This window comes from Pelodiscus sinensis, chromosome 6, assembly GCF_049634645.1.
Source record: "Pelodiscus sinensis isolate JC-2024 chromosome 6, ASM4963464v1, whole genome shotgun sequence".
NCBI lineage: Eukaryota > Metazoa > Chordata > Testudines > Trionychidae > Pelodiscus > Pelodiscus sinensis.
The window spans coordinates 64,971,031-65,115,209 of NC_134716.1; the positions used below are offsets into that span (position 1 = coordinate 64,971,031).

At 40.7% G+C, this 144,179-nt stretch overlaps 1 long non-coding RNA gene across 1 annotated transcript; it reads left to right on the plus strand.

The window, feature by feature from the left end:
• The first annotated feature begins 8,521 nt into the window (after nt 1–8,521).
• Nucleotides 8,522–81,786, plus strand: LOC142829739 (uncharacterized). Its single transcript, XR_012904481.1, has 4 exons — nt 8,522–8,648; nt 37,293–37,430; nt 40,053–40,097; nt 78,540–81,786. It is a non-coding gene; the product is annotated as an uncharacterized LOC142829739 (long non-coding RNA).
• Nucleotides 81,787–144,179: the final 62,393 nt, after the last annotated feature.

Consider the following 144,179-nt stretch of genomic DNA (forward strand, 5'->3'; position numbering starts at 1 on the left):
GCTGCAGTTTAAGCCCATTGCTTCTTGTTCTATCCTCAGAGGCCAAGATGAACAAGTTTTCTCCCTCCTCCTTATGACACCCTTTTAAATACCTGAAAACTGCTATCATGTCCCCTCAATATTCTCTTTTCTAAACGAAACAAACCGAATTCTTTCAGCTTTCCTTCATAGGTCATGTTCGCTAGACCTTTAATCATTCTTGTTGCTTTTCTCTGGACCCTCTCCAATTTCTCTACATATTTCTTGAAATGTGGTGCCCAGAACTGGACACAATACTCCAACTGAGGCCTGACCAGCGCAGAGTAGAGTGGAAGAATGACTTCTCGTGTCTTGCTGACAACAAGAATGCATCCCAGAATCATGTTTGCTTTTTTTGCAACAGCATCACACTGCTGACTCATATTCAGCTTGTGGTCCACTATAACCCCTAGATCCCTTTCTGCCGTACTCCTTCCTAAACAGTCGCTGCCATTCTGTATGTGTGAAACTGATTATTCCTTCTTAAGTGAAGCACTTTGCATTTGTCTTTATTAAATTTCATGCTGTTTACCTCAGACCATTTCTCCAGTTTGTCCAGATCATTTTGAATTATGACCCTGCTCCAGAGCAGACACAACCCCTCCCAGCTTCGGTTATTTTGAAATAACCCTCCTTAGGTTGAATTTATAAGCAGAGCATCCACACTCCCAGTCTGTTATTTCAAAATAATGTGCTACTTAATTCAAAATCTGCACTCCTGCTTTTCATCGGGAATAACATTAATTCCAAAATACAGTAAAACTCCATTGGTCCGGCATCTGATGGTCCGGCACCATCAGGAACCCGGAAGTGCTCCAGGTAGCTGGACCATTGGAGCTGCTCTGCCCCCGGCTTCCTTGATTCAGCTGCTGCTAAAACTAACCAGCGGCTGAATCAGGGAAGCCAGGGGCAGAGCAGCTGGAGTGCTGTCGGGTTGGTCCAGTAGCGCCACTCCTCGGGGCTGTGGGACCAACCCGGCAGCCCTCCAGCTGCTCTGCCCCAGGCGTCCTGATTCAGCCACTGCTGAAAATGACCAGCGGCTGACTCCAGAAAGCCAGGGGAAGAGCAGCTCTGCCTCGGGCTTCCTGGAGTCAGCCGCTGGTCAGTTTCAGCAGCAGCTGACTTGGGGACGCCTGGGCAGAGCAGCTGGGGGGCTGCCGGGTTGGTCCAGTAGCACCGCTCCTCGGCGCTGAGGGACCAACCCAGCAGCACCCCAGCTGCTCTGCCCCAGGTGTCCCCAAGAGCAGCTGGGGTGCTGCCAGTTTGGTCTCGCAGTGCCAAAAGGCAGCGCTACTGAACCAACCCGGCAGCACCCCAGCTGCTCTGACGCAGGTGTCCCCGATTCAGCCGCTGCTGAAACTGACTAGCAGCTGCTGAATGGGGATGCCTGGGGCAAAGCCTGACTATCGGAAGGGGGGACTATGAAGGATCTGAGGTGGCATCCCCCCACCCCACCCCTGACTCCTCATAGCCTCCCCTTCCAATAGTCCGGCATATTTGATAATCTGGCACTCCCTGGGTCCTAAAAGTGCCGGATTATCAGAAGTTTACTGTAGTTATTTTGAATTAATGGTAGTGTGGATGTGCCAGTGCTGTTTCAAAATAACTGCTCCCCAAAGCAATTTGAACTAATTACTCTCCAGTGCTTCTTGGGGCTCTAAGTCCAAGGTAGGGCATCCCATTTACAGAGCCTGCTTCGGTCTAATTTTGAGGTTTTCCTGTAGTGTGGATATGCTAGTTTAATTTTCTTAAATTGGGAGTTAAGTCAAGTTTACTAATTTTGAAATAGTTTCTTCGTGTAGACATGGCCAAAGAGGACTACATCCAGAATGTAAAAAGGAGATTTAAAAATAAAAAAGACTGAAAGAGTAAAGAAAGTAAAGTCAGTTCAGAATAATGAATGGAACTCAAAGGAGGGGCAAGAGGCATGCACAAATAGTTACAAAGAACTATAACCACAAGGCTATGTCTACACTGTAGCACTATTTCAGGATACTGGAGGTATCCCGAAATAGCTATTCTGTGTCTTTTGATCACACCTGTTATTTCAAAATATAACGGGCTCGCTATTCCAATGTCCCTGGAAACCTCATTTCATGAGAAGTAAGGGACATTTTGGAATAGCCATTTATTTTGAAATAAGTACTGTGTAGTCTGCATAGCTCAAATTGTGTAGCTTATTTCAAGCTCTGGGTGCAGTGTAGATACATCCCAAGAGAGTAAATGAAAGCCAGAAACACAATAAAGGCTCTAGAAAGAGTTACATCTGCAACTTTTTTAATGCTACATTAGCAATGTTCTCATTCCTCCAGAATTAACCAACACCCATTTTTAGTCTGGATCAGAATCCCAGGGAAAAAGTCTGGAGCTCTCAAGTTTCCTACTTGACAGAATTAGACTTCTAGGTCTCAGTGCAGTGGTGGCTATTTAGTTGTGCTGTGAGAGATCAGGCAGGTGTTTGGAAAAATGTGCAAGTGTCTCTTTCTGAGTTCATGTACTGATAATATATTCTGCAAAATGGTCCCTTACTGCTGTTTCTCCCCCCCCCCCCCCCCCACTCCCATAGCTGTTACAGAACCTGCTGCTGGGGCCCACAAGCAATTATACACCACCTCCCTCTGCTACAGTCTAAAACAGAATTAGAGGACCTAGAGCAATCCCTAAAACTGAGTCAGAACTATATGTTGGATCAGCATCTGGCACTGGCAAGACTTAGCAATCAAAGATGCTTTCACTCAGTGTCAGTAGGTACTCCAGCTCAGAAGTCCCAAAAGTTGCTGTTAGCTAAGGAAAGTGACCACCATATAATCTACTTCTCAGTTTAACATTAAAACACTTGGCCATGTCCTGGAATCCTTCGCACAGGTTAGTAATTTTGAGTCTACTGTAATAGAGAGTAATGCCAGTAGATAAAGTTACCCGCCAAATGTTTAAGAGTTAGTAGGATGGGGCCTACGCTGAGTGGAATAATGTGCTTTGCTCCTAAGGAAAATCTATTGTGTGTTTTGGTTGTTATGCAATAATTATTTACTCTATTATAATTATATTGTAAATAATGCATTCATCATTGGGGAAAAGGTACTGATTGAAGAGGACATCTAAAGCTTTCAACTGTCATGTATTAAATGGCAAAAACATTAACCTCTGATTAGTAATGTTTCAAGCTGATACGATCATGCATTTCTTGTGCATCCAAATCTCAGTGGAACCTTTGAGGGCACAAGTAATACAGAAGATCAAATTAAAATGCACAGAAGACACAAAATCTTGCATTCCAATTCTTCCATAGAAAGTGAATGGAAGCGAAGTTTCCATTTGGCATTTGGTTTGATCCTTGTTCCTTGACCACTGTAGGATGCCTTGTATCCAGGCTGTTAAACAACATGATTAAAAAGCTTCAGTGACACATTAACAAAAGTTGATTTTTCTATATGAAGAATGAAGATTTTATTACAGAAAAAACAGATTAGGAAGAATGGCATCATTATCTCTGTAGAGCAAAGTCATTCTTAAATCTGAGAAACTGAAAAATACGTTGAGGGTGATTCATACCAATAAGCTTTTTATGTAAAAAGATACAGTCTTTTAAAATCTGCATTATGCCCTGCGTATTGGCTTTCCAGCGGAGACCTAGTTTCAGCAACATAGACATCCTGCTGTGGCTAGAATCGTAGTTTCATAAACAGGGTAATGGTAAGGATGTCCCAGGGAAAAAGCTTGAAAAGTTATGGTATTTGCTATAAGAAATTAGATCCTTTTTAATGTTTGGAATCTTTATTATCTCACTAATTGTGCTGGGTTTTTTTAAGCTGATGTGATACAGAGATATATAGTGAATACTTCAGCCCGCATTTTGCCATTTTGGGGGTTGAATCTGTTTATTTACTGGCACCAATTACCTTTGTAGATAGTGTTATATATTCCCACTAGCTAGAATGTTCCGTTGAAGTTTTAAAAAAATAATTAAGTATTCTATCACACTGACAACAAGCCCTTACCTGATAAAATTGGGACATTACTAAAAAGAGTTCATTCTACAAGGAAAGGTTGATGCGTGTCACTGGATACCACAGATGGTTTTATGAGAACAAATTGTGCCATTTGTCTTAACTCAAATAATTAGAAGACCTGGACACCAGGTCTGCCTGTTGTGTGGCAGGTTTGTGTCTACAACGAACTGCAGTGTAACAAGAAATGAGCTTTGGAAATGATCTTTATCCCACAAATAAAGTTAGTGCATCCAGATTTGGAGAATGACAGCAGTAATATTCCCCTAGTAAAGCTGGAGCTTAGCCCTGTTATACTTATTAAAAAGCCTATTCATACAAATTAAATCCATTCCATATCCTGGCCTCTGATGACAGCTCCATTTTTTTTCCTGTCTGGTTTGAATTACCTCAAGTCTGTACTCAGAAAGAATTTATCCCTTTCAAGAGACTTCTCCAAGCCTATAATAAATTCACATGGGTCGTCCCATCAATGTAGTGAATTTGCATTATTATTTCATTATGAGAAGGAAAGAAAGAGGATTAGATCTCTTGCAGCATTGGCAGGGCCTAATTCAGCCTGAACACATGATTAAAGCTGGCATTTATGACCATAACTGTCAAAGAAAACTAATTGTAAACTGAGAACTGTGGATAATTATGGCCTTTCCTATTAAACCATTTCTCTCCTATTTATCACAGAACCAACTACAGACAATACTACTGTTTGTGTTTAGTTCTCTGATTACTTGGAGACTACTTATGTAAATGAAAATTGATCTAAATTTGATTCTCAAATTGATGGTTTGGGGTAAACTTCATTTCTATCATGCTTTTCGGGCCATGAAAAAAAAAAGGAGATACTTACACCACAGTATCCATGACATTGCACTTTGTATTGTTTCACTCACAAGTTCCTTCCCTTTTTAGCAGCTGTCTAGTTAATTTGTTTCACATGGACGAGACTGAATAAGTAAGTTACTTGAACTATCCTCACACAGGATATATTTTCTTCCTATAGTCTTCTCTTATTATCATTCTCTCACTGCTTGCATAGATTTGTATCTCCAAGAGTCATATGCATTATAGCATTACAACCCCTTTATGTGTTGCTAGAGAAAAGAGACCCTCTGAGACTTCAGTGTAGAAATCATTATAGTGGCAATTTTTGCTGCAGACGATGTTTTTCTATATCTTTTATTTAAGATAAATTGGAGGATAGACATGTAGGGGTTTTATGACTGTCTGCTTGTGTTCACATTGTCTTTTGTGGTTCCGTTTGTACTTTTTGTAGTGGGTAGAAGTGGACTGCAAGTATGATTGATTAGGAGCATAGCATGGCAGAAATTATGCACATTGCAAATAGCACAAGATGTGGTGTTTTAAATGTAAAAACCTTGAGGTTTCCTAGAGGAGGTTACATGTTTGGGACAGTACATACTGAAAAATGCATGAAGAAGATGATTGTGGCAATGAGGCTTGGTAGGATTACTAGTATGAGACGGTTGACAGAAGGAGAGACAATTAGAATGATGACCTTGCCAAGAAGAGAAAGGTCAGCAGCCTACAGTGTAGCAGATGGGAGTGGAGTTACATTGGACAGGGAAATTTTAAACAAGTTCTCACTCTGCAGAGTGCTAAGCAAAATAAAACTATGGACAGAGGAGAAGGTGAAAACAGCAGCATGGAAACACTATATCATTATGAAGAGAAAAGAAGATCTGAAGAAGAAAAGGCAAATGTCAGTGGCAAAGAAAATATATAATGTCAGTTTTGTCATTCTTGGAACAACCATGTACTTTCAGATAGACAGACACACACACAGACAGACTACAATAAAACCAAGTAAGAACAAAAGTGAAGATGCCATGAGAGTGCAAAATGGTGAATCCCTTGTAATTGAAGATGCTAAAAAGAATATAAAATGGCTGTCAAGTTCTGTAGCAGGGAAACTAAAACTAAAGTTTCAGCAACACATAAAGTGGTTTTACCCACCACTCTTAGGAGTATGTAAGGAACTATCCCTAAAAAGTTCTGTGTCGTTTTATTGATAAGAATCACAGATTTTTGCTTAATGCTTATTCAAAGTTCCATGATCTAGATACCAGATTGGAAGTTTCAGGCAAATTTTCTTGCATAATTTCCAGTGTTTCATGGTTTTGCAAGTCATAAATAATGTCCCATATTGTTTTGCTGTACTGGTAACATGGCATTTCTGTATGCTGACCAGATCAAAGTTAGAAACAAAGGACCTGATCATGGAACTATGTCTCTTTACAGCAGCTGAGGATCTGACTCCAAATTTGTCACATATAGAAGGCTCTATTTTAGACTTGAGGTTATTTTTATTTTATCCAAACTGATTTATCCTTCCCCTGTTTATATTCATAGGCCCTGATCTTTATGTGGGCCACAACATGTTCTCAGCATTTAATTGCAGGCACAATTAATTTAGCATATAAAGCCTGTAATCTATTGTGTTTGCGTGACATTACCTATTTCTTGTGAACTGATGTGTGCTATTTCTAATTAATTGTGCTGGCAACTGTACCCATTTAGATGCCAAACTACTTGCTTCAGTCTCAGATCAAGCAGTTAGGTATTTAAATGGCTAAAGTTACAGACACAGTTAATTGCACACACAAGTTAACACATGCACAAAGTTGCACCCATTATTTTGGAAGATGGCTTTGAACATTTAAGATGTGAACCCAAGTCTGTAACAGTTTGCTACAAATTTCATAAAAGGAGATGCCACATCACTGCCTGGAAGAAGTATGGGACATAATGACAAAAGATCAAGTAGAAACTTTAAATCTTAAAATCCAGTTCCCATTTGAAACAAAGCTTCCAGTGAAGTCAAGTAAGTGTTTGAAGTTAGGAACTTAGAAGTTTGAGGAATTATGAATTATACTAAAGCAAAGTTCCTGACGGGGTTTCAGAGTTTACATAAATGGTAGAGTAAATTACACATTGATAAGAGTGACTGATTTCAGTGGTAAAGTGGGGGGAGTTGAAATAAAAGGCAACCAATAACAAGGTGTATGCTAAAGCCTGAGTTGATTTTGTATTGTTCTATCTAGGACTGGTCTATCATTCATTCTACATACAGGTTTAATTTCCATGTTTAATTATGGGTTAATTCCATGTCTGAGTACACACTTAGGACTGCAGACCAAGATTTTGAAAAGTGGCCATTGATTCTGAGTACCTCAGTTTCTTAGGGTACGTCTAGACTACACATCTCTGGCAACAGAGGCATGTAGATTAGGCTACTCGGCATAGGAAAATGAAGCGACGATTTAAATAATCGCCGCTTCATTTAAATTTAAATTGCTGCCGTGCTGAGCCGATCAGCTGTTTGTCGGCTCAGCACGGTAGTCTGGATGCTCCGCGGTCGACATCAAAGTCATTTGTTGACCTCCCAGGTAAACCTCATCCCAGGAGGCATACCTGGGAGGTCAACAAATGCCTTTGATGTCGACCGTGGAGTGTCCTGACTACTGCGCTGAGCTGACAAACAGCTGATCGGCTCAGCGCGGCAGCAATTTAAATTTAAATGAAGCGGCGATTATTTAAATCGTCGCTTCATTTTCCTATGCCGGGTAGCCTAATCTACATGCCTCTGTCAGCAGAGGCATGTAGTCTAGACGTACCTTTGGTGCCCAACTTATATTCACTGCTTTCTGAAAATCAGGTCTCTTAAAATACCCCAAAAGAAAGGAATTGAAAATCACTAATCACTTTTAGAAATCCTGACCCACTAGTCTTCTAATTTAACAGCACAACTGCTGAAGTGAATGGGAGGTTTGTCCAAGGATAGAATATGGTCTTAAGATGTAAGCAGGGGCTGAAATGCTGCTTGCTATCAGCCAGCTAAAAGGAGGGGTGGGTGTGCCTGCTACAATTTTTTAGATCTGCAAGATAATTAACTAACTGTTAACTGTTGATATGTAAATACAGCTCTTCCAGGATGGGGAGGGAATATGAGGTGTGGCTCTGTAAATCCCATTCAGCCAGAGATGATGGTGGGTCAGTGTTAGAATGGAGTGTGAAGAATTGTAAATAATTTGGAGCTGGTATGGGGGTCACTGATCATGCTACCTCTAAATGTTGGAACTGTAAAACATGCCACCAGTGCTTGTAGGGGAGACACCACCATCATGGTAAGAGGTCTCTGAGGAACAAGCCTCCCCCCTTCCAGAGTTGAGCGAACTGAGCTGGGGGGGAAGGGTTAAAGGGCTTGAGTCAGCCTGCTTCACACCTGCCAGGTGTGAGCTGTAAGACTGGCCCAACCTGCCCCTTTCCCCCTTTGTTTTAAGGACAGACCTAAAGCAGACTCCCTGAGGAGTCTTTTCTTTTGCTAGTCTGGTAGAAGCTGGATTTGTTTGCCAGTTCAGCTGGTGGCTAAAGTTGAAGTCACTGAGAGCTGAAATCACTGGTTTGGCCGCTTTGGTTGAAGCGTCAGCAGCCAGCAGAATGGCTGGTGGGAATCACTATCTGATGTTGTGGCCAGTAGGAGCGGCGGCAGGTGAGGAGCGGCGACCAGTGGTGGCGGCAGGTGAAGAGCAGCAGCGGGCAACCAGCGGAGCGTTCAATGGCGTGGGACGAGACAGCTGGTGGAGCGTGGTGGAGTGTCGTAAGGTGCCCCCTATCTATCCCTGCACCCCCCATTTCTACCCAGGTTGGGAGGTGAAACCCTGTGGCTGAACTTTGGGATTCTGGGTGGCACTGTCCAGGGACAGAGACTTTTGGGGTGTTGGACTCTTCAGACTTCAGGTGATTCTTGGCTGGGGGGGTTGGGGCCTTAGCTCATGTTTGGATTATGAACTCTGTTTGTGGTGTTTTCCCCAAGTTAATGCTGTATGTGTAGTGGAGTTCCGCAAGGGTCTGTTTTGGGACCCCTACTGTTCAATATCTTCATCAATGATGTAGATATTGGGATAGAGAGTACGCTTATTAAGTTTGCAGATGATACCAAACTGGGTGGGGTTGCAACGTCTTTGGAGGACAGGGACATAATTCAAAATGACCTTAGCAAGTTAGAGAAATGGTCAGAGGCAAACAGGATGAAGTTTAATAAAGAGAAATGCAAAGTGCTCCACTTAGGAAGGAACAATCAGTTCCATACATACAAGATGGGAAGCGACTGTCTAGGAAGAAGCATGGCGGAAAGGGATCTACGGGTCATAGTGGACCACAAGTTGAATATGAATCAATAGTGTGATGCTGTTGCAAAAAAAGCAAATATGATTCTAGGTTTTATCAACAGGTGTGTTGTAAGCAAAACTCATGAAGTCATTCTGCCGCTTTACTCTGCACTAGTTAGTCCTCAGCTGGAATACTGTGTCCAATTCTGGGCGCCACATTTCAAGAAAGATGTGGAGAAATTGGAAAGGGTACAGAGAAGAGCGACAAGAATGATTAAAGGTCAAGAGAACATAACCTATGAAGCCAGGCTTCATGAACTGGGCTTGTTTAGTTTGGAAAAAAGAAGATTAAGGGGGGACATGATAGAGGTTTTCAAATATCTAAAAGGGTGTCACAAGGAGGAAAGAGAAAATTTGTTCCTCTTGGTTTCTGAGAACAGGACAAGGAGTAATGGGCTTAAAGTGCAGCAAGGGAGGTTTAGATTGGACATTAGGAAAAAATTCCTAACTGTCCGGGTGGTCAAATATTGGAATAAATTGCCAAGGGAGGTGGTGGAATCTCCCTCTCTGGAGATATTTAAGAACAGGTTAGATAGACATCTGTCAGGGATGGTGTAGATGGAGCTTGGTCCTGCCTTGAGGGCGGGGGGCTGGACTCGATGACCTCTCGAGGTCCCTTCCAGTCCTATGATTCTATGACTTCTCTCTGTTTCATTAAATGTTTCTTTCCTACACTCAGACTCTGTGCTTGCGAGTGGGGAAGCATTGCTTCTCAGAGGCACCCAGGGGTGTGTGAATTTCCGAGATTACTGGGTGGGGGCTTGAGCCGGTTCTGTGTGAGATGGACCCCAAGATATTGGACCCAGCCCTGGTTACTGCCAGGGCTACCCGGCAGAAGGGTTACAGTTTATAGTAGATCCTCAGAGTTATGAATATTTCAGGAATGGAGGTTGTTCATAACTCTGAAATGTTTGTAACTATGAACAAAACATTCTGATTGGTAAAACTTTACAGCTGAACATTAACTTAATACAACTTTGAAACTTTGCAGAAAAATTCTGCTTTTAATTATCTTAATTTAAATGAATAAACCCATTAACAGTTTTCTTATCTTGTCAAATCTTCTTTTAAAACTTTCCCTTTGTTTGTCAGCGGTCTACACTTAAAAGAGTATTTGTATTGCATTTGCTTCCCCCCTTCCCTTTCTCTGCTGCTGCGTGATTGCACATGTCTGATTACAAATTAAGTATGTGGTTGACTGGTCAATTCATAACTCTGATGTTCATAATTCTGAGGTTCTACTGTAGTAACTATTATCGTTACTCATTATTTGTTCATCAGCTAGCTGTTGTACTGGTATCATTCAGTGGGAAAAATTCTTCCTTTTAGGTGCATCATTATTTCTGTGTTTACTGTTCTTTTTTCCTTTTTCAATGGATCCTGCTCTTGTGTCTGCATTTCTTTCTTTGCAGTAACTTCCAGTTCCCCCTAGCCATGTGTTTTGCTTCCTCCCCTTTCTGAGCCTCCAGTCAATAAAATGATTGGCAGTGAAATAGCAAATTCCAACATTTAAAGTGTCAGTACTACGCGATAGAGTTAACATTCTCATGAGATTAAGTTGGAGGTGGAAGAGGGGGAATCACACATCTCAGCATCATTGTCTCAAGTTATCTGCAGACTTCAGAAGACAACATGGCATCTGTTTCGGCTTTGTTCCCAGTGCCAATTTTATCTACGTAGTCATGACAGCTAGGAAAAAAAACATTCGTAAAAAAAAATGGAGGGTTATGTTCTGTAGAATCTGAATATGACATATGGACCACTTTAATTGAGTGGGCTAGATCTGCACTATGGACAGAAAGTGGTACCAGTTATCTAGGCTACTGTACTAAGCTGATCATAATGGTATCTAGCTTCTATAACCACCCTCTTAAATTTGACTTTGGGATTTAAAAACACCTAGTAGGTTTTTTTAAAAAAAATTTAAGATGGTATCTGTGGCAGCAGGATGAATTACATTTTAGAAGGGATGTAAATTTAATGTATGAGACAATACCAAGAGGTAGTATACCAATTAATGTGCACTAGATAGAGGCAGCTATGGGGTAAAGAACATTTAAATCAGCAAGTGTGTATGCTGAACAAATTATTAATGTGATCTAAAATTTTTCACATCCTGAAAACATTTAGAAATGAATTAAACCATAAAAGGATGATATATTTATAAAAACACAGCCATAACAGAAAAAAATTAGCTGTTTAAGTGGCCAAATTAAAAAACAAAATTATGTCTAAATTAGTCATCTTCTTAGAAACCCTAAACCCAAATTTAGGATTTATGAATTTGGGAGGAAAGATTTTATTTATATAAAGGATATAAAAAACCCAAGTACATAAAAGGATTAGAAATCAAGAGTTTAAAATACAACAAAGCCATAAAAAAGGAGATGTGACAGATATGGTGCTTTAAAATGTTTTAACTGCATTATCTGCAAAGAGAGATAGCAAGAATATTTAAAGGCAGAAGAAATAGATACATATATAACAAATTCTTATCAGAGAAAAGGAGAAAGGTGGGAAAAGTAACAAAGGCTAGAAAAGAAGCATATGTTTTATGTACACCATATTACTCAGGAGGTGAAGAAATATTGAAGGGAATCAAGATCTCACCAAAAAAGGGCAAGTAAAAATTAAATTAACCCCTCCTCCCCCAGCATATAGCAATATCAATATCAGGGTATGTATCAGAGCAAACTTAGCAAATAATAGTCAACATAATATTTAAAGCTATGGAAGGTACCCAAGAGAGGTTGTAATCTTTTGGAAATGTGAGAAGTCCTCAAGAGAAGCTAACACAATGGTCATATTTAAGAGGCAATCAAGGAATGGTGCAGGACATTGCAAATCTCCATGCTTGACTTGATGCGTGGGAAGAAAAATGTTCAGAGTTAATCAAGAATAATACATATTAGTGATAAGAAATAGACAATACTTGAAAAAAAAACACAATGGTTTTTATTTGTTCATTTTTAAGAACAGAAAGATGTTGATCTGAATTTAATAAAATTAAAAATAATATACCAAATACTTGAACTTTAGAAACATTTTCAATCTGGTACCTGTGGAAAAAAAAATTACGTGGTCATTGAATAGTGAATGGTGACTAATGTGGATGAAAGTATGGGCTGGTACGGTCAGAAAGAAAGAAAAAAAAAAGATCATGAAATGGATGGAGATGAAAAGGAGGGCTGAGTGTATCAATAGTAAGATAGATTTGCTCACTTCACAGATCGGTGACCTGGAGGAAAGAATATGGAGCAAGATTAACTTGGAAATGGTACAAGGTTCATTCTTAATTCTTATATATATAACCTGAATGATCCCCTAGAACAGGTGTGGCCAACTCGTGGATCGCAAGCCGCATGCAGCTCTTCCCTACCCCATCAGTGTGGCTCGCAAAGCTGCCCCTGCACCGCTGAGAATGGCCCCAGCTCCCCTGTACTCACCGGGGAACTGTCTGGTGCTTCCAATATGATGCTTTCAATATGGTGGCAGCTGGTGGGACCCTGCTGAGGCAAAAAAGTGTAGAAACACACTGCTCATGCTTCTTAAAGGGGCAGCCCCCCCCTTTTTTTTCCTCTACAATTTTGCCCCGGCGCTTCATGCTGGATCCACTAATATCTTGGCTCTTTATCCAGAATGGTTTGGCCACCCCTACCCTAGAGTACAGGGTTCTACTATCTGTGCTTCAGGATGGTGATAGGCTGTATTCATTATGTGCTGCAAGACATGATGGCCTTTAGGTCATGGCACAAAAGAATGTTATATCTACAGGAAAAGTGATAACTCCATTTAGCCAAACTCTGGCTTTGTCTACACTGCAAGGTTTTTGCACAAGAAGCTTTTTGCGGAAGAGATCTTCTGCAAAAACTTCTTGCGCAAAAGCACGTCCACACCTCAGAGCATCCACTCTGTATGGATGTTCTTGCTCAAGAAAGCTCTGATTGTCATTAACAGATGGCCATCAGAACACATGTGCTTTCTCTGGTAGACTCTTTTTGTTTAAGAAACACCTGTGGAGTGTCCACTCATGCATTTTTGCGCAAAAGCTGTAGCGCAAAAAGGAGTTATTACCCGTGGGGAGAAGAATCACTCTACTGGCAAAAGCCCTATGTCCTGTCGATTTACTGTTTGGGGTTTTTTTTGCGCAAAAACGTGCTTGTGGTGTGGACGCTCCACTGGCTTTTTGCAAAAACTTCCATTTTTGCACAAAAACCTTGTAGTGTAGACATAGCCTCAATGTTCATGTTCAGCTCAACACATTCAGATGCATCAGGCTTGGTTGGGATATGATATCTACCTGAACCAGCTCTAGTTAATACTGATATCCCTTCAGGGTAATTGCATCTATATTTTCCTGCTCTACAGTCCCCTTTGTGGCCAATTCCAGGACTGGAGAGTCAGGCCTGAATTCTCTCTGGGCAGGAACTTTTGTCCTCTTTCCTTCTGAATGGGGATATAGAACTAACAATAAACAATTATTATAAAATATTTCTTGACACCGTGATAGTATTTTGAATAAGATAGAAATAACAAGTAAAATATATTTTAATAAAAGTTCCAGAAAATAAATTCAAAACTGATAAAGAAAATCTTTCCCCACACACAGCTGTTTAGACTGTGGAGTGAATTGCCCCTGAAAATGACTGGGACTAAGAATTTAGTAAGATTCAAAAAGAGATTTTAAAATGTATATGTGTAACAAGAATTATCATAGGAATAGATTAGTTAAAGATAGCTAGGATTATCATAGTTAAAGATGATGAACATTTTGGAAGGGGTATAAAATCTTATGCTTCAGATTTTAAGACAATCTCTAATTCTTAGAGATCAGGATGAGATCTAATGGTGGGGAGCAGATAGTCCCACTCACACCTCTATTTATTTTGAGTTCTTACATCTTCCTTTAAAGTATCTGATACTAGTTACTGTGGCTATGTCTACATAGCAGCTTTATTTCGGAATAACTGACATTATTCTGAAATAACAAAGAGTGTGTTTACACTGCAAGCCATTATTTCGAAATAATGGTGAACTGGAGGACTTCTTACTCTGACTCCTGTAACCCTCACTTTATGAGGAGTAAGGGAAGTCAAAGGAAAAGTGTTCTTCCTTCAGCTTCCTGCTCTGCAGACAGTGCCAAAAGCTGCATTAAGCTATTTCAACTCAAACTATGTAATTGTGTAACTTACTTCAACTTTTGCCCTACTGTGTAGACATGTCCTGTCAGGCCAGATACCGGATAGGATAAACTTTGTGTCTGATCCATATTCCTGTGTTCAAAGTCCACTGAAGTTGATAGAAGGACACTGTTTGGCATACGTAGGTATTGGATCTGAGCCACATAGTGCAGCTGTAAATCCGAAGGATTAAAAATTAGGGATCCATCTTAATTCCTGGCATCATTCGATCCCAAATATCCATTTTTCTTAGATATTTCTAAGAACATGTACAATTTGACTTTCTGACAAGGTAAGAGCATTATTCGTCACAAGAAACATGACCAAGGACATTATATCCAAAAATCTTTCCAAGAATGATTTCTTTCTTTTACCCATTATAGCTATCTTAGAGAACCCAGCTGTAGTGTAGTTTTTCTAAATTTTCATTTTCATGCTTGCTAGGAAGGCTATTCTTCTTCAACTGCTTTGCCAGACACCATGATTTCTCCAGGAAATCAGACACTCTGATGGTTTCATTCTGAGGCAACAGATTGCTGTAAAACATTTCAGCTGGTTTAAAGGATTTAGTTTTGCTTTGAGAATGCAGAACTCCAAATTACTTTGTAGTGCCATTTGGGTAATAGATCTCTGTTAACTGAACTTTACTTGCCCTTAATGTATTTATCAGGAATATGCCTGATGAAAAAACAAATAGTAACACTAGTAATAAACCCACTTTTTCAAATATACCCCAAAACCACTAAGTACAAGTTTTCCAAATTTAAGTAGACCTATTAAGGGTGTGTCAGTAAAATAAAATGAGACACAGATCCTCTTCAAAACAGATAAATACAATAAAAACATTAAAATAGCAGATGGCTGTTGAAAGAAAGAAGCAAAATCACTTAAGCAAAAATATCTACTGGGGATGCATACAGAGTGCAGTATATTTCAGAACTTTTTCTACAGTCTCTCATAATATGGATGTAATAGATTAGGACCAAAATATAAGATTTGAACTACTCTGGAGGTTTCAATTTCTACTATGAAATGACCACATCATGATTTTATTGTACTCTATAAAAAGGCATATCTATAAAGAAATTTAGGTTCACCTAATTACTGATTTCAACTTTATCCCAGTTAGTGAGTCTAAACCCTATTATTTGGTTCAACAGACTTTACACAATGATATGAAATCCATTCTGCAGAGAAAATGCCAGATACTGGGATGGCTCAATATCACTGACTATTTGACTGTGCCAATTATGTGCAGACTTTGAGCCATTGTTTTATTAATGTACCCTGTGACTGTGTGCTACTGTTCTGGTACTTACTTTCAGGTAGTTTTTATGCTGTCTGCAGAAGGCATCTTGTTTTTCAGCTCATAAGCCTTCTGTTAGGGCATCTGATAAGAACCAAAAACCAAGTTTCAGATAGCATCGGTTTTACTTGGTTACTTTCAATTATAGCTGTAGTTTAAAACCACAATGATTAGAATTTGCAATAAAACACATACAAACAATTCCAGGTATTCAACAAATCATTTAAAAACAATTAAATTAATATTTTCTTTTTGAGTGCACTGTATGTGCTATAATAATGAATACAGCAATAAGGGTAAACATTCACCAGTCCTTTGAACTGACTTCCACATAAGATCATAACACCATTTTTTAAGCTATTTATATCTTGCAGAATGATAATAGTCTCTTTATACATTACTAATGAATGAAATGTATCAACCTGTATACAAAAACTGTATTATTTTGTATATTAATGATATAGCTAGACAGTACCCTATATTACAATGAGCTACTGGGGCTGTGCATAATTTGATTAACAAAGAATACAGGAAGTTAATTGTTGTCATGGGGTTACTGCATCTGATATTTTATGTGTGTATGAAAGTTGGTGGGGTCTTTCTTAAAAATAGGAGAGTAGTAGAAGAATTTTGGGAGGAAAACCCAAATATCTGACCTGGGTTAATGTCACAATAAACAATGGAGATCCAGCTGGGTTGCAGAGAGCAATCAAATAGTAATACAGGTACTTGAAATTCAATCTGTAAACAAACAGGCAGCCAGGTACATATCATTAAGCACTGATAGCATGGTGTTGCTACTGAGAGGCTCTGCTCTATAGGCAGGCCTCTGTAATCCACACTAGCTTCAGTTTCTGATTAGGCCAAAATTGAAGCCCATTTAAAATATATTTTAAATAATCCAGATAGAGGATGTCATGTATCACTGTAGCAAGATTCACACCCAAAAGCATTAATTGCAATCTTCTAGCCAGAAGATTTAAATAAACAACAACAACATTCCTGGTCACTGCAGTATGACTATCACTGCAAAAGAGGTTTTTCCTTGTTTCTTTCTCTCCTAGTTTTTCATCTCTTCCTTTTGAGGAGAGTTGAAGTTCTCAAACTTAGTTCCCTTTCTTATATAAAATGAAAGCTCCCTGAAGGATAGGAGGGCTTGCAGAGTCTCAGAAAACTGATGCTATTTATTTTACAGGCTACAGTTTAGTAATACTTTAAAACCCTCTGATTTCTTTGGCAGTTTTTCCTGCCATGTTACAGTGAGGCTGTGAGCATTCATTGGGGGTAAGCTATCCATTCCCAGGGTTGAAATCTAGAGGCAGACCAGCAAAAAGCTTCATGTTTGGTCCTCCTGAGTACTCAGTTCAAGTTCAAGACTCTTGATAATATGATAAGATACCTGAATATGCTACCTGAATGATGTTAAGGTAGAGCCACTGAACGGCACAATGATTCCAGAAGTTATGATTATTAGACATGCATGTAAGCCAAAAGGTAAAATTGCCTCACCCTTTCTCTGAGACCCACTATGTATTTCCTGTCAGAAGTTTGAGTACAAGGCTTTTACCTCCAAAAGACTCTCAGGCAACTAAGGTTCTATCATTGTGTAAAGCTATGTCTACGCTACAAAGATAAATCAGAAAAAAAACCACAATTTGCAGTATGAAAATTGCGTATCCTTTTTCCGATTTACTTCTGAAAGAGGCTTTTCGGAAATTTGGCCTTTCTACACAGGCCCAAATTTTGGAGAAAACTCCTCTTTTGGAACATCCTTTCTTCCTCATAAAACAAGGGTTACAGGAATGCCGAACAAATGCATTCACTTTTCTGACATTTTTTTCGGAAAAGTGGATGCAGCAGAGCTTTTCCGGGATACCTCTACAGTCTAGACATAGCCTAAATATTTTAACAAGGCTTATTTAGGAATGTTTAAGTAGCAAGGTACTCTAAGGGTACGTCTAGACTACAGGCTTTTGTAGACAGAGGCTTTGTTGACAGATACTGTTGACAAAGCTTCTGTCAACAAAGAGAATTTAGACTACATCCAGTTCTGTTGACAAAGCAAGCTTTGTCGACATGAGAGTGTAGACGCAAAAGACAGTGTAGATACTACAACGCCTTCTGTCAACAGAACTCTGTCGACAAAAGGCATTATTCCTCACAGAATGAAGTTTACTGCCGTCAACAAAACTGCGGAGTTGTGTCAACATTATTTCGATAGAACTTGGCGGTAGTGTAGACGCAGGTATAGTTTTTTGTCGACTAAAGTCCACTTTTGTTGACAAAACCCTGTAGTCTAGACACACCCTAATACAACAGTAAAGAGGGCCATATAAATACTTGGGTAGAGAGCTAAATGCTGTTAAGTGTGCTACAGTGTTCCCCCCTCCCTCGTTTTACATGCCTGAAGATGTAGGACACATTTAGGAGGTTTCAGTGGATTTTATAGGGTCCTTAAACTATTTATATTCTGCTTGTTTTATGTTAGGCTTTGTACTTGTGCTTGCATTTTTAGTTTTAGTTGCTGAATTTGTTTATTTTCTTAAGCAATTTTATTTGTCAAGGTAAACAGAAATACATTCTAAAGAACCTGAAAACATTATACCTTATTTCTCTTGAATGATGAGTCATTCTTCCTTATAACACAGAAAAGCATCCAAGAAAAGGATAAAACTAAATACAATTGCCACTGAACGACTGTGTTCTCTTCTATGGTCTGAAAATATCCTGATTCTAAGGTCATTTTCAAAAATAAACCACAAACACCTTATGAAGTAGGATAAAGAAGGGAAGTAATACCACAGGGAAAAATGATGTGAGCTGCTGAAAAACACCAGTGTTCTCTTTCTCTCCCTTCTCCCCCCATTGAACACCTAGGGCTCGTCTACACTGGCCCCTTTTCCGGAAGGGGCATGTTAATTTCAGAGATCATAATAGGGAAATCCGCGGGGGATTTAAATATCCCCCGCGGCATTTAAATAAAAATGTCTGCCGCTTTTTTCCAGCTTTTAGAAAAGCCGGAAAAGAGCATCTACACTGGCCCCGATCCTCCGGAAAAAGCGCCCTTTTCCGGAGGATCTTATTCCTACTTTGAAGGGCGCTTTTTCCGGAGGATCGGGGCCAGTGTAGACGCTCTTTTCCGGCTTTTCTAAAAGCCGGAAAAAAGCGGCGGACATTTTTATTTAAATGCCGCGGGGGATATTTAAATCCCCCGCGGATTTCCCTATTATGATCTCTGAAATTAACATGCCCCTTCCGGAAAAGGGGCCAGTGTAGACGTAGCCCTATTCTGTAAGCATGAAGAAAACTGGAATTTTGTCATAGGTCATGAAATGAAAAATATTCTATAACATAAAATCATAAGTTTACCAGTGAACCACTCAATCAGAGCATTTGTTAGGAACCGTGAAACTTATTTTGTGCTAAGTAGCTGACATGCCATACTGAGATTCCCGGCAATCCTCAGTTCCATTCTGATGCCATTGCTATAGAATGTGATAGGGGGAGTCTATTATGTTTTCCACCTGCCCTTCTGCAGTGGAGACATTACCTCTCATGGAAATAGGAATGGAGGGGAAATCTAGAGCTTGTCCATTATTTTCAAACTTGATCAATTTGTGGGATCTAAGCAGATGCTGAACTTGATTGTGCTTAACACTGTTCATGCTGGATATGTAAGAACTTCTTAAAACTAATGTACATGAGTCCCAATGAAAATCCTGTGCTGTGCCATAAATATAACTGGATATTTGTAATAGAGGCATCTACTTTTTTCCTTGGTTTTCAAATAATTTGATTTTATTCATAGAATCATAGAGCTGGAAGGGACCTTAAGAGGTCATCGAGTCCAGCACCCTGCCCTCACGGCAGGACCAAGCACAGTTTAGATCATCTCTGACAGGTGTCTGTCTAACCTACTCTTAAATATCTCCAAAGATGGAGATTCTGCAACTTCCCTGGGTAATTTATTCCAGTGTTTAACCACCATGACAGAAAGTTTTTCCTAATGTCCAACCTAAACCTCTCTTGCTGCAATTTAAGCCCATTGCTTCTTGTTCTATCCTCAGAGGTCAAGGAGAATAATTTTTCTCCTTCCGACTTGTGACACCCTTTTAGATACTTGAAAACTGCTATCATGTCCCCTCTCAGTCTTCTCTTTTCTAAACTAAACAAGCCCACTTCTTTCAGTCTTCCCTCATAGGTCATGTTTTCTAGATCTTTAATCATTTTGATTACTCTTCTCTGGTCCTTCTCCAATTTTTCCACATCTTCCTTTAAATGTGGTTCCCCAAACTGAGCACAACAATCAGTTGAGGCCTAATCAGTGCAGAGTAAAGCAGAAGAATGACGACTTGTATCTTGCTCAAAACAATCCTGTTAATGCATCCCAAATATATAATAATAAGAATGCATCCTGTTAATGCATTATTGGCATGTTCAAGCAGAAGTTAGGGTGAACAAAAGCACAGAAAACAGTTATCAATGTATAATTCTTCTAATCTAGGACAGACTGATTTTAGACATAGATATTAATTAAACCAAATATTACATTAACTAACTGACATTTGGACATTAATGGCAGTTCTAATTATTTATTTTTCATGCCTTCTGTCATTTCTTATAGTTTGCTATACATAGCATGCAATAAATTAAGTCTTGTTTTAGCAAACATATTAGTTATGAAGAACAGAGATGATTTTTGCTAGAAAGTTCAAGATAACTGTTTCTATATCTTTTAATGCACTGCACTAAGGAAGTAGGGACTGGGCACATAAAGGACTTCGATGTTGCAACCCTCAACTTTTAAGAGTTCTGCTGCCCTAGGGATTTCACAGTCTTGAGTTATCTGCATGGGATCCCTCTGGGTTGTATGGGGTAAGATAGACACCTAAGAATGGGATATGTAGAAGTCAGAAAGCTTAGTGGAGAGACACCTAAACTAGTCAGTAAGAAATGCTGAGGGGAGTAATCGGGTCCAAATCCTCTTGCCCAGAGTTAAACACTTAACCCAGGATTCACAGCTGTGAACCCTCTCCTAGTATTAGGTGTCTAAGTCAGGTGAGGTTAGTTTGTGTGTGATAGTTATAGCCAGTGGTCAGGGAACTTACTTATGTAAACCAGCTTTCAAATTCCTACTTTGCCTGATTTGGAACTGGAACTTGAAGCCTGGGTCCCCCACATCCTACATGTGTTTCCTAATTTGGTTATCCTAGCTGTTTTATGTGTGAGACTTGATCTGGCAGGCATTATCCGCACATGGCTATTGGATCAGGCCTTCAAGTGTGATAGACAGTGGAATGACTAGCTTGAGAATTCCTTCAGGGTTTGGGTATGAGCTAGGGCACTGAGCAGTTAGGCACGTGGATTTAGGTTGTTTTGTACATGCCTGTGATTGACAATGTAGAGAATGTAAGGGCTACAGTGGAAGGCAGTGGCTGCATTGGGTTTTGAGGATCTCATAGGCACCTAAATATTGGATTCAGATGCCTGAAGTTGTAGTTAGACACTTAAATCCCTTCATGATCTAGTGCTAATTTCTTCCTCTCTTTTCTTATTCTCTTAAATAATAGAACAATTTAACTCCTCTATACAGTAATCCAAACCTAAGCACCAGCAGTCAGTTTGAATTCATTTCTGTAGCAAATCCAGGAAATAGGCAGATTCAAGAATGGTATAAAAATTCTTAAAATGGTTGTGTTACCGGGTATTTTTCATACTGAAACTCTTTCTGTAGAGGATAAAACCCAACAAAATATGAGAAATTAAGATGAAAATGAGAACTAAAATTATTAATATAACAAAGTGCTATTGCTTTCTCTGTGCGCATTCCCTGATCTATTGGATTTTACTCTCATTGTTCTGCAAAAATTGCTTCTCACTATACAATGGACTTCAGAAGAGCTGCAGCTTTCAGGCTCTTGATTTTTCATAATTCACTCAAATGCCAGCTCAATGACATTAAGTGGAAAAAATAGAAAAAAATGCCTTCACTTTTCCACAGAAACAATTTTGAAAATCCATTTACATGGAAAATAAAGAGACATTAAACCCAGTGCAAATCTACAGCTGAATACAGAAATCTGAAAGCATAATATTTTATTTTTTCCAGATAATACAATACAAACTGTTATTTACTGCCTGAGAGGACTAAAGAGTTCTGAGTTCTATAGAAGGAAGTTGTTTTTCAAATTTACAGTGTGATAAAATTTGGCTAATAATACTTTTACATTTTTAAAAGAAAATAATCCTTAAACATAGGCCTTCTTGGGAGAGTTTAAAGCTGTAGCAGGTATTAGTTAACTAGCATTTCAATTTCATTCATTGGCACTAATGCTTCCCAAGCTGCTCAGTCTCTGAAATGGCATTCTGATGCCCCTCCTCCCCCGAGAACAAACTCTTTGCCACCTGCCAGGCTGCAGTGCTTAGACAAGTTATTCTGGAAGATGTTTTGCTAAATAATATTATCAGCAACACAATTACAGGGAGAAAATAGGATTTCTTTCCTGAGGAAAAATCTTCTACAGTATGTCAGTTGAATAAAAGGAAGTAGAAAAGACATGCAATAATACTTTGCAATTATATGGTGTTTTATCAGAATATCTCAAAGCAATTTGCAAACAGCTCCTCAGCTCTTGTACATTATTGATTGAAGTCAATGGAGCTACAGCAGTTGATATCAACAGAGTATCTGGCTTTTGTGGTGTGAAGGCATACCATCCCATGCTTCCAAAGATACTGTAGAGTACACACATGTCCAAGTAATTGCTCTTTGCATAGATACGTGTCTAACAGCCTCCAATTGCCAAGTGAGCATGAGTATGCATAAGGGAGAAAGGTGCTGTGAAGTGGCAGAATGGACAAAGCGGTGGCCATTTTGTCAGGAAATAGTTGCTTGTGCATTCTTGCAGGAGTAATTAACACGTGCACCTGAGAGAACCATCAGTTACTAAAAATAATCAGAATAATTGTTAGTTATAGATTTAGAACTGTCTAGGTTGCAAAAATCTAACTGCTTACATTTCACAAGATGCTTGTGAAGTAGGGAAATTTGTGCCTATTTTCCACAGAGATTGAGAGGTACAGAGATGATAAATGATTTCAAGATAAAACAAAAAGTGAGTTGCAGAGCAGAAGGGAATCAAATACCCCTCAGACCTACAATGTAATATCAGGATGTTCACAAAAATGAATTTCTGTTGGAAAAAATTCAGGGAATATTCTACATGAAATATAGTGTCTTTTGGTCCAGAGAAAAAAGTTTACTCTGTCTACCTAGAAAAACAGGAAATAACTGACATTATAACAATTCTGACTCAAAATTTTGTGCCAGCTGTTAATATTCATATGGACAAAATATGAAATTGCCCCATAACTGAAAGTAAATAGTACTTAATTATTAAATGAGAGAGAGCACATGCCATGCTGGGATATTGCTTCAACCAGCTGAGAAACTGTGATATCTCAGCACGACACATGCACTGAAATTTGTTATTGAGATTATAAGTGGTACCATGCAAATAATAGAAAATACTGTAAAAAAGTGAAAATTGTACCTTGTGTCAATAATGGATCCAAAATGAAAATGAGATAAGATACAGTGATAAGTAACACCTAGGTGCTGGTTACTAACTTTAGCTTAACAACAGTCTTTGCATTGACTTCCTGCTGACAGACTGTAACTCCATTTTATTTCCCACCCTTCCTCTCAGTCATATTTCTTTCTTTCTACTATTCACAAACTTTGTAAATTGTGGGATTACTTGAAAATATTAACTTCACTTAAAGTTTCATATAAATGTATTGAACATCTTAGAATCTTCACCTTCATTGCATTTTAAAAATAGTTACAGTTCTAGATGGATTCACATTCTAATATGGATTTCAAACTTCCCAATAATACTAAGACCCAGAATTTTGTTTGTCCATTTTAAAATATGTTCCAGTTGAGAAATACTAACTTTCCTCTCACTGTGGATTACACTTTTGCCTGAAAATTTGTGGAAGATTGGAATTAGGATTTTTAACGTGGCTCAACTCTAGCGAGACAAAAATATAATGCAATAAAATGGCAAATGATATTTAATGTTGATAAATGTAAAGTAATGTACATTGGAAAAAATAATCCCAACTATACATACAATATGATGGTGACTAATGGGATGGGGAGGCAGGGGGTGAATTTACATGGCTTTGTGATCCCTGCCATTCCCAGGTGCTGCTTCCATTGATGGTTACCTCCCACTGCTCCCAGTGGCTGCAACTCCAGCCAAAAGGAGCAGTGGAGAAAGCATCCGGGCACTGCCATTCCCTCAGCTGGGAGAGAGACATGCATGGAGCCATTTGCTCCCTCCATGAGCCAGATCCGATGGTGAGGTTTGGGACTTTCTCTCTCTCCCCCACAGTGGGAAGCTGGTACTCCAACCTCCTGGGGGGAGCGCTGTGGGGCTGGAGTGCCAGACTCCCTGTTGCGGAATGGGCCAAGGGAGCTGAGCCTTTGGATGTGGCCCACCTGCAAGGCAACCACAGACCACTAGTGGTCCATGCACCACAGTTTGAGAACCATTATGCTAAGTGGATGCATTTTGCTGTGTGACAATATTTTAAGAGCATGCACAAAAAAGTATCATACATAAAGAAAGAACTTTAGAAAGACTCTTGAGTTGTACTTTATGAGCAGATCCTCAGATGATGTAAAATGGTGTAGCTAAATCCTATCAATTTGCAACAGCTAAGACTGACACATTTTTTTCAAAATCTCAAGACTTTTTCTTTTTTTGAGCAGAATAGCTATTTTCCAACTTATTTTAGTACTTTGTTGCCTCTGGAGATTTGTATAGAACTGATTAAGCTACCCATCCTCTGAAATTGTTGACTTGTGATATGAATGGGAAGGCTTTGGTAAACTAACATGATATAGATAAATTTGGGTAATAACTTCATGAAATGTCACCGTGAGCGGTCAATGCATCAGCTTTCCTACACAGAAAAGTGAGTTTTAAATGCCCACTGTTGGGCGCGCGCGCGTGCACACACACACACGCGCGCGCGCGCACACACACACACACACACACACAATCAATCAATCCTTTAAGGGTGGTGGTGTTCTGATAAAGTGGAAGCAGAACTGTGCTCAGTATATTTGGGGATAGTCTTGTAATGATCACCTAATGAGGTTGGTCTTATACTTGATACTACTTTACTTTTATCCTGTTCTCCAACAACAGAAATGAAGTATGGAACTCAACCTGATTCTTCTTGGGAAAAACATACCCCCTTCTAACTGAATTTAGCAGGGCTAATCCATGAGGCAAGGCACTCAAAAAATCTATCTTAGTTCATTGTTTAGAAAACAATCAACTGGTTATGACGCAGTGAACATGTTCAAATGGCCACATTGCATGCTTGCTAAGCTAGTGGTGCCACAGGTCAAAGGTTCCATATGACTTAACAAAAGATCCATGCTATGCCCAGATACTGAGGGTCATCGTGGTATACAAGGATAGAAGAGGAACTGACATGGCAGAAACCTCTGCTCAATCAAATGCAGTCCAGATGGCAACTGCTCCAACAATTTTTACTTTCTTGCTCTGGCTAGTATTTCCCAACAGTGGCAGAAGGAGCAGCAGCAGTGCCATGACACATTCTTTAAAAAGCATGAATCTCTGGAGAAATCTAGCACAAAATGCTGCTGCACCAATCAAGCTACAGACAAAGCAATTTGTGCCTGCAGTGGTGCATTGCTACCTTGATGAGCCACATAAAGGAATCAGAAACCATCCATCTGAATATTTGTAATAAAAACGTCATGCTGGTCTGATGTTCATAGTTTAGCTGTTTACCTGAGTTGTCTATCAACAAGTCTATTTTCTGAACAGAGATTTAGAATAACAGGAACTGTTATAACAAACCAGAGATTCAGATTTCTACTGGAAAAAGCATCTGGCAGATTTGAAAGAGAATTTTCCAAGACTGAATTATAAATATGCATGTAATACATGGGTGATGAGTGAGCTGTCAGCTGAGGGAGGCTAGCATTCTCTACCCCTGAAGCCTAAAGGCCCCCATCCACTGGAGACACTGGCCTCTGCCTTGGGCTAGATGTGCCCCAGCCCCACAGCAGCTAGAGGATGGGCAGTGTGACTCCACACTCCTCAAACCCTGAAGCACCATGAGGGTGGATAGGGCAGTCTGAGCTTGGGCCACCACATGGAGACACTGGACTCCAGCTACATGAAGTAGAAAGCAGGAGGGAGGAACTTGTGGGTAGCCTGTGGATAGGGTCAGGCCTGGCTGTTTGGGGAGACACTGCCACCCCCAGTTTATGATATCCATCGCCCACGGTAACATATTGTTACCATTTAATAAATCAGAAGATGACCAAGGTATACTTTCACTGTATGCTAGTGACTGGGAGGTCGTTCTCTTTGCCCCCGTGATGTTCAATATAACTTGCCTTTTTCTGTTATAATTTTAGGAGCTGGACCGGACCAATGAACAGTCCCTCTTTGTTACATCAGGCTGTTCAAAAAATAAAAAGAATTTATCTGAAAGCTAAAGTATTATACAGAAAACAATGGACATAAATCATAGAATCATAGAATAATAGGACTGGAAGGGACCTTGAGAGGTCATCGAGTCCAGCCCCCCGCCCTCAAGGCAGGACCAAGCTCCGTCTACACCATCCCTGACAGATGTCTATCTAACCTGTTCTTAAATATCTCCAGAGAGAGAGATTCCACCACCTCCCTTGGCAATTTATTCCAATATTTGACCACCCTGACAGTTAGGAATTTTTTCCTAATGTCCAATCTAAACCTCCCCTGCTGCACTTTAAGCCCATTACTCCTTGTCCTGTTCTGAGAAACCAAGAGGAACAAATTTTCTCCTTCCTCTTTGTGACACCCTTTTAGATATTTGAAAACCGCTATCATGTCCCCCCTTAATCTTCTTTTTTCCAAACTAAACAAGCCCAGTTCATGAAGCCTGGCTTCATAGGTCATGTTCTCTAAACCTTTAATCATTCTTGTCGCTCTTCTCTGTACCCTTTCCAATTTCTCCACATCTTTCTTGAAATGTGGCACCCAGAACTGGACACAGTACTCCAGCTAAGGCCTAACTAGTGCAGAGTAGAGCGGCAGAATGACTTCACGAGTTTTGCTTACAACACACCTGTTGATACAACCTAGAATCATATTTGCTTTTTTTGCAACAGCATCACACTGTTGACTCATATTCAACTTGTGGTCCACTATGACCCCTAGATCCCTTTCCGCATGCTCCTTCCTAGACAGTCGCTTCCCATTTTGTATGTATGGAACTGATTGTTCCTTCCTAAGTGGAGCACTTTGCATTTCTCTTTATTAAACCTCATCCTGTTTACCTCTGACCATTTCTCTAACTTGCTAAGGTCATTTTGAATTATGTCCCTATCCTCCAAAGAAGTTGCAACCCCACCCAGTTTGGTATCATCTGCAAACTTAATAAGCGTACTCTCTATCCCAATATCTACATCATTGACATCAGGAATGGTAACACACTTAAGCTCATCTCAAAATCACGTCATTTAATATTACAGACTAACATGGCTACCCCTCTGAGACACATAAACCTATAGGGAAACATTTTAACCTCCCTGGACATTCATTAATGGATTTAAAGTAGCCATCCTTCTACAAAACAACTTTATCACCTGATTACAGAGGGAGACAGCAGAACTGGAGTTCATTTACAAATTCAACACTATCAACTTGAACAAAGATCTTAATTAGTTGATGCACTAAATGTTGGACCTCCCTTGTCCAGCACCATTGGGACCTGACCAGTCCTGAATGAGGAAATTTGCTGGATATGGGAAGTCCCCTGCACTGGTCTCCCAGGACGCTCCCGCTCTCTTCAGTTGGCTCCATTCTGGCCTGCAGGGTTTGGACTTGGGGTCCAGCCTGCTGGGGCACCCCAGGATGGAGCTTCCCAGCCTCCCTGGCTCCATTTCTTTCCCATCTGACCAGGGATCCCTGCCTGGGACAGGGCTCGCATGTCCTGGTGCTACCCCGCTGCCCAGGGCTCACCAGGAATGGGGCTTGCCAGCTACCCTGTTTTTGCTGCTCACTGGTCCCTCTGCTTCCCTGTCTGGCCAAGGCTCCCCAGGGTTGGAACTCCCCATCTTCCACAGCCCTGCTTCTCTGCCACTTGACTGGGGATCCCCTCTGGGGATGGGGCTCGCCTGTCCTACTGCTGCTCTGCATGGCTGGGGTTTCCCAGGGACAGAGATCCCTAGCCACATGGCTCCACTTCTCTCCTGCCCAACTGGAGCTCCCCAGGGACAAGGTTTACACTCCCAGGTGCTTTCTGATCCAGCAACAGCCATGGTCCTGCCAGACTACAGATGCTGCCAGAGCAGAAAATACCAAATTTCAAAGGTTCAATCTATACAAAGGCAATTCCCATTTTGATATTTGCATTTCCACATCAAATGCTGTGAATGAAACACATCCACCCTGACTTAAGTAGCTTCACTAACACTATCCTACAACTGAGAGGTAACTTCTTTTGGTGTTATATATTCCAGATTCTGTAATTTCCACTCCAACTCCTCTGTTGAAGTGGGGTTTACCCCAAAAAGCTCATCACCTAATAAAACTGTTAGTCTCCAAGGTGCAACAAGATTCCTCATTGTTTTTACAGTTACAGGCTAACATAGATACTCCTCTGGCACTTTATACTGGAAACTGTTTTTCAAAACTATAATGTATTCATTTTTATTAAATTTAAAAATGTAAAACATTTTGAAAAAATAAAAATATTTGAAAAATTATTGGCACACGTTGATCATCTTTAATTGTAGCACTTAGTACAATGGGGCACTTAGTACAATGCTGGGTCCATTGCACAATACGACAAATACAATAATTAATAAATGAAATATTAACATTAATTTAGGGTAATATTTTTACAAATAGAATATAGCCCACAGTGGCAATAAAACCATATTTCATCAGTGAGGGCATGTTTACACTATGTGGAAGATCAAAACTCCCACGGTCTCTCTTCCGAGATTTGACTGAGTGGGTCTAATATAGACTCACTAAATCATACCCTGCTCCTCATGAGGAGTAAGTGAAGCCAATCGGAGTATTGACTCCTGTTGGTCTCTTGCTGTGTGGATGGCAATTTAAGATACGTCGACTCCAGCTACATAATTAATGTAACTGCAGTTACGCATCTGAATTCAACCTTCTGCTGTAGCATAGACCAGGTCTCAGCTGACTGTAGCTGAGTATTTTTGTCAGGGTATGAACACATCATTTATTGCATTTTATGTGTGGCATTTTGTTTTCCTGCATTCTAGTACCCAAATATTTTATTATTTGTATTATTTTTACCTTTTGTGTGGTCAGACATGTTCTAGTAATTGCATAAAACATAACTTACTATGTAAAGATAGCAAAGTAAGAAGAGTATTCATTCTAGATTTTACATGACACAACAAATAATGGCCACAGATGGACAAAAAGATGCTCAGAAAACGGGGATTTTTTGTGTGGAAAACTTTGAATTTTTGGTGGCAAATTGAAAACTAAAACATTTGATTTGGAAATGATGCTTCATGGGAATTGTATTTTGAGTGCCTCATGCTTTCATTTTTCTGGACAAGATCCCCTGGCTGGACCACACTTCTTGTGATATAGTATTGACTCCTTTTTTTGGTGAAGAGAAGTGGTACATCATGGGAGTTTCACGGTCATGATGAAACACACCATATATAATCTGGTTGAGGAGCTTGGGTCATATGGGACAACTGGGGCATATAGCGCCTGAACTCCAATGATACACCACAGCAGATCACCAAAATCAAAATATTTAACATTTTTGGATGAAATATTTCAGTGTTCATCCCCCAAACTGAAAGGAGTTCCAGTATGAATTCTAATTTAATCTAAAACTTTGCAGAAGTTCTCAAGAGAAATGCACACAGACACATTTCAAAGCACAGTTATTAAGTCTTAGCTGTTCAAACAGAGCTGAACTCTGACACTAGTAGAATGGAAGCCTTCACAGTTAGACTTCCTATGGCAGTACTGCTAACTTATATCCTCTTTGTTAGGGGAAGTGCAGATCCAGTTTGCTGGATACCATCTGACTCAGTGTCCTGTTCATGATGAACCAAAGTAATAGTTGAAGGTTGCTGGGAAGGAAGGGAGCAGAAAGCCAGCTGCTGAAAGAGAAACATTCCTGGAGGCAGGCTCTGCAGACATTCCAGGGAGAATTTGCAGAAAATTCCTTTTAAGCCCAAAGGGTCATCTTTTAGACATATGGAAAACTGTTCACACACAAGTTCATTAACAACTCCTAAATCATGACTGCTCTATGTAATCAAAACAGTGTACAAAATGATCTAGGGGAAAATTAACTTGCCATTCTAGTGAAATATCAAGGATAATCCTGATCATTTAATATCATTTCATGTATGGCCTGCCGGTGGATGAGGAAAGAATTGTAATCCAATTTCTAGGGTGTTGCTGAATTTTAGAAATTCCAGGTTTAAAGACAAATGGAATATGATATAATTCATTACATACATGTTTTATTTATGTATTGCTAGCACAAGGGAAAACAGAGGCATAAGCCCTCCTTATTATCCGGCTTTGGTGAGGTGTTTTTTTTTTTTTTGTTTGTTTTTTTTTTGCTTTATCTTTTGCACATGGAGGAAGCAGATGCGATAGAGCTGCTATGACCCCACCTTGTGAAGAGCAGAACCTCTTTGACTTAAGGTGCCTGAGGGTGCAGTTGTGCTAAGAGTGTGATGGGTATATATCTGTCACAGATGACTTCCTTTCAGGAGCAGCTGGAAAACCAGGGAGGCTCCTCCACAGACAGAACACGACAAATTGTAGTATAACAGGATGCTCTATGTCCCTCCCTTACCCCCTCCCCTCTGCACCAGGTGGTGTGAAAATCAGCTATGTCAGCTCTACAGCTGCTGCAGAGGGGAAGTAGCCTATCTCCACTCCCTTTGTTCCAGTTAAGAACAGATCAGGGCAGAGCGTGTAGCTATAAATCTATATATATGTTTATGAAGCTGGAGGAGAGACAAAGTGATATCAGAAGGGCTTTGAATGCTCTTGTGTGATTGCCAGTGCAGTGGGATTGAAACAAACAAAACATTTTGCGGGACTGATGCTATTTCTCTTTACCGTTTCTCTTTTGTTTTTGTGGGCTCTTCACAAACCTAGCCCTCTCAGTCTCTTGAACGGTTGTCTTATGTACAAACCTTAAGACATTCTACAGTTGTTTAAAATTGTTTTGGATAAGCAAACAAAACCTGTTTAAATCCCACCCATAATATAGGGTAATGATATTCTGTCCACTTTCTCTCAATTCCATTTTATTATACAATCACTTCATTGTTTCTTGTTTTTTAAGCACAACAGGAGGCGAAATAGACATTTTTTTCTTTAAAAAACATTGGTCAATGAACTTCTTAAGACTGCTTTTAAAGAACTGCCTTACGCAAAAATCATGTACATTTTCCTCAAGTCCACAACAAGAACAAAAGCTTTGGCCATTAAGGCTCATTTTCACTTTTACTCTGGGCATGCATGTGGTGTCAATATGACTACACTGCAGGTGCCTTTAAAACACTTTGGGTCCTATTATGATCTCAAGAACTCACAAGTGCATATCTTGTTTTCCCACTGATCTTTTGTGCAGCACAGTGAGTATGTATACTGCATGACATTCGGTCTTTTGTAAGCAACATACCAACAGAGTCTGGGAAAGATGCAGGCAAAAACAGAGAAGGCCTTGAACTTCAAATGTGGTGTTCAGGATTTTCTTTATTTTGACCATATATGGGAACACAACAGCTCCTAATTGTATGCTTTCCATGACACATATTGGAAAGGTAGCAACTTTCACCCTAATGTGCTGCTGAAGTGGTTTGATTTCTTGAAAATAGCTGGTAGATCTGCCCCGGTGAATTCTGCTTGTTGCTAGTTTACCTGATGCTTCCATTTCTTAGGTTTCCAAATGGCTGTATCACATCCTTAGCTACGTCGACAGCTGCACACTGAAGATCCAGTGTAAACACTAAAGGCCAAATCCCAAAGTTTTCCCTTAGTCCCTTATTTGGGATATATTCTTAGGCTCAGTAAATCTGTGCAAGGACAAAAAATGCCCACAGGTGAGGGCAACATAGATCACTGCAGTAGAGATAATAGCTATACTCTTTCTTTTTGGTTCCAAGAAGACCTGACCAAATTTTTCAATAAAGAATGGCTAAAGTTAAGCTCCTCAATACTTAGTTAAGTGCCTAGCAATGCGGCCTGATATTGAAATGACCTCTTCACCATTGGATCTTCTTTGCCATTAGCAAGGTTGCAATAGGGTAAATTTCACTCATGAGGACTAAATGCCTGCTCCTTCTGAGCTCCCTCAACTTCTGTGAATTAAATGCTCAAAAAATTACAGGATGAGGCCATCACATGGCTATCGTTACAGGTTGACCCTCTCTAGACTGACATCTTTTGGACTGACAGCCAAACCACTGAATTTGCTGGACCACGGAGGGTCAATAGAGTATAAGTAGGTCTCCATAGGAGTGCAGGGGGCACTGTAGGACCCTGCAGGCTCCCACCATAGTTCTGCACCTGGGCCCCCCCTCTGCTATCTGGGATCCCAGTCACTTGCCCCCCACACAAGGGCTCCAATGCCAGCTCCAGAATCCCAGCTGCTGCCCCAGGGCCAAGTCATTGGTCCATCTGCTGCCATCTGGGGTCTCAGCCACTGGCCTCAGGTCCCAACCACCAGCATCTCTGCTGCCAACCAGGGTTCTGGCTGCCAGCCAATGTTCCCTCTACATTTTGCCATCCATGAGCAAAATACATTTTGTTATGCACACCAAAGCATATGCAGATGAGCACCACCATTAGAAACATGCTGCCAGCTGTGGGCACTCTGCAAATTAGCTGGGAAGCATTTGAATCTCTCCTCAATGGCCACCCAGTCCTCAGTTTATACGGAACACTGTTGCCAGCCCTGAGGCTCTGTTCTTGGCCTCAGCCTGGAACTTCACAGCCACACTTAGCTGAGGTCTCAGCCATTGGCATGGACAGAAATAAGAGGGGGTACAGCACCCCAGAAGCACTTGGAGGGTTGTATGGGAGTTGGTAAGCATGGGGCTGCGGGTGTATGAGATGTGCAGAGATGGAGGACAGTTTTAAGCCAATGGGTGCTCTGCACCCACTAATATTTCCCCCTAGGTGCTCCACCCCCAGAGCACACAGAGATGGAACCTATGTTCCAAACCACCGATGTTGCCAGACCAGGTAGTGTGGGACTAGAGAGGTTCAATCTGTATTACATTCTACTGTAGATCTTCCAACAAAGCAAATATATGTGTTTAGATATAATACCCAATACATCATGCAGGCTCTCTGCAACGTCTCATGAATCATTCCCTGTAGAATTATTGTTATTCCTTCAGGACTTGTCCACATGATGTGGTGATGTAAACTAGTGGGGTGTGATTTCTAAAATACACCAATGTATTGTGCACTTAATGACCCATTGTCAATTCTGGTGGCATGAACTATACATTCCCTTGTGCATGTTAATGTAAATGGTGTTTGAAAGCCCACTGAAGTTGAGTGAAGAAGAAATAGCCCCTGATAATTGTAGTGTGTGTATGGGAGAGGGAGGGATCATAGTAGTGTTCAAAAAGATTACATTAAAGAAAAAGTCTAGCTGGACTACTACAAATTATTTTTGGAAAAATGAAAAACAGAAGCACATTATTTGGGAAATGAAGGAATTTTCGAAAAGATAGGAAGGTTTGGCCCAGCTGTGCAAAAATACAATTGGATTGTTGTATTGCTCCCGTCTTGTCTGGTTCTACTGATTTTAATGGGTATTTCCCTGAATAAGACCTGAGTGAAAAATTAATAAGGTCAGCAGAATCAGACTGTCCTGAAGGAATAGGCGATATGACAGTGTTACATAAAAATACAATGTGGGACATGGTGAGTAAATAATCTGGCAGACTTCTTTACACATCTCTCTTCTTCTACCTCCTTAAATTTCTATCTGGAGGATAGCAGTACTGAAAGGATTTAATGAGGAATGTGATTTAATGCTCTGAAATCTTTCTGATAGTTGCGTTCATAAACCCCTACTGTAAGTGTCAAATCCATAAAATGTGATGATTCATCTCTAGCACATGGCTAATTTCTTTATTTAGGTCTGCCTGGGGAAGGAATCCCATTATTTCAGGTTAAATTCCCAAACTATATTTTACTTTTTTATTTATAGACATTAATTATATTCAATCATATACACTTCAGTACAGTATGATAACCATGAATAGTTTGTCAAAAGAATCAGCACTGAAACTCTGTTGTAAGTCTTTATTAGATTTCCAGTGCTTGCCTGAAACAGTATTTTTTCACTTTTCATCATTATTAGTTTATTCCTTTTTTATGAATCATGCATTGGTGGGCTTTCCAGGCCAAAGTCTACAAGCAGTTCTGCTGATAAAATTTCACTGACATCAGTAGTTGCATTCATGGAACCAAGATCAGAAATTGACTTTAAAGTTTTTGTCATAGTGGGGTTTTCTGGAGGGCCCCAGAGAGGTACAGCAGCCCTAAAGGAGGCTCAGCTCTCCTTCTGAAAATTTCCCTTGCCAAAGCAAATTGTCTTTGTGGTATAGGGCCACCATAATAACATCCTACATCCTTCTGACCAACTACTAAGTAGGAGCCTTAAATTTGTGTCCAGTCTCCACATGGGAGAATTACAGAGATGCACACTGTTGCTTACCACACCTATTCTGAACCATACAGCAGTGTAGACATGTCCTAATTTGCATAGAGGACCAGGCCTGCTATGCTGCACGTTACTCTGGCATTCTGACACTATACAAATTCAGGTACCTACTACTGATATATGGGCTGCCAGTCTGTCTCAGGGACTGCCCCTCTCTCCGCTGTCATGATAGCTCTGGTCATCAGGAAATATGGCACTGTCCATAATTACAAAGGTGAGACAGTAAGAGGCTTTCTAGGGCTATGTCTAGACTACATTCCTCTTTTTTGAAAGAGGAATGTAAATTAGGCAAATCGAAAGTGCAAATGAAGCACAGATTTAAATATCCCATGCTTCATTTGCAAATTTGCATCTGAGCGCTTTTTCGAAAAAAGGTTTTTCAAAAGTGAAAGCACAGCCTAGATGCGGTTCTTTCGGAAAAAAACCCCACCTTTTTCGAAAGACCCCGTACTCCTCATTTTTTTCAGTCTAGACTGCGCTTTCACTTTCGAAAAACCCTTTTTTTGGAAAAGCGCTCGGAAGCGAATTTGCAAATGAAGCGTGGGATATTTAAATCTGTGCTTCATTTGCACTTTCAATTTGCCTAATTTACATTTTTCCTTCGAAAGAGGAATGTAGTTTAGACATGCCCTAGGAGACTGGCTTTCTTAGAAACTAGCTTGAGACCCTAGAACTCCCTTATATTCAGGGTACAGTTTAAGGCCCCACTCTTCACAGTAGCTTTTCCACAGTAAATTATTGCTTCCTGGAAACAGTAACTGGGTGATACTGAGAGAAAGGAGTGGGTTTTGTAATACTATAAGGTGCTCAACTGTCATGGTGATGAACACAGTATGGAGAGATGCACAGACAGAACTACATGAGGATTGGGGAGGGTGGTTTCCTATCCACAGCTAGTGGAGGAAAGGCCTCAGGCCTCCACAATCACAGATTTTACAGACAAATTGTACAAATCTCTTTGAGAACCTGAAGTACCTTTTCAGTCCAGTCAGCCTTCAGAAACCAGGTTTGCTTACCTGTACCTCCAGGACCATATTAATAACAAAAATAAATCACATATACATACTAATTTCTTATCGGAGACCAGCCATAAAATTTGTGCTTTTGGCTTTTTGTTTACCCTTTGAACTGTACATAGCATTTTTACTGACTGATCTAGTTACCTTGACACATAATTTGTACCCATCAAATTTCCATGCAATTATCTTTTTGCACCCAGAAGAGAAATAAATCATCTCCATTTTGTATGAGGTGTTGACATTTATTGATTTAATGGTCTTGTGAAGCCTTTCATGGAAATAATTTTAAAACACAAAATCAAATGACTAGGAATTAAGAGATAACATTGTAACAAATTCCAATAAATTATCAGTTTGAGGTTGTCAAAGAAATAATGCAGTAAGACAGACATCCAAAGATGTACTGAATTTCTTCTGCTGCTTGCTTCCTATTATTTTTTTGACAAACAAAATAATAACTCTATCATAGCTTGCAATTGCCTTGTTTGAGAGTCATACTCAAAATACTAAAACCCTTTTTAGCAAGTATAATTTCTCCTTTATAGTCCAGACTATGTATTGTTTCTTTTTCACTTAACCTAGCTTCCTCCTTCTAAAAAGCCTTCTAAATAAATAGTGAAAGAGTCTCTTTCAAGGTGACAATGTAAATAATTTAGAATAGGGGTGAAATAGTGTAGTTGATTAACTAATTATCCGATAAGCAAAAGCTTATAGGTTAATGCTATAGACTACACGGATTTCCCCACTCCCCGGACTGGGGCTGCTGCCACCTTATGCATCAGAGGCAGCAGCACAGGGCAACAGGCAGTCAGTCTGCAAGAGGAGCTGGTTTTTAAACTGGCTCTCCTCACAGACCAGCTTCCACCTGGTACCCCACGTGGAGTGGCAAGGGACTCCTTGGGAGTGGGGCTGGAGTGCACTGGCTGCCAGTCCCACCCCCAGGGACTATAGAATAGTCGACTAACCAATAAGAATTCATGAGGTTACTCAACTATTCAATTAACTGATATTTAACATCCCTAGTTTAGAAAAGAAAGAAAAGGTAATCTTCTTAATCAAGGCATTGATCTGGCATTCAGGAAGCCTCAGCTAAGTTCCACAAACCTTCTGTATAACCTTAAGCAAGTCATTCAGTTGATCTGTGCTTCAGTTTCTATCTGTAAAATGGAACTCAGACTGGTGTGAACACAATGTGATGCAGACATGGGATGATTAGCAGTGGCTACAAAACTTCTGAACATGGAAGGCTACCTTCCTGGAACTGTGTGAATGTCTTGAGGCACCAGGATATTCAAATGAGACCTGCTCTGACCATGGAAAAGCACCTGACGATTGCTCTATGGAAACTTGCAACACCAGACAGCTGTCGAGAACCAGTTCAGGGTGGGGAAATCTAAAGATGGGGACTGTTGTCACACAGGTAGCCAAGGCCATCAATAATTTTCTGCTACTGAGGATCATGACTCTGGGAAACGTAGATATCGGAGTGGATGGTTTTGCCCTAAGGGGCTTCCCTAACTGTGGTGACACTATAGATGGCACATACATCCCCGTCTTGGCCCCAGACCACCTTGCCATGGAGTAGATCAACCACAAGGAGTAATTCTCCATGGTGCTGCAGGTATTTTTGGATGACAAGGGCTGTTTCACCAACATCAACATGGGATGGTCGGGAAAGTGCATGATGCCCACATCTTCCAGAACTCCTGCCTCTTCTGAAAGCTTTATACTGGAATTGTTTTCCCCAACAGGAACATCAGAGTTGGAGAGGTGGACATGCCAATAGTGATCCTAGGTGACCCAGCCTACCCCTTGCTTCCGTGGCTCATGAAGTTTTACACAGGCAGTCTGGATCCTGGCAAGGAGGAATTGAACAACAGACTGAGCAGGTACAGAATGGACCTTTGGAATGTGTCTTTGGATGTTTAAAGGGGAGGCTCAGCAGTCTCCTGACTCACCTGGACCTCATTGAATGCAACATTCCCTTTGTGGTGGCAACATGTTGTGTGCTCCATAACCTGTGCAAGAGTAAGGGGGAAATTTATCTGGCAGGGTGTGGACTGAGGCAGAGAGTTTAAGCAGCTGGACACCAACTCGAGCAGCAGGGCACAGCAAGGGGCAGTGCGAATCAGAGAGGCCTCAAAGGACAGTTTTTTGCAAAGCCTCTTTTGAGACTCTGCCACGTAGCTCTCCACAAGTTGTCCCTGATTTCCTGTTTCCTTTTAATCCCCCACCTCACGCCTGCGGTTCAACCAATAAAGAGACTGTTGTTCAATGAAACAACAGGAAGTGCAAGAGTTAGGAACCGGAAGGGGGTTTAGGAAGTGGGATTGCCTTCCGCCTCCCGAGGGCCTGGAGGCTGCAGCTCCCCTTGAGTTCTTCCCCTCATGTTCTGGGGCTACAGCTGGACACATCCCACTATGTCCAGCACACACAGCTTCTTGGGACAGTGCTTCTCAAACCAGGGCAGGAGCCTGCAGGCAACAGGGGAGTGGGGCAAGGGGTGGGTTGGCTTGCTGCTGTCTGGCACACATCAGGTCCATCACACGCAGCCTCCTGGGGACACTGGTTCCTTTCTAGCCCATAAGGGGGCAGAAGGAGTGTTTGTGTCTGGCACATATGGCCTGCATTGTAGAGTGCTAATAGGTTCCCCTCCTCCTTTATGCACTGTTCCATGCAAGATACCAGTCTTCTCTGAATCACACTGAATAATCAGGAGCAGATATTGACTAAATGTGGCCATGAACCTGGGCCTTATGCTGCACTGTTTTATGTGGAATGGGAAGGTGTCCTACCGTGGACAGTGGCAGAAGGTTGGCCTCCCCAAAAACCTTGTGAGAAGGATTAAAGAGATCCTATGTGAGAGCTTTATGGAATTGTGCATACAAGACTTCTACATCATCTGCAGACATGTGAACAAGCTGTTCTGCACCTCCAGCACTGTGTAGGCACAGTGCACATCACACCTCACACTCCATTGCCTTAACCCACTTGTAGTTAGACAAAGTTTGTGAACTCACTAGAAGAATCCTCCTTAGGGGTCAATCCTGGATTGGGAAACATCCTGGAAGCGGGACACTGGCTACAGGCACATGATCAGCTCCTGGCTCTTAGGGATCTGTGGGTGTCTACTCTCTTTCTCCTCCTCCTCCCCATGTCCCTCTTCTACCACAGTGTTTTCCAGGCTGACACCAGGCATGTCTTGTCTGAATTTGATGACCATGCTGGGGATGTTGACCAAGCCACCCCCCAAAATGGTGTCCAGCTAGTCATAGAAGCAGCGTGTCTGAGGTTCTGCCCCAGACCATCCACTTTCCTCCTTTGCCTTGTGATAGGACTGGCCCGGCTTCTGGATTTTTACTCGGCACTTCTGCATGTCCCTGGAATATCCTTTAGTCCCCATGTAGCTTGCGATCCTGCTGCACATCTCTGCATTCCTCCTGTTGGTTCTGAGTTCTAAGAGGTTGGACTTATCCCTCCATACCTCAGTGAGGTCCAAGATCTCCTGGACACTCCATAAAAGTGCTCTTCTGTACCCCTGAGAGGTGGATCCCATGGTTCTTACACTGTTGCTGAGATTGTTTGATGGCATCTATATATGTCCTGCGGTGTGCTGCTTGATCACAATAGGCTCGACATGCTGGCCATCCAGGACAGGCCCTCTTCTGTTCCTGTGGCTTTTTGAGCTCAGTAGGAGAGCAGTAGAAATGCAATTTGTGGCCAGAGCAGTCAAAGCAGGAAGCTGCAGGAAGCCTGCTGGAGGAAAAGTGCATTGACTTTTCAGCAACATTGTGTCTACATAAATTTGATGGTGCAAGGTTGGGATTAGCGTTACTCCTTGTGAAAAGCAGAACTACAGAATCCACTTCCACAGTCCTTAAGGTCAATGTGACAGGCAAAGTAGTGTGGATGCATCACTTAGAAAATCGACCATATGAGGCTAAAGTCGATAGAAAGTCCTAGTGTGGATCAGCTCTTACAGTTATTCTAGTGTGTAACAAGAAAATGTGTTGTACAGCCAGATTTTCAAAAGTGGCCCATAAATGTATGCCCCCTTCAGTTTAGTACAAATATTTGCATGCCTTAACATTCATATTTTCATTTGCAGTATGGACAGCTGTCTATCTAAGTTTCATGGACAAACCATGGTTTTCATGTCCAGAACTGATACCAGGAACAGAGGCACAAATTTAGAAGCTGTTTGGAAGCCTTAATAATCCAACAGGGTATAGAAACATTCCTGAATCTGATAAATAGCTCAACTATAAATTATTTATAGGATTTCTGTTAACTCAATAGAAACATTCCAGAAACAGAAAGACTGCAGTCTACAAGTCATTTAGCTATTTGTAGCTTTCATGTTCCTTATTTTACCATGCTATCAAATTTCTACTGACAGCTCTTATCTTCTGCATAGTGGTTGTGGTTTGTTTGTGTGGTTTTTTTTTCTTAACTGGCTTTACCTTTAGGGCAAACTAATGATCCAGGTGTGTGGCCTTTTGTCTTGCCAGCATTTGACCTGCACTGGGTCAGCATTCCAACAGCATTCCCACCAGGTCTGTATGTTTTTCTTTTAATTTTCTGGAATTTATTGTCTTTAACAGGGACTTCATGTTTCCCCCATCACTCTAATACACAAGCTGAGAATTTTTTATAAAATTATGGTCTGTGTTATCTGAGTAGTCCTCAGGGAACATAAATTAGACTACCACACTGTGTGATAAGCATTTTACATACTTTAATACACAAACAATGTAGTTTTTTTTATATCCATTAAAGACCTAAAACAATATCTGGGTTCAGTAATTGCTAAGCTGCATTGTACTCAATTATTTTGAAGACACAAAATGCAGTGCTAAAGCAAAACAAAACAAAAACACAACAACTAGTAATAGGGGTGTATATATGGCTCCAAAGAATGTACAACCCGACTGAACTTGGCAGGCCTGAGTTTACTGAAGTAAACATCAATGTGTAGTTTGATATTTGAGTTCAGGAAACACAATCACTGTTGGAATTAAGCTGCTGCCTCTTGGGGCCTGGCCTCTGTATCTGTACTGAGGAGCACAGCCGTCATGTAGAAAGCTTGTTTTACCTTTCTGGGGCTTAAGCCCTGACCCTCCAGACACTTCATACTGAGTATCCATCAACTTGTATTCTTCAGTTACTGCTAAGAATTTCTAAGTCATATACACACCTCCAATATCAAACTCAGACCCAAGACCTGACAAGCCCATCGGTGATAGGTCAGTTTCCAAATAGATCCAGAAACCTCGGTTACTCTGGGGGCATCATTTTAACATAACAGGGGGAAGAAAATTAGATTTATATTATTCCACTCTCCAAAGACATACATGCAATATGCTGTTTGCATACAAAATCATTATTTGCAGGGCATATGGTTTTAAAGCCATGTTTAAGACGAGTATTCAGGTTCACATGATTTCATAATTAAATTCAACATTTGTAATGTATTTAAGTGACTTTGAGCAATACAGCTCTGACTTTTCACATAATTGTTAAGCCTGTGAAAATGTAAAAACACAAGCACTACAGAAACATGACAGTGTTTCTGCATTGTCAAAGTGTTTTTCATTGAAGACTTTAAATAGAAGCTGTTCTTCAAAGATATTCTCATTGTGAGTCTCCTAATTAAGAACAAACATGAATTTATATTCAATATGAAGACTAGAGCTGGTTAAAATTTTCCACATTTTAATTTTTATAATTGTTTTAATGACAAAATTGATTTTTGACTAACCATTCTGAAATCTGGAGCTGTCAACCTGCTCTATTAAAGATTCTTTGGGAATCCAAAGCCCACTGAATTTTTCTATTAACTTCCCATGGATTTGGATTACACCTCTAGTGCAGTAAGTTGCCTTTACTTAGGATCAAGTATCGGAGGGGTAGCCGTGTTAGTCTGGATCTGCAAAAGCCTTGTTATCTCTAGCCTGATTCTTGCCTGCAGTTTCCTGCCTCTGGAAATTTCCGCTACATGCATCTGACGAAGTGGGTTTTTGCCCACGAAAGCTTATGCTCCAATACATCTGTTAGTCTATAAAGTACTTAGGAGTATTTTTCATGAGGAGCATAATCCCCTGCAATTCAGGAACTGCATTGACTTCCACTTTTGTTTCACGATGGAAGTCAAAGTATTGTCTTTGATCTATAAACCAATGTATGGATTGTATTTTGAGTACCTCAGATTCTTCTTCTTTCTCCATGCTTTTATCCAATATAAAAAATGAACTGGGATTTGACTTAATAGTTCCTACATGTATATGTGTGAGAGATCTAAAGGACGCTTCTTTTGTTGGGGAGCCCTTCAACTGTAATTTGTTTTCTACTTGTCTTGGTAAATCCCAGATTTGTTTATCTTCCAAACAAGATGCAGGTTCTGTCTGTTCAACCTAGCTTTTTTCTGAAAAATTGAGTTGAGAGTGGACAGTTTAACTGAAGGAGTATATTTTTATTTGCACTGTATTAAGCAATTACTGTATGTTTAAAGAATATTTTGAAAGCTTACATGGCTACAGAGCTAATATTAAGTGCATGGTATAAATACATAAAACATACATGTTGGAATTTTCAAAGAATTTAATGTCAGTTTTGGGGCTGTCCAGTGCAAAATGATAAGTTGGTAAATTTTACTCATATTTGGAGAAACAGAGAGTGAGTCTCAGCACAATTTTGAGATCCAAGGTTCTTCATTTAGGTTCTTCATTTTTACTCTTCACTTTCACTGTGTGCTTTAACCTGCTCCCATCAATGTCAAGGGCAAATACCTTGTTGATGTCAGCTGGGATGAGGTAAGCTTCCTTCCTTCCTGGCTGCCTGCCTACTACCTACCTGCCTGTTAGGATTTTCTTATTCACACTGAGTACTTTTGTTCCCTAGGAATAGTCATACTGAAGTCAGTGGAGCTAATCTGTGAACCAAGTTGATGCACAATGCGACTAAGGGCATCAGAGTCTGTCTGTTAATATCTGTAAAACTCAATGGTTGTGAAGGAAACCATACAATCCAGCCAGAACGGGGACCAAGGTAGCTGTATTGCCCAGCAAACAAGAGCGAAACAAGATTTTCTCCGAAAGTTACACTCTGGTCTTTACTTTGGTCAGAAGTCAGCTGTGGTGTCAAAAGAGCTGCCGTTCTCTACCCTTGCCCACCACCCATTCCCCATCCACCTGTATGGGGAATAGCTGCCTGCTATACTCTTACCCTGGCAATGCAGATAGTCTATGAAAAGAACTCAGGTGTTCCTTATACCCTTTACTCCTTTGTGCAGATGCACTGTGGTGCTCTAAATTTAGCCCCCCTTTTTATTTTAATGTAAATATATGCTAATCATGAGAAAGTGGATATTATTATTTGCTGAGCCAAACTAAGAGCAAGTGTTATGCTTAAAAGAAGCACACGGGATCTTTTTCAGGGGGATAAAGCAACACGCTGCATTTATTGATAATATAACAAAGTAGCATATGCATTTACACACACACACACACACACACACACACACACACACACACCTGCTGATGGAATAGTTACCAGTCTGTTGCTCGGCCCAACTTATCGGCCAGATAGGTCAGGTGCGAGGAAGGAGCCGGGTTCTTGTCAGTCCAGACTGATGCTCCATAGTCTTAGGAGGACGGGAACCCAAAGAACCATACAAGACATCATCCTTTATAGGATTTTCCTTCCAAGCAAGTCTATGCATTTTGCCTTGTCAGGCCTTAATCAGTCATTAAGCATCACAATCCGTTTTTCTGCGACATATGTTTATCTGGAGGTTGTTCTTGCAGTCATCTGATATCAGTATGCTGATGACCCCTCCTGGGTATTGTCTTCTGGAAAAACTTGTTATCAGTTCCCTATCAAGAGGTGCTTGCCACTAATTTCAGGGTTCCTTAATCAGCCCTGGTAGTCTGTGTCTTCAGTGTGCTTTCACTTAGTTGATAATTATTTGGTACTTCTGAGTCTCCAGCCCCTCCTCTGACTATTTGAGCATACAAAGTCCTTCACACTTATCTCACCTAAAACATTCTCTCTCTCTCATTCACACAAACAATACATTTACACAATTGCAGCACAGAACAAAGGGTACTTCTAGTCACTTTAACAAAGTTAGTCTTTCGACATTAAACTTCTTTCTGTCTATTACAAGGCTTTACTAATGCTCATATCTCTGTGCATTACAATATTCCATCCCCTCACTTTAATGTCAGAACATGCTAACATCAAACAGAGCTAGAGCTAAGTTAACAAAGCTTCCTGGCTTGTCTGAGGCCTAAATCTTGTGTTTAAGTTTAATCCAAACCATTTGCTATAACATACATTCATTATAACTAACTAACTTATTACTTAAACAATTACAAGCCTACACAAGCAACCAGCAAAAGTATTAAACTTTCAATAGCCCCTGTCCTCATCCACAACCATATCTAGAAAAAGCCATCAAGAGGCAAGAACAACAAAATCACAGCCAAGAACTAATAACTTGGAGGAAAAAAAAATCCTGGCCAAAGTATGTGTTTGTCAGCCAATGTTTCTATTTATTTATTTTTGAGGAGGATTCTGTCAGGGTGGAAGGACATTTATTATTTACTGAAGGTTTTGTGCTGTGCCTGCTGCCGTTGATAGCAAGTAGCATTCCAGATGAAAGGAAATAAATAAATAAGAAACAACTGATTAGAAAGGACTGGAGTAGGAAGCCAGGAAGAGCACTCTGATAACTTGTTAAAGACTCAGCAACTGTATTCCTGTGGCTGAAGTGCTTCGCCTTTTATTTTTATTCTCATTTTTCTCTTCCACTTTTTGTCCAGGGAAGGTTATATTTTTCTATAGATACCACAAGCTAATCTTTCTCTGGCAACATGTATAATGATTAATTGCACTTCCTATATTAGAGTAGCGGGTAGCTTTTGCATATCCTCTGTCTATATTCTTTAAGTCTCTGTATAATAAGCAGTATTAAGGGGTTTGCATATAGTAAAGAAGACACCAATTAACTACATATGGTAACAAAACTGCAACTGTTTTTTGTTTGGTGATATTTTTGATGTCTATTTGTTTTCCCTTAATACACATGTGAAATTATGATTAGAAGCAAAGGAAATAACTTGCAAATATAGAAAATAGTCCTTAGTGTACACAAGTTATAAAGTTATTACCTCCTTCTACTCTACCTTCTTCTTCTCCTCTTCCCCTTCCTCCTCCTCCTTCTTCCAGAATTTGATATTATAATGGCTCAGACACTATGTGAGTCACCCTGCTCATTTAAACCATAGCCACTAATGAAAATGGTAATACGGAGTAAAGCAGTGATCAGGAAAATAAAGACAGAAGCAAGCTGCCAGAATTTTTGGGCTGGGGTAGGAGGGGCGAGGATTTTGGCTATGGATTCTGTAGCATGACTCTTTGCCACACCATATTATGCAAAACAAAAAAGTAAAAATTAAAGATTGTTTCAGCTGTACAGGAAAAAAAAGAAGAACTAATAATTAGTGAAGTGAGTGAGTCTAACCTTTGGCTCTGTTTCACACATATTAAGGAACCACAATCTTTCAGAATGCTGGAAGGAGGTACTACCCATTTGGCTCAAACTATGACCTGACCCTGCAAGCATTTCTGCTGTGAGTCTCTTTATTCATGAGAGTCACAAGCCAGTGGAACTGGTTTTGGTGATTAAAATTATTTGCATATCACCTAAGGATCTGGCCCAAATACCATAGTAATTTCACATGCTCTTCTTGAGAATAATAAGGTTAAAATGAAACTGGAGCTATTTCAGCATGAAAATACCTTTTCCAATGCTATCAGTGTTCTGTGTGCTGTATATATAGCCTGCCATTTAATTTCTGGATGACAGTTGGTTTCAATCTATAAACCTCTAGGGCCATATCTTCAACTGGTGCCTAAATGACTTGGGACTTAGAGAGAAGGTGGGTGAAGTAATATCTTTTATTGGACTTGGTAAATGACAACTTTAAGGTGCATGGTTATTTAGTTATTTTTATTAGTGGGGAAAGCAAAATTTGCTTTCATAAAAAGTTAGAGAGCAATGGATGGGGACTTTCATATAATGAGATAAATAATTGTATCAGTATCTTTAAGCAGCTATATTCTTTTGAAAGCAGATACATAAAATAATGATACAGGTAACATTTCTATTTGTTTCATAATGGTTCAGTTGTGGTAATAGATATTTTCTGTAATTTTACGTGCTCAGTAGTCTGTGGAACCTGAGATATACTATGCCCTATGCTATTCATGGAAAGCTTCAGAATAGCTACTGGTGTGCTTACAAAAACATCCTTTCCCATCACGAACGATATGAACAAAATTTACTCTAATCTAAACCATCTGAAGCCTGAGTTCCCAAACTGGGGTTTTTTTGTTTTTTTTTTGTTTTTTTTTTTTTGCTCAACAAGATTTGCTGTTAGGGGTGGGTGGGCGAGGGTTTTTAAAAAATCAAAAAGGGGGTGTGAAGCCAAAAAGTTTGGGAACCACTGATTCTGAAGAGTCAGCCTCAAGAGCTTGTGCAACCAAAGTGTTTACAAAGAACCATTCACTCTGTGGACTAACTGGAAGATTGGAAGGATCTCTCTAAATGCATAAACAGTCTGGACTTGACTCTATTCTCATTTGCACTAGAATAAATTAGGAATAATTCCACTGAGGTCAGTGATGCTACACCGTCTTAAAAATGGCATGAAATCAAATCCTGTCCAGTGTAAAGAACCAAATACTATGCATATTGATATGCATACATAAAAATACTTCAGTGAAAGACAGGACAGCTGACTTTGTTTGTCCTGCCCTGCACAAATACTTTTTTTAAGTAAATAAGGGATAAGGAGACAATCAACTCCCTCTCTGTCATTGCATCCAGTACAGATGACAGAGCTCTCAATATAGTTTATGCATAGTTATACAGTAACAAACAGTGACCTGATGTAAACTTACACTTTTTTTTTGGCCCCAAGCCAAATAACTTTAATTCTTTAACTTCAGCATCAAAGTGCTTTTACTTTTTGAGTTGAGGGAAATGAGATGGGAGATTAATTGTGGCCTCCCAAAGGTTTCTCATTCGGTACATGTTAATGTAAAAAGGAACATAGCTGACTATGAGGTGTGCATGAGGTGTGCATACCTCTTCTTTGCTTCTCTGAAATACAAACAGAAAATATGCAAGTCATGGGCAACATTAGAGCAGTATAGTTGTTAAACATTCTAATAGTGAAATACGCAGCATGGAGAGGGGGTTAAAGTAGCAGAATGTCACATTTCTATTGCTTTCCCTGAAGCCTAATTGTGAATCTGTATATCTGGTTCAGAAGAGCCTAAATTATGCTTCAACAAAGGAAGAGATTTCAAAACATTCCCCTCTTCTTTGTAGTCAATGTGAAGAAGCAGGAGGAGAGGATATGTAGCTCATACACACAAAAGTGCTGCTTTATTTTTCCTTGACTAATTATCACTGAGATGTTGTTTGCAGTAAATGATGTGACTGCATCATCAGGGTTTTCCAGGCAAGTTTTAAAGCAGTTTCTCATTCTGATTAGAGATCTACCACTTCAAGACCTCTTTGTATAATTACTGACACTTACCTGTGCTGCAGATACTAAAGTTTTCACTTCATCCTGAACTCTGTGGGCTAAGGTTGAAATTAACCTCAATGGGGGAGGGAAGGGGCTGCACAAGGCCCTATCGACTGTTAGATCCCTTAGTGTGAAATTCACAGCAGGCCTTTATGTGGGTGAAATGCAAGTATGTGTGTGGATGGGGGAAAGAGAGTAGGGAAGTAGGATTCTGAGGAAATGACATCTTGCTTCTGTGCTCAGGGCTGCATGCCTTCCATGAAACTGCCACTTCAGCTTATGTCTGTATCTGTAGTTTCAGTTCCTCTGTGTCACTTGTGGATTGTGCTAAGATTATTGTAGCTACATGGATGCTGCTAATCTTTTAGTCCCTTCTTTGAAATCCTGCTATAAAAACCCTGTTTTCAGCCTGCTGGGTTGTATATTACTGTTCTCCTCGGTGCTTGTCAGTGGAGGATACTGAGTTACTATAGGCCCCACTACAAGTTGGACCTCCCTGGTCCAGCACTCTTGGGACCCAACAGGTCCTGGACAGTGGAGTTTGCCAGACCAAGGGAAGTGCATGTGTGTGTGGGACACCAGCCTCCCCACTGAACTTCTCTCCCTAGCAGCCAGACTCCAGTGGCCCCACCAGTTTTGTTTCCCCACTGGTCCTGCTGTCCTGCTATCCCTGTAGGCTCCAGCAGCCCAGCAGGTTTCGCTACCCCATCGTGCTCCAGCAGCCCAGCAGACTTCACTGCTCTGCTGGCTGCAAACTCTGATGGTCCTCTGCCACTGGACCAGAGAGTTTCTCCCAGACCACAGAGGTTCCACATATGGGTTTTGTCTCTTTAGTATAGAAGGTAACAGTTCAAGCTTTCAGCTCTGAAGGTCTAATCAATACCAGGATATGATAGCAAAAGACACAGCTGTCACACTTGCTCCTCTCTCTTCACTGACCCATATGAGGCCAGCTTGGAGATACTCTCTGTGCAGTTGATCCACTTTCTTTGCACCCACAAAATGAGACTTAAGTGGTAAAGAGGGCCATGTCCTAACTTTCCACAATGGGGTGAAATTCTTTCCTAAATAGGGACATAAGAAGTATATATGACATTGTGCTGGCCCTCTTCTGAGGTGTGAATTTCATTCCAAAAAGAGTAACAGTGAGACCTTTTTTCTTTTGCATCAAGTCTGTGCTGTGAATTTCATTGAATAGCTTTTGTGGCAGGCATGTGAGTGGCTCTGCTGATGTGCTGCAAGTTGTGTACTTCCGGTGAGGGATATGTCTCCTTAATAATTATGCTTTATCTTAGAACATTTTGGGGGGAGGCTACATCTCCAGCGAGAGAGAAAGAGAGAGAGAAGAAAGTAGACTGAGGCTCTAAATGCCTTCAGATGATGATTCATCCGAATAGGTGCTGAAGGAACTGTAGGATTGCACAGTAATATTTGACATCCCCATATTACATTTGCTTCTGTTCATAGCTACAAGGGAACAGGTATCATGTTAATTGTCATCTACATTCTTATTGCAAGGAGACATCAAACAAATTATGGATTGAAATGGATTTAGATATCAGTTGGATGCCCATGTATGTGCACACTGACTGTTAATGCCTACTATTTTGTTAGAAAGTAGAATAAAGACACTTTGCTTCAATTTCCTTATTTACGGATCCTTCCGATATGAATAAATAATACAGGAACTTGCATTCCTCTTTGACTAATGGGCTTAAATGCAGCAAGGGAAGTTTAGGTTGGACATAAAGAAAATCTTCCTAACTGTCAGGGTAGGTAAAAACTGGAATAAATTGCCTAGGGAGGTTGTGGAATCTCCATCACTGGAGATATTTAAGAGCAGGTTAGATAGACATCATTTAGGGATGGTCTAGATCAGGGGTCTCCAAACTACGGCCCGCGGGCCGGATGCGGCCCGCGAGGCCCTCTCATCCGGCCCGTGGAGACTGTGACGGGGAAGAAACTCCCCGCACTAACAGCCCCTCCCCTGGAGAAGCGCCGAGCGGCGCAGCGCCGCGGAGCTGGGGCGGGGAAGAAACTCCCCACACTGACAGCCCCTCCCCCGGAGAAGCGCCGAGCGGCGCAGCGCAGCGGAGCCCAGGGGAAAGCCCACGGGGAGGGGAGCGAGGGCGCACAGCCGCAGGCGCGGCAGGCGAGGAAGGCGGCAGGACCCAGGAGGAGAAGGGGCAGGGACGCCAGGGTGAGCGGCACGCCCCGTGCGTGCCGGCTCAAAAGGGGGAGGGGCCGGAAGGACAGGGGCGGCCAGCACTCACTTTCTTTTGGGCAGGCAGCCAGGAGAGGGAAGCCGGAGGAGCCAGCGGGACGGAGGAGGGACTCTGGACCCGCACAGCCCTTGCCCTGGGCAGCGAGACTCCCCGGCCGGGGGTGCGGGGGATCGGAGCCGCCAACGGACGGGCACACGCCCTGCGGACCGACGGGCGAGCCCGGGCTCTGCGCGTCCCTCACAGCAAGAGGGGTTGGGACTTGGCGTGGACAATTGCTCCCTATTGGCCAGTGCGTTTTTATCCTATTGGCTAGCTCTCTCATGAGGTCACTAGTGGGCTGGGCTCTATTTTGGCATCCAGGAAACAATTTCACCATTCACACTAATACAGGTGTTCATGTGTAGTGTATCAATGTGTTATTAAATAATAACTGAATAAAATAATATTAAATAAATAATTAAAAACAACATCCATGTTTTGATTGTTTTTTATTTGGACCTCAAGTGTGTAGTCGGCCCCCGAACTGCTGTTTGATAGTTAATGCGGCCCTCGGGCTGAAAAGTTTGGAGACCCCTGGTCTAGATGGTGCTTGGTCATGCTGGGAAGGTAGGGGACAGGAATTGTGGAACTCTTGAGGTCCCTTCCAGTTCTAGTATTCTATGATTCTATGAAAGTGCTGTGTTAAAAAAGTCACCAAATATTTGGTACTGCAGCCTCCTGGGCAGTAAAACAACTGAGTGCAAGTGATATATGTTTGTGACAGATATGTATTTTTTAGTACTATATTGACCCCACAATACCAGTGTCTGGGTTTTCTTTGGAACTACTGGCAATCTGTCTGGGTAGACTTTCAGTAGAAAAATATAGAGATGAACAAAACTACAAATAACTATCCTAAAATGTAAAAGATCTTTTTGATGCTAAACCCAAATGGGTATCACTTAATTCACTCTTGCCCCTGTCTTTGAGGATGAACACTTTACTGTTATTATGATAAATTAATCTTCATTTCAGTGAATTCAGATCCAACCTGCTTAATCAATGCTTTTGTGTGATAAAAGAACTTCAGACATCCTGTCTACACTTGTCTCTTTTCCATTAAGTGTATATTAATGGAGGAGACTTTGAAAAGTTATCGGCATATATCATGAGAAGAGATGTCAGAATCAGCCAAATTAGACAATAATCAATGGAGAATAATTGATGGTAGTTCTTAAATAAGGTTACAGTGCACAGCAAAAGAGTCATTTTTAAAATTAGATGATCAGAGATGACATGGAGACATACTGAGATGAACAAAAAAGGAGATGTGAGATTCTGGCAGAACTAAGCATCAGTATAACTGTTAATAATCAAGAAGTGTAGTGATAAATGAAAGCAGCAACATTATACAGTTGTAGAGGAAATATGCTAAACAGAAGGAACTGTGAAAAGCATCCTAATGATTTCTTTTTAATCCTGAATTTGTATCTGATAATTACACAAGATTTAAATGATTTAAAAACTAACGATTTCAAAACTTCACCAAAGGGTGATTTTCTTTCAGACTAAATATTTTAGGGGTTTCCAAACAGCAAGCAGTTTTGCATACTATAAGGTGAACAATGCTTATACACAAAATAATGAGTTGAAGGAAAAGCTGCCAGAATTTCTTTTTAGGTTTATTATATATATATATATATGGGGAAAATAATTTCCTTAGTATTTGAATGCATGTGTTTATGTATTAATATTTTATAGGATGTCATTAACGCCCTATCATCATCTTCATTTATCCTTCCTTTTCTTTATCCTTTTGACTCTTTCATTTGAATGTAAAGCTCTGACTACCAAGGCAAAATTATTCTGTTGTGGAGAATGATACTAAGGTTGTTATTTTCCATTTTAAAACCACTACTTTCAGTATATAACTTTCCTTTCAAAATCTTCAATTACTGTTTCTCTGGTCCATCCTCCTATTTTCTCAACCTTAATTTCACAAAAGAGTGTGAAAATTACAAACATAAGTAATACCCTAGAACATAAAAGTACATGAGACTTGAAAAACAAAAATAAACTCTTCACAAAACCACAGGTAAAAAGACCACTTTAGACCTAATGCTGACTGATAATGTCTGTTGAAAACAAGAGTTTTCTATCTGAATCAAAGAAAATGGAAGAAAAAGCCTGCTGATTGATAACAGTAAACATCATGAAGAGAGACATTTTGATAAGTAACTTTATCCTTCATTTGTTGAAGAGGATAGATAATGGGTTTGTTTGTGATATCAGAGAAAGATAGCGAGATAGGGGAGGTAGAAGGATGAAAAACTAATAACTCAATGAGATCTTATGCCTCTAGATATCCATTATGTCACTTATATGCAGTGTAAGTATTTTGGTTTTGGTTTATTTCAAACCACATTTGTTTAATGGCACAAAAATATCAAGAATGTATTACACTGTTGTCACTATACTTTCAATAAAAATAAAGAAAAAGAACAGGTATCAGGAAAAAGCCTATTCTTTCATGGAAATAATGTCCTTAGTTCCTATGTCAAGTGCAGGAACATACATGAAGGAGCAAAAGTGGCTTTAAGACAATTTTGCTGTGTGTACTCTTAGGGCTACTGGGGTTCTGTCTGTCCTGTTGTGCAAATTAGTGCAACTTCTGGCTGCTCTAGCTTAATTCTATGCCTGTCTATAATCCTAAGTGTGTAGACTAACAACAATAGTTGTAATGCAGTGCTGTCTAACACCGTTCCCTTTTTTTCCACTCTGCCTTTGTCACACACCAGTGACACTGGGTTTGTAATGGGGGTCAATGGAAGCCATCTACCTGCTTTCTGCAGGCACTAGTATTATTCCTTTTGTACGTCTCAGGAAAGACATTATATTATGCAAAAGTCTACACTGCATTCTTTATTCAGGTCAACTTTTATTGATATCTGTTGGAATCTTTCCCTAGGTAGTAATGCGGCAAGGAGTCCCGTGGCACCTTATAGACTAACCAAAGTGTTGGAGCATAAGCTTTCATGGGCAGAGACCCACTTCGTCAGATGCATGTAGTGGAAATTTCCAGAGGCAGGTATAAATATACAGGCCAGAATCAGGCTAGAGATGACGAGGTGGATCCAATAAGGGAGGATGAGGCCCATTTCTAGTAGTTGATCTGGAGGTGTGAATACCAAGAGAGGAGAAGCTGCTTTTATAGTTAGCTAGCCATTCATAGTCTTTGTTTAATCCTGAGTTGATTGTGTCAAACTTGAAGATGAACTGTAGCTCAACAGTTTCTCTTTGAAGTCTGGTCCTGAAGTTTTTTTGCTGCAGGATGGCTACCTTTAGATCTGCAATTGTATGTCCAGGGAGATTGAAGTGTTCCCCTACAGGTTTTTGTATGTTGCCATTCCTAATATCTGATTTGTGTCCATTGATTCTTTTACGTAGGGACTGTCCAGTTTGGCCGATGTATATAGCAGAGGGGCATTGTTGGCACATGATGGCATATATTACGTTAGTAGATGTGCAGGAGAATGAACCAGTGACAGTATGGCTGATCTGGTTAGGTCCTGTGATGGTGTTGTTGGTGTATATATGTGGGCAGAGTTGGCACCGAGGTTTGTTGCAGGGATTGGTTCCTGAGTTAGAGTTATTGTGTTGCGGTGTATAGTTGCTGGTGAGAATATGCTTCAGGTTGGCGGCTTGTCTGTGGGCGAGGACTGGCCTGCCTCCCAAGGCCTGTGAAAGTGAGGGATCATTGTCCAGGATGGGTTGTAGATCACTAATGATGCATTGTAGAGGTTTTAGCTGAGGACTGTAGGTGATGGCCAGTGGTGTTCTGTTGGTTTCTTTCTTGGGCTTGTCCCGTAGCAGGAGGCTTCTGGGTACACGTCTGGCTCTGTCAGTCTGTCTCCTCACTTCCTCGTGTGGGTATCATAGTTTACAGAATGCTTGTTGAAAATCTTGTAGGTGTAGGTCTCTGTCTGAGGGGTTGGAGTATATGAGGTTGTACCTCAGTGCTTGGCTGTAAGCAATGGATCATGTGGTGTGTCCGGGATGGAAGCTGGATGCATGCAGGTAAGCATAGCGGTCGGTAGACTTTTGGTATAGGGTGGTCTTTATGTGACCATCACTTATTTGCACTGTGGTGTCCAGGAAATGGACCTCCCATGTAGACTGGTCCATGCTGAGGTTGATGGTGGGGTGGAAGCTGTTGAAATCGTGGTGAAATTCTTCCAGAGTCTCCTTCCCATGGGTCCAGATGATGAAGATGTCATCAATGTAGCATAGGTAGAGAAGGGGTGGCATAAGTGGACGAGAGCTGTGGAAGCGTTGTTCCAGGTCAGCCATAAAAATGTTGGCGTATTGTGGGGTCATGCGGGTGCCCATAGCAGTGCCACTGGTTTGGAGGTATATATTGTCACCGAATCTGAAATAGTTGTGTGTGAGGATAAAGTCACAGAGCTCAGCCACCAGTTGTGCTGTGGCATCATCAGGGATACTGTTCCTGATAGCTTGTATTCCATCTGCATGTGGGAGCCTCTACATCCATGGTGGCTAGGATGGTGTTTTCTGGAAGATCACCAATGCATTGTAGTTTTCTCAGGAAATCGGTAGTGTCACGGAGGTAACTGGGCGTGCTGGTGGCGTAGGGTCTGAGTAAAGAGTCCACATATCCAGACAGTCCTTCAGTGAGAGTGCCAATGCCCGAGATGATGGGGTGTCTGGGATTTCCAGGTTTTTGGATCTTGGGTAATAGATAGAACAACCCTGATCGGGGCTCTAAGGATGTGTTGATTTGTTCCTGTGCTTGTGTGGGGAGTGTCCTGAGCAGATGGTGCAGTTTCTTAGTGTATTTCTTAGTGGGATCTGAGGAAAGTGGCCTGTAGAATTTGTTATTGGAGAGTTGTCTGGCAGCCTCCTTTAGGTAGTCAGGCCTGTTCATGATGACAACAGCACCTTCTTTATTAGCCTCTTTGATTATAATGTCAGAGTTGTTTCTGAGGCTGTGGATGGCATTGCATTCTTCACTACTGAGGTTACAAGGCAAGCGATGCTGTTTTTCCACAATTTCTGCCTGTGCACGTTGGCGGAAGCATTCTATGTATAGGTCCAGACTGTCATTTCGACCCTCAGGAGGAGTCCATGTGGAGTTCTTCTTCTTGTGCTGTTGGTGGGAAGGTATCTGTGTGTCAGTGTGCTGTTCAGTGCTGTGTTGGAAGTATTCCTTGAGACGGAGATGGCAAAAGTAAGCTTCCAGATCACCGCAGAACTGTATCATGTTAGTGGGGGTGGTGGGGCAAAAAGAGAGTCCCCGAGATAGAACAGACTCTTCTGCCGGGCTGAGTGTGTAGTTGGAAAGATTGTCGATATTGCTGGGTGAGTTAGGGGTACCGCTGTTGTTGCCTCATGTGGCAGGTAGGATTTTAGACAGTTTACAGTCCTTTTTCCTCTATAGAGAAGTGTAGTGTGTAATGTAGATCTCCTGTCTTATTTTAGTATAGTCCATTTGTGGGGAAGGTTGTTTTTTTATGAAAGACTCCAGATTGGAGAGCTCTTTTTTGATGTTTTCCTGTTTGCTGTACAGGATGCTAATCAGGTGGTTCCTCAGTTTTTTAGATAATGTATGGCATAATCTCTCATTGTAGTCTGTGCAGGATAGGTAGGAATGAAGGACTAGGTTCAAATACTATAACTTGAACAAAGCATAATTCAAAGAATAATTCATGTACGTAATTCATTTTGTTTTGAGGATTTAAAGTTCCGAAAATGTTTGGGCAGAGACTAGTGGGACAAGAAGGGTGAAGTATTATTTTTTAGTGGATCAGCTTCTGTTGATGAGAGACACAAGCTTTTGAGCTTCTTCAGATTTTGGAAAGGTAAGTGTCGGGGCAAAATGCAAGGTGGAACAGATGATTTAGCACAAGTAGTTAACACATCTTACAAAGGACTGTTCAAATTAGAGTGGCCCGTTAACATCTCAGATTGTTGTAATAGCCCATAAATTCAGTCTGTTTACCTGTCCATGATCTTGTGAGAGATCAATGAGAGACCACTTTGAAGAATACCCATAATCATGAAATGATGAAGACTGTGGCACAGGAAGCAAGAAGAAAACCAACAAACAGAAAGGAATGAATCCCAAATCTCATCTGCCCCCCAATAAAAACTAATGTCAAAGGTATGCATACTCTAGGAATTCCATGTGTATCCAAGTGCATATCTGTGCCATACTCTTTCAAGGTAAGTAGAGGCTGAGCTAATCTGTGGGATATGAGTAAATACACAGGTTATCCATAGTACAACCCCATACCTATCTGACTTACCAGTGTGAATGGGGATCAGATCCAAATTGTCAATAGTCCTTCACTCCCATTGCCACGATTTCCTGTATCTACTTCTTTTTGACCCATGCACAATCTGTAAAAGTTTCTTCCCCCTATATGCAGCCTACCTGACCTCAACTCACCAACATTTGGCTGCCACTTTGAAAGTTCACAAGTACAGTTGACACTGATAGCAGTTCTGTGAGCAGTTAGCTGGCATAAAGAGTTTTAATACACATCTGGGTAGAATACAGCATTCTGCACTATTTTGGCCAAAGAATCAGGAACATCTGCTTGTACTGTGACATTTCAGATGAGCAGGAGGAATTGAGCATTTGCTATAGGAGTGCACAACATGAATGCACTACCTGAAGTTCCTGTGCAGGAAAGACCATGACTCTGACTGTTGGTCCAGGAAGGCTATTGCTAGATGCCAGTTCTACTGAGAACTTGATCATATGCTTTCAAGAGCTTGAAGTACTGACCCAACTGTAGATTACAATGTGCTGCTGAACCCTGACAAGTTCATTAGCAGGGTCAGTGGACAGTGATGGGAGTGAGGATGCAGCTTGGAACATCAAGGGTCTACACAGCAGGGCTTAATTTGAAATAAGCTATACAAATTTAGCTACATCAGTTGCATAGCTTATTTTAAAATAGCCTATTTCAAAACTGGGAGCATCTACACAGCACTTTTTCGAAATAGAGCACTTCTCCTCTGACTTCCCTTACTGTTCATAAAATGGGGGTTACAGGAATCGGAGTAAGAAGTCCTCCAGCTTGACAGTATTTCAACATAATTTCAAAATAACTGCCTGCTGTGTAGACGCAGACTAAGTAATTTTGAAATAATGTTGCTGTGTAGATGTACCCCAAGAGGACTGTTGAAAGCCCAGAAAGGAGGAAAAGATGATTCTGCATCTGTACCATTAGGGTCAGGATCCCTGCAGGAACCCTGGAAGAGGACACAGAAGGAGGACTGGTGCCTTGGAGGGAGCAGAAGCCCAGCCTGGTATGTTAGAATGCCCCCATCCCTACCCCACACGTGCAGTGCTAAAATTCCATGTTTAAAATTAAGGCCATTTGCCATCCGCATATTTCTCCTCCCTGGATAATATGCCATGCATTGGTCTGTGTCTGAGTGGTATAGTGCTGAAACTGTACCATTGTTATTCCAGTCTCTATATGAACCTCCTCTGTTTTCACCTCTACTAACAGTCTTTGCTACGTCTGACCCCAAAAGGGGCCTCCAGGAAAAAAAAAACTTAAACATTTAACTGTTCTCGAAGAACCATGATTACAGGGTATGCAGCTTTCCTTGTAGACCACATATTGTAGATACTTTGAAAAGTAAAAATCATCTTGCCTCAATCTGACCATTTGATGGGCCCTTGGCAGGCAGGGAGCTTCTTGGGGCCCTGCAAAGCAGGATGAGGGTGGGGGACTGATTGCAGCAGGGAACAAGGCACAATTTTCTATACCTATAAAGTTTTTTGGGAAACAATTCTAATTCTAATGTCTGTGAACCATCTGCAAGGTTGTAGTGCCTCTCTTTGCATTTCCTTTTCTTTGCCAGGATTTAGCAAACCTGCATGATGCTGTATGAAATGGAAGTGGTGTTGGAGTAGTGCACCATCATTTTAAAGTTGTTTTGGGGGCAGCAGCAGATATAGGGCAGAGTGAGCAGAGTGGCTGTCCCGACCCCACGTTTCAGTAGGCCCCGCGCTAGTGTCTGGGGTGGACTGGCCCGGCAGGATACTGGGAATTTCCAGGTGGGTCATCTGCCAAAGGGCCAGCTGGCAGCTGCTAGAGGAGGAGGGGGATTGTGACGGGGTGCCACAGCTCCACACTTTAAATTCTTCAGTGCTGGCCAGTATGGACCATGTGGGGCTGAGGAAGCGCATGCACGGCATGCTGAAACACTGCACAACAGCTGAGAGGGGAGACACCTGGGCATGGTGTAATGTCACGGCCCGGGACTTTAAAACCACGTGGCCCAGCATTGCACCGCTTGGTTTGGAATGTGGTCTGGAGCCTGGGCTGGGGTCGCGGATGCCCTGCAAACTGAAAGGCAGAAGGTGGACAGCAGAGGAAGGGGCTTGTGCTGAGGGGACGGGAGCAGGTCAGGAGAAGAAAGAGGAAGGCACCAAGGGACAGCGTGGAGGAGAGACAAATGCTGGGGGCCAAGTGGAGACAATGAGGAAAAGGGCAGGAGGGGAGGTGTCAGTAGGAGGGGGGACAGGGTGATGCTGGCAGAGGAGAGGACAAGGACATTGGGGGCTAAAAGTGGGAGGGAGAGGTTCTAGGAGAAGGCTTGAAAGGAGGGGTGGGCATGAGGAAGGTGGGGATGGAGCAAGACGTGTGAGGGCACAGGGGCATGAGGGTAGGGCAGAGGGTGGTGGGCATCAGGGAAAAATAGGACAAAGGGCACAGGGGCAGTGAGGGAAGGGGGAAGCACCAGGAGGCTGCAGGGGTAAAGGAGGCTGCAGGTGCCAGGGGATTCTGAGGGTGAAGCAGAAGGGCAGACACCTGTAGGGGAGGGACCAGCACCAGAGGAGAGAGGCAGGGCAGGTGTGTAGAGGGAGGTGTTAGAAGAGAGGATGAGGAGGGGTAGCTCACATGATCAGACTGGGGCTACTGGAGGATTGGGCACAGGGGGGACACCTTTTTACTATTTTTTCTCCAAAGGGGGGCCCCGTGAAATTGTGCTGCCCTGGATTCCGCAAAACTCTCAGGGTATGTCTATACTACCACTCTAGTTCGAACTAGGGTGGTTAATGTAGGCAACCGAAGTTGCAAATGAAGCCCAGGATTTGAATTTCCCGGGCTTCATTTGCATCTTGCCGGGCGCCGCCATTTTTAAACATCCGCTAGTTCGGACTCCGTGCCCGCGGCTACACGCGGCACGAACTAGGTAGTTCGGATTAGGCTTCCTATTCCAAACTACCAGTACACCTCTTTCCACGAGGAGTAACAGTAGTTCGGAATAGGAAGCCTAATCCGAACTACCTAGTCCGTGCCGCGTGTAGCCGCGGGCACGGAGTCCGAACTAGCAGACGTATAAAAATGGCGGCGCCCAGCAAGATGCAAATGAAGCCCGGGAAATTCAAATCCCGGGCTTCATTTGCAACTTCGGTTGCCTACATTAACCACCCTAGTTCGAACTAGGGTGGTAGTGTAGACATACCCTCATCCACCCCTGTTTTGGGGGAAAGGATTTCTATGCCAATTCAGAATCCAAAAAACACTAGTAAAGTTGCAATGTATCCTTGCATTTCCATTTACCTGCTTGCTTGAATGGAAAGAAGAAATGAGGTGTAGCTGGAGATCCTGAGGGCAAAAGAGGAGTGGCCTCTTCAGCAGAAGAGACTGATGAGGTGATTCCTAGAGGAGGAGAGGCAGCAGAGAGGATGGGAACATACCCAAATGGAACAGTTAATAAAAATAGTGTATGAGACCCTGGAATCACCTCATAGTCCTCCATCTGCAACCCAAAATGCAGCTACACCATCAGCTCTGAGGTCAACTTCGACAGGCCAAGATATTAATGCTAGGCCTTCTGTGTTTTTCCCTTCAGTAGGAAATTTCATGGATAAAAGGCCACTCATGCGATCTGTAATCTAGACTCTGCCAGCTATACAAATTAAATTCACATTGCTTGTATATTTTCTTTTATAAATTTATATTGTCTTTAATGTGGGCTGGAAAAATAATGAGAATGAGTGAGGCTAATTTAATGATGGCAACTAGGAGTTATTTCAATATTAGGCCATGCGTGCAGGCTGGGCTGGATTTATATAAAAAATCAGAATTGTGTTTTTTTCCTATACTTAATCCGTTTTGGATGTATTCTGTGCAGCATTCATCCAAGGAAAATATATTTCTCCATGGATCATTAACTCCTCTTTTCATAGTGGACAATACTACTTAGCTGATCCCAATGGAGTATGCAAGGAAAAATTGAGGCAAAAAGTCATTATGACTTCAATATAGACAGCAACCATATTAAATGTATTTTAACAAAGATTACTTTCAGAAAGTCCAAATATATACTAAGCTTACCCAGAGTGAGTGCTAACTTGCATTCTTTTATATTGCATTTATGAGATATTCTCTGCTATTCAGTAATTTGCAGTTACTATAGCAACTGTGGCAAATTATAGTACATATGCTATAATACTTCTATGGTAAGACGCAACTATAAAAATACACATTAAAAGTATTTGGAGAAATAGAAGACGGAGAAAAATGTTGCACATTCAGAAAGCTTCCTTGCTGCAAAGAATCCATTTACCCCTTCTTTTTCTCTCTTTATACAGTATATATAAACCCATTCATTGCTCTATATACATGCATACTTCAATTCTTTAAATAAAAAAACAAAGCTAGTGTAATATTAATCAACATTGAGACTCACTAACATACGCCCCTCCTTCCAATACCCTTCTCTCTCCTGGTCAATTCTTTTCCTTCAGTGAAAGGCAAGAGAAAGAGAGGCCATATAGTGTGCTCTGAACATCATCAATACTCAGGCTTTCTCATGCTGTGTGGAAGAACATGTTAGGGAACACACAAATATGCTTTCTTCTATTCCCTAGAACCTTATGATAAAAAAAATCAGTAACAGTCTGAGTCACCATGTGCAAAGGTGCAAAAACTGCACTGAACATGAAACACTTGACTCTGGGATATAATTAAGGCAGCCAATATCTGCCTTCAAACAAGGATGCATTCAACACATGCCAGTGAAATAAAAATGTAATGAGAACTCGAGGGCTATGTCTACATTGGCACCCCTTTCCGGAAAAGTGATGCAAATGTAGCACTTTGGAATAGGCAAATCCGCAGGGGATTTAAATATCTCCCGCGGCATTTGCATTAACATGGCTGCCGCTTTTTTCCGACTTGGGGAAAAGCCGGAGAAAAGCGCCAGTCTAGACGTTATTCTCTGGAAAATAAAGCCTTTTCCAGAGTATTTCTTATTCCTACTTGAAATACTCTGGAAAAGGCTTTATTTTCCGTAGAATAACATCTAGACTGGCGCTTTTCTCCGGCTTTTCCCCAAGCCGGAAAAAAGCAGCAGCCATGTTAATGCAAATGCCGCAGGGGATATTTAAATCCCCCGCGGATTTGCCTATTCCAAAGTCTACATTAGCATCCCTTTTCTGGAAGGGATGCCAGTGTAGACACAGCCAAGGAGTACAGGATCTTTCGAAAAAGCCTGCCATTTTTGACAGAACCGCGTCTAGACCGCGGTTTTACATTTGAGATGGCACTTGTTCGAAAGAGCGCCATTATGCAAATGAAGTGTGGGATATTTAAATCCCTGCTTCATTTGCCATTTCGAAGTGTCTAATTTACATCCCTCTGTCGAAAGAGTGATGTAGTCTAGACACAGGCTTAGAGGAAAAATGGTAATAAAAGAGGCTTGTACTGTGGAGGTAAAAATGCATTCAAGGCTCTAACAGAACTTTGTAGCTGAGCAATAGCAGCTGATGTATAATCAGCAGAGTATTTTATTCCTCTTAATGTGATAAAAGAGGACTTTTAGAACAAGAAACCTTTGATTTATGGGGGAAAGGAGCAGAAAACTAGCAAACGGACATAAATGTCACTTCAGGTGGAAGCTGGAGAAGAAAAATAATTTAACAACATTATATTCATGAGACTAATATGATAGAGGTACTTCCATTTAAAACCTCCTCTTTTGCTATGTCTACTTTCCCCCATCAATATTGGATTTACCTTGTGTTACTTGGGTTCTTAACTCAATTTTTGTTTTTCTTCATTTAAATCAGGGTGGTGGCCCTACCCATCCCCTTTCACCTGCCATATGACCAAACTCTTACTTTGCTTTAAGCTATGAGAAGAGGAAGCTGAATACCAAATTTGGTGGACCTAGCACTTACTTTTTAGGAAAATTTCTTGAACAAAGAGATGGATAGACAGATAGAAAGAATCACTCCCTTGCTCAAAGACAGACAAACTCTCTCAAATAGATAGTAGACAAAAGAAATTCTAGGATGAAACATATTAAAAAAAGAGAAAGGAAATATTATTTAATGTGGCATATAGATGTCCTGTAGTCAACTTTCATGGACAAAAGAGGATGTCTACACATATCTATGGCTAGATTTTAAAAAGTGTACAATGTCATGACAAGTAGCAACAACAATTTCTCAGGAAGGCTAACTAGGTGCTTGTCTACATGGTGCATTAATGCGTACCATGCAGGTTGCAATTTCTGAAGAGACCTAATGTATTAGTTGGCCTGTGTAGACTTCTGGTGCTCACTAAAGGTTCCCCAGGGAACTTTAATTAACTTTATTGTTTTAAACAGCAGTAGATTGAAATGCACAAGAAGGGGCTGCATGGGCCAATTAATGTGCAACTGGTTAGTGTGCTTTAGAATCCATACTTCCTCAAAGTGCATTTCCCCACCACATAGAGCCCTAAGACAACAAGGTCAGTTGGATCTCATATGTTGAGGCACATGATGATCATTTGCAAAAAGGTAAAAAAAGAATCCCCTTTCCCCAGGTACCTTGTTCCATACACAGTTGGATAAGGACTTGTTTGTGCTGGTATCAAACTGGGCTGGTCCCTACTACTCCTTTACTTTTTTGGGGCACTGTGCATGCTTGTGGGAGTAGGGAGACAGTTGTCTCTGTGCTCTTCCCAGTACAGACACTATAACTGTGCCTTATCTTTCCATTACACACAAAATAGGAGGTGAGTAGGGAGGAGTAAGGATGACTTCTTGTGTCATTTCCCTCCCTCAGCATGTACATGTATAAGGGTTAGGCCAGATGTAGCTCATAGTGTCCCAGGAGGGCCAGGGGCCTTCCTAAGGCATGATGCCAATTAGAACAATGGTGTGATACAGAAGGATGCATTCTATAGTCTTCTATCATTGTAGTGAAGCTGAAGTTTGAGAAAAAATAGAGTACATTTTCCTGAGGAGCACAAATGCAGTATGGAATTATATTTGGGCTCAGCTGAATATGCCTCATAGTACAGTCATAATCTAATCTAAATTTCCATGTAGAAGAGGGCATTTTTGTTCAATGTAGGATAACCACATGCTTAAATACTCTTTTGCATTGGCTTTGGGAATGTAACAGAGTGCCAGGCCTGCTGACAGAGACGGGGAGACAAAAGCGGCAGCTGCCATAGGGCCCAGCAACTCAAAAGGGCCCTTCAGCTCCCATTTGCTGCCATTGTTCTGCGGCAATGTCATGGCCAGAGCCCAAGGCCCTTTAAATTGCCACACAGTGCTGCATGCCTTATGTGGCTCTGAGGGGGTGTGTGTGTGTGTGTGTGTGCTGCGCTTCGGGCAGTTTGGAGGGCTGGCTGCCCCTGGACCCACCCCTTCTTCCTGAGGCTCCACCCCTTCCGAGAGCGTGAAGCCAGGCATGCCTCACCCCTTGTCCAGAGGCACGTACAGGCTGTTGGCTCCCCTAGTGTAAACAGTCCCAGGTTTTAAGGACTTTTTTTGCAACTTTAACTGTGTATATTTGGGATTACTGAATATTTTACTCATTTCTCACAGCAGACTTTTCAGGATTTTTTTTCCATTGCGGGAAAGGAATGTTCTTCATGTGAGATTTATTGTCAGCAACGAACATACAAGAACATTTACTGAGAGTCAGTAGTTTGCTTTTAAATGGTTTGCTCTGTCAGGGTTTTTCCTCTCTGTTCATTTTAGAAATGAACACACTGACAACCCAGTTGCATGAATCTCCAGCAAAAATCATATACCACATCTAGAACTGGCACAGCAACTAGCATTTACCCAGGTACTTTCGCCAGAGTGTGGCTTGGCCAGTTTAGCTGGGTAGGGGAAAGGGAAGCAATGTTCCCCACAAGCTGCATCTCCTTTTCATGGCCTCCCTGGACGTTGAGTCCAGGCAAACAGAGTTAAGCAGGTACTGTATATATTATTTATTGTCCCCATCCCCATCCTAGAGGTTGGGGAGTTACTTGGCAGAGCTTTGCTTCCATTCCCTCAATGTGCTAACCAGCAAAGATGAGCTGGTGCAACTGGGTAGCAATCTGCTACTGTCCAGGGCTAGCAGAATATTACTACCCCCAAGTGGAGCAAGGGGAGAGAAAGAAAGGATGCACATACATTTTCTTTGCTGTATATGGGATGGTACAGGTTAGAATTCTCTGGTCCTGCATCCTTAGGACCTGACCCTTCCACTACCGGCTCCCAGACCAATCTCCCTTACTGCTGCTGGTCCCAGCCCCTCCTTCCGCCACAGTCTGCTATGCTGCTGTGGCCTAGGCAGCCTGGGCTGCCATGGTCCTGGCTATGGCCCCATGACCAGGGCTGCTGTGGCCCTGGCCCCAGCCGTGTTTTCGGGGCTCTGGCCCCAGCCCTGTTGGGCTCCCAGCCATCTTGCCACTGGGGCTCCCAGCCATGACTTCCTAGTCCAGGAACATCCTGGTTTTGGGAAGTCCAACCTGTACTGCTATTCAGCTGTACACTATAAAAGGTAGATCTTAAATATACAATCGAGTCTGAGGTGAGCAACCTAATTTAAAACAAAAGTATAAATGACTTAATATGAGAAATACTAATACCCTCACTTTTTTAAGGCAGATGACTCTTAAAGACAAATACATCAGCCCCTTATTTACCCTTGTGTTGATTAGGCTTGCTTAATCTTTGAGCTTTGTTCATCTTAGTATTTTTTCTATGTGATATACCTATGTAAATAATTAGTTTCACAGCAATGAGTTATCAAGGTTGGTGATGACCCTAAGAATAGCTGATCATTTTTTGAAAAAAGGGTACTCTAACACGTGATTGTAGTGAGAGAACTGCTAGCAATGAACTACTAATCGGTTAGGATCCAATATTAAAAAAGAGATTGCTAGAGTAAATAGTTGCATGGGAAACAGTGCTTGGTAGTAAGTGTGAAACTTTGGGCTCCAGTATTTTTTTCTGTCAAGTCCTGACTGTTGGTTCCAGTTACACTGTTTGCTGTAGAACTGCTATTTTGGCAGCCTGTTTCTTTTGTTCAGTTTCCAGGACTGTCCAATGTGCGGCTTGCTTTTTCTTAAAGCTGCATGCCTTCTTTCATCCAGACCAGTTCTATTTCTTTTTTCTCCTCTTCTCTTTCTAGTGTTTTTTTTTTTTTTGGCTCATTCTGCTGTCTATCTCCAGCCTCTATACCTTCCTTTTAGCCAGTTTGAGTTGAATGATCCTCACTTAAACTAGTGTCAAGACTGTTTGGTAGATCAGGCTGTTCTTTTGTATTAGTGTAAGCAGGGTCAGGATAAGCTCTACCCTGACACCTGTTGGTGAACTGTGGCAAGTCAGGGTCAGGATAAGCCCTACCCTGACATCTGGGGGTGAACTGTGGCAAGTGATGCAAAAAGACTTCAGGGGCTGATTCATTTGCATAGGCATGCCCACCCAGCCTAATTTATGTGCTCTCAGCAGCCAAATGGTCACTTTGGCCACTGTGGGATCTCAAGTTTCTCTGTTATTGAGGCAGGGGGAATAAAGTGTTTATTCCCTGATTATGTGAATCAAATAGTGGAACTGTTTCGCCATAAACTAAGTAGCACTCGCTAGACAAGGGTCATGGGTTCCAAACCCAGTCAGACTGAGAGAGGCTGGAGACAGGTCTTTGTACCTGTTGGTGGGGGCTCTGGCTGAGGGCCCAAAACACACTGATTGTACCTCCTCCTCTCTTGCTGGCTTCATTGTGGGCCAATGGTGCATTTGCACTGAGGATCTTCTACTGTGAGCTGAACTTACTGAAGAGCTGAAATCACTGTGTACTGAAGGGAGCCTGGTTCTATACTGCTGAAGAGTGGAAATCTACTGTAAACTGAAATCACTGTTGCTGAGCTACTAGCAGAGCAGATCGTGGGACGACTAGCGGAGCAGTTTGCAGGGACAACTGGTGGACGCAGGCGAGCAGCTGGTGGGAACGACTGACGGGCAGCTGGTGGAGCAGCTGTGGGACCTACCAGCTGGTGGCCGGGGAGCGTGGACTGAGGTGGGCTGGTGGAGCACACACTGCTCCGTGGAACAGCTGGAGCGGCTCACAGGACAGCAGGTGGAGTGTGGCGGAGTGATTTGTGTCAATGGTGGCAGCAGAAACCTACGGTGAGGCAGAGCTTCCGGTGGACCACGTAAGGTGTATCAACCCCTGCCCCCTTCATTGCACCCAGGTTGAGATGGTAAAACACTGACCCAGGGCAGAGACTTTTGGGGTGTTGGGCTTTGGGACTTTGGGTGATTTTTGGGTTGCTGGACTCGAGAGACTTTTGGGGTGTTGGACTTTCGGGGACCTTGGGTGATTTGTGGCTGGGGGGTGGATCTTTTGCTCATGTCTGGTTTATGAATCTGAGTTGTGGTGTTTTCCCACTTGAATGCTGATGTCGGTTACCTTGTGTTATTAAAGATTTGCTGCTATACCAAGGCTCTGCGCTTGTGAGAGGGGAAGAATTGCCTCTTTGAGGCACCCAGGGGTGTGTGTAAGATTTCCCAGGTCACTGGGTGGGGGCTCGAGCCGGCGCTGTATTATGTTGTTGGGAGGAGACCCCCAGATATTGAATCCATCCCTTGCTGCAATTAACTTGTCCTGGCAGAAGGGTGACATTAGGATTAGTGTATTAGGATTACACATATTCTACCTTCCTTTGTTGTATTTCATTTGCCAGGAATTAACAGGAAGTTATAAACTGTAACCTTTTCTTCATGAAAAACTAGCCTTCTCATTTGTAAATCTGTGTGGAACTAATTTAGTAAGTCTTGATATGTGATCCTTAGCTAACAGCATCCTGCCATGACTATGCTACTGATGTGCTTTCTTGGGGAACTCAGGATTGAGTCAACTCCAAGGAGCAGTGGTAACTATGTCAGTGGAAGAAGCTTTCCCATCAACATAGTGCTGTGCTCACTACTACTTATGCCGACAAAACTTATGTTACTCAGAGGCATGGTATTTTTCAAACCCCTGAGTGACATAAGTTTTACCACCATAAATGGTAGTGTAAGTATAGTCTAGGTATCTCACACTAGTTACCTAATGACCAAACCATCTTTCCATATTATACTTCTCTATTTTTCATCATAGCACTTGCAAGAGAAACCACATGAACAATTTTAACTTTCAGTAGATAGAGATGCAAAGAAAATGAGGAAGTAATACGCATTTAACAAAGCTATTTATATGAATATATCTTAACTGATTTCTATATGATGTTAGAATTGTCATACTTACATCCTGTCTTCCCCTTGACCACATTTTCTGTGCTTATTAACTTCACTTGCTCCATGAATTTAGGCCTCAGTCTTGCAAACCACTTAAGCATGTGCTTAACGTTACGACTGTGTCTAGACTGGCAAGTTTTTCCGCAAAAGCAGCTGCTTTTGTGGAAAAACTTGCTAGCTGCTACACTGGCCTCTTGAATTTCCGCAAGAACACTGACGATCTCATGTAAGAAATCAGTGCTTCTTACGGAAATACTATGCTGCTCCCGTTCGGGCAAAAACCCTTTTGCACAAAAGGGCCAGTGTAGACAACTCAGATTTGTTTTGCGCAAAAAAGCCCCGATTGCGAAAATGGCGATCGGGGCTTTTTCGCACAAAAGCGCATCTAGATTGGCACGGATGCTTTTCTGCAAAAAGTGCTTTTGCGGAAAAGCATTCGTGCTAATCTAGATGCTCTTTTCTACAAATGCTTTTAACGGAAAACTTTTCCATTAAAAGCATTTGCGGAAAATCATGCCAGTAGACATAGCCTGCATGTTTAAGGTTACATTGAATTCAGTGGACTTGGAATCAGACTCTTTGGGCCAGACCTGGCAAAAGATTTTGCGAGGCCCAAGGCAGCATGCTGTAGTTGGCTGAGCCACATGGCCTCATGGCTCCCAGTCAGGGTAGCGAGTGAGTGGCAGGATGGGTGGGACCAGAAGCTGGGCAGCACAGGGACCTGAATGCATGGGGCTGCAGGTCCCTGAATTTGCGGGGCCCATAGCAACTGCCTCATTTGCCTTGCCCAAAGGCTGGGCCTCCTTTGGGCTTGTCTATTTGAACAATTCATTTTTGGCAAGCTGGGTATAAATTTGTCCCACTCACCAACCAGCCTGTCACTCTCTGTGCTCGTGGAGCTTCCTGCCATGCACCAGAAGTTCTAGTGATTTGATTTACCCAGCTTTGAAATGGGAGTAGATTACAGTACACTTAGGAACTTATAATACATGGTTACAAGGTTTGCATAGACACTAAGTTCATGGAAAGCTGGGTAGACAATCCATTGTACATTAGCCTGCCAATCACTAAGTCTACTTCTACGTGCAATTCATGGCTTAAGCAGATGTAGCCACTCTGGTTCTGATCCATCAAGCACACTAAATATAGCAGTTTTGCTAGGGTGTTTGGATAGAGGCTCAAATTAGTTACACCTGCCTGACCTCTAGAGTATATACTCAGGAAGCTAGCTTGAGCCATCATCCAAGCAACCTCACTATTTTTAGTGAGCTAGTACATGTCTGTCTATTTAACCTGGAAATCACAACCCCAGCTCCAAGTGCTTATACAGGAAATCCCTTAGACCAGTGATGGGCAACCTGCAGCGCAGGGGTCTTCAGTAAGTATTTGGTCCTGCTACCATTGGAATCAATGACAAACTTCAATGGAGAAGGATCAAGCTGTGACTTCTCAACCTCACGCTGAGATAAAGAGCATGGGAAATAATGTATCTATGAATGGCTCATAGGTACATTAAAAAATGTTTACCTACTTGAGGAAATTCAAAACCTGTGGTTGCCACCATATTTTTAACGTAATCCCTAGCAGTTCTCCTGCGCTGTTCATGCTACTGGGACTTGTCATAGACCATTGTACTGAGAAGTTGTAGTTGTGCTGTGTACAGGTATAAGTCCTTAATGTTTTCAGCATTGATGATCCCAACTGAATTTTCAATCTCATCTTCAAGACGCACCTTTTAAATAAAGATTTGTACTAGTACCAAAAATCACAATTAAATAATGCACTTTTAAAATCTTTTGCCAGATACAGTCACAAACACCTGTAACATGGGAGAATGGAGAAAGAAAACATAATTTGTTCCAAATTATGTTGGCTCATGAGAATTTTGTTTTGTAGTTATAACACAATTTTAAATGTATCTGAGCATAACTTGGAGGTGCTTAATATCCTCAACAACTACTGGGTACATTTATAATTGCATATATTACTGTGAGTTAATTGATTACTAAATTAACTTGTGATAATTAACATATTTGAAAAATCTAGTCTAGAGATTTCCCAGACTTTTATAGCAATCTACAAATGTTTGTGGTTTACTCTGGGGATCAGCTTGACTTCTTAGAAAGTAATAAGCAGCTCAAAAGAGCAGACCTATAGAAAAGAAAGTGACAGATGCCTTATAGATAAAATAAATACCATTCAAACCACACTTGCATTCCTGTAAAGTGTGCTGTCAGCGTCTTCTGAATGTAACTGCTGGAGATTAGTGAAGTACTGCCAAGAATGATAGAAAGTAGTACAATGGAGCACACTACAATCAGTGGCCTATATCATAACCCTTGCAATACTCCTTAGTACAGAGTCACACCATCTCTTCATCTAATTAGTTTTGGACACATCCCTAACCTTAGTACTCTTGGCTGTACAAGCACAATCACACCCAGCATTTCACTGGGATTTGCACTGCAGTTTTGAAATGGAATTTTGTGATTATTTAGACTTATGGTTGTTCCAGAGACCCACATAAAGTAGTCCCCTGTCCTGACCCTTATGTCCAAGGCCCTGCCCATTCCACCCGCACCACTGAAGCCCAGAGCTCCTCAACCATGGCTGCCAGCCATGCCCCAGACTAGCACTTCCAGCTTCACAGTACTGATAGGGAAGAAGGCATGGCTGTAGCCCTTGGAGCCATAGAATGGAAGCTGGGGATATGGAAGCAGAGCATGGACAGAGCCGCATCTGGCTGTTTGGAGAGGAAGAGCCTCCCCCAACCTATGGTACCTGCTACCCAGGCAGAGGCTCCTTCAGGATCAGGTTCCCATTGTGCTGCTCACTGCAGTATACAAACACATGTCATGACATGATTCCTGTCCCAGAGATCTTATAATCTTTAAAGAGAGATAGAAAGAATTCAGTTGAAATTTATTTGTAGCATGAATTGAAGTATGAAATAAATAGCCATTGAATAGGTAGGAATTTGAATACATGTAGAGAGTGAATATTTTTAGTAAGAAGGAAGCATTTTATATAATCATTTTTAGAGTAGCACTAGAGAGAGTAGAACTAGACTATTGGAAGACTATTAGTTGTATCAGGTACATTGTATGCACCCAATAGAACAGAGGTGGGGAACCTTTTTGGGTCAGGGGCCGCTGACCCACAGAAAAATCCACTGGGGCTGCACAAGTAAGAAACTCCCAACATGGCCCCCAACTGAGAGGAAGAAAGACATTCCCCACATTCCACTTACATACCAGGTGGGCCCAGGATTATAGATTTTGTGTGCTCCAGCCCCACCAGGGGACAACGGTGGAGCTGGAGTGCCAGTGCAGGCTCCTGAATGCTGAGGGGGAACCCTGAGCCTCAGGGGCTGGATCCAGGCAAGCCGGGGGCCACATCTAGCCCCTGGGCCTTAGGTTCCCCACCACTGCAATAGAAGGAGTAGTGATTGTTCCTTTACCATGACGGTATGTTTTGAATTCTCTTAGCTGCTAATGTGATGGGGCATGCATATCCTGTTCATAGCCTACCATTTGCTTCACTGCCTCTCCTGTTAAGGCTCCATTATTCTCTGTGTGGACTACATGCCTAGTGCTTGTATTGTAGGAGTCACTTTACTTGGGAATGTGAATAGAGAATTGCAACCAAAACTGCACCTCATTTTTGACTGTCGCATGCATATGTCCACCTCCTCCATGTCTTTATAGGAGCCATCACGTAGGGCCATGTTCCCCTGATGTATCTCTCCTTTATCAGCTGGTCCCCTTCTTCTGCTTTTGCACAGTTTCTTCCAGTGACGCCCATACCACGCTTTCCAGAATTCACAGGCTATATTCAGTTCTGTTCTCCTATCTCAGTTGGAAATTGACTGCAGCTCCATTGTAAGACTGTGTTCTGTCCAGCCAATATGTGCTACAGGGGTTCCCCACACGCTGCCTCCTATAAACTAGACTTTAGCTGTGCTTTTCAAACAGATGTTTGTCTGCAAATCATACCTTCTCCAGCACGTTTTTTTGATCAGCTTAGAAGTTCTTATGCTTTTTTGTATGTGCTAGGGAGCAGCCAGGCCATTATTTAGGATTTATTCTATAAAGCTTTTCTAGATTATCCCTCCCCATTTTCCACACTTTAAAAATTACAAAAACATTTCTGTAGAGCCCCCACCTGCATGTCAGTTATAGGCTGTGTGTGGAGTATGTTATTTAAACCCAGTTCAAATACTGCACATAAATACACAGGCATGGTTTATCCTCAGTTACACTTCATTCATACACTTAAAAGGCAGGTTTCACACACACATCCCAGTCTAACTCTCCACCAACTTAAGCTTTCCTTTGGCTATTCAAGTGCACTTCATTTTGGAATATTTTTGCAGCCTTGTCATCCTACATAAAAATTTAAACTTAAGTACCCCCCCGGTACATCACTGTTATCATCATTAGCTGTAAGATAGAAAATCAGATCTGTTCAACCTTATGTTGGCCACCAATAATTCTCTTTTTCTGTCATTTCTTAATTACTTTTGCTTTAAACCTTTCACTTATCAGTCATAATATCAAGCAAAATCTTTCCATCACTGTTAATAATAGATATGACTATGCATATTTATTCTACAAGTTTGTGCATTTTACTTTACAGTCACATTTCAGTTTTAGAACGCATATATTTTCCTCAAAAATAGAACTGAGAAAATAACCCACAATAAACAAGTTAGCTAATAAATGGCCTCTTTTTTTTCCTGACCATAATCATATCTATGAGGTCACTATTCTGTTGCTGGCATGTCAGAAGAATTACTCAGGGCATGTCTACACAGCAGGACTAAAGCCAAAGTATGCGGTTTGAGCTATGTCAGTTGCATAGCTTATGTTGAAATAGCTTACTTTGGCTTTTGCCGCTGTCTATACAGCAAGAAGTCTGAGAAAGAGCACTCTTCCTCTGACTTCCCTTACCCCTTGTAAAATGAGGGTTACAGGAGTTGGAGAAAGAAGTCCTCCAGCCCAACACTACAACTGCTTATAATGTAGACATGGCTGTGTAGACATACCCTCGGTATCCATATCACATATCACTGAGAGCAGATTCAATATAACATATATAGAGAACACCTTCCAGCCCAGTGTATTTAGAAAATTTCCTAGTTGCTCAGGAAGCAGAAAGCTCTATTTTGGATCACTATGCATATCTGTAGACAATTTGAGTCTGGTTCTGTTTTTGGCTGGTATAATGTGAAGAAAACCACACACACACACACACACACACACACACACACACGCATGTGCAGAGCATTCCAGCCATTAAATGGGGGACTCTGTTATTTGGTAAAGTCTGCGTAACATCTGGCTAACAGTTGGCAGGCATGATATCAAACAGTTGAAGTTCCATCTTATTGTGATCACAGAAAAAGAATTATTAACCACATTTTTTCTATGATGACAGGTAAACCACAAATTTAAAATTTAGACAGTTATGAATGTACTCTGAATGCATGGGAATGGGTTACCTATGGAGGTGGTGGAATCTCCATCCTAGAGGTTTTTAAATTCCACTTGACAGAGCCCTGGCTGGGATGATTTAGTTGGGCTTGGGCTTGCTTTTTGCAGGGGGTTGGTCTCTTCCAACCCTATGATTCTACAGGCTGGACCACTTATCTAGTACTCTTGGGACCTGAGCCGTCCCAAAAGAGGGAATTTGCCAGACAACGGGAAGTCCCCTGATACCAGCCCCTCAGCTCACTGCCACTCCCCATTGCCAGCTCTTCAGCCTGGCTAGACTGTCTGCAGGCTAGTCCCTCCCCTGGCTCCACTGCAGGCTGGCTGGCCATGCAGCTTCAGCCCCTATGCTGGAATAGCATGTTGACCAATTGGGCTGCTGCAACCCAAACACACTGCTGGGTGGCACATGGCTCCAGCTGCACTCATTCTGCTGGGCTGCTACCCCTCCCATGCTGCTGTGACTGCAGCTCTGGCCACACTGCCCGGCAGCAGGCAGTCCCAATCACACTGCAGCTGCCACTATCACCACCGCCTGGGCTTCTGTGGCCCCGCTGCCTCCCAGGCTGACACAGCCTGGCCGGACTTCCCCTTTTAAGCCCTGAGGTAAGTGAGGAAGCAACACAAAGAGGAAGGAGCAAGAAAGGAGGACCCCTGATTCAAATGGAGAAAGTAGGGCAATCAACTAGTTATCTAAGGTGTTTGTACACAAATGCCAGAAGCCTGGGAAACAAACAGGAAGAATCAGAAGCCCTGGTATAGTCAAAGAACCATGATTTGATTGGAATAACGGAGACTTGGTGGAATGAATCACATGACTGGAGCACTGTCATGGAAGAGAGGCAGGGGAGAAAAGTAGAAGGAATTGCACTGTATGTAAGAGAGCAGTATGATTGCTCAGAGCTCCAGTATATAGAGGGAGAAAAGCTTTTTGAGAGTCTATGGGTTAAGTTTAGAGGTGGGAGCAATAGGGGTGATGCTGTGGTTGGTGTCTGCTATGGACCACCAGATTAGGTGGATGAGGTAGACTTTCTTCATACAACTAAGAGAAGCTTTCAGATTACAGGACCTGGTTCTAATGCGGGACTACAATCACCCTGACATCTATTGGGAGACCAATACGGCAGTACACAGACAATCCAGGACATTTTTGAAGAATGTTGGGGATAACTTCCTGGTACAAGTGCTAAAGGAACTGACAAATGCTCACAAACAGTGAAGAACTAGTAGGGGAAGTAGATGTGGGTGTCAATCTGGGGAGCAGTGATCATGAGATGATCAATTTCAGGATCCTGACTAAAGGAAGAAAGGAGCACAGCAAAATACACACCCTGGACTTCAGAAAAACAGACTGACTCCCTCAGAGAACTGATGGGCAGATCACTTGGGATGCTAGCATGAAGGGGAAAGGAGTCCAGGAGAGCTGGCAGTATTTTAAGGAAGCCTAATTGAAGGCATAAGAAGAAACCATCCCGAAGTACAGTAAGGAAAGCAAATATGGTAGGCAACCAGATTGGCTTACCAGGGAAATCATTGGTGAGCTTAAACACAAAAAGGAAGCCTATAAGAAGTAGAAACTTGAACAGATGACTAGTCAGGAGTATAAATATATTGCTCGAGAATGCAGGGGTGTAACCAGGAAGGCAAAAGCACAACTTGAATTGCAGCTAACAAGGCATGTGAAGGGTAACAAGAAAGGTTTCTATGGGCATGTTAGCAATAAGAGGGTGATCAGGGAGGATTTGGGATGCTTACTGGATGAGGGAGGTAACCTAGTGACAGATGATGTGGGAAAAGCTAAAGTACTCAATGCTTTTTTTGCCTCTGTCTTCACAGATAAGGTCAGCTCCCCAGACTACTGCACTAGTCAATGCAGTATGGGAAGGAGGTGGGCAGCCCTCAGTGGAAAAAGAACAGGTTAAGAACTATTTAGAAAAGCTAGACATAAACAAATCCATGGGCCTGGCTTTAATGCATCTGAGGATACTGAGAGAGTTGGCAAATATCATTACAGAGCCTTTGGCCATTATCTTTGAAAACTCATGGAGATTGGGAGAGTTCCTAGATGATTAAAAAAGGGCAAATGTAGTGCCCATCTTTTAAAAAGAGAAAAAGGTCAATCTGGGGAACTATTGTCCAGTCAACCTTACCTCAGTCCCCAGAAAAGTTATGGAGAGGATCCTAAAGGAATTCATTTTGAAGCACTTGGAAGAGGGGAAAGTGATCAGGAATAGTCAACATGGATTCACCAAGGGCAAGTCATGCCTGACCAATCTGATTTGCTTCTCTGATGAGGTAACTGTCTCTGAGGACATGGGAAAGTCAGTTGTTGTGATATACCTTGACTTTAGTAAAGCTTTTGACACGGTCTCCCACAATACTCTTGTCAGCAAGTTAAGGAAGTATGGATTGGATAAATGGACTGTAAGGCGGATAGAAAGCTGGCTTCATGTCAGGTTGGCAGTCGGTTTCAAGTGGAGTTCCCCAAGGATTGGTTCTCAGGCCAGTTTTGTTCAATATCTTTATGAATTACCTGGATGAGGGGAAGCAAGTTTGCGGATGACACTAAGCTAGAGGGAAGAAGTAGATAAGTTGGAAGGTATGGATAGGGTGCAGAGTAACCTACATAAATTGGAGGATTGGGCCAAAATAAATCTGATGATGTTCAACAAGGACAAGTTCAGAGTCCTGCACTTGGGATGGAAGAAACCCAAGTATTGTTATAGACTGGGGACCTACTGGCTAAGCAGCAGTTTGGCAGAAAAGGACCTGGGGATTACAGTGGATGAGAAGCTGCATATGAGCCAACAGTGTACCCTGTAGCTAAGAAGGCTAATGGCATATTAGGGTGCACTATGAGGAACATTGCTAGTAGATATAGAAAAGTGATTATTTCCCTTTGTTCAGCACTGCTGAGGACATATCTGGAGTATTGTGTCTAATTCTGGGCCGCACATCACAGAAAGGATGTGGATGCATTGAAGAGCATCCAGTGGAGTGCAATAAAAATGATTCGGGGGCTGGAGAACATGACCTACGAGGAGAGGCTGAGGGATTTGGGCTTGTTTAGACTGCAGAGTGAGGGGGGATTTGATAGCAGCCTTCAGCTATCTGAAGGGAGGTGCCAAAGAAGATGGAGTAAGGCTGTTCTCAATAGTGACAGATAAGCAGAATGAAGAGCAATGGTCTCAAGTTACAGTGCAGGAGATCTAGGTTGGATATTAGGAAAAATTATTTTAGTAGGAGTGTAGTGAAGCACAGGAATGGGTTACCTAGGGAGGTAGTAGAATCATCATCCCTAGAGGTTTTTAAATCCTGGCTTGACAAAGTCCTGGTTGGGATGGTGTAGTTTGGGTTGGTCCTGCTTTGAGCAGGGGGTTGACCTCGGTGACATCCTGAGGTCTCTTCCAGCCCTATGATTCTATTAATAGAAGTTTAAGGGATTGGTTTTGTTTATTTAATTTCCTATATGAGGGGTAGCAATTCAGTCAGTGGCACTGTGGATAATCAGGTTGGGTTTTTTTTGGCTTTGGCTCTAAGCACCAGGAGAACTTTTTGTCAAGAGATTTCCAGCTCAGTGTTGTAGAATATTTCAGATGAAGTTTTGACAAATATAAAAATCTTTGAAAATATATCCAGCAAAAGTAAACCTGTGAACCTGGGGTTCAGCTCTGGTATAACTGCAGTGACTTCAAAGGGGTTAAGTTTTGGCTTGACAAAGCCCTGGCTGAGTTGATTTAGTTGGGATTGGTCCAACTTAGGCAGGAGGCTGGACTTGATGACCTCCTGAGGTATCTTTCAGCTCTATGATACTATGATCCTGTATATGAATTTGATGCATTAAATGCAATCACGAATACTGCACAAAGCTGCTACCATCTGTCTTTTGCTAAGGACTAGAATTTCCAGTCAATTCCCTTTCAGATAGGCCTCTCAATGAAATGGGCAGTATTGACAAAAGGACCGAAAATGGCTATTGCAGGTTGGAAAGAAAGTGGAGGAGCAGAATGTTTATTACCTCAGCAATGCAGACATGAATTTGATTTCAGTTGTGCAGATGTTACAGATGTTACAGATTTGAGTTGTACGACTGTTACAGAACATCAGTATCAGCTAAGCAGCTACTGCTTGGGATCAGCACTTCATCCTCTTTATTATGTGAAGAGATATTTTTAAAAAATTATTTAAGGCCCTAGCTGTAACTCCATTCCCGGAAGGTGATAGTTCCAGGAATAATATTAGTACTGGAAGTGCTCAATCCAAATGCATTGCTTCTGGTAAGGTTGTGACAGCATGGTGGGCAGGTGTGTCAGGAGCTACATATATAAACGGAGGTACCCGTAAGTAGAGAGTATTTTTAAGAATACTTAGCTACCAGGAAGCCTGCTAGCTTTTGTTCCAAAGTCCTATGTGAACAGAATAACAGAGCTTTACAGGCACAAGCAAGGAATAAAAATATGTGAATTGATTCCATAAATCTGTCTCATATTTTCTATATGACAAATAACCATTATCAATCTCATGCTAAGTGGGTGTTTAAAATCTCAGAAATCAAAACAATTGAAAAAATAAAATCAATCATCCTAGAAGGGTACCGTTCATCAGTCTTAAGGTGTTGTAGAGCTCCACGTTCCCATTACCGAATTTCCCATTCTGAAATGAACAGAGAGAGAAAATAAGTTCTAAAGCATATAAATGTCATAGTCACTTCCCAAGTGCTTTTGCACTTGGGGAAAGTGCAGATTTACAGAGTCTCTGCTTTTACAGTCCATCTAATTAACTAGCCATGCTGTCTTCTAACCAGTCAGACTGCAAATGTAAAAACAAATCAGTTTGTGTGGTCTACTTCACAGATCAGTTTCACACACGTACAAAAAAAATCAATCCAATAACCATGTCATGCTCTTGCTTCTTGGTGAAAAATAAATACTCCTACTTTGAAAGTGATTCATAGCCTACATATCAATGGCCTTAGATTTTTTTTTAAGATTAAGTCTGTGAAAACAAATCATGAAAACACCTCAGACAAAACAGCAGTACCAAAAATTCCTTCTCTGTCAATTCTATGTCCTTCCATCAACCCTCCAATTCATGAATGAACAAATTTTAAAGAGTCAAATTCACCATTTAAAAATTACACTCTCTGCATTTTTTAAATTTATGGGACTGCCATCCATGCACCAGCAATAATACATGCATACAATGATTTTGTCAGAAGCATTGCCTGGTTTCATTGTTCTTTAGCAGTGTCTCCAGTGTGTCAAGCACAAAGGTTTTCTCCTAACACATTTTTCTTCAGTCATCATTCTTTTGTGTAAAAACGTAGCTATTGTGTAGCAAGTAAAGAAAATTCCACTTGTTTTTGAGTTCTCCTTTTCCCTCTTTAAAACAGACTGTTGCATCCCAAAATCTTGTCCCGCTCTTCTTTAATTGCATCCCCCTAAATATTTCAATGCTACAGAGTTATTGCTATTGACAATGACCATCTGCTCTAACAGTTCTATCTTTTGGGAACGAAAGTAGAGTTTCTTCATTTTGTCACAAGGATGGCTTTTTGTGACATTGTCCAACCGTGCCAAGTGGCACCAATGGCAGAGGGTGTGGAAGGAGGTACTATTTAAGCATTGGTAGCAGCATCAGGAGTATCGATGTCAGCAGATTACCTTCTGTCAGGTTTTCCCATAGTGTGTAAAAAAGCAAATTGTTTCTCTTCCCAGGTCTAACACACTACTAACAACTGTTTTATATTTCTGCATAAATACTGATTACTCAATACTGAAGAAATTAAAAATCCTCTGCCCATGTTTGGAAAGTGCACTTTGGTACAAGGCTGGTCAAAGCCTTCACAGAAGCCAGTTAATATATCACATAGTCAATAGTTGTATCACACAGAAAAAGAGCATATTCACAGGCAGGGTTTGGGTGTTGATAGCATGATCCCGGCAGACCAGCTTAAGCCCAGGTTCCCATGTCTTAAAACAACATTGATCAGCATCAGCTGCAGTCAGTCATGGTTACCTGTTTGTTGTTAAAATAGGTATTAGAATAATAAGAATGTGTTTAGTGTTTAGACTTTATGGAATGCTTGTGCATTGTTGCATGTGTTAATCTCACTTATAACATTTATATTACAGATTGTCATGTAATATTTGAGTGATCCTATTGTGAGCACCTATGACTGTGTAAATCACCAGACAGGCGAAAGACATTAACTATTGCAAAGGGCTGATCTCCAACAGAAGGTTTTACATCCTGCTCAAAAGGAAATGTCCATCAACAACAGACCAACTGTTCTGGGATATACAAAAGACAAAAGATGTTTGTTGCTTTCCCCTTCCCATCTCCTCTTCCCTCTCCCTTGTGAAGATGAGTCAAACAAGAGGATTACTTCCATCAACTGAGCTCAGAGCTTAGCATACAAGGGACAAGAGAAATGAAAACACAGAAGAAGAAATTGGATCACTATGCTGCTTAGACTCAGGATGCTCAGGTTTACTAGGCATAAGCAAGAGATCCCCAGTACTTTGCCTGGGTTAGCCCTAAACGACAAATAGTACAGAACTTGCTTATTATAGAACCTTCTATTGCTTTTTGAAATTTAAGTTTATAACTTTACAAACATATGTTTACCTGCTTTAATCTTGTCATTAATTCTGTTTCCTTTTCCTACTTAATACATCTTTATATAAGGTTGGCTACAAGATTTGACCTTTTTGTGAGCTCTAAAGTGCAATTGATCTGGGATAAATAACTGGTCACTTGGGACTGGGAATATCTGATTATTGCTGTGATTCTTGGTGTAAGGGACCATGTATTGCAAAGGTAGGCTGACTACGTGGCACGATAGATCAGAGTACCCAAAGGACTATCTGTAATTCATGGTTTAACATGTTTCACTTTCTAAGGAGTTTGTGCTTGATAATTGGTCGGTGAAATCTATGGATAGAATTTGCAACCAGTTTGGGTTCTTAACAGTCTGCCCCGAGGTTGGTAGTCACACTCACTGCAGGCAGCTTTACAGAAGGATCAACCAAACATATGTATTTTTTTGTAATAAGGGCACACAAATATATTTGAAAAACAGAAACACTTTCTAGGTTTCTCAACACTTTTGATGTTACCCATACTGAAATCTGCCTGGCCTTGTAGGATGCACAAAAGAGAGAAAATGGCTCAATGGATCAGGCAAAGATGATGGTCCCCATTCCAGTAAGGAGCTCAGGCATTGCTCCCTGCTAGCACTCATATTAGAACCACAGACAGGAGCAGAGAGAAGAAGGGAGTATGACAGTGGTACTGTTCCCTCCTTTTTCCAACACATACCCTGTCACAGAAACAATGATGATACCTGTGAATGGTGAGAATTAATACTACATCTAGAGAAAGCATTATTGGAGCTGTCGCTGACAGCTAGCACAAGGCCCCCTGCCAAAATTTCTCAAAGAACTTTTGCTTCAGAATGGCCTCTCTGTGCTCCTTCAGCATAGGCTGGGGTTTAAAAGGCACAATGTGATCCTCAGAGAATTAAGGCTAAAATATTCAAATATCTCAGGAATAACTGTGGGTGCTCAACATGTCTGACAGGGTTACTCATGTTTAAACGCCTGCTTGCACTTAAGACTCTAAGTACCTGGACTGAAACCACATTTATATATTTATTTAATGTATTGTTTGTTTATTAATTATTTCATTATTTATTAGTATTAGTTGATTCAAACCTATTATTTAACACAAGAAATCACCTGGACAGGAAATCTGCAACTGTTCAGTCTCCCAACTAAAATGCAACCATTGCAAAAGTACTAGAATAAAAAGTGGATTCCTTACCCTAATTGTCATTCAGACCTGAAAGCAGATTTTATTTATTGTTTGCACTGATTTTTTTCCCCTCACACAGTAAAATGTATTCAAAGTATTGGCATCCTGTGCTATTTAAAAGCCAAAAGTACCAGAAGTATGCAAAATTAAACACACATTAAGTGAGGTCGATTTTTTTCTTTCGCTTTACCACTTAGATGGAATCAGGTTTGGATTCATATCACAGCTGAGCCCTGGCATTTCAAGAAGGTGTCCTGTTACCTTTCATAATCCATGACAGGAGGCCAGACTAAACAAAAACTACCCCACCCACTGCTGATATATCCATGTCCTGGCAGATGAATTTTAAATCTGAGTTGCCAAAAAGCAAAATGTGACTTAATATAATGATAGCTTAATGGTTGCTGAGTCTATTGGCAAGAATACTCCCTAGTTTTACAATCATATTTTTAAAATCCTTCAAAAACAGGCAGACAGCTATTTAGAATGGAGCAGAATTACAACCTTGTCACTACAAAGGCTTTGTGCTTCATTGGCTGTGCAAAGCAATTATAAGACCATTGAATTCAGACTTCTGAAAACTCCTCTTGTATGAAGAGAAATCTCCATAGCAACTCCAAGAAGACTGTTCTTTGGGGGAAGGAGTGTAGCCTTTATTTCTCTGCACCTCAGTAACCCCAGCTGCCAAAACAACCCCTTTGGGCCATAGACATGCAGGTGTGTGTTAGAGCAGCATTTCAACTGCTATCACTTATACTCGGGGCAGGGGCAGCTCCTGGACAGCATCCGAATGAGGGGAATATAAAGGTGCTTTAAAGCACCTTCCCCCCCTTCCCCAGCAAGTTCTGCACTCAGAATCAAGTCCTAGGTGTTTCTGAGGGTAACTGATTATTGGCTGAAAAAAATCAAAATACTTGCTCAACTTCAATTGAGCTAATTCACACATGGAAGTCCTTGTGTTTCCAATATACTGCTCTGCACATATTTGACTAGATGTGGGTTGCCATACATTCATATTCATCAATACATAGAATCAAAGAATCATAGAATACTTGAACTGGAAGGGGCCCCAAGAGGACCAAGCACCATGATGGTAAGGTCCAGAAATGGATTATGATGTATGGTAAGGTCCAGAAATGGATTTGCTTGAGGGATCTAGATAAAAAGAGAGGGGAAACTGGTGGAAGCTCGCTGTGTAATTACAGAATAAACAGGGGTTACCTACACTGTACACTGTCATCTGCTGGGCAGTCCTGGACATCTAATAATAACATTGTAGCCTGATTAAATCCATAACAAATAACTCTTGTCCTCCTTTTGGCATGACTGGGTAATGTATTACAGATATTTAGATCACAGATGTAAAATAGTACTTGGGAATATCATCTTGATCGTCCATTTTCCCTCAGCAAACACTGAATGTAGTTTCAGACAAATGTACGGTTGAAGTGCAATAGACACCAGATACCTATTTTCCAATCATTCTGCTCCTTGTCCCTGCTCACTACAATTGTTCTCCTCCCTTTAATGTGAGTGAGACTTATAGTTTTCTGTGTGAAATTCACAGAGAGATGTACAATACATATATAAAAGCTGCTTGTTTGCAGAAAGATTTATGTGACTTGCGAGATTGCTTGCTTGGTAGTTATCTGTATGTTATTTTGTTGTAATATTTTTGTGCTTCTTCAAGTCATCATATGTATAAAAGCAGCCTGTCTCACTCATAATTGTACTATTTTAATCCTGACATCTGAGCATCCTTGCTGGAAACTAGCTTTGCCCAGATTGACCAGTTTGGAAAACCTATTTGATTAGATCAGATGAATAAGGGAATCTAAATAAAACAGTGGTTTCAGGCATAGCTACTTGTGGACACTTAGACATACCATAAAGCCACCACAACACAGTCTTTGTTTTTAAGACGCCTTAAAGACGGAAATAAAAATAAAAATCAAAGTCCTATTGGCAATGCCAGTTTCTTGGGGTAATGACCAGTTAGAAGAAAAATCTACAGGCAGTAGGAGTAAATCAGTAACGGAGTATATAATAGCTGCAGAAAACTGTAGGGTTTTATCAAATTTCTGTGGAATATTTACAAAGAGCATTCATTTTTCTTATTTTAGTTTACTGAATGTGAAAAGGAAGATTTTTTAAAAACATTAACTAACATCACTAAACTGAACTTAGTAAATTTAACTAGTTCAGATAAAATGAAAGCCAACTGTAGATAGCCTTTGCTTCAAAATTAAACTAGCCCTATAATCTTTATGAAAGACACAGAAATTTGCTGCATTATTTATTTTATATCTTTTGAATCAATATGGCTTTGTGGCTTGGGCTACAGCAGGTAGCAGAATTTCCAAAAAAGGTCCTATGTTCAGCATTTCAAAGAGGCCAATATTTGACCCTAATGGAAATACAGCACAAAAATAAAACATGATCTGATGTTTGACTCTGTTGCCTTTACTAAATTGGAAAATGTGCAAAAGTAGGAACTGTGAGACAGTGCTTCTGGTGAGATTTTCAGACTAATTTAAATCAACATCTAGCAGAAGGCATTTACAGAATTGGGTTTAATTATCTTGGAGCCTGATTCTGCATTGCCACTGTAAGAAATGCTGGATGAACTTGAAAAATGGCCACACAGTTCTGTCCCCTGAATAGCATTACATATTTCAATGACTAAAGCTATGCAGATCTCTCTTTTATAGATTATAAACTTCTTCCTTGATTGCTTACTCTGTTTGGGCTCCCACTGAAGATACCAGTGAATCAAGCTTTAAGTCAAAACAAGGCTTTGAAGTTAATATTTCATTCGGCTAAATAGGAAAATTCACCTTTTTCTGGCATGATAATACATTGTTTCATTCTCTGGCAAAGACAGCAATGCATTGATTTACAGTATGAAGTCATATTCACTATAAAAAAGGGCTTTTTGAAATGCTGAACATACACCTTTTTTTGTGGAATTTCTGCTACTTGTTGCGGCCCAAGCTTTCTTGATATTTACATATTTACTATAAAAAAGGCCAGAAACATTCTTAAAAGAAAGTTTAGGTTCTTCAGAACATTCAGAAAAGTATGAGAATTTCCATATCAGTTGTTGCAGTTGTCACTGGTTATATCAGAGATAGTGTTGTGAAACAAGAGAAAGCTTATTATCTCTGCCCGTTGAACAAACAGATGATTTGTGTTCTGCTATTCTACATATTTAAAACTTACAGTATAAAATTAGAGGTAAACAAAATTAATTTAGAAATGAAGAGAAATATTATCCAGAATATTGTTGTCCATGAGCCTAATATGAAAGGAAGATACATAGAGTAATCCGGAGCTCTTCTGACCTGAGAATCAAAACAGAGTCCCACAAAGAGAGGAAACACGGACAAATTGCTAAGAGTGAATACAAAAGAATAGTACACGCGTGAATACCACAAGAACAAAGACAAAATCAGAAAGGCTGAGGCATAAAATGAATTACACTCAGCAAGAACGAGAAATAAAAAGAGCTTTTATAAGTACATTAGAACAAGAGAAAGAAACAGGAGTGTTAGCTTACTACTCGGTGGGAAAGGAGAGCTAATATCTGACGACAGGGACAAGGGGAGAGGTGTTTAATACCAGTTTGATGCCAATCTTTACTGAAAAACCCCCGTAGTATTAGTAACCAGATACATAACACAATTAACATTAACAATGAGGAAAGTACAGAATCCAAATAAGAGAGAAAATTTAAATGCTTTCAAGTTGGTCCTGACTAGGGATGTAAAATCCCACTTAATTGGTTAACACTACATTTAATTATTTAACCTATTAAAGGAGGTGGGGCAAAGACTGCTCCAGCAGGACAGGAGCAGCTTCCCCACCAGCTGGGGTTTGGCTAGAGCTGCCACCATCAACAATGATTTGTGAAGAATAAATCATACCAACCTTACATGATTTTCTTTTTTGACAGTGTAACTGACCTATTGGATGGAGGAGAAGCTGCAGACATTAGAGAGAGATTTTTAGCAAGGCTTTGATGGAGTCCAACATGACACTTTTATGAGCAAACTAGGGAAATGTAGAAGAAATTACTATGGGTGCACATGACAGGGCGCCCAGCGGGCCCCACGCTTACCTGGCGCTGTCCACAGTTTGCTGGGCAGAACAGCTAGTGGCATGGAGCCTTTGTGAGGCATGCTCAGTGGCCACAGCTGAGCCGTGGCCAGGTGAGCAGTCGGACACCAGAGGCGGGATGCAGGTTGACCCTGGCGGCTATGCCACAGGCACGGCAGGGCACTTAAACACCTCCACTACACTAGGAAAAGGGGAGCGAGGAGCTGGGAATGGAAGCAGCCTCAGCCAGAGAATGGAATCCCCCCAGTGATGCCGGGCCGAGGGAAGAAGCCCAAACTAGCAAGGACCAGAGGCAGTAGGAAGCAACCCAGGGCACGGCTAGTGAGTGGCCCGTGGGTTGGTGTGTTGTGGGAAGCATCCACACCAACAGGACAGGGTCCGTGACCCCAGTCCTTAGGGCCCTGGGTCAGGGCTTAGAGAGAGGGAGGGCCCGAGCCCTCCTACCTGCCTCGAATCACTAGCATGTGGTGTAGGACTCCCATCTAAGCGCGGTGACCAAGCGCGGGATGAGGGCTCAGAGTGCGGGTGTAGCGCTGACCAACCAATAAAGGCAAGCACGAACTTGGAGGCTCTGCATTTTACACATGATGGAGAATGTGGGCATAATGATCCCATGCAGAGGGAAAACGCAAAAAAAAAAAAAAAAAAAAAAAAAGGAGGCCAGGCAACTTCAGTTCTTTTGTTTAAGGGACCCTCACGGGGCCAGGATGGAGACTTCCAAACTTCTATGATGGATGGCCAAGAGCCATAGACAGCAACAGCAGCAGCAGCAGCAGCAAGCCCAGCTGCTGCAACAATTGATGGCCCAAAACCAGGAGCAGCAAAGGCAGCTAATGAGCGAATTAGTAGAGCACCAGCAAGCCCAGCAGGAATGCTGGATGCAGCAACAGACAAGTCAGAGCTGCCCAATGACCACCCCACCCAGAGGACCTGAGATAGGGGCCGAGGGAGGGGCACAGCTGCCGATAAGGCTGACCAAGATTGGGGGGGGGCACAGCTGCCGATAAGGCTGACCAAGATTGGGGGTAATAATGATCCCAAGGTGTAGCCTGGTGACATTCGAATGGGTGGCACTGGCAGCAATGCTGCTGGCTCTCTATCTCATGGGCCCTGCCCAGCTGGTGCACCACGGCATCTCTGCTTGGGACATGCCACATTACTTTAAAGTTAAAGAGGCAATTTTGGACCAATTGGGAGTTATGCTGGAGACGTACAGATAGCCGTTCTGGCGGAAGAAGTATCCATCGGGGGCCTGTCCGAGGGCCATGGCCCAGAAGCTTCGAGAGGCAGGTTGGCGGTGGCTAGAACCTGACCAAAATATAAGGGCCCAGGTTGCAGAGGTAATTATCTTGGAGCAATTCGTGAAGATTCCGCCAAGTGAGGGGCAAATATAGGTTTGCCGCTATTAGCCCTCCACCTTAAATGGGGCCATAGCCCTCATGGAGGACTATACAGCTGCCGAAGGTATGGAGGATCAAAGAACCACAGAGAGGGAGGCAGTGACTGCTGCCAGAGGGGTGAGCCTGTTCTGGAACTAGGGGAAAGGGCCTGGGAAATCAACACATGGTCCCGTAATGAGAGGTAACGGGTGACAGCTAGCCCCCATCTGGCCGGGAGCCCTCAAGGAAAGAAAACCCGCCATTGCCACCTGTGTACCGATGGAGCCCCTGAGGGTGGTGAGAAAGGGGGCATCGAAAAATATTTGTTTTGAGTGCAGGCAAGAAGGACACTTCAAGAGGGACTGCCCCTTCATGGACTGTTCCTTGGAGCAGCGCTCACTGTGACCCCCAAGGAACAGGATAGCGGGATGTTAAAGATCATGGCCAGGATGGTGCTGGAAGGCATACCCGTGGACGCTTTAGTAGATACAGGGAGCAGCCAGACCCTGGTTCAGGCGGACCTGGTAAAAAGCTTGCTGGAGGCAAGGCCCCCGGTGCACATGTAGTGCATGCGTGGAGACAGTCACACTTATCCGATGGTCTGAGTGCATCTGACCGAAGGAGGTGAGGAGACCCGGTGTTGAGTGGCTGTCGACCCTCAGTTGGTCTACCCTGTGATCCTCGGGCGTGACTGAAGCAGGTTTCAACGAATTCACCAGAACTGACAATGACAAGGGGCCAGAGGCCATACTCTTGTCCACCACAGGACCAGTCCACAGAGAGCCAGGGAAGATGCCAGAAATTGTGGATGCGGGCGCGAGGTCGGCCCCCTCTCTCCTCAACCAAGGGGGTGGCCCTGACCCGGATACTACCAGCATGGACTGGTGTGAAGGGGAAAATTTTGTGGAGGAGCAAAGAGCTGACCCATCACTCTGCCAAGCATGAGACCATGCAACAGATGGAGCAGCAGACCAGACCGGACCTCAAACCAGAGGGCCGTGGTTTGAGGTATGTGCGGGGGGGGGGGGGGGGGAGTTAGCAGCTGTTAGCTGTCTTTCTCGTGGTCTCATAAGATTCTCTCGTTGGGGCCGCCGTGTTCTGAAGGGGCATAGCTTCCAGATACTGGGTTGCATAATCCACAATGATGAGTACGTACTGGTACTTGCATCCCATGACCACTTCAAAGGCCCTATCAAGTCCAGGACTATTTGCTCAAAGGGGGTGCCCACTCGGTACCACTGGCCCCTACTTGAACTCACCTATGACAACCCCTGGGCTGGCCATTTGGGTCATGAGAAAACGTTATGAGTGTGTCAGAGGTTCTATTGGCCAGGGGTCTATCAGGACGTTAAGAAATTTTGTAAATCCTGCCCTGCCTGTCAGCATACCAGGTTGAGGACAGTGCCTAAACTGTCCCTCTCCCCATGGTGGGCACCCTCTGTGAACAAATAGCCCCTTCAGAACACGGCGGCCCCAACCCTCGTGACAGAGTTGATAATATTTTCACAGGTAGGTCTTCCAAAAGAGCTTTTAACCAACCAGGGCACAAATATGACATCTCGATTAATAACTGGCACTGCTCAGCCATCACAGATTAAAACCCTGAAAACGTCCGTGTACCACCCCCAGACAGCTGGTTTGGTGGAGCAATTCAATAGGACCCTGAAATCAGTGCTCCATCACTTGGTAGAGGATGACCTCTGGGAGTGGGACAAGTTACTTCCTGCTCTGTTGTTTGCTGTAAGAGAGGTACCCCAGTAGTCTACGGGGTTCTCCCCGTTCGAACTATTGTATGGGCATCAACCCCAGGGAATATTATATCTAGTGAACGAGACATGGGAAGAGCGGGGGCCCCACCAAGTTGGGTCACTACAATATATACTCCAACTGAGAGAGAGGCTCAGGTCGGTGGGCAAATATGCCAAAGAGAATCTTATGAGGGCACGAGAAAGATAGGCTTGATGCTATAATCGGAGTGCCGAGCTCCGCACTTTTAAGCCAGGTGACAGTGTCTTACTCTTGCTTCCATCTAAAGAGTCTAAACTACTTGCCAAGTGGCAAGGGCTGAACAAGGTACTATGCTGGGTTGGGGAGGTAGATTATGAGATCCAGCTGACAGGAAAATGGAAAGAAACACAAATTTACCATGTGAATCTATTAAAAAGGTGGAACTCCCGGGAACAACTGTTAATAGTGACAAGCCCCCTGGAGCCAGAACTGAGGCCCTGGGCAGGAAATCTGGAACAAACAATGACGGCCCAAGTGGGAACTGAGCTAAGTGTCGACCAATACACAGACCTGCAAGCACTGCTACAGTGTTATTGACCTGCCCAGGCCGAATGTCTCAAGCGAGTCATCACATCGCAATGCCATCAGGTAAGAAAATACCTCACATTGTCTTTCCCTAGGAAGATGTGGGACACGGTAAGAGTGGAGGTACAGGCCGTTTTAGAGCTAGGGGTGATTGAGGAGTCCCATAGTGAGTGGCACAGCCTGATTGTGCTTGTACCCAAGCACGATGGGTCAGTAAGATTTTGCATAGACTTTCAGAGAGTAAACGCAATCTCTTGTTTCGATGCCTACCCAATGCCCCAAATTGATGAACTCCTTGATTGCTTAGGGAGAGCCCAATTCATGTCTACCCTGGACTTAACAAAGGGGTATTGACAAATTCCCTTAACACCAGCCTCAAAAAAGAAAATGGACTTTTCCACACCTTGGGGGTTGTACCAATTTGTTACCATGCCCTTCGGCTTCACGGGGTGGCAGCCACATTCCGAAGGCTCATGGATAAGATCCTAAAAGATCACCACGACTACTAGGCCACGTATATAGAAGATATAATAATATATATTCAGTCATGGGAGGACCACTTCAAACACCTGGAGGCCATCCTGTGAATCTTGCTAGAGGCCGGGCTAGTTGCCAATCCCGGGAAATGTAAGTTTGGGCAAAAGGAAGTCTCGTACTTAGGCTATACCATGGGAGGAGAGACTCTGAGACTCATAGTAGACAAGGTAAAGGCTCTCAGGGACTACCCCCACCCAGCAATGAAGAAACAAGTAAGACAGTTCCCTGGTCTGGCCGGTTATTACTGATGGTTCATAGCCGGGTTCACGGCAATTGCCTCTCCCCTAACGGATTTGACTAGGAATAGCGTACCAAACAAGGTTGGGTGGAATCCGCAGTGTGAGAAAGCATTCCAGAAATTCAAAGAGCACTTAACTCAACTGCCAGGGCTTATCCAGCCAGATTTTTCTCACCCATTCATCTTACAAACAGATGCGTCGGAAGTAGGATTGGGTGTGGTCCTGTCCCAAGAGGTAGGGGAAAGGAGGCACCCCATGCTTTATTTAAGTAGGAAATTGTGACCTCGGGAACAGAACTATGAGACAATTGAGAAGGAAGCACTTGCGGCCAAGTGGGCCATTGACTTGCTAAGATACTATCTCCTAGGCAACCCCTTTCAACTCATAACTGGACCATGCCCCACTGAAGTGGATGAACTCTAAGAAGAGCATCAATTTGAGGGTGATGAGACGGTACCTCTCGTTACAGCTGTACTGGTTTGAGGTGTTCCATTGGTCCGGAAGAACACACAGTAATGCCAATTTTTTTTTGCGGATTGTAGAAGAAGACTGACTGGAAGAGAAAGGATCTTTGGGAGGGGGTGTGTGTGACGGAGCACCCAGCGGGCCCCACGCTTACCTGGTGCCATCCTGGCGTGTTGAGCAGGATAGTCGCCACCAGCGGTGCTGCGCCTTTGCGAGGCATGCTCGGCGGCTGTAGCTAAGCTGCGGTTGGATGCTGGGGGCAGGGTTAACCTGGAAGGGCATGTTGACCCCGGTGGCTACGGGCTCAGGTGCAGCAAGGCATTTAAACTCTGCTGCCACACTCGGAAAAGGGGAGCGAGGAGCTGGGAGCAGAGGCAGCCCAAGCCGGAGGACAGATTCCCCACAGTGACACCGGGCAGAGAGAAGAAGCTTGAACTGGCAAGGACCAGAGGCAGTAGGAAGCGATCCAGGGCGTGGCTAGCGTGTGGCCCATGGGTTGGTGTGTTGTGGGAAGCATCCCCACCAACCAGACGGGGTCTGTGACCCCAGTCCTTAGGGCCCTGGGTCGGGCTTGAAGAAAGGGAGGGCCCGAGCTCCCCTACCTGCCTCGAATCACTAGCTTTCAGTGTAGGACTCTCGTCTAAGCACGGTGACCAAGAGTGGGATGAGTGCTCAGAGTGCGGGTGTAGTGCTGATGAACCAATAAAGGCGAGCACGAACTTGGTTGGAGGCTCTGTCTTTTACAGTGCAGAACTGGTTGAAAAACTCCATTCAAAGAGATGAAGCAAAATGCAGGACAATGTAGCACTTTAAAGACTAACAAGATGGTTTATTAGATGATGAGCTTTCGTGGGCCAGACCCACTTCCTCAGATCAAATAGTGGAAGAAAGTAGTCACAACCATATATACCAAAGGATACAATTTTAAAAAAATGAACAAATATGAAAAGGACAAATCACATTGCAGAACAGAAGGGGGATGCGGGGGGGTGGGAAGGGGGAGGAAGGAAGGTAAGTGTCTGTGAATTGCTGATATTAAAGGTAGGGAGAGTGGGATGTTTGTGAGTTAATGGTATTACAGGTGATAATTGGGGAAACTGTCTTGGTAATGGGTGAGAAAGTTCAAAGACTTGTTAAGTCCTTGTTGGTAAGTGTCGAATTTTAACATGAATGACAGTTCAGAGGATTCCCTTTCAAGTGCAGATGTAAAAGTGCAACATTCAAAGAGATGTTATCAATGGTTCACTCTCAAACTGAGAGAGCATATCTAATGGGATCCAGCAGGGGTCAGTGCTAGGTCTGGTACTGTTCAATGACTTGGATAATAGAATAGAGAGTATTATTATAAAATGTGTAGATGACATTAAAATGGGAGAGATTGGTAGCATTTTGGAGGGCAGGATTAAAATACAAATTTATCTCTACAAACTGGAGAATGGAGCTGAAATCAACAAGATGATATTCGATAAGGACAAGTGCAAAGAGCTACACTGAGAAAGGAAATGGCAAATGGACAAATACAAAATGGTGAGTCTCTGGCTAGGCTTTGGTACTACAGAGAACCAATAATGTGATATAATTGCAAAAACAGGCCACTACCGTTCTGGGGTGCATTAATCAGGAGTATCATACATAATATATTGGAATTATTATCGTCCTCTACCTGGCACTGGTGAGGTTTCAGTTAAGATATTGTGCTCATTTCTGGGTTCCAAGCTTTAAAAAAGATGTAGGCAAATTAGAGAAAGTCCAAAGAAATGTTACAAAAAATGATACAAAGTTTAGAAAACATGATCTGTGAAGAAAAACGAACAAACTGGGTATATCTAGATTTCAGAAAAAAAAGACCGATTAACAGTTTTCAAATACATCATAGTTGTTATAAAGAGAATGGTAATCAACGGTTCTCCATATTTACTGAAAGGTAGAACAAGTAGCTTAATCCTCAGCAAGGGATATTTAGGCTAGATATTAGGAAAAACTATCTAACTATAAGGATAATTAAGCATTGGCACAGGCTTCTGTCAAGGCTGTTACCCACTTTGGGATGATGAATGCAGAAGTGGGGGCCCACAAGAGCACTCCAAAACCTTGCCTCTACAGGCTCTGATACAAAAACTCCCCCCCCCCCAAATCCTAATACCCAGATTTTTGGCGAATCTGCTGCCACCGTCAAGTGCTTTTGAATCCAGAAACAGGGTGGACACTTGAAACCAATTCAAAGGGTACCCCAAGCTCTTTTTCCTCAAAGGAGCTTGAAAAAAGAAAAGAGAAAAACAAACTGTAGTCTGTGGTAGCTGACCTCTCAGTCAGGCATTCAGATACACACAGACAAAAGTTCCAGGACACAAAGATCAACCAATACCAGTTAATTTCTAAAAAGGAAAAGAAACTAACTTTTATTATCAAAATAAAACTACACTTGCAAGCATAGTAAAGTGGCTAGATGGGAACAACCACCAATTGATATAGATATTCAGGGAAACCCCCTAGGCTAAAACCTAGCTACAAAGAAAAAAAAAAAACCCCACAGTTAACATGTCAGACATTATTTCCAAATTCCCAAACAAGAAAAACAACAAATCCTGATGGACTATCTAAACTTTTTCCTACTTATGCGTTTTAAGAAGTCCGTTCTTGGACAGAGACATGTCTCCTATCTCCCGCAGTCTTGGAAGAAACTGCTCTGCATCTCAGCCAAAGAACAGAGAGATAAAAACTCCTCTTTTCTAGTTTCAAATTCTTATCTGCATTGTTATTGGATGACCACCAGATACCTGGCTAGATACAGGTGGCATTAGTTAACCCCTTAGTCACCAGGTGCTGGTCAGCACTCCTGATTATGACAGCATGTAAGGAAGATTAGAGAATCCCCACCATTTGAGGCTTTTAAGAACTTCAGAAACAAACATTTGTCAGGAATAACCTGGGCAGTCTTGGTCCTGCCTTGTTGCAGGAGGCTGGATTACATGACCTTCCAAGGTTCTTTCCACCCCTACATTTCCATGATACTTGGCAGTAGTGCTGGCTAGAAAACATGTGTTTTCATTCCAAATCAGAACAAAAATATGACATTTTGAAATTGTCCCAACAGCGGAGATTCTGAACTATTTTGATAAAATAATCTGTTTTGACTTCATCATTTCAGTGTATTTAGTTAGTATTTATGTATTAATTTACATATTACAGTATTTTATTGTAAAGCTAAGCAAACCAAATCTAAATGATTGAATCAAAATAAAACATTTCCACGATATTTAAATAAGAAAGTTGAAATGATTCATTTTGGAATTGCCTGTGGAAAATGTAATTGAAATCAAAACATTCCTGCAAATATATATATTTTGTCAAAACTGCATTTTCTCTCAAAAAAGTGACCACCCCTTTTCACAAGCTCTGTGACTGATTCCTTCTTGTATGTTGAACAATAGCAAAGTATTTTTTCAACTAAGACATCAAAAAAGCATTTGAAATTGCCATAAAGATAAAAGGATGTCTATAGTCTATGGAAATCAAAATGGAGTTTAGAGAATACACTCCGTTCCCCAATGGCATGGCAGAATCTGTCAAGTAATAAAGGAAAACCTGTCTCTCAGTAATAATTTATTTTATTAATCTGAGGTAGGCCTGGTAATCACAACTATTTAGCTGAACTCAAGCAAAGAGAAAGTTTTCCCATGAAAACATTTTACAATTGAAATAAAACTAAAGAAACAAATTTATGTAGACAAACCTTTTGGCTAAATGCCTTCTTCAGTGGTTAGTCAGGCATTGAGCCAAATAATTTTTCTGCAGAATTTCATGCCTTCAGTTATTCAGATTTACCACTGAGAATTTTCACATGATGGACATTTTAACATTGTTTGAGGGGAAGCAGAAACAGGTTATCAGGTCTACTTAAAACTCATTGGAGCCTGCAATTCTGGCGCATGCCGACATTTGATAAGTGCACTTCCTAGCAAGACACTTACTGAGATGAGCACACTAGGAATGAATTTGACTAATTTTGGAGAAAAGGGGATATGAACAGAGAAAGGAGGATTGGCCAGTGCAGATAACCAGGGGCCCAGTTATGTAATACTCTGAGCATTACAGCATTACAGCTTCTGGGAGAGGCTGAGTGCCTTTGGATTCTGTTGACCTCTGTTGATGTTGAGAATATCCAGCATTTTACAGGTTGTGCTCAGAACCTTGGATAATCAGAGTCCAAAACTGGATGTAGTCCCCTTACTAAAGGTGCCTCTGTTTATTTTCTGGGAGGATCCTGTGTGCTGCAATCTAGCCCCAGAGACTACAATCCCCATGAGCCCTTGAGGAAACCAGGAAGTGAAGTTTTTTGTCTGAGGGTCTCCATGTGGAGAGAGGGTCTCAGCAGTCTCGGGGGCTCTCCATGTTTTGGAACAAAAGGAGCCAGGCTGATGTGGAGGAGCTTTATCCAGTCTAGGAGCTATTATGTTGCAGCTACAGACTGGGACTGAGAGCCTTTGGGTCTTGGATCTAGCAGGCTGCTTCTGGGGCAGCTGATAGCCCTAGAGGGGAGAGACTCTGACTGTGTCTGTGACTCAGAAGGACTACACTACAACCAGCACACAGAAGAAGGCTGTAAATAAATGGGCTCTTTGAGGAAGTGCTGCCTGTGACAGACCTAGAGATATAGACTAACTCTGGGTCCAAAGAGAGGCAGCGTGGTCAGCCCAGTGAACCAGAGTTGCTGGCATTTGGTGGAATCTGCTCCAGTGGCAGAGGGAGTTTGCAGCTGGCTGCATAGCTTCGACTCTCTCTCTCTCTCTCTGTCCCCCCAGAGAACCTCCACAATAGCTGCAGATCATCAAGTGTGCCCACGCAAGCGTCTAGGGGAGTGTACACTCCAGGGTGGGATAAATGGTGGCAGTGCAAATGCCAGATAGATACATTCCTATTACTTCTATGTACTTTGTTAATTGATGTTATTCACTGTTAAACTGTTAAACCCTGTTTCTTTAAGTTGTTAAGTAAAGGTGTGTTCATTTTAATGTAATCAATGAGATATATATTATTTATAATTGTTGTCCTGGAGTTAGATCCAGATATTGCTGGAATAATTTTATTCCTGGAGGCTCCCAAGGCACACCATTAAGTGTGTACAGGGCCAGCCAGTTGGAGGCACTGCCATTGTATATTCTTTATGAGTAAGGGACTGCAGCAAGGTCATGGATAGGGTTTCCCCAACTAAACAACATCACCACTGGGGTACTCAGGATCTCCTTTTATGTTAAAGCCATCAGGCACCCAAGCACACCTGTGAGTGTGACCTGCTCCTGAGTAACCCAGGGAGGAAAAAGTATTTTTTCTGTCAGTCATAGAAATACATATCTTTACTTCAGTTCATTGTATGAAACCTTGAAGTGATGCCTTAGATATTGTGCTTAACAGTATGTTGGGTTTTAAAGACATGTTTGCTTGATTCATAAATGCTGGCTCAATACAGTGACTCCTATTTTTTTCCAAGGGCAGTTCATTTTGTTCAAACCCTCTTCACTTTGTAACAATGAAAATGAAGAACTCATAGGTCATAATAAATGCAAACTCTATGGGACAGGAAGTTTCTGTATGAAATTACATCACACCCAAAATATAAGAAATGTTGATAAAATTGCCACTAGTTCAACATGTATGATGTATTCCCTTAATGGAATGAAGGCACCTACTTAGAAGCTTATCTTGGTGATTCAATGTCACTGGCCTAGCCTGGCCTACAAAACAAACAGTTGGAAATCAAATGTGTAAATGAAAGGGAAAATGTCTAAAATAATAATTTTATACAGAATACCTTTTTTAAATGTTGAGGGTTCTTTCTGATATATATTATTTTATGTTTGGTTTTTAACATACATAAGAAAGAAGTAAAGAAATAGAATTATAATCTTTTAGAAAGTTTCCAGTATTGGAGTATTGCTGGGTCACATCACTGAAGAGATAGTACTGTTCAGAAAAGATAAATGGCAGGAAAATTGAGATGATTTTGTTCCCCATCCCTATTGTAACTCTTGCTCTGTAGTTATTATGATGAATTAGAATTTCTGAGTGAAATCCGACCAGTACAGAAAGCTTTCAAACAGCATTCAGGCTTTTAATGAACTGATCAGAATGAGTTTAACAAATCCTTCATGTGCATAGAGCTCCTGATTACAATGAAACCATTCCAGCACATCCCTGGGGTTTGACAGTGTCTTTGAGCAACATAAATTAAACTGCTTGAATACACTGGAACTACAATGAGCTGCCTGAGCCACAACTACAGTCAGGCAGATACTTGGAGTCAGCCAGATTAAGTTGCTGATGTTTATCTAAAATGATTGAATTTACCAATTCTACATTTCAAATTGACATCAAACGTATCAGGACCTGCTCTGAGTTATTGCATACCTTGATGCTACTTACTTCAAATTGAACATGCTACAACACCCCAGATAAATTAACATAAGAAGGATGTCTCTGGCTTGTGCAAAGAAAGGCTGCAGTTGATAAATCTTACTGAAGCAGAATGCATCTGCAGAGGAATCCTGTTCCGGTGCACAGAGAACAAAAGCCAAGAAGTGGCAGTTCTCGTTCATTCTTTAATAACTATCTGTTTAAAAATATTTCGCTCCATTGTGTTTGTCTGTTTGGACTTCAAAAGAGCATTTAAAACTTGCATTTCATGAATAAGAAAATGAGGCACATGACATTACAAAAAAATCTGGTGAGATTAGTTGTATACCAAAATGAGGCCAACATATGGATCTATATGCAGAAGCTTTACTCACATGATGAGGAGGTTATGGCCCTTTCATCAAATGGAAGTCTCACCCTATTTCTTGTCAACTCCATAGCAGAATATTATGGGTGGTGGGTGAATGTCCAGCTGGAGAAGGCAAGACCAAGTCCAGTCCCCGCCGGCCAGAGCGTGGGCAATTTTGGGACATCAATTCCTTCCCTTCCCTATGTTACCTACTGCTCAGGTAGAACACCCAATTTATTAAGTGGTATTACCAACACAGAATACATTCAATCTACATTCTGGGGTCTATACTGTCTTCCAAGTTGTTTCTGGATAAAATCCAAATTGTGTCTTTAATCTGTAAATTTGTGTAAATTTTGAGACTAGCTACTTTAGAGACGTCTCTCTTCTCTTCAAACTCAATAGTTGAAATCAGTGCAGACCTTGAAATGACAATTCATAAATTTAAGCATCAGAAGACGGGTGGCACAGTATTTTAGGGTGCTTGAAGTATAAGAAGGAGATATGAAATGATCCCAAGAATGTAACTGAGCAGGAGCAATTTAATTTTTCTCCAAGTAACCAGAAATGTATTTGTTTGAAGGTACATTTTCAGATTATGATCTCCCCCTCAAAAAAACCCTTGGTAATGTTTATAAAAGCTGTACCTGCAGTTTTCTAAATGTAATTATTGTCTAATCTATTTTCCCCCAAGAATATAGCAATAATCTTAGACTTGAATGTATAATGAGAAAACCTCAATTTTTCAGAAAGTGGTTCAGATCAGTATCAAGAAAATCAGATTCTTATACAACAGCTGAACTGCCTGAATCTGTAAAACTATGTTGAAAATGTTACCAGGTCAACCTTCCTTGATGTATTTCAACACTTTGGCTTCTGGTCAGAATCTGAGATTACTATGAAAATAAGATAATCACATTTTTTAGAATTTTTTGGGATCAATTCTGGCCTGAATGTAAATTTTGGTTTGTTTGGTTCATGTTTCAAATTAAGTTTAGGTTTTCTTCATTTTTCATGCATTTAATCTCAACTCTCAAGTGTTTATCCTAACTTTTTAATTTTTTTAAGGATTTTCCATTACCAGTTTAATTGGGAGATGGCTCACATGTTGGTTGCAAACTAGCCTAAATGATATGAAAATCTGTTTGGTTACTGGAAGGGGAGAAATTATTATTTTTGGGCCAGAAATTTATCTTAATCCCAGTTGCCAAGACTCAAAGAAGTCAGATGTATCCAGATACTCTGACACTCACTTCATCTGAAATCTCTTCCATAATCTAGACCAAAATTGTAGATTATATACTGACTGATATTTAGGAAGACAAAAGGCAAATCTCTTGATGCTGATCATCTCCATTATTAAGATGATGTTGTACAGCTGGTTTTTTATAAGCGTGAGTTCAACATCAAATCTCTTTATACCCCTTAAGCTAAATATGCCTAAAGAGCTTCCACTATGCTTCCAATTCAATAGTATACATTCCTGTTACTAAATCAGTATTTAAATCAGTTACAATACCCTTTTTTTCCTGATACATTTTTAATTGTAAAGAGCCCGATAACCTCTTGGTTAAATCTAACTTGCCTACGGTTTGTTGTATAGAGTATAAAATGGAAGATGGAATTATAGCTAAGACTTTGAAAGCTGTTGATCAAATTTAACTATAATGACTTATTCTACTATAAATATAAACTATATATGTACTTACTGTAATAAAATTAATATGGGAAATCAAGTTAACTTTCAGGGCTTGTGCATATGTTTTCTTGTTCATAACTCAGACTAAAGGTTAGAAGTGAGGAGACGCTTCAGGTTCAAAGCTGATTAATTTTTCCACACCATTACTATATTGCTTACAATATTTGAAATCTTATTGTTCTATGACATTTTACATTAATTATGTCAATTTGTTACAATATCTGATATGATACTCTGAAAACATGACAAAAGGATGTACTATAATGGTGAAATATTAAACAGGAGTCTGTTTGTTTTGGCAATGTACATCTACTTTGAACATAGCATCCAATCAGGGCCCAGCAAACACATGAAGTGGAAAATGAAGCACTTCTCTACCCTCAATTCTCTTTTGAAACAATTCAGAAATTTGTAAATATGTGATCATCTGTGTGGATTGCCTCCACCTAGCATCTTGGTATGCTGTCAGAAGTCATGAGAGACAAGTTGAGTGTCTGTTATGGTCTGCAACATTTACATAATTGCCTTATGAAATCTATACATAGCTGTACATGGATAGCAGAGTAGTATTTCAAAGAGAATACTAGAGATTTCTTCAAATTAGGAACTGCATACTTATGCATTTTGAAAGATGAAGATAAAAGTAACCATGTGTTAAATACACAGATTAATAGATGAATGTATTTTAAAACACTCAGACTTAAAATTAGCCTCAGAAAAAGACTTTGTCTGGCATAAGATTGTACTTTTTAGAATAATGCTTCTTAGTAGTGTAAAACTTAGAGCCCCATCCTGCTTCTGCTGATATCAATGGGATCGTTACTTCTATTTCAGAGAAGACAGGAGTAGGCGCCCTATTGATTACATTTAAAAATCATTATAGACTATGATGAATATCATAATGCCACTGTCTGCTATATTTAAGGTTGCAAATGTTTTTTCTAACCCCTTGTTTCATTCACTCAGAACATTTGAAAGCTTTCACTTTTCACAGTGAGATTTTCAAGACTTAGGATTTGATCCAAATTCTAAAGACTCCACTGATTTACTGAGCTTTCGACCATTTTCATCTCCCTGACAACAGTTTTATTTCAATAGAGTGAGTCCTGATTTACACCAGAGCACGTAGGGATAGAATCACCCTTTTACTTTCTCTTTTATGCTGGGTTTTTTTTTTTTTTTTAGTTTGCAGAATATTATAATTCTTGTTACTACTGTAACAAGATATGCAGGAGTAATTTGGGTTCTATTCTGTCTCATGCATAACTGACAACATTTTGTCAGTGCATTTATGAAACAATCTTTGTTCCCAGTGATGAGCAGCACAATGAGCAAAAAAGAATCAGGTTAATATTATTGATAAATAATTCTTTATTTTTCAAAAATTAACATGATGATATGTTGGTAATTTACAGTTATTTCTTTCAGCAGCTGGAGAGAATGTTAAACATTTTTGAACCTGAAAGACTGGATAACTTGCCCCCCAAGAGTATTAACAGAGTTGGTTAATGTGGTCTTAGAACCATTAATGTTATTTATAAACAAATTTTGAAACAATAAATAATTTCCAAAGTACTGAAAAGGGAAAACCTGAATGGCCCATGTCATAATAGGGCTGATAGTGTGACATCAGTCCTGGGTAAGATCACGGAGATATTGATATGGGATGGGATCAGTAAAGAATTAAAATATGGTATCATAATTAAAGCAACTAACGTAGTTTTCTAGAAAATATTGTCAGATAATTTGATATTGTGTTTTGATGTAATTATAAATTTGCTTGATAGGCAGTTGACTTAGTCTTATGTGATAGTCTAATAAAATCAATATAGCCCCCCATTTAAAATGAATAAAACTAGTTAAGTCACAGATGACAAAAGAAATTTTTAACAGGGTATGGGCATCTCAGTGGATGTGTCTGGTGTGGTCCCAAATTTACCTATCTTCAGTATAATGTTATTCAATATCTTGATCAATGATCTACAAGAAGATATAAAACCATTTCTGGTTAAATCTGCAGATGACAGCCAAAACAGAATTGTAAATTATCAGCACTACTGTTCAGTTATATAGCTCTAATCTACATCACTCGGTGAGGTGGGATCATTTAAACATGTGTTTTAATGCAGCCAAATGTAAGGTCATGCATATAGGAACAAACAGGATAGGTGATACTTACATGATGGGAGAGTATCCTGTAAACCAGTGACTCTAGAAAGGATTTAACGGTCAGAGTAGATAATTAACAGATCATGTGCTCCTAGGGCAATGATGTAGCTAAGGTCCAATAATTGGATTTGCAAGTAAAGGAATTTTAAGTAGGAGTAGGGAGGCAGTATATTTTGCATATTGCTTTAGTGAGACCATTACTGGACTACAATATCTAGTCATGGTATCAACTCCTAAAACCCACAAACACAAAACATTGACAAGGGGGTCAGAGTTATAAAGTATCTCAATCTGTTTGGCTCTTCAGAGAGAAAGTTAAGAGAACACTTGAACACAGTCTATACATACATACATAGGAAATAGATTTCAGGGTGTAGCTGGTGAATTAATCCAACAGAAAAAGATATAAGATCCAATGCTTGAAAGCTGAAATTAGACAAATTAATCTAGAAATAAAGGACAACTTTTTAATATTGAGGGTATTAATTGCTGGAACATGGTCTCTTTCAGTCTGGATATCTTTATGCCAAACAAAAGTTAAGGTCTGGTGCAGAAATTGAGTGAAGGTTTTTTTTCCTTGTACGCAAGAGGGCTGACTAGAGGATCTTAATGGCCCCTTCTGGTCTTAAAACTCATACTTCACGATGGGTCTGCAATGCTGGTAGCAGGAAAAATCATATATGGATCATTGATGATTTGTAAATTGAGTAAATGTGACAGACAAGTTGAGCGAGTAAATAAAATTGTCCCAAATGTTATTTTTTCTAATACCTTTTTGGAAAATATGACCACTACTCACCTCCATACAACCTGACAAACTAAAAGGGTACTAAACTGAAACATCCATTCTAAACACAGAAGACTTACTGTCCCTATTCATTACAGCTTTTGAAAGTTCTAAACATGGTTTGACAGCTCAAATACCAGCAATATTATTGCCAAGGATGAAGGGGTGTTTGCTAATCACATTACTGAAATAGCAAAGTGCCTGCAGATAGGGCACTAAGCCTTTTACACATGCTGTTGCATGAAAAGAAAAGTTAGCTTCACCTATTATTAGTCTCGTAAAGCTTTGAATTTAGTAGCTGTGAACATTTCAAGATAAAGTATCACATTAATCTTGAGTTCTAATTTGAATCAAACTAGGCTTCATGTGTTAATAATCTTTTAAAGCAACTAATATTTCTTGCCCTTGATCAAGCTGTTAATGTTATTTTCTGGTCAGCTTCTTGACAAGGCTGTTCATTTAAAAATAATTTTAAAAGAAAACATAAAGAATCTTTGTTGTTCTCTACACAATTTTTCCATTGTGTGTAGAGAAATTGGCACAACTTTCACTCCAGAAATAAATTATTTCCTAGTGGGTGTAAACATGTGGTGATTCATTCCCACATTTCCATACCTCCAAATCTCCATGTATTTTTCTTTTAATATGCTTTTTCTTTCCTGCCTGAAACTATTCCAGTCACTAAAATATTATGATAATGGAGGCCAGATCAAAACCTAGATGGAACATACCATAAACAGTGAATGTGGTTTATGTACCTTTATACTGTATTTCTAGGTTCTGTACAGAAATACCAGTCTCTCTGATATAACTGGGGACTGATCTGATCATCCTAGTTAAATGTAATAATACTACGTTGTTTAGGAGTGCTTGGCAGACTCATCCACAAGGAAGAGCAATGGCAAGATCTTGTGCCTTAAACAGGCATAATAATTCAGAAGCCTCTAGGTACACAAGAACTGCACATGTAACCCAGTGGTGAGAATGTTTGACAAGATTCACACAGTATTCAAGTCTATTACAACCCCAGCGTAAAAGCCTTGGCTCTTTGTTTCAAGCCTTAACAGTTCATACTTTTAGCTCTCAAGGTCTCCAATTAAACATCTGATGCATTGTCCCTGACTTGCTGATCAGCACCTTCACACTTTCAGGAGATGTCATGTTACCTCCTTATGGAGGCAACCAGTATCGCTGACCTGCACAAAGGGGGAAAATATGGCCCTGCCTCCCCATCACCTTATTTTCAGGGTTTCCCATGAATTACTAGGAGGAAGTGTAGTCCTTGTGCTGAGGAGATTACAGCGACTGTGATCATATTCAGCCATAGCAAGGGCTATCAACTCATGCCATATTCAGCCATAGCTTCCCTATCAACTCATGCGCAGATCAGCCACAATACAGTAATAATGCTGTCAATTAACAATAGCAATGGTCTAATCAAAGTCTGTCTGTCTCCAACTTAACATTATTTTATAATAATAAATACTTTCAGACTGATGCCCCATGATTTCCACTGCGCAAAACAGCTTGAGCACAATTTCTCTGACATGAGCATTCTTGCTTATGTACATCGTAATTGGGCTTTTACTAGTTTAAGCTACTGGAGATGTCTCTAGACCAAAAAGCAGGACTGGAGGATTTCATTTCATTTTAACTTTTTTCTATAAATGAGTGTGTTAATTGGTTTTATTGGATATACTGCAGCTCTCTAGTTTTAGAGTGTGATAGTGGCCTCAAGCAAAAGCTTACTATAAAATCAAACAGCAGTGTAGTCTGTATTGAACTATATATTCAGTTTCAAATTAATGGAATTAATCAGTAGTACAATACTTGTTCTAAGATTCAGTATGCAATGTGCAGTGTGTATAGTGAATGGTCATGTAACAATATTTAATAAGATGCAGCAACCCGGCTCATGTTTCCTACCAATAATGAGGGAAAATCTGATAAATCTCTTTATTTCAAAAGTCCTACAGTGTACAAATCATACAAGCAGTATTTTGTGATCTTATTAAAAACAGACAAAATTATTCAGTCTGATTAGAAAGAAGCTTCTTTCGGAAATTTCGGGTGAAAATTTCAGTAGGGCTTTAAATGGAATTTCTGGTCCTACTAGCCCTTGAACACATGCATTCTGTGACTTAAAAAAATAGAAGAAATGGAAGTACTTAATATTGTTTCATGGATCTTATGATCATATAGTGGAACTCTGTTTGTTACTATGTATTTTTCTCAGTAACACTGCCCTATATTTCTAGTAACATATTTCTGTTAGATTTCCCTTTTTTATTTAATTGTATGTGGCTACATCCTAACGTAACACAGCAAGGTGTAGCAGATGTGCTGCAAAGTTTATCTCCTGCTATTACAAGGGCTAGGAACATCCATTAACTTCGGGGCACACAAAGCACCTAACTATTTCTTTAAGTAACTAGGTCCACCATTTAGGCCACCTTCTCAAAACCACTACTCAACTGCTGCCTAATCCCATCAGTGCTTAAATCCTCTCCAGCCATACATTTCCTTCAGAGGGTATGCATAAAGCCGCTTGAGTCATCCCACAGCTAACAAGCTGCTTGGAACTCCCACTCAAACTGAAGCCCCAGCAACCCTGATGGAGAATTCTCAAACTAAGCTTATCAGCCAGGACCAAGCCTGTAAGCATTTTCAGAATATTTTAAAGAAATGAACCTGTCATAAAAGACGTGTTGCAAGTAGATTGTGAATTTTGTTGGGAAATTTAGGGCAATTACCTATGATCTGTGCCTTGCTTATTTGCCCACATCATATCAGTGTTTATTTTCATTGGATCCTTTCTATCTTCTGTTTTATAAAAAAGACAAAATGGCTTCTTATTTTTAGACCCAAAGTACCTGAATTCTATGACTAATTTTCTCAGTAGTGTGTTTGCACATCACCTAGAACAATGGGGTTTTGGTCCAAAGTTAAAGCTGCTTTATATTATGGTATCATAGATCATAAATAGTAACAATGTAGGCAGTACAAATAGGCAGTTGATGGACAACCATAGTATGTGTGTTACACATGGACATAAAGGGACAGATTTTCCAAAAGTGCTCAGCATTCATTGTTCTCAGTGGGAGTTGTTGGAGCTGAGCACTTTTGAAAATCATACCTGAGTAGTTAAACTGCTGAGCAGTCGTAAAAATTTGCCTCTAATGTTCTGAGTCCCTGAAATACAAACAAAAATCAATGTGATAGCATTAGCACCACTGGCAGCTTCCCTGGTGAAAGCAGTATGCTACATATTTGCAAATTTGCATAGATACCACTTTGAATTACAGATGTATTTTGCTCACTGAAAATGCATCCATTATGAAAGCACCTGAAAAATATTCAATAATTCTTTTAAATCACTTTAACTTAATTGACCAATTAGAGATTGTCTACACGATAAGTGGAAACACATTTCTGAAGTGGTCAGGAAAATCTATAGGGTTAAAGTAAGTCATTATGTGCCTTGAGGCTCTGCCAACATAAATATCTTAAATGTTTTAACCAGTTACCCTGAGTTAAAGGCACATTCAACATTTGCAAGTGGTTCATTTATCTGTTTATTATTATTATTATTATTATTTTATTTTATTAAATCACAGTCTATTTCAATTAAGTGGACATCTAAATGTGCCATATTTTCCATAAAAGAGATGCTAAGGAGCCCATTATTGTCATTCATTCCATAGAGGCCTTTTTCATTCATGTTTAAGGATGAAATATGCTTTTTCAATTGCCTACTGAGTTATGGGAACATTATTTGGGTCTAAAGCGTCCTAATCATTAAGCCTCAAGAATTCATATATACTAGGAATTATCACATTTGGAAGTGACTCCAGTAAAGGGAATAATGTCTAAAAAGCATCTGTTGTTTACAATATTAAAGGAAACACTAATGTTGTGTTTGCTAACACGTGAATTGAAAATTGTTTCCAACTGCAGCTGTTGCCACCTTTCAGCAGCAAAATATTTAATCCTCTGTGGAAGATTGTCTCCTGATCACAGGAGAATCCTTGCATGAGCTGCACATGCAGTAGGCCCCAACACAGAAGCGGAGGTTTGGAGTAGTCGGGGGATAGGAGGGGTGGAGAAGAGAGGGGATTAATCCACTTTTCATGGCGGTGAGCAGGCAAGGATGGGACTATATGTAGTCATGCAGAATTTCACAAAATTTGACTTCAGTTAAGGTTTGCTTCCTTTAAATACAAGCTAAAGAAAGGATTTACCTACATATTTCCCTGTCAGAAGAAAACCTTAAAAAATGTATTTGAGGCACATTGGGAGGGACCAATACTGTGACAGGAATAGGAGTTGATGACATTTAGCACTTTGCAGGTTCTACATGATAGGGCCATTCATGAGCAACTTTGCATTTTGAAGCAAGGACTGATTTAAGTAACTGGTATTGTTGGCATAATTTCCCATGTTCTCCATCACACTGGTACTGATATTATTCTAATTAAGTTTGAGTCATGACTCCAATCATGAGGCTTGGCCAAGCTGTTTCCAGTACAGGAGGATAGTGCAAGAGAAAATTATTGTATGTCACCTCTGAGTTTCCTAAGACTAACAGGCTGTGTCTAGACTGGCAAGATTTTGAGCAAAAGTGGCTGCTTTTGCGCAAAATCTTGCTGCCTGTCTAGACTGGCTGCGAGTATTTGTGCAAGAATACTGACTTTGTACTGTACAAAATCAGTGGTTCTTGCGCAATTACTCTGACGCTCCTGCTCAGGGATAAGTCCTCTTGCGCAAGTATTCTTGCGCTACAGGGCCAGTGTAGACAGACAAGTTAATTTCTTACGCAAGAAAGCCCGATGGTTAAAATGGCAATCGATGCTTTATTGTGCAAGAGAGCATCTACACTGTGCAAGGATGCTTTTGCACAAAAGCAAATCTTTTGTGCAAAGGCACATGCCAGTATAGATGCTCTCTTGCGTAAATACTTTTAACGGAAAAACTTTTCTGTTCAAAGTATTTGCCCCAAATCATGCCAGTCTAGATGCAACCACAGGGTTACAGGTGGTGCATTCAGCTTGAAGCACCAGTCAGAGCTAGATTTATATCAGCTAGGATTTCATCTATTGCCTAAAGACTTCCTTAGAAGCCCCCAAAAGAACCACAGTGGGATTTAAACCTGGGCCACTAACTTAACATTGCCACTGAAAAAAGTATACAGTTAATCATTAAGCCCTTGGCTTCCTAGACAGAATCAGTGTTTGGTGAGTAACTGGAATAATTTGAGCATTTATAGCTAAGACACTCCAGGTGTTGTAAAAATTAATATGATGTAACTGACATGTAGCATATTGTTTATTGTCCCTGAGGACTTGCACGAACAAAACATGTTGTATCTCCCCAGGCCAGTAAGATGGAGAAAACATTTTAATGAAGAAACAAAGCTGTTTAAAATAACATTTTCACAATGTAATATGAACCATATTTCTTAGACTTATGAACAAAGGCATTTACATAGAGCAAAAACAAAAAAATACAATTAGGATATTGGAACGATGAGGCTTTTAGCAAAAAAATAAAATAAAAATAAAAAACAAAACATAATGTAAAGTAGAAAGATGAGTATAAATAAAAGGGAAATAGATGGGCAGAAATTAGAAATGGCCAATAGAATGTTGTGGTAAGTCCTGCTGCAACAAAACCAGTCTGCAGCTCCAGCACACAGCTCCAGTTTATGCCATGGAGGGAAATTTAAGGGCTGGAATAAGAGTGAGATGACATAGAATCACCAACTCTTTTTCCACTGCAGAATGAGGATGCAGCAGATGGGAGAATTGCTGCAACCCTGAAACTATCATGTTGGCAATTAGAACTTCTTTTTCGAGTCCCAGTGACCTCCCAACCTATGCTATGGGAGTAGGATTTTACCCTAAGGTTGCACTGGGGAGAAATACAAACAGCAAGCCAGCATTTTTCATTCAGGAGATAAGGGGAAGAAAGACAACCTAGAGAGACAAGTTGTAACTCCTCTCTGCCAGACTCTGAGGAGTTACTTAACCACACTGTGCTCCAGTTTCCCCTCGGTGTAAAAATGCTATTGTACTTAACAACTTTATAGGAGCATTTTGAGTCTTCATACTGTTAATCAAAAAGGAGTTTTCAGCTGTGCTATAAACTTTATAAACTTGAGCAATTATTATAAAGCCTTGGGTAGACCCCAAATCCAACTTCCCAAGAAAGCCATAATGACATCACTAAAGTCTAATAGATTACCTTCTGTGTCAAACACACTTAGGTATACCTGCACCTGTACACGTAGGCTACGTCTAGACTGCCATGATTTTCCGGAAATGCTTTTAACAGAAAAGCTTTCTGTTAAAAGCATTTTCAGAACAGAGCGTCTAGACGCGCATTTCCGCAAAAAAGCCCCGATCGCCATTTTCGCAATCAGGGCTTTTTTGCAGAAAACAAATCTGAGCTGTCTACACTGGCCCTTTTGCGCAAAAGTTTTGCGCAAAAGGACTTTTGCCTGAACGGGAGCAGCATAGTATTTCCGCAAGAACACTGACAATCTTACATGAGATCGTCAGTGCTTTTGTGGAAATTCAAGAGGCCAGTGTAGATAGCTGGCAAGTTTTTCTGGAAAAGTGGCTGATTTTCCAGAAAAACTGGCCAGTCTAGACACAGCCATATTATATAGGAGAAGAAACAGAAGTAGTTTTTTTCTGTTGCTATATTTAAAGTCCAGAGACAAAGAAAGTAGGAATGGTGAGGAGCAATGGGCCTATCTGAAATATCTGTGCTCCTGCAACTGTGCAGACAGAAGATCTGGGATATAACAGCTCACAGTGGGTTGTTTACTTTCTCAGGAAAGAGCAAGCTCATCCTAGATGTCAGAAGCACTTTGAACCCCAGACAAACTTCCACTCGCATGGTGACCACAGTCTTGGCCAATACCAGGAACAGAATAAGACCCTTCAGAGCAAAAAGCATGCTTCCCCCTGCTAAAAACCACCCATGCTTGTCAGTCATTGTCTCATCATTAGCAGCTGTCCCACTGTAAGGATTTGGGTGTGGGTTGCTGAGGGAATTCTTTGGGACCCAGATTTTACTAGTTCATTTTACATAAAAAGCAGACACTTGAGGGCATCTTTTGTCTCTTCTCTCCAGCTCCTCTGCTGTAGAATTGGAATAGGAGGCAGAAGGGTGACTAGGTAGTCTTAAAAACCCACTTTCATATGATTTAGAATTATTGCACTGTGATCAGAGATAATACATACAGCTATATGAACTTATTATCATTGCCCTTGACATCCTGCCTCACTTCCATTCTATTTTTTGTTGTACTCGTGTCATATCTTATTCCACATTCAGTTGTAAGCTGCATGAGGCTGGGGTCATTTCTTTCTATGTGTTGGTACAGCCTTTAGTGCACATGGGGCCTTATGATTGGGGCCTTTGGGTGGAACTATAATAGAAACAAATAAAAAGACCTGATGTTGTTTTTGTGGAGATCAGGTAACATACCTAGACCTTTCTTCCAGAAAAATACTCCTTTTTAAATGGAAGCTTAGCATCAACTTTATATTTTTAGATCCCACTGGTAGTGGAGAGGGAATATATCATGAGAGATTTTGGCCCTCAAGCCCAAGGATGTGAGAAACAGCAGGTTGTGTTAAAAGTATTAACTTTTTTCTATTCACTACTTTCACCTGCACCATTATGCTATAAGTGATTTCTAAATGTTACTCAAGTACAATTCTATTCCATTATTAAAAGCTTCTTTCCATCTGTCTGCACACTTAGGATCTTTTAAAAGTATTTTTCTGACTGGCAATGAGAGCTTCTTTAGGAGCAAAGCAGCATGACTTTATTTTCATTATGCCAGCAAGATAACTGTCTTGTTCTATTTGAAACACACAATCTCCAATTTATTGGTATCATGTAATTATACATTTCTAATGGAGCAAAAAACATTATGGTACAAATGTATAAATTGTTCTACAGTCAAGACATTACCATGAACGTCAATGGGGATTCATTCTGTTCATAGTTCTTCATATTTAATGTAGACTGATTTTCCAGTTTTTTTATATTAACATTTGGTGCTCATCCAAATGTAATCTATGCATTTCTGAAATTTGCCATCTTATAATGTGGTGATCATTTTTAATTGAAAATTCATGCAAAAATGTCTGCCACTGTAGCTTAATTGTTTGAGCACAGCATTCTAGTAAAAGAGAGCAACTGATCAAATTCTCATCTATTGCCAAACTCAGACCCTTATCCTGAAATACTGACATAGCTCTTGCTTAACCATTTTACCATGAATATTTTTCTTATCTATTGCTTTCTACCCCTACCCCATTGAATGGGGCAAATCACTGTAGTAAAGCATTCACATATAAAGCATTCATTCCAGTTTGCAGGATCAGGCTGTCAACTTGTGCAACTGGATAAATGTACAAGTTACACTCTGGCTTCTGCAGTACTAACTCTTCCCAACTTCCTGTCCAATTTCTTCCCCTAATGCTGACCCCATGAACCCATATAATGATCTAAAAAAATCAGCAAAATCCTGCAACAATAAATACCATATTTTTGGAAAAACAGGCAGTATTTAGGAGGTAAGAAAGTATATATACAATTGCACAAATGTAAATGTATACATCTAAGACCAAATAAAGTAAACTATAGGTATATGATAATGAAAACTATCAAGGAAAGCAATAAGCTTCAGAGGGGTAGCTGAGTTAGTCTGTAACAAGAAAAATTAAAAAAACAATGAATAGTCTAATAGCACCTGAAAGCCTAACAAAACTTGTAATGGGTATTATGAGCTTTCGTGGGCACAACCCACTTCTTCAGATGAAAGCAGTGACTTTGGAAAAGATATGGTTGTAGTCGTGGATAATCAAATGAACACCAGCTTCCAATGCAACTCTGTGGCCAAAAGAACTAATGTGATTTCAAATAGCTTGTTACTAATAGCTCTGTATTTGACACTAGTGCAATCACTGCTGAAATAATTTGTCCAATTTTGTTGCCCACAATTCAAGAAGAATGTTGATAAATTGGCGAGGGCTCAGAGAAGAACCAAGAGAATGATTAAAGGATTAGAATCTGGGAGTCATTGTGGTTAGTTCTCTGAAAACAGCCACTTAATGTGCAGCAGCAGTCAAAAAAAGCCAACAAAATGTTAGGAATCATTAAAAAGGGGATAGAGAATAAGAGAACATCTTATTGCCTCTATATAAAACCATGGTACTCCCACATCTTGAATACTGCATATAGATGTGGTTGCCTCCTCTCAAAAAGGATATATTGGCATTGGAAAAGGTTCAGAAAAGGGCAACAAAAATGATTAGGGGTTTGGAACAGGTCCCATATGAAAAGAGATTAAAAAGACTGGGACTTTTGGCCTTAGAAAAGAGGAGACTAAAGCAGGGATATGATAGAGGTCTATAAAATTATGACTGGTGTAGAAAAAGTGAATGAGGAAAAATTATTTACTTATTCCCACAATATAAGAACTAGGGGGTCACCAAATGAAATTAATAGACAGATTTAAAACAAACAAAAGGAAGTTTTTCTTCACACAGCGCACAGTTGGTCTATGGAACTCCTTGCCAGAGGAGGTTGTGAAGACCAGGGCTTTAACAGGGTTCAAGAAAGAACTAGATAAATTCATGGAGGTTAGGTCCAACAATGGCTATTAGCCAGGATGGGTAGGAATAGCATCTCTAAACTCTGTCAGAGTCTGGGAATAGGTGACAGGAGAAGGACTGCTTGAAGATTCCCCATTCTGTTTTCTCTCTTTGGGGCATCTGGCATTGGCCACTGTCAGAAGAGAGGATTCTGGGCTAGATAGACCTCTGGTCTGACACAGTATGGCCTTTCTTTTGTTCTTATGTACCTATCTTATATTGATAGATAAAAAGATTAATGGGTGACTTGTTTGCTCCCCTGTGGGTACTTACAGAGTGGAATAATTTCATAATTTTAATAACTTTAATCTAGCAGAGAAAGCAGAGAAATACAATCCAAAGTTTGGAAGTTTAAACTAGAAGAGTCAGACTGGAAATAAGGTGTAATTTTTTAACTACTGGCACAACTTACCAAGGGTTGTAGTGGATTTTTCATCACTGACAATTTTTAAAGGAATATTGGCCATTTTTCTAAAAGTTCTTGGAGTAATTTTGAGGAAGTTCTATGGCTTGTGTCATATATGAAGTCAGGCTAAGGGATAATACAGGTTGAACCTCTGAGGTTCTGGACTCTCTGTCCTGGCACCATACCTCATCCAAAAGGACCACTGATGTCATTGGACCAGAGAGCCCCAGCCACAGAAGTTGCCAGCAGCTAGAAGCTCATCCAGTAAGCATCTTGGAGGGCCAGTGGCTTGGGGCTGGAGGAGGGGAAGGAAGCCCAGCCAGCAGTCTGCAGCCAGAGCAGGGCTGGCCAGGGAGTCCTGCCAGCCGAGAGCTGAGCTCCACCAGCTGGGAACATGAACGCCTCTGTGGCTGGGGACATGGTGCTGCCACAGCCTGGGGCAGGGAAGCCCCTGCTAGCTAGGAGTGCGGAGTTGCTGCCTGCCAGGGCAGGGAAACCCCTGCAGCCAAAGACACGGAGCCCCTGCCAGCCAGGGGCAAGGAAGTCCCTATGGCTGGGGGCATAGAGCCACCACTGGGCAGGGAGATGCTGTGGCTGGAGGAGTGGAACTGCTGTTGACTGGATGCAGGGAGTCCCACAGACTGGAGTGGGGTAGAAGCCAGAGGTGGAGCCCTGCCAATGGCTGGGTGCAGCACATGGCAGGGCTGGTAGCCATGAAGGGAGCCCCAAGAGAGCCAGGACCTGGCCTCCCTTAGTCTGGCAACTCCCTCCTATGGAACCACTCATGGGCTACGTCTAGACTGCATCCCTTTGTCGACAGAGGGATGCAAAGCAAGCATGTCAAAATTGCTAATGAAGCAGGGATTTAAATATCCCATGCTTCATTAGCATAAAATGAGGTTTACAGGATCTGTTGAAAATGGGTTTATTTTCAACAGATCCGTGTCTAGACTGCTGTTTTTTTTGAAAAAGCTCCGTTTCGAAAAAAAGCGGCGGCCATGTTTATGCTAATGAAGTGCAGGATATTTAAATCCCTGCTTCATTAGCAATTTTGACGTACTTGATTTGCATCCCTCTGTCGACAGAGAGGTGTAGCCTAGATGCAGCCCTAGTGATGGACCAGGGTGGTCCAACCTGTACTAAAATCCTCATTTGCTTCTAGTTGAACTGGTGAATCAAAAGAATGTGGCATGCTTTTCAGCTGTTATATCAACCATTCTGTGGACCACGTGAATCCTAGTCTCAGGCTCCGTGAAGTGCTTTCTTACTGTCAAGTGTTTACAGTCAAGTTTGCTAAATTAGACAAATTTTGAGTTGGCTATTGTTTTCCAATAAAATTCTCTGATTTAGAGATAACCAGACCTAAACAAGAATGTCGTGGATCTGCTCTCCTAGGAAATTTTTGACTATGGCCTCTTGCTAAGAGTCCGTCTTTTTGCAAAAATGCCTTTCTTCTTTTATTACTATTAAATCATCTCTGACATTTAGTCTATTGGCTCTTTTTATTTTTATTTTTCAGGTACAGCATAGAGAAGTATATTAATCTTTCTCAAGAGGCTGGTTTTCTCCTTTTAGAAATACGATAGGATAAATGTTTAGAAAGAACGAATCAGTTATAAGCTCTACAGATACTTATGGTGAAGAGGACTATACAAAAATCTGAAATAAACACACACGTTTGTTTGATTAGGACTAAATTTGCAAAGCTTATGCTGAATACAGACTCTCTGTTTCTGATATCATTCTTTCACAATAAGATGATATTCACTATGATGAAATGCCCATATAAAGCTGCAATTATATTTTCACTGACCTGCAAATAAGGGAAAGACAAGCCCATTTTTTACAAAATTGTCACTTATGTGACTGATTTGTCAGAAAACACTGCTTTTACACTGAAGCAGAGTGAATCTGAAAAGGGACAAATTTTGAGTATTATTCATTTCAACTCATATATCTTTGCACATCTTTAGCCTTCCTTATTTTCAACCAAAAGGCACAAAATTCTAATAGAGGAATGTCAGTGTTTCTGACATTCCTCACAGTTAATACTGTATAAATCCCACCTGAAACATTCTTCAGTGACAATACTAATTATGAAATAGGAGCCATATGGAATGATTTCATATTACAACAAATGCACATTGCCTACATTTATCATTACTGTGTGACAGCAACAGAAAAATGAATACAATAATAATAATAATTAATATGAGGTTCAACCTAGAAAAATTGTTCTAAAGATTCAAAAACATTTTGTACTAGTTTTGTGTCAATAGCTGTTATGTACAATTATGAATATTTTATGATTCAGTAGGGCAATAGACCACAACTAGATGAAAGAAAAAAAATTACCCATTTCCCTCATGCAGACAATAAATAATTCCCCTTTTTGGCAAAATCATTGCTAAAAAATTAGGCTAAATTTCTACTCTGTTCTTCATAGCTGTGCATGCTGGAGGAGTTTTTCTTTTGTATTCTATAACCTTTCTGAGCAGAAGCAAAATAAATTATACTTCTAGTTCTGTGGTACACAAGGAAGAGGGACTTCAGCTCTTGTGATTTAGAGGCTCATAGGAACATGGTTATCTATGCCAAAAGTTTCCAAATTGAGTTTGGGTATGCTATGCAGACCCACTTCAGCAAGGATCTTAAAGCACCCATCTTTAAACATGATAAAATGGAATATTAAATAGCCATCTATCCAGAGAGCAGGGTCCATCCTGTAGAATGAATGAGGACAGAGTCTCTTGGGTAAAATAATATGTGAGCAAGACTGAACTCATGGGTGGATGAATTAAGGTTGCACCTTAATTCTAGCATTTTCTAACATTTGAGGACCTGCTTTGCAACTTGAATATTATTTTCATGTAGTTTTTTATGTCATTTCCCTTTCTCCTTTTCCTGCAGTAAAACAACACTCACCCCATAAATGTCATCATGTGGAACTATATTCACCTACCAAAGATCATCATCTTTGCATACCTCTCTCATTTGACTTTACAGAGCAACAAAGAACAGTGGTAAGCTATCATCCTCTATATGGACCAGCTACTAGACAGAGATGATGAGACACACATTTTGTCAGTGTGTTTCACGGTTATCTGTTGACAACAGAGGAAAGTTGAGAGTCAGAAATCTTGGATTGTACTGCATGGGATTGTGCTTTAGTAATTACAGACCCATCCACCCATGTTACTTTGAAGCTTACCCCTTTTTATTCCAGTGCCCTCTAGTCTTTCCTTGTCCTAGTCTTCACTCTCCATCTCCATGCTTCTATTTTCCCATCCCTTCTCCCCCCTCTGGCTCCTTTCCCATTCCTCACATCATCTCCTGTCCCATTCTGCCCTCCTACACAGCTTCTATCTCAATTTCTCCCCACCTACCAAGCTCCTCAGCCTTCAGCCTTTCAGTCAGGCTTGACCCTCCTCCTTTTTTACTTTGCCTGGTCCCTAGCAGCAAAGCATTGACTGCTTGGAAGAGAAGACTCTGTGGTTCCATTCCATTAACTTGCACTATCACAGCCCATAGCCACCAGGAGTGGAGAAAAGGCAGAGAAATTTCTACTCGGCCCTTGCAGTCCCAGGTGTTCTGTGAGACTAGTACATATGTAACCTGCTAAAATGAGATTACATAAGTATGCACTGTAATTCCATTTCATTGCTGAAATAGTGGGTGTATTCAGTCTGTCTTGACAGTGGAACTCCCACCAGTGGATAGTAACACATTAGATAACTATGCACATTAGGACAGTTATGACACCCGTATCTTGAGTTGCTCCAGTTTGGAATAAAAACGCACAAAAAAAATTAATAAACTGGTCAGATTAAAAATCTTAAAGCATAGGATGATATGAGGACTAATGAAGACTTTCTGTAAATGTAAATGCAATTTTATCATTATTCAATGTTCCAAATACTATGAAAAATAGTATCACATACAGATTTCTTCAGTGCCAAAACGTACACAGGCCACAGATCCCATACATTTAAAATACGGACTTCTGATTCTGCATTAATTTTATCACACCATTCTGATCTGATCAAGCATCAAATGCCCAGTTCTTTGAATTGGTTGGTGTTCTCTTTTTGGTTCTCTTTTTGCTTCAATTCATAAAGCAGGCCTGTGATCATCACCTCTCAGGGAAAAGTTCGTTACCTTCTCTCAGATATGGCTATTTTCACTGAGTATGGATGAACTCAAAAGTTTTCAGCAGCAGACCCTCCCCTCCACCTGCACCCCAGAAAATATACATCACAGACATACATCTTACAATATTCTTAAATGTCTTACAGCAACAGTTCCTAACAGGGAATCCCTAATTAAGTTCAGCTCCAACATATATCTAGCAATTAGTAAAAGGAGGCCTGTGAGGATCAAGCCTCAGGGCAGGGATCTTTACCTGAATTCTGGTATGGCTCATCTAACTCAAGAATGTGATTGTTTTTTTCTTTTTATTGGGAGTGGAATTCTTCCCCCCTCCCCCAACACACACCAACACCCACACCCACCCCACCAATGGCTATGCCCCATGGAGCATGCTTCAAGGGTTGTTAACTTTTGCCTTCATTTGCCTGCTAGTCTCAAACTATCTGGAGTCAGTGGGCTGCTGATCCACTCTTCTGGCAATTCTCTTCCCCTCTCCCACAGACACACCAAAAAACCTAACTAGTGCTGTTTAAAAGGAACATCAGCAGAAGCATAGATTACACATGCCCAGTCCAGTCAGTACCTAGGAACTATGCAGAAATGAAACATGATTAGGGGAGAAGAAATTGCAGAATTTAGTGACTAGCCTCTAATAAACATTTGATTAAAATGTGTGACCTGCAATTTTTGAGTCTTAATATTTGGCCTGAGTGGATATATTTTCACAAAAATAGTAAAATGCACATCCACAATATTAGGGTGCCCTCCTACAAATTTCAAGTCCCTGCTCCGTATCATGAAGATACAATAGCTTCTCAATGGAACAGTTGTCAGAATTTTTGAACAGCAGCAAAACAATTTTCTCAATTTTATTACAGGAACTGGATGAATAGATTTGCTTTAAAAATATCAACCTAAGGCAAACATCTGTCATAAAAATTTTGAGCAAGAGTGGTTAACGTTAGGTAAAGTTGGTCTTATAGCACAACCGTGGTGTTATGATGAAAATGGTAAAAGAAACTTTATAAGCATCACTACCAATGCCACCTATAATATAAAACATTTTCAAAAGGAAATAGTTCCTGCAGTGATTTATTTTAGATAAGTCTAGGTGGTGACTAGAAATTGCACAAGGAAAACTGAAGATACATTTGCCTTTTTATTCTATAAAGAAGTGGCAGTGTTCTATTTGCTACATTCATGACAGGGACTGAATTATTAAATAAGTTATTTGCCTGTCATGCAGTCCCTTTAACATTCCAATGATATTCTCCTCTAATGGAGTAGATGGGAGCTTCAGGTTTTGTGACCTCTGCATCTCAGTTCCCTTTGGACACACAGATTTTACATAGCCACTCTAAACTAGTATGTCAGTTTAGTCCTGAGTTACTCTGAGCTTTAAATGATCCAGAAGGGCCCAATTTGTGTAGCCATGGCTCTTTGTGCCAATTCAAAAGCTATCAAAAATAAATTCAGGTACTTCCAGCAAAAGTGACTTGGAAGGTGGGGAGAAAAGAAGTTTGATTTATTTATTCATTCTCTAGCAAATTTATAATCCACTTGTCATCCCAAAGTACTCTCACTGCCATTAGCAACAGCTTTTGAAAGCCTAGAACTGTACAACATACCTGAAATGAAAGCTTTTTGAAAAAAAAGATGACATGGCAAGACGGGATGGTAAACAGGTTAGCTGCCTAATACAGTTAAGAACTTGAGCTTTAGAGCCTCCTTTCTAGGCCTTTCACAGAAAATCTGAATTACTCCACGGAGTACTGACAGTTAATAACTTAAGAGAAATAAATAGCCCAATGGCTTTTACCTGACATCCTTATTAACCATGTGAGTCTAATCAATTACAGAAGATCCTTGTAAATGAACCAGGACAAACTAACCTGGGGTCTTGCTTTAATATTATGAACATAATGATTAGCAGCTGTCTGGAGCCTCTAGAAAGAAAATTGCAAGAAACTTAAAGCTTTCTTTAATTCTGCATTTGTGTTGTGAAAATTATGGTAATGTGCTTTTATCTTTCTATGCCTAATCAAATACAGGCATAGAGAAGCCAATGAGGAAAAAAAAATGAAAGCAAGAGCTATGCTGTAGTTACAGCATTTATTGGGGATGTAAGTCAGTCTCATAAAACAACAGACACCCACTCAATGGACTTTCATAAACTGCCTCATTGCCAAATTAAAGTATTATATTGTTCCCGATTGTTTTCTAAAAGATTCCCAAAATACAAGGATCTAGCAAAATGTCACGTGGTAAGGTTTTATAATAAAACAGTGTGAGCCACTCTGGAGTAATTCCTGATCGAATTGTACCATACATATATTGCATTTAAATTTTAAGAGGCTGAGCGCTAATGTTTTCCTGCTGAGAATTTTAAAATCTTCCATTTAATCAAAACCAAAAATGTTTAAACGTATATGATAAAAATACAGATTAGTCTAACATACCTCATGGTTTTCAAAACTCTGGTTCAAATTTTCCATGGTTATTGTTGTGAGCATCCTGGAAAAAAAAAAGAAAGAAAATTTGGCCCTTGTTCAATATATATCCGACAATTTATCAATGGATTTTATGTCCTAGATGATGATAGATGCAATATTCTTGCAAACAAAAGACTGGACTTTGATTACATTAAAAAGCAGCTAAGCACCCATTTCAAAAGTAATTTAGACACTTAGGAGACAAAAGTCACTAATAAAAATGGAAGTTAGACTTCAGTTCTGCTCATTTTTAAGGTTTAAGGTAAAATGTTAAAAAATGCCTAAGGAACATAAAAGTCTGTTTCTTCCTTCTTATAACTAATGGCTACAGTAACTCTGGATTCTAAATGTGTTGAGTGTTAGCTGTTAATGGACTAATTTCAACCAACAGAAAGTGGTGGTATAAATAACATGTCTAGCTGAAGTTCTCAGAAAATAGTGCGATAAATATAAAATGTGCTAAGTTGGTGTTTTGAGTGTGACCACATTGCATCTTAAGTGGGAAGGGGTGCATTTTCTGACTTTCTGGGGTGCTGTGGGATAGGGTATATACTTTAAAGGGGGGAGAGTCATTAATTTGGTGGCAGAAGCAGAGTAATGTCAATTTGAAAATGCTAATTCTCATTTTCCAGGCACCAGAAGGGCAGGGAGTTGATAAAGGGGAGAAGCCTGGAGGGAGAATTCCCCTTTTGCCTGGACTTGGGTGGAGCAGCACCCACTTTACAACCCTTAGAACTTGCAAAATACCAGGTTTGGGCAGGACCCAGTGTGAGCATTGCATCAGCTGATCATTTTTGGTGGCCAAGAAGGAATTTTTCTCTTGCCATCAGATTGACAAAGGCAGAATGTGTATGTGAGAGAGGTGGGGAGGGAAGGGGAGGAGAGGGTTCACTTTTCCCAAGTGGGTTCAGGGTGGAGGGCTTTGTAAGGGGAGTAGAATATGGGAGTTAGCTATGAAATCACAACTCAGTATGTATGTGTGGGGCAGATATCCAGAGCAGCAAAGGGAGGGGAAACAATGATCAAATAAATGGTTTGGCAAAGAATTTAAAGGAGGTGTATGTTACATGCCCGGAATAGAGAAGGTTTGAAAGGCCTATGATTGGCATGTCAGGGAACCAACCCCCACTTACTGTATAGACTACCTTAACCATCATTCAAGGAAACAGGATGGTAAAGTCCTAGAAGCAGGTTACCTGGGGAATAAGGTGGAAAGGGGGAGGCTGTCAGAAGCTGTCATGTAGATATTCAAAATATTATGGAATTACCTGCACTGTACGCTGTGCACTTTTATCTGCTGGGTACTCCCATGCTTCTAATAGTATTGTTGTGGCCCAATTGAACTATATCCAGTGTAACTGAGTGTGTGAGTGAGTGGGGGAGAGAGAGTAATATAAGTAATCATGAGACTGAAGGGAAGTGCAGCAGGAAAAGTAACTAAACAGAAGCAAGATAAAGTAGCAGAGCAGGTATAATATACATACTGAATGGGTGTTCTGTGAATTTAGCTGCAGCATTGTAAGCTTTCTTCTGACACATGATGAACAACGTTCTCCTTCTCTGGAACAGTGGTACTTATTCCTTCTAAGCAGGAAACTCCAGCTAAGTAAATTTCAGTATCAATTAAAATATAAGAAGCATTGGAACTGGATCTGTACGCAGCAAGCCAAATTCAGAGCTGCTTACGTGGGTTCATTTATTTTAGTGAAGTTGTTCAACCACATACACTAGGTTTGAATTTGGCTCTTTTTCACAATCATTAAGGCAATTACCAGGTGGGACCTAAAATGAAAAGTGTTGATCTTCTAAGGTTGTCCCAGTGAAAAACAGAGTATTACTGATAATCAGATGGATGATGATGTGCTGAAATCATGTGATAAGGCATTTTCCATGTGATCTGTGAATTTTAGCTTCCTAAACTTCACTGGGATCGACAATTTTTCATTTAGCTAATTAAAAAGTAGGGGCTGGGGGTTGTAAACTTTTCTCCCCACATAAAAGAAAACCCTTGGAAAGAAAATATATCCCAGAGAGAGTAATTATCATGGACAAACAGATGTGAAATACCAGTCTTCGGTACAATTTGCACCTTCTCAATCAACTTTATGTAACATGAACAAGCTAAATGACTTCCCGCCCGCTTTTTTCCCTCCCTTCTCTACCTACCCCATCCCATATTTATTTTGGAATTGGACCTTTAATACTCTATTCATCTGAAAAATGGGTTGTGCCCACGAAAGTTCATGATATCATCTACATGTTTTGTATGTCTTTAAAGTGCTGCTAGACTATTTGTTGTTTTCTTAAGTTTTTCCAGTTACAGACTAACTCAGCTATGCCTCTGAAGATGTAAAATACTGTAAGTTATAAATGTAAAAGAGAGAGAGAGAAGAAGCTGTGCTTAATGGAAATTGTAAGGTATTAAATATGCAAAAATGTAGGTATCATATAACAAAATGGGCTATTGGGTAAAGGTTCACAAAGGTAATAGAAATTTTCTTATGACATTGAAAACTTATCAATGGTACAATGGTTTGTTGGGTTAAAATATTTGTTTCCAAAATACTGATGTGTTAACCAAAAGGTTAAATTGACCGGATCCAAAAATGAAACTAACTAATTTGTTTTTAATATCTAAACAATGTCTTAAATACAAAAGTTAAAAAAATGATGTAATTAAAAAAATTAACAGTCCTCATTTTTGCAGTTTATCGCCTGAGATATAGTAAGAGATATCTGTGCTCCTTTAATGTCCAAGACACACATATTCATACAAATAAAACATAGCAGAGACCATACATGATTTGATCAATGGTTCATTGAAGTTAAAGGCACATTTCCAACTGAATTGTAATAGAACTAGACCAGGGACACTGTGAGCAGGGCTTGCAAGGAGATTTGTACAGATGTTGTCAAGCTAAACCGATGTAGTAGATTTAAGTAGATTTGAATACCATATAGTACAATAAGTATCCTTTGCTTAAATTGGACCATAACTTTATACACTTGACTTTTCAGAAGTTCTTCTACATTTTTTCATTCCATAAATCTACATAGCTATTTTAGTCACTGCCCATTTTAGCTGATACATCTACTCGCTGACTGCCTAATCAATTAGGCACATTTTATACCTAAATGGCATTAAGTAAACCATATGTCTGTTCAGCTGGATCATTTTTAAGTGGTGTTAGTAGGGCATAGTGCTAAGTCCTAGTTATGTTATAATTAGATTTTTTTTATTTATGGTGTTATTTATAGCCTTACAAGCCTTTACACAAGGCATTAAATTCTAAAAGGAAACATTGGGAAATAAAGTGTTGTTAGGTAATGGGAGAAAATGCAGTGGAAAGGAGAGCTTTCATATATATATTTAACAACTGATAAGGAAAATTATACATTGTGTCAGTTTTGTTAGTTTTGCTTAAAAATACATAATGATTTAAAATAACTGACTTGTATTTTTGACTCACTGTTTATATTGTATTGGGAAAATAAAATTAGTTCAATGCAATTGTACAACTCTTTCTTGCTTAAGACTTTCCTGACTCTGCAATGCAGATGAATTATCTTAACAAATTTGCATTCTGGATTTAACCACAATTTCCACTTTGAGTTGCTTTTAAATACTAATTGTGTAGCAAAGCAAAATTATCACGTGCTTATGTTGCTTTGGGAGGCAGGGAGTCTTGCAATGTTAAAATTTATTATGTTCCAGAACAGCAAACAAAAATTCAGAATTTCACATGAGCCAAAATGCCGAGAAAGAATTCAATTTGTGGTTGATCAAAATGTTTCATTTCAGAAAAATAATCTATCCTTTTCATATTGTATTTTACAATATAAAACTAAAAGATATGAAAAAGTAATTTTGAAATGGAAAATCAAAACTTTTCATTCAGAAAGGCTGGAATTGAATATTTCAACATTATTGAAATACTTTTTTTTCAATTTCTGTTTCAATTCTTGTTGAATGCCACATATGTCTGCAAAACTTTTTCCTTTCCATAAATTAGCATTTTCTGATGGGATTCATTGGAAAATTTCCAACAAGCCACATATCAATATGAGTGCACCTTCAGTAATCTGAATCTGCAGTTTTTAAGTGCAAAACATTGGAGGATCAAGCTAAAAATTTAGTGATTTCTGTATTTATCAATTTTAATAATATTCAGATATAGAGCAGGTTTACGACTAATGTTTGAATTAAAAAAGCCATCTCAGTTGTTTTGGTTAGATATTACTCCAAGTGGTGGGAATCGCATGAGATCAATTTTCTCTTAAAACTTTGATCAAACTTTGATCAAACCCTAGCAAGAGCAATCAGTTTAGTAAAAGCTAATACCCAAAACAGACCCCAAAATAAGCAACTTCTGGTTATAAACCCACCTAAAAAATAGAGTCAGATCCTGAGAAATTTCCATAACATTGGTTTTAGAACTTCCTTATTTCTATTTTAAAATTGATAAGCCAAAGTTAAATATTTGAACTTCTTTCCAAAGGGTAAATGCACTCACCTGCTCATTCTGACAAAGCTATATCAGCTCACATTTTACAATTTTTGTTAATTATAAAGGTGTGGAATTGGCATGTCAGGTTTAACTTGGAACTTTACTACTTTGGTTTTCCATTATAATATAACATCATTTCATTGCCAAAGTTTCCTTTCATTTTCTTTTAAAAAGAAAGTATCTTAACAAAACAAAATGAAACATCACAACAACTGTGCATGGTGAGATGACTATTTATTATTTCATAAGTTTATATGCCATTTTTAATGGCCTGTTGTTTACTGTTCTGGATTAATAGATTTTGAAGGATTAAACCATTAAGTATGGGTATGTCTACACTGCAAAGTTAATTCGAAACAACAGCCGTTATTTCGAATTAACTTTAATAGAGTCCATACATGCAAACCGCTATTTTGAATTACATTCAAAATAGTGGAGCACTTAATTCGAATTTGGTAAACCTCATTATACGAGGAGAAACGCCAAATTCGAAATAGCTATTTTGAATTAAGTACTGTGTAGACACTTAATTCGAAATAGGGGGTCTCCAGCACTTCCCAGGAGCCCTGGTGGCCACTCTGGCCACAACCAGGAAAACTTACTCTCCTCTCCCCCAGTCCCAGAGCCATTAAAGGAGAAGACCCTGGTCACAGTACCTGTGCCAGCTCCATGCCTTCCAGCCCAGAGTCAGCAGTGGCTTCCCGGGCCCCTGACCCAGTGGCCCCAACAACAAAACATGAGCCAGCAAGCCACTGGCGGCCAGCCTTCCACCGCTCCCCAGGAGCAGTCTGCCAACTCCGGGCCCTGAGCTTCCCCTCCCCCTACTTCTCCTTGCTTCCCCCTTCCAGCTCCCTCCTCCCAGGTTTACCCCTCCCCTCTCTGACCCTCTCTCTTCCCCTCTCCCACCTCCTTTTCCCAGTCTCCCCAGAGGTTCATCCCCACCCCCATTTTTGTTCAGTAAACCCAGTTTCTATTTTTGAACATACGTGTCTTTTGTTTGACTTCAGGAAGAGGGGCTAGGGAGGGATAAGTGGAAAGATGTGAGGGAGGAATGAGGCATGAGCCCCCAGTGGGGAGGAATGGGGTAGCTCTGCGGGCTCATTGGGGTGGAAGCTCTCCCGCAGGGCCTCCTGGATCCTGAAAGCCCCCCTGATAGATCTCCCGGATGGCAGCCTGCAGCAAGTGCAGCCAGGCTGATGGCAATGACCTCACGAGATGCACCGGCATACCCAGAGGCAGCTCTGGCTCCATGTGGCCGAGTGCTGTGGTGTCCCAAGTGTGGAAACTCAGGGCACTCCAAGACAGGACTGCTTTGCTGTCCCTCATCGAGGTAGACAAGCAAACGGGGAACCCTGAGAACTGTCTGTCCGGGGTGGTGTAGGGTCCCTGTAAGCATGGAGCTCAGTTAGCCTCAGGCAGCAGCCCCACACACTAAGTCCTAAACTGATGCCTTGCCAGCACTGGTTCCAGCCAGCCTTAACTTCGGTTCAGGGTCCACTCAGTGTGGACACGCTATTTTGAAATAGCAAAACGCTATTTCAAAATAGTTTTTGTGTATAGATGCGTAATTTCGAATTAGCTTAATTCGAATTAACTATTTCAAATTAGGTTAATTCGAAATAGCGCTGTAGTGTAGACATATCCTATGTCTCCTTATAACTTTGTTGTAGTCTATCATTATTGCAAGAGATTCTTGCATTTGACTGAGCAGTCTAAATTTTCAAAATATTCCTTAGGAGACAAGATGGATGTAAAGCAAATAATTCCATGCTCATAGCTTCTAATTTATTTCATTATTTCTAAGTAGCAACATTATCTCTGCCTTTTGCACTGATTATAAATGCACCTTCAGTGAATGAGCTGCATTTGAACCCTAGCTTCATAACATCTACTGTAAGAAAGTTAAAGGTGGTATAAAGGACTGAGTAATGGCATGTTTCCAGATGCCTGTGGGAACAGTTCCTGTGCTTCTGAAACCATGCAAAGAGGCCCAAGTAAAAAGAACAAGCTGTATGTTACACCAGAGCTTAATACTACCTTTGTGCACAAAGAAAAGGTCAAATAACAGCCTTTAAATATACTATGGGATCTTTTCTTTCCACCATCCTTCTGGCCATTACAAATAAATAGTTTAATGTGTGTTTCTTAAACAGATCCTTGCAGGCTTTGAGATCAAAGAAAAGAATAGAATGGATTAGATTCATGGACAGCTCAGTGCTGTACTACAGCATTGCCATCTCTTAATTTATCAAAAACATTGGAGAGATTTGGCCTAGACCCACGGTGTTCAACATGTTAGCCATTAGCCATTTGGCCGGTATAGTGTGGTCAGTTGGCTTGAACAATGTGGCTATTTGGCCAGTTGAGTGTGGCTAGTTCACTAGAGTGGACATGGTTGGACAACATGGGCTGAGACATACAATGAATATATAGTTCTGGGCAGCTTTTGCTTTTGTGGATTGTTATTCACTCTGGGTACGTCTACACTGTATTCCTCTTTTGAGAGAGCAATGTAAATGCAGCTAAGAGAAATTGCAAATGAAGCGCGGATTTGAATTTCCCATACTTCATTTGCATAAGGGTGTCCGGGCGCTTTTTTGAAATACCCTATTTCAAAAGAAAAAATGCAGTCTTTACGGGGTTATTTCGAGAAAAAAACCTTTCTTTCAAAATAACCCTTACTCCTTTAAAAATTAGGTTTTTTTCTTTCAAAATAGGGTATTTCGAAAAAGCTCCCAGACGCCATTATGCAAATGAAGTGTGGGAAATTCAAATCCGCGCTTCATTTGCAATTTCACTCGGCTGCATTTGCATTCCTTCTCAAAAGAGAAATGCAATGTAGACATAGCCTCTGTGTGGACTGATTGATCTTCCTAAGAAACTGTGATGTTTGTTCAAATTTCAGTACAACAAAAATGAGTACCCTTATCCATAAGGAATAGTTATCCAAAGAAGAATAATTGGGTTTAAATATATTAAGTACAATTGGCCATATTTTCTACTGGGTTTATGCTGCTAAAGCAGTATAAAAAGGCCATAATCTGGATGCAAAATGATTCAAAGAATTTCTTTGGCATAGGAAATCAAATATCCCAAATCAAGATTCAAGCTTATCCACCAGTGTAGAGGACACGCTGGACAGGGGACATGGAAGAGCTGTGCTCCAATCTGCCTGTCTTCCACAGGCTTCTTGTCAATGGCAGAACTTACAGCTGCCCAGAAGATGCTCTAAATTGCAATGAGGCCTAGCCTGGTCTAAGAATTGGAGGATTAGTATCTTGCACTCCTTTCCCCTTTTAGACAGAATCAGAAAGATTAACAACAGCCTTGGGGATAACTTTGCTATATTCTGGACGGCATGATGGACAATATCATTGGGGTTCTCAATCTTTTTGAAGAAAGGAGTAGAGCATTCCTTACTTGACTAGAAGTCCAGCAGCATCAGAATTATTATTGTGTTTTCTTTTAGTCTGGCTCTCATATCACTCTGACTGAGTGCTATGCTCTGAAAAATGACAGTGATGAAGTAGTAAAGGACAAATTCTACCTTACATTACAGTTGGAGTTAGAAAGGGTACCATGTCATTACCTATATATCATTATAAGAGATCAGAATGCCAAGGTTGGTAAGGACAACACTAATGACAAAGCAGTGGGAAGGTATGGCTGTGGCACCATGAATGAAAACAGACCGAGGCTTGTTGATTTCTGTAACATGTATGGCCTAATCATCAGCAGAACCCTAATTTAAAATCAAGAATTCACAAGCTGACATGATATTCTCCAAATGGCAGAGATCAGAACCAAATTGACCATGATCATTAATGGCAAATGGTGATGGCCACTGATAGATGTGAAAATGAGAAGGGGTGCAGATTTTAGCAGTGACCATCCCTCTCTGAGATTCTCTACCAAGCTGAAACTGAGAAGTGAGGGTCCACCAAACAAAGCCCATAGTTATTGTGACAATGGCAAGCTAAAGTCCCCTGAAATACAGAAGGCCTTCATTCTGCAGTTAAATACCAGATTTCAGGTACTTGCAGACCTTAATATAGAGGAGGGGAAGGCAAATAAGGAAATCAATGAAAAGTGGGACAAAACAATAGCAATTTATTAACAGAGCAGTGAAGCCTGTCTAGACTACAGCAGAAGAGAAAGGAATGGATTACACCCAGCACATGGAATACCTTACAAACCAAGTGAGCTCTCAAGAAAAAAGTTTTATACACATAATCCCGGAAGCTAAAGAACAAATATCATGAGTAGTATAGCAAGTCACACTGGGAGATAAAATACCTTGTGAGAATGGACAGACTATATTATACTGATAATCTGGCAACACGAGCAGAGGATGCAGCTACTTGTAGTGAGCAAGGAACCATCTACAAAATGATGTGGCTTAGCAATTGTCAGCCACCAATAAACACTGCCATCAGGGATAAACAAGGCAACCTATTAACAACAGAAAAAGAACAAGAAATGTGCTGGACAGAGCATTTCAAAGAATTGCTGAAAAGGTAGCCACCTAAAGAAGAAATAAACATCCAGGAGGCAGGATATCAACACAGACACTCTAGCAAAGGAAAAGATTGTTTAAGCAATCAAATCCTTAAAAAATGGGAAAGATCTTGGTAAGGATCATTTGAATGCATATTGTTCAAGGTAAATCCTGAATTAGCATCATCTGTCCTGGAACCTCTATTTACGTCAGTCTGAGAAAGAGGGAAAGTGCCAGATGAGTGCACTAATGGTGTTATAGTAAAGATACCAAAAAAAGGGACTCTTGGTTATTGTAATACTGATGTGGTGTCACAATTTTATCTGTGTCAACAAACTCCTATGTAAGATGATAGCCCAGCATATAGCATTCTCAGAAGAGAGTAAACTGTTTTTTGGAAAGAGCATGGATGCACAGACCAGAGCTTCAGTCTATGAAACACAGAAGAACAATTGTTTGAATGGCAACAGCAACTCAATAGAAACTTCATAGGCTTAGAGAAGCTTTTTAATAGCATTCATGGGACTGTTCTATGGCACATTCTGCAGACACATGGAATCCTTCTCCATAAAATCAACATAAAAGCTTCTTTTTCAATTGTACGTGCAGTGTTGATCATAGTGAGCTCAGTCTTGAAGTCAAAACAGGCGTACATCAGGGATATGTCATGTCTACAACCCACTTCAACATCGCCAGTGACTGGATAATGCAGAGTACAACAGAAGACACTTCCAAGTTGCATTAAATTCACATCCTTCTCATCCCTTGAAGACTTGAACTCTCCTATCACATACCCAACACCATATGCAAGAAAAAACAACTTGACTGAATGCATTCAGCCAACAAAATGAATGGAAAATCAACCACAATAAGATAAATATTTTATATTGCCACATCATCACCAATGTTCTCAACAATGTAGAAACATTCACATACTTGGGCAGTATCATCAGCCAGGATTGTGGAACAAGCCAGGATATATGGAACAAAAGCATTAAGGTCAGGCACACTTTCCAGAGCTTAAATGGAGTCTGGAAAACATGAAAATATAACAACAAAAGCAAAGTCAAGATTTATCAGGGCTGCATACTTTCAACAGAAGTGCTGGGGAATGAGAAAGCATGACATGTCCAAACTATCTTCAATCCATACAACCTGCCTCAGAAAAATCCATTTTATTTATTTTTTGGCCCAGAACAATCTCAAACTAAGATCTATTGATACAGTGCAGCAAAGATGATATGAACACTATCATTGCCAGGAGGCATTTGAGATGGATTGGCCATATGTTATGAATGGAAACTGATCCCATCAGCAGAGGAACAATAAGATGGACATTGAAGGCAAGCAGAAATGAGGCCACCCAAAAACAACATGATGAAGAGTGCTGGGAGCAGAGCTGAAAAACCTGGACCACATATGGGGAACCATTGAAAGACTTGCCATATACAATGATTAGTCCTGTGGCGTCTTAGGCTGTGTCTATGCAGCAGCATTATTTCGGAATAACTAATGTTATTATGAAATAACATAATGGGAATCTACACAGCAAGTCATTATTTCGAAATAATGTTGAGATGGAGGAGTTCTGACTCCAGCTCCTGTAACTCTCATTTCACAAGGAGTAAGGGAAGTCAAAGGAAGATTATTCTTCCTTCTACTTCCTGATGTGTAGACAGAGCCAAAAGACGAATTAAACTATTTCGACTTCAGCTACGCATTTGACGTAGCTGAAGTTGTGTAGCTTAATTCGACTTTTGCCCTGCTGTGTAGACATGCCCTTAGGGACTAACAAATATATAGCCATAAACAGACAGAAGTGGAGGAGCTTCATTGCTGCCAGAAATGCCAGAGTATAATGGAAACATTATGATGACTGTCTGGACTTATACTTAGAATGTTTCTGCTGAAGTGCACAGGCAGAAATTGTGGAAAAACGGCATCACTTGCCCCATAACCTCAGCCGTGCAGAACACAAAGCCATCCACAGCCTCAGAAACAACTCTGACATTATAATCAAAGAGGCTGATAAAGAAGGTGCTTTTGTCATCATGAATAGGTCTGACTACCAAAAGGAGGCTGCCAGACAACTCTCCGATAACGCATTCTATAGCCCACTTTCCTCAGATCCCACTGAGGTATACACTAAGAAACTGCACCATCTGCTCAAGACACTCCCTACACAAGCACAGGAACAAGTCTGCACAAACACACCCTTAGAGCCCCGACCGGGGTTATTCTATCTACTACCCAAGATCCATACCCCTGGAAATCCTGGATGGCCCACCCTCTCGGGTATTGACACTCTCACTGTAGGACTGTCTGGATATGTGGACTCTCTACTCAGACCCTACGCCACCAGCACTTTGAGCTATCTCTGAGACACCACTGATTTCCTGAGAAAACTACAATGCATTGGTGATCTTCCAGAAAACACCATCCTAACCACCATGGATGTAGAGGCTTTCTACATCAACATCCCACACATAGATGGAATACAAGCTGTCAGGAACAGTATCCCTGATGATGCCACAGCACAACTGGTGGATAAGCTCTGTGACTTTATCCTCACACACAACTATTTCAGATTTGGTGACAATATATACCTCCAAACCAGTGTCACTGCTATCAGCACCTGCATGACCCTACAATATGCCAACATTTTTATGGCTGACCTGGAACAATGCTTCCCCAGCTCTCATCCCCTAACCCCCCTTCTCTACTTACACTACATTGATGACATCTTCATCATCTGGACCCATGGGAAGGAGGCTCTGGAAGAATTCCACCGCAATTTCAACAATTTCCACCCCACTGTCAACCTCAGCCTGGACCAGTCTTCACAAGAGATCCACTTCTTGGACACTACAGTGCAAATAAGTGATGGTCACATAAACACCATTCTATACCGAAAGCCTAATGACCACTATTCCTACCTTCATGCCTCCAGCATCCATCCCGGACACCACAAGATCCATTATCTACAGCCAAACACAAAGGTACAACCGCATTTGCTCCAACTCCTCAGACAGAGACCAACACCACAAGATCTTCACCAAGCATTCTTGAAACTACACTACCCATCTGAGGAAGTGAGGAAGCAGATTAACAGAGCCAGATGTGTACCCAGAAACCTCCTACTATAAGACAAGCCCAACAAAGAAACTAAGGGTATGTCTACACTACCACCCTAGTTCGAAGTAGGGTGGCAATGTAGTCAACCGGAGTTGCAAATGAAGGCCGGGATTTGAATTTCCCGGGCTTCATTTGCATGTTGCCGGGCGCCGCCATTTTTAAATGTCCGCTAGTTCGGACTCCGTGCCGCGTGTAGCCACGCGGCACGAACTAGGTAGTTCGGACTAGGCTTCCTATTCCGAACTACCATTACTCCTCATTCCACGAGGAGTAATGGTAGTTCGGAATAGGAAGCCTAGTCCGAACTACCTAGTTCGTGTCGCGTGTAGCCGCGCGGCATGGAGTCCGAACTAGCGGACATTTAAAAATGGCGGCGCCCGGCAACATGCAAATGAAGCCCGGGAAATTCAAATCCCGGGCTTCATTTGCAACTCCAGTTGACTACATTGCCACCCTACTTCGAACTATGGTGGTAGTGTAGACATACCCTAACAGAACACCACTGGTCATCTCCTACAGTCCTCAGCTAAAACCTCTCCAACACATCATCAGTGATCTACAACCCATCCTGGACAATGATCCCTCACTTTCACAGGCCTTGGGAAGCAGGCCAGTCCTCACCCACAGACAACCCGCCAACCTGAAGCAAATTCTCACCCGCAGTTATACACCGTACTGCAGTAACTCTAACTCAGGAACCACTCCCTGCAATAAACTTGAGTGCCAACTCTGCCCCCATATCTACACTAGCGACACCATCACAGGACCTAACCAGATCAGCCGCACCATCACAGGTTCATTCATCTGCACATCTACCAATGTAATATATGCCATCATGTGCCAACAATGCTCCTCTGCTATATACCTCAGCCAAACAGGACAGTCCCTACCTAAAAGAATAAATGGACACAAATCAGATATCAGGAATGGTAATATACAAAAACCTGTAGGAGAACTTCAATCTCCCTGGACACACAGTAGCAGATTTAAAGGTAGCCATCCTGAAACAAAAAAAACTTGAAGAACAGACTTCAAAGAGAAACTGCTAAGCTATAGTTCATCTGCAAATTTGACACCATCAATTTAGGATTAAACAAAGACTGTGAATGGCTAGCCAACTACAAAAGCAGTTTCTCCTCTCTTGGTGTTCATACCTCCACATCAACTGCTAGAAGTGGGCCTCATCCTCCCTGACTGAATTGACCTCATTGTCTTGAGCCTTACTTTTGATTGGAATTCTTTTCTTATGCCTGTATATTTATACCTACCTCTAGAATTTCCACTGCATGTGTCTGACAAAGTGGGTCTTTGCCCACGAAAGCTTATGCTCCAACAAATCTGTTAGTCTATAAGGTGCCACAGGACTCCTTGTCACTTTTGCAGATTCAGACTAACATGGCTACCCCTTTGCTTATGATGATGATTCCCCTCTTAACAAAGATTTAGGCTTCAAATCTTGCATTCATCTAAATTGTATTTGGAGAAGAACCCAAGATGGAATGGGAGGAACAACGGTGTTTTTATAACACATTGTAGCTCCTTAATTCTGGGGCCAGTTAGAGGGCTCATTTAGGCCAAGGTGTAATTTAGAGCAGACTCAGGACTAATCTATACTTAATTGCTAACATTTGTAAGCAACTGTTATGGTAGCTGATAACTGAGTGCATCAATCTCAAAGGCCCTCACCCCTCAGGCCTTTGATTAAATGAGGCCAACAGAAAATGCTTTGATTTTCCTAGAAGCAAATTTAGGTGAAATGAGATAATTAGCAAGATACATGATATGACTCAAAATATTCACCTAATCAACAGGTATAGAAACAAAGTACATAAATGCCTTTTTTATATAAATAGTGTAATAGGAATGCCTGTTCTGTATGTAGAATTACTGAGCTGGTTGCTTAGGCAGACTTGCCAACCTTTTATAGTCCTACAGTTTGAAGTTTTCTATTCACCTGTTAGGAAGCAATTGCAATAATGCTTTCTGGAGGCTCAATGTAATTGTTCTTCTCAGTTTCCTTATGGCTACTATTCAAGAATAATCTGTGTTCTAAGAGTCCTTATTTCTTCCTGTTCTTGTACAATAATAGTTACCCCTCTTGTAAGCCCTATTGCTATTCTTTTAATTATTTTAATTCCCCTCAAGAATTTATTAACTCTTTACAAGTTTAATTTTAATTCGTCACTTTCTGAGGGTATGTCTACACTACCCTCCTAGTTTGAACTAGGAGGGTAATGTAGGCATACTGCACTTGCAAATGAAGCCCGGGATTTGAATTTCCCGGGCTTCATTTGCATAAACTGGGCGCCGCCATTTTTAAATCCCTGCTCGTTCGAACCCCATGCCGCGTGGCTACACGCGGCACAAACTAGGTAGTTCGGACTAGGCTTCCTAGTCCAAACTACCGTTACTCCTCATGGAGTTCGAACTAGGAGGGTAGTGTAGACATACCCTGAGTTTTTTGTACCAACCTATGGCTTGATTATTAATACAGGAAAACAGTTGTATCTAAATTTCAAATTCCTACAAAGTAACAGGGCCCAGCTGTGCTATATAGATACACATTTTAGTAAAAGGCATCCCTGACTGTATTTTCCCCACGTAAACACTGAGAGTTCCCCTACATATGATCTCTGTACACTTGCTACTCTGCTCTTTTATAAGTATTACAGACTCATCCAGTCAACCATTTTCAGGCTCTCTTGCTTCCTCTGAAACATAGGGACTAGGATTCTGCCTAACCTTTATGCTGACAAATCAATTCTCATTCTTCCTCCCATATGCATTCATATAATGGTCTCACACCCATCACAGTTCTGTTTTCTTTCATAACTGGTGAATATTGAGAGAGAGTTTCAGCTGATTATAATTATATTTCAGAAGGCTAAAATACCTGCAGGCACCCCAGGTCTGGTCTGCACTCTCTTGCTGTAGTAGTAGAAGTAATCTGAACTTGACTATTGTATTTTTTGTATCCTAAGGCTTTCTAACATGTTCATCTGACTCTTACAAGAAGTTCTAGATCCAGCTGTCATTTATATCCCAGAGCTTCAGTAGAGACTCCAAGTTCAAATCCTAGGATTGGTTTTAACTTCCTGTGGCAGCATAAATTGGAAGCATCATCCTGAGCTTGTGCTATGTTGGGTTTCAACAATTCCCTGTGGTTCAGGGACAGCATTATCTGTAGGGATTATTCCTAAATTCTGAGTTCTGGCTGTTTGCTGATTATGGTGATTAATCTGTAGGAATTATAGAGCTTTTCATCAACACATATCAATGCATTTTACTCCATTTATACAGAAACACAAAGAGGACAAAGGCTCACATTTAGTCAATTGCAGCTAGGAATAGAAATGAAATATCTTGACTCCCAGTCCATAACGCTACACATGAGACTGCACTGCCTACTGCTACACATTCAAAACCCAAGCACTTTGCACCCAAATTGGTAGATAAGCTTATTAGTATCCACACATAATCCTAGGAATGAATTTGCAGAGGCTACACACCCACTCTTTCTAAAAATCTGATCATATATTTATGTGCATGGACACTGGCAGGTTTCATAGTTATATACTGAACAAATGGGGGAAGAGTGCATGTGTGCCTAATTGGAATAATGTGTACGAGGTGATGGAAGGACTTTGTGGCCCAGAAGTAGATGAGGAGTAGGGGATCACAACATCTCATTCCAGGGTCTCCAGATGTGCAGTGAAGATGGAACTGCACTTGTTTTGTTGTAATGTTGGTATAGTATATGGCTGCAGATAACTGTCCTTTAAAATTAGTAATTGCTTACAAATTACAAATTGCTTTTATCAGAAATTTTCAACATATAGTTCTGAAAGGGGAGAGGGGCTACAATTCTTATGGAAGAGCTGAAGTAAAGACACCAAATCTCTCTTGAGGGATAAAGCACTGCTGTATAATGGGGAGAAAAACAAATTTACTGCTATAAGCAAGCACAGTGTAGAATGAATGCACTGGCAGATGGGAAGTGGGCACTGTGGGAGTGGGATGCTTTTTGCTGGGCAGGCTTCAAACTGAATTCCCATGGAGGTACATCAGGCTGGCAGAAATAGAAACCCTGAAGCTAATGAGTGCCTTTGCAATATCCGGCTTCACTCCACCAAATGAAAGATGTTCTTTAATATGTGCTATGGAAATCTTGCAAGTGTTGTGCTGGAGCTGTTGAAAAGAATAACATGTCTGAGCAACTGGGGAAGTAAAGTGACAGCCCTGGCTTCAGAGGATAAGAAATGATTCATAGATGCCTTCTTACCACCAAAATACAGAGAAAGAACAAAGGCGTCAGTGCCTGTTTGAAATAAACCTCCTTCAAAGGGGATCACTGCAGCTGAACTGGTTTTCATCTACTCCACTCCCTTGTTCAGCCATTCTGTGTCTTCCTCATTGGTTCCATGGAGAAATCCATCCTGTAGGAGGAAAATGCCTATGAGACCTGTAAAGGTTTTCTTTTCAATTCGGAGACAAGTTGGACTCTGTCCAACTTGACTTATCCCTGGTGGAAGAGATCCCAAGCTTTGCTGGGAAATACCCTTTCAACAGGTGAGCTGGTTGAAATGATTAATTTGAATGAAATGAATTACAATGAAAGCTAGTCTCTGTGCAATAGGCCAAAGTGTCCCAGGCACTACTGGAGGAAAAACCAAGATACCAGGAAAGTGGTTTATCTAAGCCACAACTTCATTCAGTAACATATCTAGGAATTCACCAGCAATAACTCAGACAGTGCAAGTTAAACTCCCTTTTTAGTCTATTCCTTTTGGTAGATGGTTACCATCAACCTCCAACCTTGATTGTTATTAACATCTCCTTTTTACAAAATTATGTAGTCCAGAGTTGACTCTGGCCCAGCTCCATTGCCGAGAATCAACTGACTCCCCCATCATAGGAAGATTAAGAGGCTTGGGAAGACAGATTTGGGGCTTCTAATATCTGGTACAGAGAGGAGACAGACTGCTTCCAAACATCATTAGGGAATGCTTTTATTACACTGTTTCCAATTCTGGTTTATCCACTGCTATTCTTGTCATTGATGCTTCTCTAGTAGCCCCATCCTAACTGTGTGCCTAATCATTCCTGGCTCGCTCCCAGCGCAGCAAGTCTGTATTTCTTAGCTGATCATTTGGAATCTAAAAGTGCCTTCCCCATGTGTCAAGATTTTCATCTCCACAGTGGTAGAACAAATCATTACTTGCTGTGAAAACTAGAGTCTATCTGCCCTGTGAGACAGAAACCATGCTTTAGTTCAACAGCTCTTTTGGCTAGGCAAGGATGTTCTTGAAGCATGCAGCAAATGCTTCCAAGTTTCTTAATAGGGAAGATTTGATTTTCATTAACGTTTGCTTTCTACAAAATTATGTGAACCAGAGCTGGCTCCTCAGCATGGGCCTCAGCTGCCATAAGCCTGAAGAATGCTTCTTATCCCTGGAGGTGATATAGCTACACCAGAGAAAGAACAGTAAATGACAATGGCTTCTTTACTTGAACCACCTTCCTCTCAACCCATGGGCCAGAACCTATGAGTTCAAGCACACTAGCCAGAACACTAGGTCAGGGGATCTCAAACTTCATTGCATCATGACATCCTTCTGATAACAAGAATTATTACATGACCCAGGAAAGGAGACTGAAACCTGAGCCCATTGGAACCCCATTGTCCTGAGGATGGGAAGATCAAAGCCAAAGCCTGAACCACAGTGTCCTGAGGATTGAAAAGCAAGAAAAATTCCTGTGCTCCACTGTCTGGACAGTAGTGGGGTCAAAGTCAAAACCCAAGGCCTTCAGGCCCAGGCAGGGGACCTGTATCTCTGAGCCCCACCACTAATGGTGAAGAGGGCTCGTTCTTTGGCCCCAGGCAGTGGAGCCTGAGCGTCGGTCCCAGGAAATCTGTCAGCCTTGGTGACCCCATTAAAATGGAACTGAATCTATTTTGAGGTCCCAACCTGCAGTTTGAGAACTGCTGCATTAGGTATAGTACGTAAAATACAAAATACTTTATGGGCCTGATTTTGTAGCCTGGTCTCAAAGCAGTAACATTTATGGATGTATTTCCACTGAATATAATGACAACATGAAACTTTGGATGGAATATTCTGCATATGACTCAAAATAAGAATTTATTGAGAGATTATGATAAATGTAGTAAAAGTCTAAAAAATACAGGCCATGTTTTATCTGGAAGAAATTGCTATAGGCATTAATATTCTATGACTGAGGACAAATATTTACAAAATATGTAAATTTGCAAAAATTTTACAAAAAATGAATTTACAAAAAATGTAAAATGCTCTTTTTGGCTGCAGAACTATACAACCAGGAAATCCTAAAAATCCAATCTCACTTAAGTAATTTCTACTGCTGTGGTGTTCTGTTTTTCTTCCTTTCTTTTTCTTTTCCTGAGAAGTGTTGAGATAAGCTGTTAAAAGAGAGGGAACTCTTATTAGCAAAGATGCCATATTAAGTTAGATCCAAGGCATAATGAAACATTTTGTATTTAATACTTGTGTTTATTTGGACATTTTTCCTGTGCCTAATAAAGACATTAAAAGAAACTCTAGAATAGTTCTGGCCCTTCATGCAGACTTATTTTTAGATGCTAACAAAAATTCACTAAGTCATAGGCAAAAGTAATGCTTTCAAATATCTCAGAATTTGTTAAAACAAAGAGATTAATTAGGAGCTCCTCTCCAGGAACAAAAAATATGATTTGGACTGAAGAATATTGCTGGCAGCTCTTTGCTGAATGATTGGCTAGAATCTGGAGAAATGGTTACCATGAGCCAATTAATTTTTTTATAGGATTAGGACCCTTCTTCATGACCAAAAAAGAGAGAACTTTTCTAGGAGCTGACAATAAAGCTCCTATTTGTCTATTTTTATTATTAGCTCCTATTGTGTCTATTTTTAAGGGACATAAAATAGAAAGTAGTGATGTAGGCTTTTTAGATTGGGCAAACTGTTCTCCAGAATTCTAAAGGGAATGGCAGAATACAAATGAAGAGTAGAACTGCCTCCAGGTCTGTACTTCAAACCCTTCAAAGTTAAATGGTTTTCAAATGAGAGGTTCTACAATTAGCTCATGGCTAGCTTTTAATTTCTTTCCAGACATGTATGTAACGGCTGAAAATATCTGTACCTCATCCACATTTAAGAAAAAGGGGCCAGATTCTCAGCTGGTGAAAGGGGGGTGCTCCATTGTCTTCAGTAGGGCTATCCTAACTGATATTGGCTGAGGATCTGGCCCAAGCACTGAAGGGCAGAGCCACTACAGACCTGCAAGTAAGTAAAAAATGTGAGGAAATGTTTTGGTGTTTTTGATTAGGGAGAAAACAGAACAATATTTGAACAGATTAGTTATTAGCCAAAACTGTCTGCACAGAATTCCACTAAATCTGATTAACTTTTTAATATAGTGGCAGTGTTGTCTGAAGAACAAAAGGAGTACATTAGCTAATTGAACCTCAAAAATGGTTTTGATAAGACTAGCATGTAAAGTACATCACAATAATAACACTGTATGTTAGCTTTATGAATGACTGTATTATTGATGGTAACATTATAAACTGGATAATAAATTGGCTTAGTAGTTTGCTGATGGCCAGAGGAAAAAGGTAAATGGATACAGATGAAGTAGCAGGGTGACAAGTGGATTGTCAGTAGAATCTGTATTATGCTTAATCTTGTTTATACATTATAACATGGGGTGGGTATTCTCCATTCCATGTGCTGATTCACATCTAGGGTGTGTCTAGACTACATGCCTCCTTCGACGGAGGCATGTAGATTAGCCAGATCGGAAGAGGGAAATGAAGCCGCGATTAAAATAATCGCGGCTTCATTTAAATTTAAATGGCTGCCCCGATCTGCCGATCAGCTGTTTGTCGGCAGATCGGGGCAGTCTGGACGCGATGCGCCGACAAAGAAGCCTTTCTTCATCGGCACAAGTAAGCCTCGTGAAACCAGGTTTACCTGTGCCGATGAAGAAAGGCTTCTTTGTCGGCGCATCGCGTCCAGACTGCCCCGATCTGCCGACAAACAGCTGATCGGCAGATCGGGGCAGCCATTTAAATTTAAATGAAGCCGCGATTATTTTAATCGCGGCTTCATTTCCCTCTTCCGATCTGGCTAATCTACATGCCTCCGTCAAAGGAGGCATGTAGTCTAGACACACCCCTAGTGAAAAGAAAGGGAAAAAACTGCATAGCAGCCAGTTAGGTCCTACTATAAAATGTGGCAGTACAGTCTGGTGGCCAGTCAGTAAAGGCAGACATTCCTTTCAGAGCAGCAAGGCTTAATGGTTAGATTCAATAAGTGTGTGTGTGTGTGTGTGGTGGTGTGGGGGGGAGGGGCTTCTACAGATCCCTAGAAGAGACGGCTGCACCACAGCATAGTGATACCCTGCACTGGGGGCAGGTACAGTATGTATTCACAAATGCGAGGAAACCTGCCAGTGATGACACATTTACATGTCATATTTAAATGCTGCTGTTTTTCTGAAGCCCGTTTGAGATCAGCATTTAAGAACTATGGTTGTTTTATGGTGCACTCTTCTTACTTCTTACTCTTCTTACATCACCATTTTTCTCAGTGCATGAAGATAGTCTGGAGAGTGATAATCTCGGTGATGCTTTCGTGGGTCTTGTATGAACAAAAACTTAACTTACTTTCATTATTCACCTTCATATGATAATCATTTTTATGGATGTTAGTCATATGTGGAGAAGGCTATGAATAATCCAAAGTTCATAGCCTGCTTACTCTTCTGAGTCTTTTTTAACAGACTGTGCTTAGACTATTCACTTTTTCAATATTTTGGGCCTGACCTATTAGAATTTGATTTTTCATTTATATTACAGCAGTACATGATAGCACAGCTATTCACACATTATAAGAAAATATAAGACATACTCATGAAATCCAATTTTATTACCCATGATAATGAAATCGGGTCTTTGTCAGTAAGTTAGAGCTAATTCTGCTTCTACTAATTATCCAATGGTAAATACATTTTTAATGATTACAGGCTTCCCTCAGAGCAGATGTTTTCTGAATAGTTTTGTACTTGTTTTGATGGTGCTAGACCACTTAAATAAGTTGGCATCAATTTGTTCAGCTATAAAAGAGAATAGTTTGCTGGAGCCAATTTTGTATTAACATAAAACTTTAGCACGCTTGGCCCTTGGTTTGTACCCTATGGAGGAGATGTAGCTTTCTTATTGCTTTATTCATCCATATTTTATTTCCAGATTGAAGTTTTGTTCTTTGGCTCTCTTTTTCTATGCTAATAAGTAACTAGAGCCAGTGTGACCTTTCAGTTATATAGCCTTTAGGGTTAATTTCTGGGGCAAAATGGTTCAATTCCCAAGCAATTCTGTGGTGAAAAAAACTATTGCAGATCATTTGTATTGTTAAAGGAAGAGGATATAGGGAACATCTGTGATCATCACTTGCACATTTATTGCCACCACTAATTCTTGCTTACAACAAAAGTTGGAAATAATGATAATAGCAACTCCTGTCATCATCCTCTAATCTTGTAGAATGGATACTGGATATAACACATGATGCTGACAATTTATTTTCTAATCCGGATGTTTTCTCAATTCCTCTGCCATTGAATGAGCAATTGAATCCACCTTATGGAAGGACTGGGTTCTGGAATAAAAGCTATAATATAAATTCAAAATATTCCTACATTTTACAGTCCAGCATTTTTATAAGGTTAAAGCTGTGTAACCAGTAAATTGATATTTTCCTCAGTCTACAAAGAGCCTAAAAAAATAGCTCTGACCTTCCCCATTCATATCAGTGGGTTGTTAACTCAAATTTAAAAGGAACAACTTGGGTGGCAATGTTACCTGTTGGATAGTTTATAACTTTAGTAGACACTAGAAACAAATCGCTAATGTGGTTAACCCAAAATTCCAGATTATCCAACATACCTTCCCATTCCCAGATCTCTAAAGCTATGTCTACCCAGCAGTGTTATTTCAGAAAAACTGTTGTCATTCCAAAATAACAAAGAGTATATCTACACAGCAAGCCATTATTTTGAAATAATGGTGAGTTGGAGGACTTTTTTTTTAGACTCCTGTAACCCTCATTTTATGATGAGTAAGGGAAGCTGAAGGAAGAGTATTCTTCCTTCAACTTCCTGCTGTGTCGACAGAATCAAAAGCCAAATTAAGCTATTTCGACTTCAACTACGCAATTGATGTAGCTGAAGTTAGGTAGCTTAATTTGACTTTTGCCCTGCTGAGTAGATATGCCCCAACTAACCCATCTTCCTCTTGATATTGTCTTCATTATCACTATATATCATCAATATGAAATCTATTGCCATATTGAAAATGAAAAATGAAAGTAATAGTGCAAAATAATTTAAATTGAATGTTAAAATAAAGAATATAGAAGAAGTTGTCACACTTGTACTATTTATTACATGTTGAATTCCATTTTTAAACTTTTTTAAGTAAACCAAGATGCCAAACAAGAATAGCAGAAACCTGTAGCATCTAGGGCCCTTACGACAGCATTTATGTCCAGCTTGCTAAAGGCTATAGCATATATATCTTCATGTTGCTTTGCTGTGTCAGCTGCTTGTTAGGACTGGTTCTTTCCTCTACATCAATCTCTAGAGATTTCATCAAATTGTTCCTTTATCCTCATGGAGTAGTGTCTGAATATTACATTTTTACCGCAAACCTGAAAGATATATACTTTTATGTTAATTGAAATGATATGCATGCAACAAACTCCCTGCACAGTTTATCATATTTTGTGTCTTTCTTTTTCTTGTACTTTTGTTAAGAATGCTGTTTGTTTGCAAACAGGACATTTGTTTGAATGCATCTGCCATGACAACTTTTATTCCCACCTGAAGTCATTAGCCTCGGATTGTGACATAAGCATTTCCACAGCTATCAATTTTGATGTCATAAACAAGATTAGGCCTTTAGGTTGGAACAGTTGAAACCAATTTTCTTGGCATAGGTACTTATTTTAAAAAGATGGAGGGCTAGACATAAATATACAGGGCAGACAATAGAAGAAACTGCATGGGGAACTCCTCTACATCCCCATGGAGTGGCTCCATGGTTTAAGGGATATATGTTGCCTCTCCATCCTCTCCTGCTTTCCTCTTCAGCATCCCTCCCCCACACATATACCCTTCACTCACTTAATGCCCAAATAGTCTGTTCTTATGCTTGTGTTGGGAATTTCTCCCTAAGACCTTAAGTAATGGATAGAGCATTTTACAGGCCCAGTAAGCTGAGGATCAGCAAAATGCCTGTGCATCACTTAATACTACTTAAACTCTATTTTAAGGGCCTAAGTAGTACATTGACTCTTCTTCTGGTCCTCTGTACATTCTACTACACATGATAGATATTAGCAATGCACAAAGTTCCATCCAATGTTGTGTTGAATATTCATAATAATTTTATTTTGTATAATTTATGACATTTTCGGTCTTTGGCTATCTGAATTGATGCTTGACATTTGGATAAAGTACAATGAGACAGATCACGGCCCCCCAGTTCTGTTACAGGAATGAAAAGCTTAGATTCCCCACAATACCTGAAGTGATGGTAAAACCAGCATCGTCTTAGCACCCCATCTCACTTGTTCTGGTAGACTCTTTTCTTATACTTTAGAAATAAATGACTCATGGTAATGTACTTTACTGCAATACAGTAACTCTTGTGCAGACCTGCCAATGGGGGGAGAAAAGGGACAAAGAGAACCATTAAGATTCAAAAGGGTCTGGGGCTCCCGGCTACCACTGCCAGTACTGCAGAACCAGTGGCAGCCAGAGCCTTGGATCCTTTAAATCACTGCCTCTTGGCTGCTCTAAGGGCTGGCTGCCCCCCACCCTGCCCCTTCTATCCAAAGCCCTTCCCCTTACGGAAGTGTGAAGCTGCCCCCCCATACCTTGTGCAAGGGCCCAGAAACTCTACTCCTCACTGAATAAAAAAACAAAACCAAACAAAGAAAAAAAGATGTTCCTCGATGACTAAAAAGCAATTCTTGACAAGTCTATGAAATTTCTTTGCCTTTTTTGTCTGTGTAGCCTTCTGGAATGACTGGAAACCAAACAGAGTTTATGGGGTTATGCTATTATATGAGCTTCTATGCCTGTGCTCACTATGTACCCCATTTCTTAAAAAAACTAAACAGTTGTCTGATTTCTATGTTCCTATGTTGTTTTTCTTTTCCTGTCTTTCAACTATTCTTTCCCCATTTCAACTGTGATTATGTTATGAACTTTAATATCTTGTTCACTTATCTCTTTAAAAAGTTGTATGCCCTAATATGCTCTAACACAACATTTGCTGAGGTAAATCAATTAAATTAATTCATTGGAGTTATACCAAACTAATGGGAGCGGAGGAGCAAGCTTTCTAAGGGCCCAATCCTGCAAATACTTAACCAATACTTAGCTTTACACATGGGTACTTCTGCAGGATTCAATGGGGGAGCTCAGTGAGCAAAAGTAAATATGTATGTAAATGTTTGCAGGATGGAAGCCAACACTCTGAAAAAGGGTATTAGCAAGCACAGGGTCAATATTGTGTACAGCAGCATAGATGGATGTATGATGTACAGAAGTCATCGACACTGAGACATATTTGTTGAAGCTATAGACCAGATAGTACTTCCTATACCTTAGTTATTAAAATGTTTTTCATGTGTGTATTTATTGTAGGTTGTCCTAATTAAAAAGTTTTAGTGTTTAAAGTAAAATTTCATGAATATATTTAATAGATACCTAGCAATTCTAATTACATATTCTAATTATCTAATTAGTTAAGTACTGTACATGAAATCACATAATTAAGACATGCAATTAAGTGAAAGTTAGGATTTGCAATTATGTAACAGAGCGTGTAGTTACAGTATTTAATTTTACATTCATGTGAAACTTAATTAACAATATATTACACAAGTACAGTGAGTAAGTTTCAAAAGTATACTTCTTGGCCCTGTCAGACCATTTTTTTAACAAGGTGTCCACGCATTTAGACATTTTATATTTGCTTTTGGCTTCTATATGATTTTTGAATGAAAAAAAGCTGCACTCAGATGTGTACATTTTCTTTTACATTTTTAAAATGTGAATCAAGTAAACATCTGGTATATCAAGTTTTACTGTGAAACTTATATAAAAGGGTAAGTTGTAATAAACTCCTGGAGGCAAGAATATTTACTGAGCACTATTTTCAAGCATAACTAAAATGTTATCAATCACTGCTTTACTAACATTATCATAGCATATTTATTTTAACATCATGTAGGCCACCATACCAGAACGGTGCTGTTTATATATTTAGAGCCGTGATTCTCAAATTGGTCTGCAGATCTACTCTAAGAAACCTACTAACTGGCCAGTTTGTTTATTTACCAGCTCCGCAACCACGGAGCCTCGTGGCTCCCATTGGCTCTAATTCACTAATTGCAGCTAAAGCCAAAGGCTGCAAATGGCAAACCAGAGCCAATGGGAGCTACAAGGCTCAGTGGCTGCAGAGTCGGTACATAAACAACCGGGTGTGGCCAGTTAGTAGGTTTCTCAGAGTGGAACTGCAGATCTCTTTGAGAAACACTGATTTAGATTAACCCACTAGTTGTTTTTCCTCCACTAATTACTCAACACCTTCTTAGAATTCTCAATCTCCCTAATCGTATAGACAATAATGGGTAATAATTTTTTTGACTTGTTTCTACTCATTTCAGTAAGTATATCCTGGCTTTCAGAGGACATCCAAGAGTGTGAGTTCTTGAGATGGATCTCTAATGCTTTACTCACTGGAGGGAGGGCTGGTCCCTGCTGTTGTTCAGTGGGCAAAAAAAAAATAAAAAAAAAAAAAAACACTTGAATAAAAAGATCCTGGCAGAATTATCCTTGCTGTGCATATCTTTCCATTTAAGGACATAGTTTGGCCCCCATGTTGGGTTTCATCATATTTACTGACATCTTCCTAGTTAACTCCCTGAAAACCTATTTTCTCTAGCTTTCCAAACCATTTTCTAGCTTTAAAGTGCTTTGAATGTTTTGAAAAAAACATATTGGAGCTGGAGCCAAACCTGTCCCAAACAGTAAGTTTGGAAAAAACAGAAATATATTAAAGTACCTCTTTAAGTACCAGTTCAAGCTGTCGCCTTTCATCCCATGTTAATGTGCAGTGTTGGCTAGCTGTAAACTCATATTGTGTAAATTATTATATTTCTGATTGCTGACTCACCACAGGAACATATGAGAGTTTATTTTAACTGAAGGAACAATGGGAAATTTGAACAGATCTCTATTCATAATTATCCAACCAAGTTACCAATGCAAAGCATTAAGTCTGTCCGGTGGAGCCTCCATGCCATATTTCCATACTTGTTAATGTTTCAATCTTGTTTCCAATTGTTAATAGTTTAATGTTAAATACTTTAATATTTAAGCTTTATTCTTCATGCTTTGTTTTAAGTCTGAAGTGTAACCTTAATTTTGCTTTCTGGCTTTAAGATGTTTCTGCTTTTTATAATCTCAATTATAGTGTAATATTTTCCTTTGTCAGCTGGTTTGGGGCTTCTTTTTAAGGGATAACTCA